This window comes from Chionomys nivalis, chromosome 9, assembly GCF_950005125.1.
Source record: "Chionomys nivalis chromosome 9, mChiNiv1.1, whole genome shotgun sequence".
Lineage (NCBI taxonomy): Eukaryota > Metazoa > Chordata > Mammalia > Rodentia > Cricetidae > Chionomys > Chionomys nivalis.
Genome location: NC_080094.1, coordinates 15419228 through 15563406, shown reverse-complemented (window position 1 = coordinate 15563406; position 144179 = coordinate 15419228). Strand labels below are relative to the sequence as shown.

General features: G+C 46.5%; 2 protein-coding genes across 2 annotated transcripts; both read left to right on the top strand.

Annotated features, from left to right (window-relative positions):
- The first annotated feature begins 92963 nt into the window (after nucleotides 1-92963).
- On the top strand, nucleotides 92964-98255 carry Srsf6 (serine and arginine rich splicing factor 6). The gene is made up of 6 exons (XM_057781484.1): nucleotides 92964-93222; nucleotides 93423-93571; nucleotides 94832-94956; nucleotides 95056-95264; nucleotides 95423-95506; nucleotides 95608-98255. Exons 1-6 carry the CDS (start codon nucleotides 93116-93118, stop codon nucleotides 95951-95953), a joined length of 1020 nt encoding a protein of 339 aa, XP_057637467.1. The 5' UTR covers nucleotides 92964-93115; the 3' UTR covers nucleotides 95954-98255.
- Nucleotides 98256-108945: 10690 nt separating this feature from the next.
- Nucleotides 108946-134614, top strand: L3mbtl1 (L3MBTL histone methyl-lysine binding protein 1). Its single transcript, XM_057780635.1, has 21 exons — nucleotides 108946-109081; nucleotides 109413-109627; nucleotides 109904-110036; nucleotides 110247-110394; nucleotides 110635-110752; nucleotides 111621-111702; nucleotides 117540-117628; nucleotides 118112-118216; nucleotides 118915-119050; nucleotides 119364-119455; nucleotides 122159-122310; nucleotides 122740-122816; nucleotides 123487-123572; nucleotides 123734-123844; nucleotides 124245-124359; nucleotides 124723-124822; nucleotides 124993-125190; nucleotides 125299-125348; nucleotides 128327-128484; nucleotides 128905-128967; nucleotides 132054-134614. The coding sequence occupies exons 1-21, from the start codon at nucleotides 108946-108948 to the stop codon at nucleotides 132186-132188; spliced, it is 2499 nt and encodes an 832-aa protein (XP_057636618.1). The 3' UTR covers nucleotides 132189-134614.
- The last annotated feature ends 9565 nt before the right edge of the window (nucleotides 134615-144179 follow it).

Sequence of the window (144179 nt, the reverse complement as noted above, 5' to 3'; positions counted from 1 at the left end):
CACAAGAGTAACTGATAAACAAAGGAGAGTTGGGGAGGACTCTTATCATCTCCAACACAGTAAACTGGCTATTCATTATATTAACAGGGGAGAAAGAAAAACCCAACAATGATCCAACCAACCAGAAAAACAACCAAAGAATTCTCAAGAATTAGCAAACAATTAAGGAAAACATTAGCATCAAACCCATGCCTCCATTCATATGAGCACTTGCGTGCACATGTACCTACACAAACATATGCAGGTACACATCACACGTATATACACACAAAAAATTAAATTAAGAGGCTATCAACCACTTAAACAGATCCATAACAGCAAGATAGAAGCAGTAATAAAAGGCCTTCCAACAAGGACCAGGACCAGCCGGATTCATTGTCAAGACTACCAAAGCTTCAAAGAAGACCTCACAAACTCTTCTATGTAATAAAAAGGGAAGAACACTCCCAAATTCACTGAGCAATGTCAACTTTACACAAGTGGATAAGAACACGGCTGCAAAAAAGAAAACTACAGCCCTATCTCTCAGATAAAGAGAGACACAAAAATTTACCATTAAAATTTTGAAAACCAGATTTAAGAACACATTAAGAAGATTGTATACCATGAGTAAGTTAGTCTCATTCTGGAAATAAAAGGTTATTCAACATACACAAGTCAATAACTACAATCCAGCACATAAGTAGACTTAAGGACAGGCTCCACGTGACCATCTCAGTCAATGTGAAAAAGGCCTTGAGAAAGTTCAGTAACCCTTCATAATAAAAGCTTTGGGGAAATAAAAGTAAAAGGAGAAGTAACATACCTCAATATGATAAAGACACTATACAGCAAACCTAAAGCCATCATTATAATAAGTGGGGGAGGTTGGAAACATTTCCACTAAAATCTGGAATAAGACAAAAGCAACAATTCTCTCCACTCTTATTCAATACAGTGCTGAGTCTTAGCTAGATAAGGAGAAAAAAATAAAAGGTTACAAACAGGAAAAGAATAAGTCAAATTATCACTATTTGTGGACAACACAATCCTATACTTAAGACTTTAAAGAACACAGCAGAAAACTTTTAGCCTTTATAAACACTTTCAGCAGAGTAGCAGGATACAAAATCAGCCTACAAAAATGAGTAGCTTTTCTATATACCAATAATGAGCCTGCCTAGGCTGAAATCAAAGAGAAAATTCTACTCACAATAACTTTTTAAAAATGTTGTATAAATCTAACCAAGGAAATGATTATATTTCTGATAGCAATCTACAGATTCAATATAATCCCTATTGAAAATTCTAATGGCATTCTTTTCAGAACAGAAAAAAATTCTAAAATTCACATTATAGAACAAAAACCCCAAACAACTAAAGCAATACTGGAAGCATCACAATACCTGATCTTAAATTATACTGCAGAGCTACAGTAATGTAAACAGCATAGTACTGTCTCAAGATGTGCAAACCAATGGAGTAGGATAGGGAACCCAAAAATAAATCCACACAGTTACAGACAAATCTTGACAAGGTTGTCAAAAACAAACATTCAAGAAAAGATGGTCTCTTTAACAAAGAATGAGACTAGATTCATACTTCTCACTCTACACACACACCAAAAAAAAAAAAATCAATCCAAAATGGGATCAAAAATTTAATGTGATCTGGAAAATTTGAAACTGCTACAGGCTACAGGAAAACATAGGTAAAATCGTATAATACATATGCAAAGACAAGTACTTTTCTAAAAGTAAAAAAAAAAAATAAAAATTAAAAAAAAATTTAAGCCTCTAATAGTATCAGAAATTACCCCAAAAATCTGTCAACGAGGTTACATGAAATTAAAAAATCTTCTACAGGGCAAAAAATGATCACCAGAGTAAAAAGACAGCCTGTATAGTAAGATAAAACATCTCTGCCAGCCACACAAGAGATTAATCCATAAAATGTATAGAAAACTGCAGCCACAATTAAACACTAAGAAACAAATGATCCGATCGATAGATGGGCTGATGAACAAAATAGATAGTTCTCAAAAGAAGAAATCCAAATGGTCAATAAACACTTGAAAAGCACTCAGCATCCTTTGTCATCAGGGACATGCAAATGAAAAGTGCCTTGAGAATCCATCTCACAGCAGTCAGAATGACTAACGGTGGGAAGCAATGACGGTGAGGTTGTGGGGAAAGAGGAACCCTGCCTTGCTGCTAGTGAGGGTGAAAGCCAGTATGGAGGTTCCTTAAAAACCTGGAGATAGAAGCAGCATGTGCTTCAACTACACCTCTCTTGGGTTGATGCCCAAAGGATTCACACATCACAGAGATACTTGCATGCCTATGTTTATTGCTACACTATCCACAATAGCCAGGAACTGGAGCCAACCTAGATGTCCACAGCTGAATGGATAGAAAACATGAATTGCATATAGATACAGGCATTTATGTAGCCTAAAAAAACTGAAATCATAACATACAAGAAAGTGGACGCAACTGGCTAATCATTATGTTAAACAAAATAACACAGGTTCAGACAAATAAATGCTGTGTACTTTCTCAAATATGCAGGACTTAGGTTTAAAATTGTGTGTATGTGCATGTATTTATATGAGTGTATAGATCTTGAGAATAGAAAGAGGATCGTGGGGAGGGAGGACAAGATTTTGAGGAGGACAATAAAACACAAGAGTATGAAAGCAATAGGGAAGGCTATATGGAAAGAGAAAGGGATCCAGCCAGAGGGGGACATGAGGGAGGGAAGTGAGGGAAGGAGATGAGCATGACACATTGTAACATGAGGGCCTGCTTGTTGGGGTTTCTGTCCTGCCCAGTTCCTACAGCCAGTAAGCCCCAAAGAAAATCACACAGAGAGTCTGCATTAGTTATAAACTGACTGGCCCATTAGCTCAGGCTTCTTATTAACTATTATAACATATTAACCCATTATTCTTATCTATGTTAGCCACATGGCTCAGTACCTTTTTCAGCAGGGCAGATCACATCCTGCTTCTTCGGTGTCTGGACAGGACTGGAAAGGAAGCTTTCTTCTTTGCAGAATTCTGTTCTTATTGCTCCATCTCTACTTCCTGTCTGGTTGCCCTGCCTATACTTCCTGCCTGGCTACTGGCCAATCAGCATTTATTTAAAACATAATTGACAGAATACAGAATTGTCCCGCACCAACACATAAGCATGAAAATGGCATGATGAGATCTATTACTCTGTACTGGCCACTGAGGCCAATACTCCACAGAGATATGTGCTGATACAATAAGTATTCTGGACTCATCAGGAAACCAAAAAGACTTCTCAAAAGAGGTCACTGAGGAGCAGACATCTGAAGAATGAGAAAGTATCAACCAGATGAGCAGGAAAGAGGAAATGGGAAGAGCATCATTAGCTGACGAAATGGTACAGACAAAAGCCCAGTGTCAAGAAAGCCACATCTGGCTTGAAGGACTCATGGACATGAAGTAGAGATCAGGTGCAGCTTGCAGAGAGAGAGTTGGTCCCTGAGTACAGCAGAGGCCACTCTTTGAGGGCTAGAGAAAGGATTTATTTGTCCACAATCATCATTGTCAACCAATGTGACACAGTTGTTACTACCACTGTTAAGATAGAAACTGGTGTCAGGCATGGTGGTGCATGCCTTCAGTTCTCAAGAGACAGGGGCAGGTGGATTTCAATGAGTTTGAGGCTAGCCTGGCCTACATAGTGAGTTCCATGATAGCCAGGGCTACATAATAAGACCTTGTCTCAAAAATACCCCCAAAATAGAACTTAGTACTCAGAGAAGCAGGGTACCCCCTCAGAGTTACACAACTGTCTATAGAGCTGGAAATCAGAGTCATCCTCACCTTTGTTGGCGTGCTCCAACTACCTGTGGGCTATTCAGGATCCAAACATTTTTCTAATATCATGGGAAGAAATACTTCCTTTCCAGGGTATCTCAAAGTCAGTTATAAGTCATATAGCACAACATTTGCCTAGCTGGGCCAGTTCTAAGAGCCAGAGATTAGAGTTTGGAATGAAGCCAAAAAGATGAAATGAAAACTATGTGATTGGGGCAGTTTTCCCATCTCTGAGAGCACTGGACTCCATGGTCTCTGAAGTAGCTTCCCGCAGCCTGAGTCTTAGGTGTGTTTTCTGGCTGAGTAACGACAGGGAAAGTGAGGAGACTCCCAAACCAGTCTTTACCCAGGGAACTGCAATTTACCAAACAAGAAAATCAAGGGGAAATTGCAAAGATGATGAGGGATGGACCTTTTTTAGGAACAACAACCTAATCACAAGTCACTGCTAGGGAAGAGATGTCACAAAAACCTTGATTTGCAGCTTTGGGGAGTGGCATGCCATGGGATATGGGCAATTAACGATGTGAGCTGCTTCTCTGAGGCACAGATGAATCATGGGAGGTGGTGTCAATGGGCTGGAAAGGATGCTGCACAACACGTGACCAAAATCTTAGTCTGATTCACAGAACCTTGTAGAGCTGCCCCAGAAAGCTGAAGTTCTATGATGGCAGTATTAGACCATTCCTTGTAGAACAGTGCTCACTCAAGACTTAAAGGAAATGAATGAATGAGTGGACGGGACCCCTAGCTCCAGTGCTGCCCCAACAACTCTCCTAGGACTTTCATCCTGGCATTGCCTTCTGGAGAACATTTGATCTCGTGTTCTTAGGAAGGGGGCCCCAAAAGCAGACATGGATTTTGGAAGTGCTTGTGGGAACTCTTTCCATTGCAGTGTGGGGAGCTAACATATAGGCAGGAAGCCAATATGGACGTGTTCATGAATAGGTGCCGACCACCAGCAAACGTAGTTTGGTGCCCCTGGTAACCTTCTGAGAGATGATACAGAACTGTGTTGATCAATTCACAGCCTCAAGTCACATTTGATAGCTAAGGATTTGAAATGCAGATGGTGAGAGAGATTTAGAGGAAATACAAATTAACTCACTGGATTTAAAAGGCGATATAAAAATAAGTATAAAATGTCTCATTAGTGATTTTGTGTATTGAAATGATTTTTACATATATATTCAGTAAAGATAAAATATTAAAATGAATACCACCTGCTTCATTTTACTTTAATTTTTAAAAGTATATTGAGTTGGATGTAGTACTCATGTACTTAGAAAACAGCAACCTTAGGCTCACAAATCTGAATACTTGACCCCCAGTTGGTGGAATTGTTTGGGAAGGATTAAGGGGTGTGTTCTTGTTGAAGGAGGTGTATCCGGCAAGGGTAGTCTTTGAAGTTTCAAAAACCTCCCACCATTCTCAGTGTGCCTCTCTCTTTCTGACTGGCAATTGGGGATCAAGCTATAAGATCTGAGCTGTCACTGCCGCCATGTCTTTGCTCCACCCTTGTGGACTCTAACCCTCTGGAACCGTAAGTTCCAAATTAAATGCTTTCTTAAAATAAGTTGCCTTGGCCATGTTTTTTTTTTTTTTATCACAACAACAGAAAAGCAACTAAGATAGCATGTTTGTAATTCTAAGTGCCCTTCCTGCCAAATACTGTGTCTCTCACCTCCCTTGAGACTGTGGATGCCCCAGGCTCTAGCGATGAGGTGTGCAGACATGATATGAGAATCGTTCTCTCAATGTTCACAAAGAAATTCATAATCTTGTTGATTTTACATTTTTCTTCTTCCAACAACTAGATAACAATGATCAAACAGAAATCAGACAAAGATGAGCCTAAGTGATAGAAGGAAGGCTCAGTCAATAAAGTTCTTGCCATGCAAGCATGAGGACCTGAGTTCAATCCCCAGAACCCACATAAAAAACCGAGCATAGCAACATCCACCTGGCACTCCAATGCTGGGAAGAAGAGACAGGGGGCGCACTGGTCAACCTGGTCAAATTGACAAGTTCATGGAGAGACCCTACCTCAAAAGGTAAAACGGAGAGTAATTGAAGAAGATACCCAACATTAGTTTCTAGCGCCACACACACACACACACACAGAGACACACAAACTACACACACACAAATGAACCTGAACTTTTGAAAAATAATGTTGGACAGAGCTACTTGCTAACTTAAAACATGTGAGAGACAAGGAAGTTGTTTATTCTATAAGCCTTGTTGTATAGTTGTATTTTGTTACTGCAGCTACATCTATTATTCTGATACAGATAACTAGTAAACATCAAATTGAATTCCTTAATTATACAGAGGCTCACGCTCTATAAGACTCTCTCTTGCTTATTCATACACATTCCTTCTTCTGGAAAGGAAGTCATGACAGTGATCAGAAAGGAATTTCTGTGGGAAATGTCTGTGTCCTTAAGGCTAAGAGAAAAGGGTGAGCAAGTTGCTAAGAGGACTGCTAAGGGGTTGGACCTGGTGCCCTGAGTCAAACAAAGGAAGGAGCAGTATGCTCAGAGGTCAGAGCATGAATATACTTAGAAGTCAGAGCATGAAGCATAAACACAAGACCCCCAAGTGGGTCTTCCAACTTGACCAAGCAAGAACTTAATATGTTGAGAGGGGCAGCTTACTCTCAAGAGAACCTTATATGTTAGAGTATGGCTGGTGAGACCATCTTGCCTCCTGTGAAATGGATTGCTGAAGAAGATTCCCACCTTCCCAAGTGTGAAGGAAATGTTCAACCTTAGCAGTTTATGACAAGGACAGCTTGGGTCAGGAAGAGACAGTACACCACACAGGGCCATATGGGCCTTGTACTTAGAAAGAATGAACACCCAGCCTCAAGAGGGTCAGGTATAAATGGGCTTGTTTAAATGAGTCCATGAGCTGATAGAGGACTGACCCACTGGGGACAAGCAGGAATTGTCCAGAGTCCCCTGGATAAGGAAGGCTGGCTATTTGGTGAACCCTCTCAGCAGGAGCAGAGTGGAGAGGAGAATTTAAGTAAGGATCTTTGAGGTCCTTGCTATTTCACAAGATGACACAATATTGGGCTTTAATTTGGGGTCTTGCACCGGAGGAGCTCAGAGATAACATTATTACAGTATTCTCACCAGTGTTATTCATTAGAACCAACAGCTGACACAGAGGGCTCAGGGGTGCGATTCAGCCGGAGATGGAAAAGCCATGGGAACACGCCTGTGCCTCTCTCCTCCTGTAAATCACTTGCCTCATATAGATCAAGCTTTCACTCTGACTGTGTGAACCCCTCGCTTCCCATCATGTCCCCCAAACTTCACAGTGACACACATTAAGGCATCTGTCCTCTGCTCTTATAAGAAAATGTGCCCTGTAGCCGAGACAACTGATTTGGGCCTCTAGCACTGAGCCGAGAAGGAAGCCAGCTGTCAATGACAAGGGTCCACCCTGGGGCCCTTCCTCCTAGACACTTGTCTCCCTCCCTCCCATCTTCTTTGCTCCCAGTAACCTTGGCCAGCCAATCAGTGGCCGTGCCGGCTTTCTACACTGGCCTTTCTCAATGTGTATAATCAATTGCTGTCTGAAAACATCATCTGGGCTAAACCCTCAGAAAGGAGTGAACTTTGATCTTTGTTCTGCTAAGATTGCTCAGGCATTCAGCTACCATGAACTTCAGCCCCTGAATTTCACAGAAGTTTTCTCCAAAAAGGCACATGAGACCCTAAGCCATACCTCAGGAGCAAAAGACTTGAAGCCACCAAAGTCCACCATGGATATTGTTTCCAGATGTATTTTGGGGATCAGGCCCTAACCTGAGTCAGCTAAGGACCAGGGATGGCTCAGGAAACCATCACCTCCCACTGGATCCCAGCATCTAGACATACTCAAGAGCCAAGCCAATTCTAAATTGTCTGCATGTGTCACACACACACACACACACACACACACACACACACACTAGAAGAAGGTTGAAGGGACAGAAACCCAGAGTCCAGATGGAGTTAAGGGAATCAACCAAAGAGAAAATGAAATCAGGACCCAACTTTCTGGAAGAACAAGGGTGTTGTCAAATGTCTGACATAAGCTGTTGAATGCACAGCATGCCGGGAACTTGATTCTAGTTGGTTTTCTGCTTTGTAGGTGCCGTCTGTGTCCTTAGTCGCTAAATGCAGTAGTCACATAGAATAAGTCCCTCTAGGAAGGAGAGGCCATCCCTGAGACAGACCCAGTATTGGGTTATTAGGGCAACAACAGACTCAGTGGCTTCAAAAAGTTTCTTCTTGTTGTGCTTCTGGGCCTGGAAGAACAAGGTCTAAGAGTTAGCTGGTGGTTTTCTTATAAGAACTGTCTCCTGAGCTTGTGGATGGTCACCTTCCCACTGCACCCGTACACAGTCTTCCTCCATGTACATGCACACCTGTGTTCTGAACTCTACTTCTCATAAGGACACCAGTCACATTGCACTAGAACTACTCATGTGGGCCTTATTTTATTTTAATTGGTTTTTTTTTAAGTCCCATCTCCATAAGTATAGCTCTCGCCTCTCATCAGAGAAGCTTCTTTTGACTGCAAAAGGAGGCTGTTACAGAAAAACCACAAGTTATAATGAAGATGATAACAAAGATTGTGGGGAGCCCAACTACAATGGATATGTCTATAATACAACATCGTGTGGGAACCATCTTGGAAGAAGGAGCAGAAAGATCGCAAGAGATGGAGGACAAGGAAGTTTGCTGTGAGATATTGTGTTGTCCAACATGTGACAGGGGAGCTACGCCCATGAAGTCTCATCAACATGGCTGCCTAGACAAGACCTGAACAATGTTAATATCAATAGGCATCCCAACATGGGAGGTAGAAATCTCATGGGATACCACTTTAGACAAAGAATTACAGATATCTAGTAACTGTCGTGGACTATTCCTGTACACTGTGTGAAGATGTGTCACTTTGATTGGTTTTTTTTTTTAATTTATTTATTTGTTATGTATACAGTAGTCTATCTGTGTGTATGCCTGCAGTCAAGAAGAGGGCACCAGATCTTATTACAGATGGTTGTGAGCCACCATATGGTTGCTGGGAATTGAACTCAGGACCTTTGGAAGAGCAGGCAATGCTCTTAACCACTGAGCCATCTCTCCAGCCCTTTGATTGGTTTAATAAAGAACTGAATGGCCATTAGCCAGGCAGAAGAGGTTAGGTGGGATTTCTGGGGACAGAGAGCTCTGGAAAGAAGAAGGGTGGAGTCCCCAGCCAGATGCAGAGGAAGCAGGATGGGATGTACAGAGTAAAGGTTACCGAGCCCATAAAGAATGTAGATTAATATATATGGGTTATTTTGAATTATAAGAACTAGTTAGGAACAATAGTTAGGAACAAGTCTAAGCTAAGGCCAAGAATGCATAATTAATAAAATGTCTCCATGTGGTTATGTGGGAGCTGGCAGGCGGGACAGAGAAAGACTGGTTACAAGTAACTGCTAAGAGAGGGAGAATTAGCCCCTTCCAGGGATGAAGCTCCTGATTGGTTATCCTATACAAAATGGTCAGCCCTGAAATCATATAAACACAAGTCACACTAAACATACTCAGCAGGCTGTATGTATATATTTATGCATATACATGTAGCAATAATAATCCAAAAGAGGATATCACTTTGATAGGGAGTGGGGGCATAGAAGGAGCTGGAGGGGAGATACATGAGAGGGGCTAGTGGGAGGATAGGGAAGAGGGAAATGTTGAAATTATATTTTAATTTTTACTAATTTAATTTTTTAGAATTCCCAAGCTAGCTGGGCAACCGGGACGAAAAGCAGGCCCTCTCTCCTCTTACAGTGAAGCTGAAAGCCAGGCTGGGCTGCATAGTAAGTTCCAGGCTTGCTTAGGCTTTGTAGAAGGACCCTGTGTCAAAAACAAAAGCAAATAAAAAATAAATGATAAATAAATAAATCAGAAAAAAACTTTGTGTGAGATGCCTACAGAAGAAGGGAGGGGCTGTGAGAGATGGCTCAGTGGGCAAAGCGTTTGCCACACACATGTGAGGACCTGACTTTAGCTCTCTGCAACTCACTTAAACACCAGGCAGGAATAGAGGGCCACCTGTAATCCTAGCCTCACTGAAGCAGAGATGGAGGATCCCTGGAGCAAGCCAGCTAGCGAGAGTAGCCAAGTCTGCAAATGTCGTAAGCACTGGAAATCCTTAATGTAAACAGCGGCAATCAGAGACACACACTCTGTCAGGCCAGAAGCCCATTGGGGGAGACATTTGCACCTATATCTCAAATGCTCTGATGGACTAATCGGAAGTTTGAACTGGATGATTTAGCTTCAAGCCTGCCCTCTAGGCCTGCAATCCCGTGTTAATGCCAGCTTCGCAACCCGAACTAGATGAAATGTAAGGACAGTGGTTAATGAAGTATAGTTCTGGTATTTGTTGTGCTCATCCAAAATGTCTGAAATGTCTGAGTCACTAGTATAAACCAAGCAACCACACACACACACACATGCACATATACCACCTGAAAACACAGCTCATCTGAGACATGTGAACACTCTTCCAAACCATGTCAAGACACAGGCTTTAGAGGAACGTGGCTCTTCACCTCCTGCATCAGAAATGTGTCGTTCTCAAAGGGCCTTACAATAGTTACTTTTCCCACTGGTGTGACAACCTAAAGGAGATGGGAAGGTTTATTTTGGCTCACAGAAGGCATAATCCGTGATGGTGGGGAGGGCATAATCCATGGTGGTGGGGAGGAGGGTATAATCCGTGGTGGTGGGGAGGGCATAATCCGTGGTGGTGGGGAAGGCATAATCCGTGGTGGTGGGGAGGGTATAATCCGTGGTGGGGGGGAGGTATAATCCGTGGGGGGGGAGTATAATCCGTAGGGGGGAGGGTATAATCCGTGGTGGGGAGGGTATAATCCGTGGTGATGGGGAGGGCATACCGGCAGGAGCCTGTGGCAGCTTCTCACATTACATCCGCAGTCAGGAGGTGAAGAGAGATGAACTTCCGGTTCACTGTGACCTTTTGATGCAGTCCGGGACTCCAACACAGAGAATGGTGCCACCCACATTCTGGGTCAGTCTTCCAACCTAAACGTAATCTAGAAAATAGCTCACAGACATGCCTGGAAGTGTGTCTCATAGATGTTTCTAGATGCTATCGAATTGATAATAGTAACTATCACAAGCATGAAGAACAGAATGAAGGTACTTCTAAAGGTGCCCGTATCCCATAAGAGAAAAGGAATAATACACTCACATACACACACACAAATGTGCACACGAAAGAGAGACGCGTGTCCTAATACCCAGCATGTGTGACTGCCTATGTATCTATGTGGCAACAAGGACTTTTACCACATGACTCATGTCAAGGACTCTGATATGGAAGGAGGTCATCCTGGTTTGTCTGGATGGTCCAGCCTAGTCATGTGAGTCCTCATTAACAAAGATCCTTTCGTGGTTGTGGCCAGAGAACCAGAGAGATGAAGGCATAGGGATGTTTTGGCCAAAAGCCAAGGAACGCAGGCAGCCCCTACAAGCCACGGAGGCTAGGCAATAGATTCTGCCCTTGAAGCCGTAAGGAATATGTCCTGCCAGCCCTGGGATCTTAACCAGTGAGGCCCCGCTCAGGCTTCTAACTTCTAGAACTGCAGGATAAGTAAATGTAGGGGTTTTGTTTTCAAGCTGTGTAGTTTGTAGGTGTTTGTTACGGCAATGGTCGCAAACAGAAACAAAAGTCAGAACCAGTCACTTCCCAGTCAGCAAAGTTGGAATTGCAGACTTAGGCCAACAGACGAGCCCTTCGCGTCTCAATCATCTGCAAAGAGGAGAGATGACCTTTCTTGTGCAACTAATGTAGAACTAATGGTGACGCGGAAGTGGAAGCAAAGCTGTCCAGAGGAAGCAAGGGTTAATGTGAGGGTGTTAAGAAATAAGCAGGGTGAATGGGTGTCGTACCCAAAATGGATTATGTACTTGAATGAAAGTGTCCTTGTGCGACCCAACACCATGCACAATGAATGTGTGTTAGTGAAAACGGGAAGTATGTATCAAAGAATTAATGGTGGTAACAAACTGCTGGCATCTTGTCTGGTACAAAGAACCAGATGTTTGTAGCTGTCCATTTCTGTCTTATTCATTTTCTCTCTCTCTCTCTCTCTCTCTCTCTCTCTCTCTCTCTCTCTCTCTCTCTCTCTCTCTCTCTCTCCCCGTGTGTGTGTCTGTCTCTCTCTCTCCCTCTCTCTCTCTGTCTCGTCTGTCTCTCTCTGTCTCTCTCTCTCTCTCTTCCTACTCTCTTACTGCTCTTTGAGAAATGAAGACAATTCCAAGGTTAACCCCAGAACATTCCCCAATAACACAGTAGATTGTGGTCAAATGGGAGTTCTGCCATCTGGATCTACAGGACCCCACTAGGTGGCTGCTCATGTGGCAAGCACAGTTGGTCCCAGCAGCCTTGAGAAAGGCAGCTCCAAAAGCAACATACCCTGATGAGCCAGGCAGGAGCCTCCAAGGGGACAGTGCCCATTGGTGACCCAGGAGGCAGGCCTTGGGACTGGAACTGTTCCCCGGGCTACCTGCTCACAGCTCCCATACTGTGCCCAGAGCACTGGAAGGATTTGGCCTGGCATTTGTACAGGTATGTCCTGACAGTGGGAACAGCTGGAGCAGCCTGGGTAGGGTGACCTTTCTGATACATCTGGCGACAGACTGCATGCTGGAGGCCAAGCGGTCCCCTTCAGGCAAGCCTTTGTGGTGTTACCATCATTAGTGCTGCTTCAGGCGGGTACAACCGGAAGACTGCTAGGTGGTCCTGGAGGGCAGAAGCCTTTTGCACTGACTCAAACTTTGGTGGCATCACAATCTTTTATCGAGTTTTCAAACTAGAGATAACAAGACCCTCCGTGAACCAGCTTGCCTCTGCATCTGTGAACAGGGGCAGATCATTAGCACAGACCAGGGCTAGATAAGCATGTTTCTATAAACCAGAGCTATCACTAGAAAGAAGGCTGGAGGCAAAGGCCCAGTCACAATATGACAGGAAGGTGGCAGGACCTGAAGAGGGTTGGAGAGGAGGCATGAATGGGGCAGGTGGTCTAGTGGGAGTCCGGGGAATCGAACTAAGATGCTCGTGATCTTGGATAAGACCCCTCTCCATCTGGTGGCTGATGGGAAGCAGGGCCCTGTCTGGTTGGGATTGAAAGTCTCTGAAGCCTCAGGACTCCTGGGGCTTCAGAAATCAGGGACCAACCCACCAGCATTCACCAAAAATGTGCTGTCAACTTGTAGGGACCTCATCCCTCTGTCTTTTGCTGCTCTAGTCTGTTTCTCAGAGCCATGATGGCTCTGGGACCAAATTCCTGAGTAGCCACATGGGGCTCTACATTGAGAAAGACCCTACTAGGCTTAGCGCCCTCTTGTGCTGTCATCTTGAAATAATTAACAATATTTAATATATTAAATATATTTTTTACTAAAACTAAATTTACTAAATAAATCTGACCACTTAAATTATATGTATATTATAAATAAAATAAAACAGTATATATAGGAGATCATCGTGAATGTAGTCCCCCACTACCATAGATAACACAGTCAAGTTTCCCAAATTTGGGGAAATGTCAGGGGTCAGTGCCCTCAGAGCACAACAGAGGGTGGAAAAACCACCTTCATGGTTGCGGTGTCCTCCCTGCCAGGGAAGGCTGAGCATCTTAAAATGAAGAGCTGAATGGCATTTAGTGCATGTGTCATCCAGCTCCATTATCTAGCTCTTTCTGATGTTTTACTTTGCTTTGTTTAAGCTTTTTAATTATAGCACTAGGTCATTGTGGCATTTTCAATCACAATTTGTTTTTCTTGGTCTCTTTTTCCATTTGCCCTAAAAGGTTGTTTATTTTAAATTACGTGTATGTACGCATGTGTTTGTGTCTGTGTGGGGGTCCGTGCACACGAATGCAGGTGCCCTTGGTTATGGGAACTGGAGTTACAGGGGGCTGTGAGCCACCCAATATGGGTTCTGGGAATCGAATTCAAGTCTTCTACAAGAGCAATAAATGCTCTTAGTTACTGAGCCATCTCCCTAGTCCTCATTTTTGTTGATTTCTGAAACACTTATCACCCTAAAAGAAAACTTCGTGCCCATCAAACTACCATTCTCCATGTTCCTACCCTGCACTCTGCAATCACTAACCTGCCTTCTGTCTCCATGCATGTCTATATTCTGGAAATTTTAATGAGCGGGTCATAGAATATGTGACCTTTTGCAATTGCCTTCCTTCTCTTAGCATAACTGGGGGGAGCGATGCTTTTTACATTTACTTGTTGCTATGTCTGGAGGGAAGGGGATGTTTGCACCACCATGATGCACACGTGGAGGTTAAGTGACAACTTTTTCAGGGATCGGTTCTCTCCTTCAATCGTGGGATATAAGATTTGAACTCAGGTTGCCAGGTTAGGAAGCCAGTGCCTTTACCTGCTGAGTCACCTCCATAGCCCAATCTAATGCTTTTGAGATTTACCCACAATGTAGCGTATGTAAGTCCTTTACTATAGTACACAATCAAGTATTATTCCATTCTAGCTAATTTTTTAACTGCATGCTCCAACTTTTTAATTTTGCATTGGGCTCTGAAATGATGGCCCTGGTCAGAGGAGATTCATAATTGAGGGTGTGGATGCTACTTACATTCAGACCTGTTGCCTCCTCGCCTCTCCTCTTGCCACCAACCTCCAACAGTTGCCATAAAGTTATTTCACTCAAGTGAGACCCACCTGCACAATCTCCATATTTAGAATCCTTGGTCTGAAAGTCGTCGGCCTCCATCCCATGTCAGCTACAGAGCTGAGCTCCCCCACAGGGATCAGGACATGGCCAAACCCCTCAGCCTGGAAGGCCTTCTTCACTACCTCATCTCCTCTCACAGAACAATCCCAACACTTCAACTCTATTGTCCTGATACTCTAAAATCGAAGTGATAAAAGAATCATGAGCTGGCAGGGAGGGGTGGGTAGAGGGACAGTAACAGAGAGGCAACCTACTTCAGGGCTGACCTTCATGAAGACAGGCTGAGAAAAGGATGGGTCAATTCAAGCTTCCAACTGATACTTTGGGGGACCATAGGCCTTACTAACAAGAGGATGTATTTGCCCAATGAGATATAAATAAGCATGTTAATGTATTCCTGCTGAGGACCAACTTAATGGCCAAAAAACTAATTATTAGAAAGAACTTGAAAAGGGTCTGACATAAATATAGCCATTGTGGTGCTTGTTATCACATAAGGAATGGAGCCGTGGAAGTTGGAAATAATTCAGACCACGGAGTGGATGGTTCCAGCATGCAGTGGGCAGTTGTCCATGTTGGTCAATAAGGTTCTTTTCCTTGTCATGTCGCCCAGCATTTAACAGTAAGTTTGCACCCTCGATGTCAGGTTCTTCTGAGAGTCATGAGGTTATGGAAGTAGAGAGGAGCTTGGACAGCCTAGGGTCCAGGGCTCAGTCATCTGACTTCCCTTTTGGCGGCTGATGCCTCAGAGCTTGAGGGTGGGGCGTGCTATTTTACTAGAACACTCCACTGTGGCCAAGGGCATCGCAAGCCAAGTCTTTATGCTGGGGTCCAAACATGCAGGCTGGATCACCTTATTGTCCCGGTCAACACCTCAGCCCTCCCATCCTTGCTCACTTGGTCCCAGTCCCTACATCTAAGATGGTGCCGCAGCAGAGTGCCCATCCCTAGCTAAATTTCCACACCTCCATTTTCCTCTGCAATGACCTGCCAGGGTATTCATCTCCCCAACTTTTCCTCCTCTCCCCTCCCCCAGCCAAAAGCTCCTCTAATCCCTCCCACCCACCACCAAATGCCTTTATCTTCCTCACCCTTTCTTACTTCCTGACACCGTGTGGATCTTTCTTGTACTTACTCCCAGGCTCCATCAGAAGTTTGCTTCAGACTGGTAGAAATCACATGTCTGTGTCTCAGTTTCTTCTCCTGTAAAATATGTCCCCATAGCATCCACCTGGGACTGTAGAGAGGAGTTAATGAGTTAATGTGAATGCAGTATGTAAAACAGAGTTAGGAACATAGTTAGCTCTCAATAAATACTGATAATTACTATGGACTATTATCCCAAATGTATTTAGGGAGAGAAGGTTAAATAACCCAGAGAAACAGAACCAGCAGGAGATGTCTTGTAGCCAGATGTGATGGCATAGAACTGTGATCCCAGCCTGAGAGTAGGTAAATGAAGATCCAAATGGCGGGGACAGCATGGTGGTTAACACTGGATCTCGTGGCACCAATTGCTTACATCTTAATAGATCAAGAAACAGAGAGAATGGGACCAGAAGCAGCGCTGGACTATAAACTTCAGTGGGCTAGTACAGTGCCTAAGTCACAGGTCCCAAAGGGCTTCCCAACTTCCCAAAACAGCGCCACCAGCTGGGAATCAAGTGTTCAAATACATACACTTGGGAGACCTTCAATAACTCAAACCATAACAAGCACCCACAAAGCCTAAAGGGATCCCAACAAATTTCCCCGCCACCATTCTGCTGCGCCACAGTGAGCACTTTGACGGAGTAAGGTCTTTCCATGTCCTCGTTCACACTTTCCTTCCTGTTTTATCTTATTTGTGCCGTGGTTGAAGAGTTACCAGTTTACGCCCTGTGGCAGAGACAGGGAGAGGGGATAGGAATGCTGGAAACATCGAGGGAAGCAGACAAATATCCCGGGATGCCAAAGCAGTCCGCGGAGCTTCCTTGGCAACATCCGTCAGCAGACAGCATCGATCTGAGGATGGGGCTCTGTCTGTGAAGATTTCCCAAAAGAAGGCTCTAAGAGAGGGGTGAGGTGTGTATCCCCATTCTTTTTTTCTTTTTTTTTTCTAAACTATTTTTTCTCATTTTACATACCAATCCCAGTTCCCACTCCCTCCCTTCCTCCCATTCCCTCCACCTTCCCCTCCACCCTACCCCTTTCCACTCCTCAGAGAGGATAAGGCTTCCCATGGGGAGTCAGCAAAATCTAGCACATTGCTCTGAGGCAGGACCAAGGCCCTCCCCACTATATCTAGGATGAGCAAGGTATCCCTCCAAAGAGAATGGGTTCCACAAAGTCAGTACAAGCAGTAGGGATAAATCTTGGTCTCACTGCCTGCGGCCCCACAGTCTGCCCCAGTCATACGACCGTCACCCGCATTCAGAGGGCCTCCTTTGGTACCATGCTGATTCCTTCCCTGTCAGGCTGGAGTTGGTGGACTCTCATTAGCTCAGGTAAGCTGTTTTAGTGGGTGTCCCTATCATAGTCTTGACCTCTCTGCTCATATTCTCACTCCTCCCGCTCTTCGACTTAAAGATACATTTTTACAGCTGTGCAAACCAAGCTCAAACAGCCTGGCCATGTGCCCATGTGCCCTGAAATGCAGGAAGCTGGGACAGGGGCACTGCAGGAGAGGGTTGTCCTTCAGCAAGCTGTGTGGGAGACACTGAGCTCCCAGGATATCTAGCAGGATAGAGAGACTGCCCGCTAGACAGCCTCAGGACCATGTCCCAGGTCATCAGGAAGTAAGGAGATGCTTTGAGAAGGAAATGGTTTGTTTTCTGAAGTGGGCACCACATACAGGCATTTCTTATTTCAGCCTCAGTTCCTAGAAACCGTGAGACCAATAAAACAGATGGCTCTGGTCAACAGTGCAGAAGCCGAACAGGCAAGAACTATGGCTTGGGGAGCTCCCACGCTGCATGGAAACTTTCAATTGAACCCCTGAAGCCTCTCTATGGAGTCCTCATTCCACCCTCAAGCCAGAAACACCTAGGAAACCAGGAGTCTGCCCCACCATCCATGGCAGCGACCCCATCTCTGCCTTCCCACTTCATGGATCCCTCCCCAGTAGCCTGGGTTCACCCTTAACATGACATAGCCACACTGTCCCATTGGTCTGTTGGCAGGAAGGTCTGCATTGTGAAACCAAGATCTCTCCAAGAACAGGGAATGTACCCAGGAGGCTTCTGCCAGATGAAATTCGGTCCTGTCCCCAGTGTCTCCTCTCCTTCCACACCCTCCCACAGCCCTCACAGAACATCAGCCAGGGTCCAGGCCCTGCTCTTGGAGTTAGGGTGGCAGGGAAAAATGGACAGAACTAGACTGTGTCCTTCTGGGAACGGTGTCTGGTTCACTTTTTCACACAATGAATATTTCTTAAACACCTACACTCTACCAGCTCTTGCTTCAGAAGTGAAAAACCAACATAGGGGCTAGAGATAGGGCTCAGTGGTTAAGAGGGCTTGCTGTTCTGTTATGAGGACTTGAGTTCAGACCCAAGCACCCATGCTGAGTGGTTCACAAACATCTGTAACCCCTGTTCCAAGAGATCTGATACCCTCTTTTGGCCTCTATGAATACTCACACACAAATGTACCTGAATAATAAAAATATTTTTGAAAGGAAAAATGGATTAAAATCCCTGACCTGGTGAAGTTTATATTCCAAGGAAAAATTAAATGGGTCTGAGCACAAAGTATTCATTACAAATGTGTGCTATTAGGAAGAGTGGTGCCGCAGTAAGGAAACTACAGCAGCCAAGACTGAGGCCAACGCTACTGGATTCATTATTTGCCTGATGGTGACCAAAATGCATGACGGGAACAAGAGGGAGGAAAGGCTTGTTCTGGCTCATGGGAACTCCAGTCCGTGTGGCAGTGGGAATGAGAGGCAGAACAGCTCTGCAAAGCATGGGACGGGGGCAGGTCAGAACCGGAAGCAGCAGAGCCTTCAAAGGCCCCGCCCAGTGATCTACTTCTCCCAAAGGTGCCATGACCTTCAAGACTGGTGAACAAACACTCCAACAGGAACCCGTGGGGGATACATTAGATTCTGCAGCCTACCAGCAGAAGTGACGTGTTGTGTAGCAAAAGGAAGAAGGGAGAACCATGCTGTGGAATAATCCTTTTGTACACCATGAAGGTGTGTTGTTCTCATTGGTTTAATAAAGAGACAATTGGCCAATAGCTAGGCAGAAAGAAGTTAGGCGGGAGAACCAGACTGAGAGAATGCTGGGAAGAAAAAGGGAAGCATCACCAGGAGATGCAGAGGAAGCAGGAGATGACCATAAAGTCTTTAAAAAAAAAAAGGTTCCAGCACATGGTAGAGCATAGATAAGAAATATGGGTTAATTTAAGATGTAAGAGCTAGCTAGTTATAAGCTTGAGCTACTGGTTGATTATATTATAAATAATTATAATTATATATAATTGTATATAATACAATTATAACTAACAATAAGTTTCCATGTTGGTTATTTGGAGCTAGCTGTCAGGACAGAAAGGTCTGCCTACTGAGTCATCTTCCCTTCTCTCTTTTTTCTTTCTTTTTCCACTATGAGTGAGTGTGTGTGTGTGTGTGTGTGTGTGTGTGTGTGTGTGTGTGTGCGCCCCTGTGTGTCCAGCTGCTGACTACAATGCTAACTGGCATTTTTATACATTCTAGTGATCTGAACTCTGGTCTTCATGCTTGCCAAGCAACTGCTTTAACACTGAGTCAGCTCCCCAGCTCCCCAGCTCCCCTCCTCCAGCAGCCAGAAAAGACTGAGGAAAAACTCAAGAGTTTTTTCAAGAGGTGGGCCTACTATGAAGAAAGTTAGCTGGAGTCATTAGCCAAGCTGCTGTACGAGGTCCCATAGACTGGCTACCTATAATTACAGAACTTGACCCACAGCTGTGGAAGCAGGGAGGTGGCAATCAAGGTGATGAAGAGGGCTGGTTTCTTCTGAGGAATGTGAGGGAAGGCTCTTTCTAGGTCTCTCCCTGTGGCTTGTGGAAGATCACCGTCACCTCCAGTAGTGTCCTCTGCCTGATGCTTTCCGCACGGCACCCTCCGTGTGTGCATCTGCCTCCAGCTTTCCCCTTTGCACACAGCCCCTGTCCTGCTGGATGAGAGACTGCCCCAAATGCCTCACTTGAACTATTTGAACTTCTGCCAGGACCCTATCTACAAATAAGGTCCCGTTCTAAGGACATCAACACATGAATCCGGTGCAGGAGGAAGAACACAAACACAACCCATACACAGACAAGAAAAGTCGGATGAGGGGTAAGACACTTGAAGAATCTTTCCTAGTTTCAGAAAAACCCAAATTGAAGTAATTCCCATTGCATCCCTTTCAACTGACCAAACTCCATTGGTGATCAATTGTCCCCTTGCTTGTCTGAGAGAAGACCTCACAGCACTGAGAGTTCTGTGGTTTCCAGGGACAAAACTTGAACCCCCACAGACACACAACCAGAATCATAATAAACAAAAGTTGGGCCTAACTATGAAGGATGAGCCAGAGAAACCTAATGGGCTACATGGGAAAGCCAGGGAGAAAGCCTAGTAGATCATCATTGTCCTGTTTCTCTCCAGAAACAGCCGGAGCTTATCGACTGTGGCACTGTCTCCTCTCAGAAGGCCTCAAGTAGAATTCACAGTCATCTGGGGTCTTAGATAAAACAGTTTGCCTTCACTATTCCAAAGCTGCTGGGACTAGATCCCAGAGGGATGCTTTTATGTGGTACCCAGGGTGACTGGTCTCCAGCAGTGTTTGGAACCTGCTGTTCCTCCGCTGGGCCTGAAGATAAACATGTGCTCAGGGCTCTAAAGAGCTCAGCGGTTGGGTCTGTGGGGAACTGGCATAGTTCCTAACCCTTGATTACGGCTCTAAGCTGTCTCCAGGCAGATTCTGATTCCTATTTCTAATCCCGCCTCTCAACTCTTGATTACTTCGGCAAGTGCCTTTCAATTGCCCCATTCCTTCCTTTTATAAAGAAATACCTCAAACTTCAATCTTTTGGAAGAAAAGAAACAGTATATATAGATGCTATTTCCCATGTTTGAGAAGCTTTGTGCTTGTCTTCCTCAAGGACGGGTTGAAGAAAAAATTGTCTTTGTCCTGATTTCTATCGCTTTACATCAACACAGACACATGGACCAGCCTTATAGCACATTCCAGACAAAACATTTTTATATAAGCGGTGATGGTCACAGGTGGATTATGCATGAGCTTCTCTTTGGGTGGATCCTACAATAGATGCTCAGCTCTCACTTCCATATACTGAAGGTTCTTATGACAGACACAACCATGCCACTCCTCACCTGTGGTTATGAGTTCAAGGTTCCCTGGTGTACGGGGAAATCCAGAAGTCCTAGGAGCTCATGTCTCCAAGAAGCATCCCTCCACCAGTAGAACTGGTGATATTGATTGGCCCAGCTGCCTTGTCTCTAAGTTGAAGCAACTCCAAGTCATGTTCTACACTGGGCCACCCATCCCCAATGACCAAGATCTGGCTACCCACGATAGTAACCTTTTGATAACACACCCTTTATTGGTGACCTTCTCTTCTCCGTCTCACTGTCTCCTCATCAATGTTTCCTGGCATCAGGACCCAAGGAAATGACTTATCCTACCATGGAGAAACATGTTCACCATGCTTACTGCTATACTATTTACTATAGCAAGGGAATGGAACCAGCCTGGAACCAGCCTAGATGTCCATCAACAGAAGAATGAACAATAAAACTGTGGCACACCCAAGGATGAGTCTCCAATTGGTTAACCATACCTAGAGGTCAGTTCTGACATCACATATATATAAACAACACTAAAGAGATTCAGCAGAATATATGTGTATATGTATATATATATATATGTGTGTGTGTGTGTATGCATATATATTCATATATATGTGTGTATATATTCAAATAGTAGCCTAAGTGTTGAGTACACATACACACACACACACACACTAACACCACACACACTACAATAATGATCAAATAAAAAGAAGTCATGACCTATAGAGGGATTAAGATGGGAGAACATGAAGGTGTTGAAGGGAGGAAAGCAAGGAGAGAAATGACATCGTTATATTTTAACTATTTAGAGAAGAAAATGTGACACATATGCACAATCAAATTTTATGCAGCCAGCAAGAAAAAAATGGAATTATGAAACTTACAGGAAAAATGATGGATCTGAAAAGCATTATATTAAACGAGGTAACAAAAACTGCAAGTTCTCCCTCACCTGTGGACTCTAACTTTTAATATTTGTTTGTAAGTAAATAAGGGGGAGAGAGTGGGGAGAGGCTAAGAAAGCAGGTAGGGGGCTAGCAAGGGCGTAGAGAAGGGAGCGAGGACAAAGAGTCCCATCTGACATGAAAGAGGAAGGAAAGGACCGGGGTGAGGCGGTACCAGGGAGAGAAGAGTGGGGAGCAAAAAACAAAAACAGCAAATACAGCTTTGTTTAAGAAAATGCTCTAATGAAGCTAATTATTTGCATGCTAATAAAAAGAAATAAAAATAATCACATATTTAAAATCATCTTGAACTTATTTTAGAGGAGAGGAAGAGACAATAGGATCCCCAAAGCTTGCTGGCCACCAGCCTTGCTCCAGGTTCAGTGGGAGACCCTGACGCACATCAATCAAGAGGAAATTAATGCAGCAGGAAGTTGATGTCTTCCTCTGGCCTCCTCATGTGCATTTGCCACATTCACACACATGCAGAGAAAGACTTGACCAGCTGTAGAACAGAGAATTAAAAGAGTGAACTGGGCAATGGTGGCACCAGCCTTTAATCCCAGCACTCAGGAGGAGACAGAGGCGAGTGGATCTCTGTGAGTTCAAGGTCAGCTTGGTCCACAGAGCGAGCTCCAGGACAGGCTCCAAAGCTACACAGAGAAACCCTGTCTCGGAAAAAAAAAAAAAAAACAAATAACAGACAGAGTGGGCAGGGCCTTACGGGCCATCTAAATCCTAAATGTTTTGGGATACTGAGACTAAAAAAGGCAGTGGATTGCCCACAGTCACCCAATGAAATGGGGTGGTCACCTGGAAAAGGAGCTAGTCTCTTCCCCAGACATGTTCCCTAAACCCAGAGGATCAAAAAATAGCCCCTCCTCCATCCTTGACAGTTCTCTATAAAGAGTCTATGGCATAAAAGCCCGATTGCCTAAAGATGGTTAACTCTTGGATAATACTGGTTAATCCTGGCTAATGTTTAATTCTCTGAATCGTCTTTTCCCATCAATAAGCCTTTTGTGGGAAACGCTCATTTGCCTTGTGTTTCTTATGGAAATGTGATTTGTACATACATCCTCCCTGCATAAATATTTAGCTCATCTTTGTGTGGCATAAATTCCCTGCAAATTAGGAGGAAATCAGCCTCAGCTGACAGAAGCATCTATACTCATCCAGGGGGGAAATCATTATTATTTAGAACTTATTAAGTCCTGGCAGTAAGTACTATATGAACCTGGGAACTTCGATAAATATTGAATGTAAATGTTCACCAAACACTTGAGCTCAGAACGGTCTTGTAACTTCCACCTACCAAAAGGCAGCAAAAGGTGAAGGAGAGAAAGGGAGTTGAAACTCAGCTCCGCCCACTATGAGCTGTTTCAGCAAGCGCAAATCACTCAGTCTCTCTCCATCTATTGAACTGGTCCAGCCGTATCTATCTCAGCGTTTGTGACAAAGACTGAACGTGCTCGTATGTGTTAAATACCTGGCCTCAGGCCAGGTACATAATAGGTGCCTGATAAATATCTATTTCTAGCCAAGAATGCTTAGAGCATGTGTGTGACCATAGCATTTGGAAGGTTGAGGCAGGAAGATCATGAGTTCAAGGCCAATCTGAGCTAAATAGTGAGTTCTAGACCAGTGTAGGCTACATACACAGTATGACTCAAATGTGTGTGTGTGTGTGTGTGTGTGTGTGTGCAATGTGTGCAATGTGTGCATATTTATATCTAACAAACAAATGAATCTCAAGTAGGTGAGAGATGACGGCTGGTAGATTGGTTAATTGTACCCTACTGCCTGGGCCATGAGCATAATTTTCCCCAATCTTGAGTGTGACGTATTTGAAAGCCATCATTAACTCAGCCAACATGACAGAAGACGAGGGAGAAGGCAGTTTTTTAGTAGGCTGGGATAGAAATCCACATATCTATACAAACTAGACGCTTTGGTCTATGTTATTGGCATTCTGATTATACACCTGAGACGTCATGCCAGGCTCCTTAGACTGCCATCTGTCAATATCTTATTCCTGCATCTAGGGGCTGCTGTTGCAGGAACCATGGAAAACTGTCTTGCTGATACATGGCGGACAGGCCAGGTTCTCCAGAGAGAAGTCCTCCTCCTCCGGTGACTAATGGAATTGTATAAATATGTAGGCCCCTTGACCCCTGCATGGGATCATTCTGAGGTAAGTGTTTTGTGTCCTCCACCCCCACCAGCATGATTCAGCCATCGAAGTTGCTGGTTCAATGATACACATTTCCGGCACATTCCTATTCCTGATTCAATTCCCAGTTCACACAGCCCTGGAGAGGTTCAGGCTATGGTCAAGATATGTCACTTTGGCATATGGGTTATTTTGAATTAAAATCAATTGAGAAAATATGTAGGATGAGTTCTCTGCCTCCCCTGGTTTTCCTCTTCTTGACCAGGGAGAGGATAACAGCCTTGGCAGCAGAGACAAGATGGCACTGAGAATCTACAAACAGCCTACTAACTGCCCTTTATCTACCTCTAGTCTCCTCACACATTCTCCTCGCCATTTCCAGATCCTCAAAGTCCAAAATCCCTTCCCTTGCTCTTCTGACTTCTCCCAAGTACCCAAACACTGCACATGTAACTAACTTCTGCTTGGTTTCTCTTAGGAATCTGTCTTCTGAGAGTCTAAGGAGAAGGACCTAAGCCAGAGGGCCTCTTCACTCGAGTTCTCTCAGTATTTGGCAGAAACAAATGACATCAAGCAAATGCCAGGTTCTCAGTGCTGTGCCTGAAACTCAGGCCCCATTGTACTCAGGTGCAGCCTGGAGATGACAATGCTTCCCATTCGCTCAACATCGCCCTCTCCGCACCCCTGAGTTCCAGCCCCATGTCCTCAGTGGCATGGTGAACAATTTCTCTGCTCCCACACCTGCCCCTATACTAGAAATAGTTCCACCATCTGCCTCATCTACTCATGTCCAAACCTGGGTACCACCCTGGCCTTTCCCTTTCCTTCCCCTGGTCCTCACAGGTGCCAGCCACCCACAAAATCCTCCTCTTAATTAACCTCCCCTGGGACCAGCCATTTCTATTTGTCCCTCTGACTTTGGAGTCAAACAAGGCCATCCTGTCTTTGGCTTGGACCCTTACAATAGCCTCTGCCCTCATAGTACCATATCTGCTTTGACTTCCCACACTCTTCTCTACACCAGAGGCAGAATTGTTCCTTGAAGTCGACGATAATTGCCCGTGATCCTATCCATCTTCGACTTAAAACTTTGACTATCTTTTTTCTGGGACCTCCTTGCTTAACCCCACAGGGCCCTGTATGATCTATTATGCCCCCATCTCTATTTCCTTTTCTGTTGCTAATTCCCTGACACATCTAATTCCAAAAGTCCTCTGTCTGAACCATCATGAGGAACAATTTAATTTTTCCCTGGTGAATGAACACTTGTCAATCCCCAAGTTTCCCCTCACTCCAACCGACTATCTCATCAGCTTTGTCCCCAAGAGTGAGTCTTCCCTCCCGGAGACCCTAGATTACCAGAAGTGAGGCAGTTGTGTCAAGCCCCTCGAACGACCTGAGGATCTTCTGAATGAGAACTTTCACCCATCTCCTCTGTATCTGGCACACAGTAGGTTCTTAATGAATGTTTGTTGAGTTAATTAAGAAGGCTGTCCTGTCTTAAGCACAAACATTCAGGATGCTTCCTGCAAACCACCTTCCCCCAAGGGAGCTCTCGGTTGATAGGACAATTATTCTAGAGCTGGAACAAATCACCAGCAGGCGCTCGATAAAACTATTCAATGAAGGCTGCTGACAAAAGAGCTGATTGCACGGCTTTGACCCTGAGAGTAATTACATGCACCGGCATCCATCTGCCCATGGGTAGCCCAGAAGGAGGCCCTCACCTTCGCACATCTCTGTCTTCTAAATAAACTCAAAAAGAGCGTATGTTATCATCTCCCCCAGGACTGGTATGGCTTCTCAGAGATCAAGCAGAAGTCAGGTGAGAGATGTAACGTGCCCACGAATAGTCATGTCCCCAGGCTTCAGTAACACTCACTGAACCGTCTGCATCACAGCCATCAAACCCTGGACCTCCACTCCCTAAGAACATCACCAAGCAGCCTCTCCCCTCAGACAAGCGTTATCACTGCTCAGAATCAGCCACCACTGGTCTATCAGCTGCTGTCTCCCACAGTGAAAAGCAGAAAATCATCCTTGATGCTTCTGTATTTCCCTCCCTCCTTCCTCCCTCCATCCATCCATCCATCCACCCTCTCATCCTTCTTGTGGCACTTCCTGAATTTCTGCTAGAAGTAAGCAAAACTGCAGGTTTTACAGTGATGAACAAGAAAGGGATGGTCCCTGCCCTCATAGTCTGGAGCAGTAAACAGATTTGAACTAGATAAAGATATAGATTTTGGAGTTACCCTCACTAAACACACCTACCATTTGCTGGGTCTTTGCCCAAGACCTTAAGAAGGAAAAATACCATGGGACTGGGTGGGGAGACACTGACCCTGAATTCACCTTGCTTCGACTATACTTTAGACAGATTCCTTAGTGACTCCGGGTTTAAATCTCCATTTTTCTAAAGAGTGGTTTGCTTTATAGACTGTCTACTCTAACTTTTATTTTAGAGAAACAACTCCCCTTGTGCTCTCAGTCTTCCTCTGGTCTCATGCTAGATTTACTAACCTGGGACATCTTTCACAAGAACCACGGAGCCATCTCTTCAAGATGTAGTCATCCATGGTTAATGCTCCCTCACACTCTCTGAGCGATGACTTACAAGTTCCAACCAGCAAACGCATGACCTCATCCTATGGCCCAAACTTTCCATAAATGTCCTTCAAGGCTTGGCTCTAACTGTCTGCTGCTTCTGCTCAATAATCCTCCATGAATTTCAAAGGCTCTCTAAATAAAGTCCACAACTCCTAATTTCCTAAGACTAGTAGCCAAGACTATGTTTAATTGGTTCCCTCTTGCCTCTCCAGATAGACAGAAGATGTCTCCGTGACACACAAACCTTCTAGAGTGTGACCAAGGAAAAGCCTTATTAGAGAAGTAAATGAAAGACCACCTAGGAAGGATCGATGCAAAGCCCCATATGACTAGGTTCATTCATATAAAGAAAGTGCCGAGAAAGGACCTCCGCTCCCAGTGGACAGCTCTGCCTTACTCAATAACACAAGGGGCTTAGGCAATCCAGATACACAGGATTAGCCTTTATGAGTTCCTTTCCCAAACCCAACAAAGTCTGGTGCTTGGTTGTCTCCTGGGTCCTTACCAGCTCTGGAGGTGCATCTATCCCCAACATACCTGTTGCCTCTACTCACCCTGGAGTCATCCCTTAGCAACTTATGATGGAGAAGGTATCTCAAGGTCACCTTGAGACTCCATCCATGCTATCACATTTGGATATCTAGAGTGCCTGGGTCCAGCATCTCTGCAGGATTTCTGGGGGAATGTTCATCATAGAATGGTTATGAGAGCCGGGCGGTGGTGGCGCACACCTTTAATTCCAGCACTCGGGAGGCAGAGGCAGGCGGATCTCTGTGAGTTCGAGACCAGCCTGATCTACAAGAGCTAGTTCCAGGACAGGCTCCAAAACACAGAGAAACCCTGTCTCAAAAAACCAAAAAAAAAAAAAAAAAAAAAAAAAAAAGAATGGTTATGAGACAGAAAACGTCCCTTCTGCCAGGAACTAAGCCTCTGCCTTCGTCCACAGTAGAGAACTCAGAGCACCCAAGACTGGAGGTTTGGAGCTTAGACATTCAACCAATGAAGTTCTACCTCCCTAAAAGTTCCAAAAACAGTGTGCCAACAGGACTGCCACACTGACCTGAGGGCACGTCTTCCTACAAGAAGTATGAAATTAGTGCATAAACAGAGCTGCAGGGCCCCAGTGGCCCTGCCCCCAGGCCCCTATAATTCTAACCCCATCCGAGCATATGCACAGCCAGTCAGAGGAGGCAGAGAGCCTACAGAGAGGGAGAATACTTTCCTCACCTCTGACCATTCTTTCCAGCTCTACCTCTTGTTGCCAAGCATAAGACTGGTGTGGGACAATTCTGTATTCTGTCAATTATGTTTTAAATAAACATTGATTGGCCAGTAGCCAGGCAGGAAGTACAGGCGGGACAACCAGACAGGAAGTAGAGGCGGGTCAATGAGAACAGGAGAATTATGGGACAGAGGAAGCCCATTCCTCCCCAGTCCTGCCTAGACACTGAAGAAGAAAGATGTAACCTGCCCAGCCAAAAAGGGTACCTAACCATGTGGGCTAACATTGATAAGAATAATGGGTTATTATATAAGTTATAAGAGCTAATACAAAGCCTGAACTAATGGGCCAATCAGTGTATCATTAATATAGACCTCTGTGTGATTTTCTTTGGGGCATAATGGCTATGGGAACTGGACAGGACAGAAACCCTCATGTTACATAAGACCTTCTAGGATCCTGGGTCATAGTCTCCAGTCCAAGGCCAAAGACTTGCCTCCTCACTCCTAACTTCCTTCCTTCCTTTATGCCTAGCCCCAGGACCACTTAGGTCCCCCAATTCCTGCCCTAGCTGGAGCAGGGGCTCCTTTAAAGCCAGACCTGTACCCCAGCAGCCTCTTGACCTAAACTCTTATTTCTAGAGTGGGCTGTCTCTGCACACTGTCAAGGGCAATGAGTTACCATGGTGGAGATAGGCACAGGACTCTTTCCCTTTAATTCAATTAAGCCACATGCTGACACTGATACTTTCTGCACTATCTAAGGCAGCAGGTGCCTTTGCAATCACTTCCCCTCTGCTGAGGCTGCATGTCGCCTGGGGCCTTAAGGAGATAGAGATGAGGTTGTAGAATCACAAGGGCAATGTGACAGTGGGGAGGTTAGGCCGTAGAGATCAGTAGACTGACCAGGGAGTCTGAGAAAAATTCTAGCCAGAAATTCAGTACAAGGGAGTGACCAAGACAAACTGCATCTGGAAACCTGCTGAGCTGTGACTTCCAGCTGCCTGCAAGGGCCTTAGGAGCAAGAAGATGTGTCCTGATCTGGACTCCCCCAAAGCAGATCTGGAGAGGAGGATTTGAGTCCAGATAATCTGTGTGAAGATCTCAAGAAGCATGGTGTGTGGGGGGGAGGCAGGATAAGACAACAAAGTCCATGGAGGCTGCATTAATAAGAGGGCTGGTCACTGCCAGCCAGCGGGGCTCAACTCAGACCTATTTGAAAGACTATGTGGACTGCACTTGAATGACCCTAAGGAGCAGAGTGCCATGTATCTATTACCTCTACTGGGCTGAGCAGTGGCCCCTAAAAAGATATGCCCATGCCCTAGCCTGTAGAATCTATAGATTTGTCCATATTTTTAAAAAATGACCTCTGTCAACATAAATATCTTGAAATGAGCTCACTCTGGATTATACAAATCTAGCATCAAGTGTCCTTATAAAAGACGCACAGGGAGAACAGGAAAAGGCCATGAGATCAGAGAGCCACGTCTAGAGAAGTGCGGCCACACGCTGCAGAGTGCCAAAAGAAGCCAGGAGCAGTGCAGTCACGAGATACCGATGACTCCACCAGTCCCAGTCCCTACTTGGTAAAGGGTTTCTTTCAGGACCATCAGCACCCCAGCCTTTGCCATCATAGGCCACGCCTAGTCCTGCAGCCAGAGATTTACCTCAGGCAGAAAGATGCCTATGCTGGCCATGTGGAGCCATTAGATTTATTTTAGACCACCTGCTAGTGTGGCAACAAGAAGTTAGTACTTATAAGACTTTAAAACCCATGTGCTGGGAGGCATAGGAGGGCAGCTGTTTACCGGAACTCCCTTGGATTCGAGTTTCTTTTCTACACCACAGGACAGCGCTTTGAGATTTTGCTACTTAAGCATCTCTGGTGATTAATCTCCATTGTCAAACTGGCCTAGCAGATACATTCTGGCTACATCTCTGAAGGTGTTTCCAGAGAGGTAAGACATGAGAGGGGAGAGCCACTGGAAGTGTGGGAGGCACCATTCAAGGGACTGGGATCCTGGGCTGAGGGAAAGCAGGCTGAGCACTGGCGTCCATCTCTGCTTCCAGACTGCAGGCGCCATCTTGTCTTTCCCTCCACAATGGGCTTTTTCCTCCCAGTCATAAACTCTCCTTCCTCAGGTCTCTTCTGCTGGGTGTTGTTGTCACAGCCATCAAATAGAAAATAACACCCATCCTTAGTCTGAAAATCCAAAGTCACTTTGGAAACTTTCGGAGTACCAACATGGGTCCAAATTTTGGAGCATTTAGGATTTGGGGTTTTAATATTGGAGGTAAATTCTATGCAAATAGTCCCAAATCCAGAAAGTTCTGACCTCTGAAACATCCAGTTACAAGTACTTTAGATAATCTAAAAGCGGTTGGAGATAAATTGTTTCAATAAGCTGAGACTGTAGTTTACTGCCCCTCTTTCAAGTTCCTTGCTTGCTTTCTCTATATTTCTCCCTACCCACTTTGAGCCACCAAGCCTCAGAACTCATTGGCTGAGAAAGGAAAGTTGCCTAGGGAACAGAAGAAGCAAAGACATTGTCCCTGTTTGGGTCTCCACAAGTCTGAGCCCTTTGAGAACATCAGCATGCTGGAGAGAAACATGGGCCACGTGGCATTCTCTTTCCCACCAGGACAAAGCTGAGACTGATAACCGTCTACCAACTTTGGCTACGAACCTCGGGAAGTCAGGAGGACCTGCCGAGAAAAGGCTAGATGGGGCGAGCAGGCAGACGAGGGTGGAGAGCCTTCAGAGCTTAGCAACTAGAATTTCACGTGGTATTTACAACCAAATCAGAAGGCTATAGGGAGATGGGTAGGTTTGCAATTATTGTCAGAGCCGTGAAACTAAACTCTGGGAGTATAAAGGCCATTGATGTTTCCATTATAGTGCCAAGGGGTCCTAGACCTGGCAACCAGAAAACAAAAATGAAACTTAGCTGGGATACCTATGGGTGCCAGCTGCTGGGGGCTACCTGGTGCATGCTGTCCTACAAAGGCCATCGACTGCTCCTCAATGTTCAAGGTGGCACTTGGGTCAGAGCAATTGCCTCTCATGGTGACTTCAACCCTAACCCCTCAATCACAGAGGAAGGGTACTAGAGACCTTCATTAACGCATGTCACTGTCCCCAGGGCCTTCATGAGAGGCACTAGCAGAAGCTGAACACAGGTGTTGTGTCCTTCCCACACACAGTAAAACATCAAGAAACCCTCTGAATCAAGTGTACACTTGAAGGGACCTTTCCACCAGCAGGCGCTAAAGCCAGAGAGCCTCTTGAAATAAGGGCATGGATTTCACTCCGTGCACTGGGGAGGCTCTGGATCTTGTGAGTAATAAAACATCTAGGAAAGAAACAAAATGGGAGTGGACTTGAATGTAAGAATAAGTAAGGCGGTCGCGTTATCATCGGCATAAAGAGACCATTTAAAAACACACACCAGGAGGTGCTGGCCCCCCCTCTCTGGCTACCCTGCACATTAAAGGAATGCGTGCACAAAGGGACCATCCCTGTCCAGAGCTGGGACAGCTCCAGAAGAAAAGGTAGCTTCAGACTCCTCTGCCACACTTAAATTGATTTTCAGCCATCAACATAGGGTAATTAGTAATAATCATTGCCTTCTTCACTCATCCTTCAGTCTTAAGGCAATCAACAGTTGTAAAGGAAGAATTTCAATGGTACATGTATTATTCTGATTCAGTAAAATGTTTAGCAAAAAGACTAAAATTTACATGAACCAAAGAGAACTAGCTCAGCTCACAGCCCACGTTTCACCTCACTGTTTGAATTGTGCACATCCCGCTCCGGGAGTGTGGCTCATTGGTAGACCACGCGTCTGGCATGCACAAGGCCTTATGTATGGTCCCATTGCAATTCATAGAACCATAAGAAAGTAGACATCTCAAGAGCAAAGCAGCATTGCAAGTGGCCGTACAGAGTGACCGAGTTCAAGTAGCTCCCATTCCATTTCTTCACGACTGAAAGGCTGTGCAATAGCGCTATCACTACTGATCTTAGACGGAGTGGTTCAGCACAGGAATAAGCAGTGCTACAGGGCTGCGAGCCCGGCGCTGAACCCAAAGCAAAGGATTCCCAATGACCACAAGTAGCTGAGTCCTCGCATTTAGAGGTATGAGTGTAGACAGATTAATGACCATGTAAATTGCAATGTGTACGAGCCTATAGTCTATAACCCTAGAGAAGCTAAGTAAAGAGTCGAACCCTAAGAAAAACATATATAGATCTAGCTGGAAGGGGGAAATAGATCACCTGACAAAATTTGGAGCATAGGGGAGGGGGAAGAACAGAGGGCAAAAGGGGAAGAGGAGGAGAGAAGGGAAAAGAGGAGAACTTGAGGGAACAGAAAAGTCGAGATGGAGGAAGGACAGAGATGAGAGCAAGGAAAGAGAAATTTTGATTGAAGAAGCCATTATGGAGCTAACAAGAAACCTGACAGAGAAGTTCCCAGGAACCCACAGGATGACCCCAGCTAAGACCCTAAGCATCATAGAGGAGAGGGTGCCCGAAATGGCCTTGCCCTGTAGTCAGATTGATGAATATCTTAAATGCCACCATAGAACCTTCATCCAGCAACTGATGGAAACAGAGGCAGAGACTCGCATCAGAGCACTGGGCTGAGCACCCAAAATCCAGTCGAAGAGTGGGAGGAATTAGAATATGAGTAAAGAGGTCAAGACCATGATGGGGACACCCACTGAAACAGTCTACCTGAGCTAATGGGAGCTCACCAACTCTTGTCAGACAGAGAAGGAACCAGCATAGGACCAAACTAGACCCTCTGAATGTGGGTGACAGTTGTATGGCTGGGGCAGACTGTGGGGCCACTGGCAATGGCACCAGGATTTATCCCTACTGCTTATACTGGCTTTTTGAAACCCATTCTCTTTGAAGAGATACCTTGCTCAGCCTACATATATAGTAGGGAGGGCCTTGGTCCGTCCCCCAAAGCAATGTGCTTTACCCTCTCTGAAGAATGGATGGGGGTGAGGAGGAAGGTAGAGGAAATGGGGGGAGAGGAGGGAGTGGGAACTGGTATGTAAAATTTAAAAAAAAAGATAGTTTTTTAAAAAAATTATAAATAAATAAATAAAAAGAACAAATGAATGAAATATGTAGCTGGCGTATATATTATTAAAACTCAACAAAGCCCAGCAATCTGCATCAGAGATCAACTAAACACCAGAGCGGAGTGCTTTACCACTGACATGGCTTAGCGTGGCCAGCTAAATCGATAATAAAGAGAGGGCTAACTTGACAGCTTTATTGCTGCTGCCTTTTGCTGCTGTTTTAAGTGAGCATTTTTTTATTATACAGGATTGCATAATGCCTCATGCAAGTATAGAATGCATTTTTTTTTTTTTTTTTGGTTTTTCGAGACAGGGTTTCTCTGTGGTTTTGGAGCCTGTCCTGGAACTAGCTCTTGTAGACCAGGCTGGTCTCAAACTCACAGAGATCCGCCTGCCTCTGCCTCCCGAGTGCTGGGATTAAAGGCGTGCGCCACCACCGCCCGGCTAGAATGAACTTTTAACGTATTCCTGAGACCTCCCTATACTCCCTCTTCTGCTCATCCCTATCATGAGTCCCCTTTGCTCCCCAGGTTGTCACACTTCTACTCTGATGTCACCAGTACACATGTGATTTTTTTTTTTTTTTTTTTTTTGGATTTTTTGAGACAGGGTTTCTCCGTGGCTTTTGGTTACTGTCCTGGAACTAGCTCTATCTAGACCAGGCTGGCCTCGAACTCACAGAGATCCGCCTGCCTCTGCCTCCTGAGTGCTGGGATTAAAGGCGTGCGCCACCACTGCCCGGCTCACATGTGATTTTATGAATCTATAAAGTAAATATATATGTAAGTATATATGTGTACATATATATTTATATACGCTTTATAAATATATAAATATATATGTAAATAGATATATAAATTCTCTAATGATAAACCTCCCCTTGGGGACCCGGGTCCATACCTGATCCTCAGACCACCACCAAGTGGCAGGATGCTTTCCCATTGTTTCCCATAGGGAAATGGTTCCTACCTGAGACAGTAGGAATACTTCATACAGAGTGAGTTTGGCGCATGAGTCAATGTCCTAAACTCTTTATGTGTATTTGCTCATTTAATTCTCACTACATGTGGTAGTGCTCGCAATAAGCAGCAGGTGGTCACTGTCATTACTCCCATTTTATAAATGATGCCTTCAGGGCTAGGTGGTATACATGCCAATACATGGGACCTTTTGTATCCAAGGCTCCAGGTCCAAGAAATCAATCAACCTTGAATTGAAGATCATTTTTTTGAGACAGGATCTCACATTAGTGTAAGTTGGCCTTTAAATCACTCTACAGTTAAGGACGACCATGAAGTTCTGATCTTCCATCTCCCAGTGTTGGATCACAAGCACACGACACCATGCCTGGGTTAGGCAGGACTCAGGAGCAAATCCAGGGCTTTGTGCATGCTAGGCAAGCACTCTGCCGACTGAGCTACAGCCCCAGCACACTGAAAATGATTTTTTAAGATCTGTTTTTGATTTTTGTGTTTATGTATGTCTTGGTACATGTATTAAACACTGTATGGGGGTGCCCAAAGAAGCCAAAAGAGGGTGCATCTTTTTCTCTGTGTTAGCCCCCAAACAACACAAAATGACTTTTACAGGGCATTTCCATTGCACTGGTTTTCTAAGTAATCTAGACATTATATGGCACACACAGGAGGGTTGAATAGCTGATATGCAGATACTGGGCCATTTGACATAAGGGACTTCAACATCCAAGAATCCTAGTGTCCTTAGGGACCCAGAAACGAGTGGATGTTAGGAGGCAGTTGTATTGATAATCTGTAAGTGAGACACAAATATCAGTATGGTTAGCGGTAACAGTGGTGAAGGCGTAGATGTGTTTGGTCACAACAACAGACCGGCAACTGAAGGAGATAAAGGAAGGTGGGTTGTTATGTGGCTGTTAACAACCTGTATAAAATATCCCACAGCCAAATTTAACAACCACCCAGCATTATGTTACCAAATGGAGCCGGCGAAAACAGCCAAATGGTGTGGCGGTGTTTCCCCATGCCAAGTGGCCAGCTTCCAAAGAAACATCTCAGCTCACAATCATGCTGAGGTAATGGTGGTATCGCAGAGAAATGGCCTTGGCAATCATAATCCCCTGTAAGCCCAGCAGTTCCCAGACCCTGCCCCAGAGCCAGGTTCCATGAGACCTGCTGGCAGAGAATAGAAAGTGACAGACAAGTGGCCATACCCCTGCCTGCAGAGATGCTCATGGGGACCCACGGGCTAAGAACAAGATGTTCTGGGGAAAGACTAGGCACGTTCCCAGGAGAGGCAGAGAGTGGAGAGAACACAACTGCTCTGTGCCAAAGCACAGCGGTTTGTGCTGCTGCTTTTACGTTTGCCCTTGTCTTCCACTCACCTGACATATGACGCCTAAAGCCACTCTTCTCTGCCCAACCACTGAGAATGTCCAGACGGACATTATTTAGCTAGAACTGGGTGCAATGAAGATGCGGCAAGGAGAACCAGTGCTATAGAACCCAAGCTAGGTGACTGACCTCAGAGCAGTTACATAATCTTGGATAGGACCCCATCTATAAGATCGCAAAGGCCACCTTTCCTTCCAGCCAACGCTGAGATGATCTTGTAGCTGCTGCCTGCATGCCTCTGAGGACAGGGCACTTGCTGTTTCTTGAAAGTCCATGTGGACGTGTGTGATGGTAAAAAGGCAGACCATGGCCAGACTCTCCCTCTGCTCCTGCTCCACACTGGGACCATAGCTGTGGCAAGGAAGATCATTCAGAGACGAGAGGAAAAGAGGTGCTGTGCCGCTCACCAGGACCCCTTCTCCACATGGCCCGCTCGCCGTGACCCCTTCTCCCCATGGGCCACTCACTGTGACCCCTTCTCCCCATGGGCCACTCACCATGACCCCTTCTCCCCATGGGCCGCTTACCATACCCCCTTCTCCCCATGGGCCACTCACCGTGACCCCTTCTCCCCATGGAACACTCACCGTGACCCCTTCTCCCCATGGAACACTCACCGAGACCCCTTCTCCCCATGTTGCCCCTGTCCTTGTTTAGAGTGTACACAGTTGCCCATCTGCCTCCCAGCCCAGCCCATCTCATCACCGTCCCTTTCACTTAACCATATTCCTTTCGAGCAGGAGCTGAGATCTCACCTCCATGCCTGACCTAGACAAAATCCTATCTGTAAACAAAAATGCAATTCTCTAACATCTACCAGGCTTCTTTATTCTTTACCTTTTATCTTCTGTGCCGAACGCTCTTCCTAGTGCCACCTTTCCCCTCCCCGCTCCGCCTCATATACAGTTTCTACCTTCTCTCTAACATCAGCTCATAGTCATAGTGTCTTAGGATTTCTATTGCTGAAAAGAGACACCATAACCATGGCAACTCCTATAAAGGAAAACATTAATTGGGGCTGGCTTACAGTTTCAGAAGTTTAGTCCATTGCTGTCATGGCGAGAAGCATGGTGGCAACATGCAGGTAGACATGGTGCTGGAAGAGCTGAGAGTTTTATGCCTTGATCCCCAGGCAACAGCAAAAGACTGTCACACTGAGTGTGGCTTGAGCACATTTGAGACTTCCAACAAGGCCACACCTCCTAATAGTGCCATTCCCTAGGGCCAAGCACTCAATTAGTCTACGTGGGGGAGGGGGTATACCTATTCAAAACACACACGTGGCTTCTGGATCTTAGGCCAGACTTCTGAGCCAATTCTCAAGTGTGACAAGTAATCAGATCTTTGGAGGACTTATAAAGACACAGATTGCTGAATCCTAACTTCTAATTCAGTGAACATGTTAGTTAGTTCCTTGTCATTCTGACAAAAATACTTGATAAAACCAGTTAGAAAGCAAGAAAACACATGTTTTGCTCATAGGCTCGGAGGCTTTAAATTACCATGATGGGGAAGGCATGATGGTACAGGAAGCAGAGCAAGACACTAACAGGAAGCAGCCAGGGCAAGATGCAGTGCCCATGGACATGCTCCCAGTGTCTCATTCCCTCTAACTAGGCTCTGCCTACCACAGGTCTATCATCTCCTAGCAGTCTATCTCTGTAGGTGATGGGTGTATTGTCTGCATTTGTGTGTGTGCACCATGAGCATGCCTGGTGCCCAGGAAGACGAGAAGAGGGTGTTGGACCCCCTGGAACTGGAGTTACAGACAGTTGTGGGCCCTGGTGTGAGTACTGGGAATTGAACCTTGATCCTCTGGATGATCAGCCAGTGCTCTTATCCACTGAGCCACCTATCCAACCACCAGTCTGCTCAATTTTTGAATCTGTGGATGCATAAAATCATTCGCTGGGTCAAAGCCCTTTTGATCTGGTGCTCTGGGAATGCTCTCACAGATACACCCAGAGGTGCACTTTCCAAATCTTTCTTGGTGTTTCTCAACCCAAACAAGCCAAAACTGAGCCATCACAGTGTTACCCAAGAAGAACCTGGGAGTTTTCATTTCTGGCATGTTCCCAGTGATGCTCATGTCTAGAGATCATGTTTTGAGAACTATAACCTCATAGTGCTTTACTGGGGATAGTTCTTGAAAGACATTCCCAGCCTCAGGGATGGAGCTATGGAAGACTTGGTGGTTGTCTGTCTTTTCTTAACACCAGATGGCCACAGCTGCTTCCAGCAACGTCCTTGGAGACATGCAAGCAGAGACTTCAAGACTGCATATGTGCCCAGCATCTCTTCCCATAGTCTGTCGAGTCTCTGCTTTTATATCTCCAATGGCAAGATTCTCATTACTTGTTAAGTTAGATCATCCATTGAGTGGCATTTCAGCTTCTACCTGGAGCAGAATAACTAGAGAAATTTTTAATTTCATTAAATTATGGGGTGGGTTGTAGGATGAATCGTGCAACTCTGATAACCCTTCAATCCTATTCATGAGGTTTCCAGGTATGTAAGTCAAGTCCCTGCCCACACTAAGATACCTCTATCTCAACTGAAGCAATGTCTTCTACTTCACAAACAAAAGACATTCTCGCCAAAAGCAAGAACAGAGTCGGCCTCAGGAAACACACTTTGTCGGATCTGCACTTAAACCCCAGAGCTTCCTCCCACTACTCTACAGTGTGCCCCTGTTGGGGAAAAGGCTTTATTAACATGGCTCCCCATAGGCTTCCTTGCCCTTGAATTGGCTTTGTACTGGAATTCTACCAGCTCATCCATCCACAACCACACTCTAGGGAAACGTTCGAACCAGGACTAAAACCCACTTCTGATTCCAATGTTGGAGTGTTGTGAGAATTCCTTTCTGGGGAGAAATAAACATCACAACATCTCCCCTGTCATTAAAAGGCCCCAGTGACAAACCCAAGTGCGATTTCACTAAAGTTCATCCTAAGGAACCGGTGAGTTTATTGGGCTTACCTATAGAACATGAATGAGGGGCTACCTAGGAGAGCATAGGAGAGCCCAAAGCAGCTACACTAAAGTGTCTTCACCTGACATGGATGATAGCCTCCCACAGCCACAGAAATGGAGCCTCCTTCCCCTAGTCTTCCCCAGCATGTATATTCTAGCATCTCCCAAGACTCCAAAGTCGCGGGCAAATAGGACTGAATTGCATACAAATGGCTGGGAGCAGCAACTCAAATCTCAGGGGAGGATCCAATGACTCTCTCAACCCTCTCCCCTGACACAAGGGTAAGCAGGCAACAGGCCCAATGGTGATGGTCTCTTGCAACCAGGCACAGCTGATTTGATGAAGGTGACAACTGTTTTGTTAATAGAATCACATTCTACAACATGGATGCTCTTCATTAATTCCAGAATAATTTGCTAAATGGTAAACCTAGAGGGCCCTAACTGGAGTGACCTTCCTGTACAGATCATGTTATTAGAAACACCAAACCCACAAGTCAGAAGCACCCTGCCTCCTTCAGGGTACCTTCCTCCCAGAGACCATCTAGACCTAAGATACCAAAGAAGACCAGAGAGGGCAATAGACTTGCCCAGCCTCCCTTTCAGCTCGACAAGGACCAGTCTACCAACCTCAGCTAGGCCCTCATCTTACCCCGATGACATCTCTTCCAACCAAACGAAACCAGCAATAAATTCAAACCACAGAAGCAAACTATTTTTCTCCTGAGGAGCAAGCAACAATAAAAAATCCTGACAATATCAAGCACTGGAGAGGATGTGAGAAAATTGTACTTTTCTAGGCTCCTGGTGGAAATGGAAATTTCTACAACTCCTTTGGAAGAGCAATGGACGTACCCAGGAAAATTGAAAGTGTGCATAACACAGAAGCTAATGATTCCACTCTAGGAGACATGTCTGCTCAGAAACTCTCCCGCATGGGCCTGGTGAGACCCAGGGCGAGAATGATGCCTGCAGAATTGTTCGCTATGGTGAAAAATTGGAAACAATATAAATATGCAACAGGATGTAAATGAGAAACTAAACATGGCCTCTCCGCATGACAGAATACCTGGCAGCCAATTGAATGAAGGGATTAGAGCTACATACATCAACAAGAAGAGAGGTCAAAAGCAAAACAAGCAGTGTGTAAAGGGACCAGGAATAAATCTGGGCAAATGTTGAGAAATGTTCTTATAAAGCAATATCGTGCGTTCTCCCTTCATCATACATATATATGTATGTGAAAATACAAAGGTTTCCAAAAGAATTATTTCAAAAGGCATGGCTATTCGTGAAAATCAAGATAGCACTGACTCTGAAAAAGGGTGAAGACTCAATTTGGAGGATTTATCAATATCTATGTTTTCTCTCACTCATTAAATATATAAATAAAAATATACAGCTATCCAGGTAGTGGCCATGTCAACTCGTTGCTTTTGTATTTTTATTTTATTTTTAACTTCTGGATAAAAGAAATAGAGAGGCTATTCTGAGGTACTGCCCTCTGGGAACCCCTTGAGCCAGCATGACTGACCAAATGGCGTTTCTTGGATTTCAATAATTCATTGCCCAAGCAGGGCATGAGTGTCCAGTGCAGGCTAAAACCCAGCTCCCTCCATCCTGACTAGAGATGACCTTGGGTTTGAACAAAAAGAGAGAGGGCTTAATGCACTGAATGCTTCTCCACACACCTCAGGGAGGTGCAAGGGGGCTCTCACCTGGTTCAATAATTCATCAGCACCTCAGTGAGATGAGGTGAGGATCCCTCCATAGGCCACTCTAGCTGACGTGAGGTGGGGGTTCATCCAGAATACAGGAAGGAGTGAATATACAATGCCCTATAATCATGAAAGAAAAGACCAAATGGGTTCATGAATCACAGAAAAACCCTGTAACTATGCAGAGCTCAGTGGAAGGGTGTGTGCTAGAACAAACAAGGGCCCTGAGTTCAACTCCCACCACAGGGGGAATCTGCAGGCTCTTCAGGAGGTCTTGGGGAGAGAAAGTGGGCAGAGGTTACTGAGTACTAAATGTTACTTTTCTTTCAAGTTATCAGATGCTATTGGTGGTTTTGGCCCATGGACCACACTTTGAGAAGCAAGTCTCTCCACTGCTCATATTATTTTGTCTTTTTGCCTCATCATTATATTATAAGCAGGAACATGAATATTGATAGGATCTGGTAGTATGTGGGTCAAAAGAATGAGGAACCAAACCTAACCTATATGTCTACAAAAAAGTGGCTGGTGGGACCAAGGTATTAGCATCCCTCGGTTACAGGTTGTGAGTTTTATAGAGGAAAGAGACTAGAGCGGTGTTAAAGCATAGAGTTTGGCTGGAGTGACCAATCATCCTTGTTTTGGGGGTCCTAGCATGGAAAACGGCCAAGTTAAGTTGAACATGTTAGTCACTGTATTCATTTTATGCGTCTGTGACAAAATGAGTGACAGAAACAGTTAAGAAATACGTGTCACGGCTCACAGTTTCAAGGGGTTGCTGTCCATCATACTGGGAAGGCAAAGCAGAAGGGCTCCGTGCATGGCAGTGGGAGACTAAGGCAGTGGCTGTTCACACTGTGGTAGACCAAGGGAGCATGAATGGACCTAGAAGCGGGTATAACCTTTAAATGAGAGGGTACATACAGCTGCTGGCTATGCTGCACCTCCAAAGGGTTCCACGTACCCCCAAACAAGCACCGTCAGCTAGAGACAGTTCAGGCTCAGCCATCAGAGACACGTGTCAAGATACAGCTTCACAGTGGAGAACCTCTCTGCTCCTCACTGAAGCTCCTGGCCTCAGGAATAACTGTCCCTTCCTCTCTTCTCTCCCCTCCTTGTCACCAATGCTCCATCTAAAGAACTTTCCCTACCCGGAGTTCAGTTCCCCACAGTCTCAAAAAGTCCCAGAATCTTCTAGAACAGGGATTCTCAGCCACGGCATTTTCCACCTGTGAACGAGACAGTCAAACACCGTTTGTTGTGCTGGAGACCATCTTGTCCTCTGAGGGACGTTCCCTGGCCTCTACCTACTCAATTCAATCAGCAGCACATACCCCTCAGTTATAACAAACAAGAATGTCCAGAGGACACCACTGCCCCTGAGAGAAAACCAGTGGCCTAGAGCCATGTTGACATCCATCAGGGCCCTAACCCTGGGCTCAGTGACAGTCAGTCATTCCCCTGAGCTTCATACCCCTCCTGGCCCAGCCATCTGCCCTAGTGCACTTGGCAAGTGAGAGACCTAGGATAGCGGGATCCTCTAGGCCAGTGAAAGACCCTGTCTCCAAAAACAAGGTAGCAGGGCCAAAGAATGACCTGAAATTGTCCTCTGGCCTTCACATGCATCAAGATATATGCACCTACACACACTTGAACTAAAAGGGGGTGGGGCAGAGGAAGGAAGGAAAGGAGAGAGGGAGGAAGGAGGAAGGAGGAAGGGAGGGAGAAAAGAAAAGGAGGAAGGGAAGAAGGGAGGGAGGAAAGAGAAGGGGAAGAAAGTAGGGAGAGGGAGAGACAGGGGGCAGGGGAGGAAGGGAGGGAGGGAGGGAAAGAGAAAGGGAAGTGGTTGTGGGAGGGGGGAGAGGAAGGAAAGAAGGAAGGGAGGGAAGGAGAGAGAGAGAGGGAAGAAAGGAGGAAGGTACTGATCAAATGAAGCAAGAGATATCAAACATAGCATCTGTCATGCACTAATGGCAGCCAGTAAAAGGGATAATGTATCTCCATATCCACTGACATGGAAATATCCCTAATAAAATTCACTGTCTGTTTATAAGCCCATCTGTGTATTTACACTCAAAGAAATGCCCACCAAATGGTCAAAGTCCTTTGCCACTGAGTAGTAAGGTTCCAGAGAACTTGTTGCCCACTGGGCCTCAGTTTCCTAAAAGCAAGTTCCCAAACAAACAAACAAAAAATAACTTACAAGTCCTACTTTCAAAAAATGTATTTTAAGATGAGAAAAGTCTCTTGATAAAATATTAAGTGAGGGCTGGGTACATTGTTTCCTAGGCAAGCAGATCCCCTGTGACCAAGTAAAAAGCCAAGCATGGTGGTGCTTACCCGCAAGTGCTTGGAGGAGGGGTACAGACAGGAGGACCCCAGGGGCTCACTGGGCAGCCAATCTAGCCAATCAGTGTGTCCAGGTTCAGTAAGTGATCCTGACTCAAAAAACAAGGAGGAGGACAATAGAGAAAGACACCCAACATTGTACCTGTAAGAGCATATATGTATTCTGTGTGTCTCTCTCTCTCTCCTCTCTCTCTCTCTCTCTCTCTCTCTCTCTCTCTCTCTCTCTCTCTCTCTCTCTCTCTCTCTCACATACACACACACAGACACACACACTAGGATGAAAAAACAGCTCACAAAGATTAGCATCCTAGTCAAAGAATTTTTTTTTTTTTGAAAAGTAGTAAAATCTGAAGGAAATATACCATGTGTCAGCAGCTACAGTTCTGAGGGTCAGAGACTAGGTCGTCACCTGACTGTGTCTCCTTTTTCTTAGTCCTTGCTTCCCAAACCCATTAGCTCTAGATTTTGCAGTATTGTGGGAAAGCCAGTGACTTCACAGAACTGTCAACTCCCAACACAAGGCTGAGCTGACTGGGACCTGAAATTCTTATATTTTTTAACAGAAATCTTTTGTTTTTATTTTATGTGCACTGGTGTTTTGCCTGTATGCGAGCGTGGGATCCCCTGGAACTGGAGTTACTGACTGTTTTAAGCAGCCATGTGGGTGCTGGGAATTATACCTGGGTCCTCAGGAAGAGCAGCCAGTGCTCTTAACTGCGGAGCCATCTCCAGCCCCTAAAATTCGTATTTTATTAATTGAAGGAAAATGAATGGAAAGAAATCTGAGCGTGCCTCGTGGCTGCGTGCTTGAAAGCAGCCTTTCTAATGCAAACAAGAATTTCTCTGCAGAGAAAAAGAGAGCAAGGGATGATTTTTAAACAGCTAAATGAAAAGCTAGAGGGTTTTGGTATTTTTTTTTAACTTATTTGAAGAGAAAATCCAAAAGCTGCCCCAGTGCCTGGCCCAGTTCCAAGCCAATGCTATACTCTACATCTGCCTCTGATGAGCTCTCAATGCCCCGTGCAAACTTTCCTGGCAGATGCATCAGGCTTTTTCAGTCTTTAAAACAAACTAAAGGCTATATCTTCATTTCTTATTCAGTTTCTGAAAGTGAAGCAGACTCAATGAACTCACACAAATTCCATAGACTGACTTCCTTAGACCTCGGCAGAAGGTACTTAAGTGTGCAGATGTGTGCTGGTTTTTAAAGGAGGCCTTTCTGGATGGAGGGGGGAGGTGGAGGACTCCCCAGGTTTTTGCTCAATTTGTTTTAAGTTGGTAATGAAATCTGTGAATCTGTGCTCTCTTTCTTCAGGAAAAATAGAATTTGGGTCCCTTTTGAAACCCCGAACGCAACGGGATAATGGAGAAATCAGACTCAATAGTGCATTTCTTATCCGTTTCAGAGCTCGCTGTAAACATGATGACACCACACTTTGGGGGTCTTTGAGACTTCTTTTGCTAGCAGCACAGCAACTCAGGTGGATTCCTGGCTAATGGCTGATACTTTGGTTGACTTTTGTCAACATCGCCTGTCTGAGCTTTTGAAATAAAGTTATGAAGTTGATGCCAACTTCATACAAAGACCACCCCACTCTGGTTGCCCTGGGAGAGAGTCTTTACACTAAACCCTCCTTCCTGGAGGAGGGGGCTGAAGGAGAAAGAGGGGGTTCATTTATGGGAAACTCACAGGTGCCAAAGGCAGCCACGCACAAAGGGGGTTTGAATAAGTCTCTCCCTGTGGTCCAGAGGTGACAGAGGCAAACAGAGCACCTCTGCTCAGTCACAAAATCAATACAAACAATGCAAACAATGCATGATGCTGAGCATCCATGTTTAAGTCAGCACCTTCATGTGAATACTGTGCAGATTCCGCATTCAGAAATGCAGAAGCTAATGAAAAGTAATAACAATTATCAAATCACAGCACTCAGAGACAAAACTTACCTCTTTCCGGATAGCATACTTTAAAGTCTCCCACCTCACAGAGAATTACAACTGACGACAGCACTGTCCCGCCAGAAGCTAGGCAATGCCTGGACAGATAGCTGTTGGACTGTCACAGTGGGCAGGTATGCTGGCATTCAGTAGCTAGAGACCGGGTTTGACACTAGTCATCTACAAAGCCCTCTACCCACTGCAAAATTCTTGATACCCAAATGTCAGTGTAGTGCCAAGGACAAGAGACCCTGCCACAAACACATGGTTATGCAGCGCTGTGGTCCTTGTCATCTTGCAAGGAAGCAAAATCTGCTGTGCTCAGCCTCCGCCTGTTCTTTAGACAGGACGTCACTCTGCATTTACAGAACTCTTGAAGCAGAGAGATTATTGTAAATTCTATTGATGAAGGAACTGGGGCTCACTGCGGTGAAGCATCCTCACTGAGGTGGATGGCAGCTGACTGAGGTATTGAGACCAAGTTCACAAATGAAGGAGTCCCAGCTCAGCTTTTCCTTTGTCTGCCATTTGTTCCCATTTAAAACCTGACTCGGTTTACAAAAAACAATTAGGGATCGTGGAGGAAGACTGTGGAGCCTGGCTTCTAGAATCTGAGAGGCAGGACTCCATCCGTACCATCTGAAGTATCCCATTGTATAATTCTTTTCAATACCAAAATTCAGGTTTTCAAGGCTGGGGAGACAGCACAGTCTGTAGCATGAATAATAAAAACTCAGAAACAGAAATTGGAGTTCAACCCGAAAACCAGAAAAGTAAAGCAGTCAGCCACTAGAGAAGTCTTACCTCTACCAAGGTTAATCAACCACAGACTAAGCAGGCTAAGCATCTCTCTCCTCTCATTTTATATCCCTCTAGTTCTGGGATTAAAGGCGTGTGACTCCCTGGGACTGGGATTAAAGATGTGAGCCACCACCACCTTGATTTGTTTCCGCATTGGTCTTGTGTAGCCCAAGCATCTCTCCTCTCTCTCTCTCTCTCTCTCTCTCTCCCTCTCCCTCCTTCTCTCCCTTCCCTTTCCCTTTTCCTCTCCCTCCTCTTTCCCTTCTTCCCTGCCCCCCCCCCCATTCACACTGTTGTGGTTTGAATCTGAAAGTCCTCCACTGGTTTATTTAAACACTTGTCCCCAGCCGGTGGTATTTAGGGAGCTGGGAAAGCTTCTGGGGCTGTTTCTCTGCTTTGTGGTGTGATGTGATGTAAAGAGCCTCCTTCCTCTACATGCCTCCAATCCCATGAACTAATTCTCCATGCCGTCTCCACCATGACTAACTGAAATCTCCTGCTCCAAGGAGAGAATGGCCCAAGAATGCTATTGATGTGATTTGGTAAGATAGATGAACATTACGTTTCTTTGATAACTTGCGGGTGTTTCGTGGCCCCCATCCAGTATTCCTCAAAGTAAGGTTGAGCAATATCACCTTGGAAATTTTTCAGACACTCTAGAGCTGGGCACAAGCCTTGTATGCTTCAATAAGCCTGTTAGATGATTCTAATGCACGTTCAGCTTTGAGATCCATGGCCCAAAGCAGTGAAAGACAGCAGGGAGAAAAAACAAACAACAGAAACAGAACACTAAAGGACTTCTGTCCCCCGTGTTCCCTTCTAAAGCAACTGACTGCAGAGAGTAAGTCACTCTCCCTCAGGTAGACAACAAGCAACCATAGCAACACAGTGGCTCCTGGTGGGTCTCAGATCTTCACCATGAGAACATCTTTCCTTAATAAACAGAGAAGCTTATATGTAAATCAAACTCTGGTGTCTATTGTCCCTTCCCCTGCCTGTAGCAGGAACTGTCTCTTGGCATCTTCAGAGTGATAAAGACTTGGTTTGCTTTGATGCTGCTTTATCATTTCAAGTCGATGCATACCCCCTCCAGATCTTGATAAGTGACCACCTAATAGCCTGAGCTTTTCCCCCCTGTTGTTGTACATTTGGTCTCCTTAATGCTAGGCCTCCTGAAGCCTATTGCTTCAGCTTTATGGACAGCCACTTCAAACTGGTAGCACTAACTGAGCTCTGGGTAAGCTAGAGCCAATTGTCCTCCACAGCTGACATTTTGTCGGGTCTCCCTGATGCTGCTCTAAGCTGCGAGTGTTGGAGGGCCAAGTCCACAATTTCATGCCTTCCGGGTGCTACCACTCCATTGCTTCTTGATTCAACAGTACCAAGGTAGCAAACTCTGTACTAGGGCGAGCCAGTTTGCCTGGTACTGAAATGTTTTCCAGAAGTAGTGAGACTTCTCACACTAAAACCAAGACAACCCCTGGGAGCAACTCTCAGCCAGTAGAAAGGAGATTTAGTAGCCCGAACCTATCTGTGTCGGACAGTGGGCTTTCAAGACATCCCCCTGTGATCCCAGCTCCGGTATTCGGGGCCATGGGTAATCTCTGCCCTTGGGAGTGGGCTACACCTGTGGCTCAATTCTAAAAAATCAAATCCAGAAAAAGTAAGGTTGTGTCCCTTTGAGATTACATTACAAAAAGAGATGAACTTGCTGGTTCTCTCTCATGTTTTTCTTGCTGACTCTGTGAAACCAGCTGCCATGTTGGAAGACATTCTGTGATCAAGTTCATGTTCTGAGGAATTAATGTCTCCAGTAAACTGTGATGGGTTGAATTGTGCCCCACCCAAAAAAAAAAAAAAAAAAAAGATGTGAGGTCCCACCCTTTCCCCTGAAAAGATGTGAAGTCCGGAAGTTCATGCCTTTAGAAAATGACCTCATTGGAAAATGCAGTTATTAAATATAAAATTAGTCAATGTGAGGTCATAGAGAAATTACCCTTTAATCCAATGTGACCGGTTTCCTTGTAAGATGAGAAGAGACACACACCTGTGCACATGTAAACACAAAGGCAGAGGAGAGATGCCATACCTGCTATCAAACAAACACTACGAACTGTGGGCATCGCCAGACCCTGGGCCCATGCATGGCACAGATGCTCCCTCCCAGCTCGAGGAAAGGACTGTCCTGACAGCAGTCTGACCTGACATCTAGAACTATGAAGGCAGACAGGGACTGCTTAAGTCCCCCACAGTGGCAGTTTCTCTGCTTTGCTCTGCACTCCCTGCTCCCAGGAAGCCCATTCATCATAATTATGCCAACAGCCAGAGTGATCTCTGTGCAACAAAGAACTTTCTGATCTTATCATGCCTACATTTTTGCCCTTCAGCGTTTCTCCTACTGACTTCATTTTAAAAATAAAGTCTCAAGCTGTAGCCTTTCGTCACACTACTCGGCCCCGTCGTGTCTGCTTCAGCATTACCCAGCTTCTTTATATGGTGACTTTCTTGTCCTTCCTCGGAGCTTTTACATAAGCTTTCTGCTGATGTGTCCCCTCTAACACCACCCTGGCTCTGCTGCTAAGTCTCCCAGACACGTCCCCATTCATCTAACCATGAATAAAACAGTTTCAGAAACACTAGACCGGAAGCAGTTTTCCTTTCCATCTTGCCTGAAAAAATCTCTTACTCTGAAAAATCTCTCACTGATAAATTTTTTGTCTCCACTAGGGTGATCAATTATTTCTGTTTTCCCAGGACTAAGGAACATCCTTCTTCCTTGGGTATAAAACAAGGGAAACCCATGGAGAATCCTAGGCCAGCAGGAAAGGGCTGTCGCTCTAGCTGGGAGGCCTTTTTCCCTCTAGAAGCTGCTTAGAAACCAAGGCCAACAGCCAAACATTAACCCGAAAAGCTTGCTGTCCCTCGCTGTAGGTTCTTCTGCCCCTTCTACCTCTGTCTGCTACTGTCAATTAGCAACACAGTTAGTTATTGACCACAGCTAATTGCAATACATATTTTATTAATTCCCAAACAAAAGGTTGGCTTCAATTAGTCAAGTGTGAAAATTTGATTTTGGTGGGTTGAACACAGGCCCGTGGTTACCATCACCAATTAGCAGGCTCATGCCCAGAAGCCCTCATTAGTGCATGTGTTTATGACACACAAACGAAAATAAAAAGGCATGGCAACATTTTTCTGAATTCCACCAGAGACAAAGAAGAAAACATAGTCCAGTTTACGTAGACTGTAAAAGCAGTCATTACCCACTACAATGTAAAACCCAGCCACATTTTCAGACTGCTTGCCAAGAGTAGAATCCCATATAAGAAAATGCATTGCTTGGAAATGCTACCATATCTTGCCTATAGCTAGTGGTTAATAATGGTTTTTGTCTATGTGTATGTGTGGTATGTTTGTGTGCATGGGGATGCACATGTCTGTATGGGGTGTACACATATGTGCAGTGTGCATGCAGAGAACAGAGCCAGACTCTGGATGCCTTCCTCAATCACTCTCCACCTTACTGTCTGAGGCAGGGTCTCTCACAAACCTGAAGCTCATTAGTTCAACTAGACTGTCTGGCCAATGAGCTCCAGGCATCCTCCTGTTTCCACCTCCGTAGTAGATTTTACATAGGTACCAGGGATCTGAACCCAGGTCATCATGTTTGCACAACAAGCAGTTTTACCAACTGAGCCATCTCCCCAGCCCTGATAAATTGTGTTTGACCAAATCATAGAATATTCAAGTGGCAAAGGTTCTTAGAACTAATCCTGTGTTAGTGCGACTCGGGGAAGGGAGATAATGTGACCAGGGTTTCGCATCTGCAAAGGGCAGCTAGGACAAGAGCCTTGCAGACCAGAGTTTTCTGCTTCACCACTCCTGATATCCTGGGTTGCAGGTCTAGATTGTGGCTACCCTGTGTGCTGTTGTATGCTTAGCATCCCTGACCTCTGCCCACCACATATCAGGGCATATATGGTCACACACACACGTCATGACAAACAAAACAACCTCCAGATATTGCCAAATATCTTCCAAAGGGAGGGAGGTGGTAATAGAGTACCTCAGAATGCCCCTTGACTGAGATTCATCATAAATATAGACCAGTGCTTCTCAACCTGTGGTGCCCAGAGCAATAGTACCAGTGTCACTAGAAACAGGTTCAAAATGCAAACAATCAGGCCACACCACTAGAAGTCATAAGGGTGGGTTCTAGTCCTGATGTGATACAGATAAAACAGTCTGAAAGGCCCTGGGACAGGTTGTCTCCAGCCTCTGCAAAGTGATTTGTTCTTGTCTCTATTTCTAAATAAGGAGATTGAGGCTCATAAAGATCAATAATGATTAGTAATGATTTAGCAGTGGCAGAGCCAGAACTAGAGCAGGACTCTGTACGATCTAGAAATGAGCTTTCTGTTTACTGAATACAGGGCAGCAGAAATGAGGAAAACCACAATTCAGCTTCAGCCTGTCTCTCCCAGACCATGCACACCACAGAGGCAAGGTCGGCCGGGCCCAGATATCTTATGAGGTTCTGCAGGCCCTTCAAAATCTGAAGAATGGGGCAGAAGCTTGGAAAGTTCATCATCCCTCTGAGATGTTGTGAGCCCGATGGTCAGTTGGACACTGGTATTGCCGGACCACCCTAGGTTAATACCCTGAATAAACAGGATGTACACACGCAGATACCGCATGCTGGGAACTTTCCTGTTTGTGGGGTTCTACAGAAGCCACTGTTTTGGGTATCAGGACCCCCTTCCCTGGACACAGCTGATTGGCTTAGAAGGGTGTTCTACCTAAATTGAACCCACCGTTCCCTTCCTGGAGTTTCAGTGTGGAACAAGGTGGAAGGTGACTCCCTCCCTGTGGCAGCTGAAATTGTGAGCCTAAACCGGGCGTGGTGGTGCACGCCTTTAATTCCAGCCATCTGGAGACAGAGGCAGGTGAGTATCTGAGTCTGAGGCCAGACTGGTCTACAAAGCAAGTTCCAGGACAGCCAGGGCTATTATAGAGAAACTCGGGCAGGGAGGGGGGATGAGCGAGCCTGTAAACTCTGGAACTCCTGGTCTCTACCATGCTTCTCTCATAACAAAAGAGACTTAGCTCAAATTTTTTTAAGACTTTTTTTTTTTCTCTATGTAGCCATGGCTGTCCTGGAACTTGCTCTGTAGACTAGGCTACCTTCAAATTCATAGAGATCCACCAACCTCTGTCTCCCAAAGCTGGAATTAAAGGCATGTGCCACCACCACCTGGCTAAAACGGACCTTTTTTAGGCTGAAGAGATGCAGAGTGCTTGCTGTGCAGGCATGAGACCTGAGTTCGGATCCCCAGCATTTCCATAAACACCAGACACACTAGCCTTCCTCTGTAACCCCAGCACTGTGGAAGAGCAGGACACAGAGACAGGCAAGATCAAGGGCTTACCGGCTAGTCAACCTAGCCTGAAACAGAGCTCCAGCTTCCCTGAGAGACCTTGTCTCCAACACTAAGGTGGAGACAACAGAGGACACCTGACCTTGATCTCGGGCACAAGTGCACAGGCAAGGGCAGTTGTGCACACACAGACATACATACCATACACTGAGAGGAGAGGAGAATGGAAGGAAAGGAGAAAGGGAAGGGGAGAGGAAAGGGAGAGGAGGGGAGAGAAAAAGGGGTAGGGAGGGAAGGAGGAGAGGAAGACAGGAGAGGAGAGGAGAAGAGAGGAGACAAGAGGAGAAGAGAGGAGACGAGAGGAGTTGAGTTCTTTTCACGTCTGAGGCTATGCAGGAATACAGGTAATATTTTCTACACTATTCAAGAGCTAAGGGAAATGTAGCACTGTAACCTTTCACCCTGAATTTGGAAAGGCTTGCTCTGAGAAGGTCTTCCTGTCCTCTCCATGGTCTATGACCTCTGAAAAGTGTTCTAATCTTCCTGGAGGAACAAGAGCCACCCTGGGCCCCCCTGGCCTCAGAAGTGAATACTTGGGTGCCCCATTATACCCATCAGCGAGACCTAGGACAGACAGCAAAATCCATACGGGGAGGAAGAAAGAAAATCCCGTCCAGCAAAGGGGTTGTGATTTACTGAAGGCTGGCCTTAAATTAACAAAGTAATGCAATCATTCGGGAGAAAACAGAGAAAAAAAATTATTATACCAGCCATGTGACTCCAGGCCCTTCCTGCCTCAACAGGGGTTCAAATTCATAATCTATATGTCACTTCCAAATCCCCAACAACAAAAAGTGTCTGGGGTAGAGACAATATCGTGGGGTTTTTGCTAGAGACTGAATAGATAGAGGCATGGATGGATGGATTTATAGATGCACGGACAGATGGATAGATGGATAGGTGGATGTAAGAATAGATGAGTGAGGTATGGACAGATGGATGGATGGAGAAATTATTGAGAGTGTTAAAGCTTCTTAAAGGCAGATTAGGGGTATCCAGCTGACAGATGAGGCAAGGACTTACATTGACCCAAAGAGACAAAGACCTGCCTTGAACAAACTACCCTCCCACCTCTCTCCAAGCCTCAGGTTCCCTCATCTACACAAACATAAGGCCGCCTTCACTTTTCTTTCTGGCCCCTTCTATTTCCCAAATCTAAGGAAAACAGAGCCATTTCCAGCTCTCTGCAGAGCAGGGCTCACTGCCCATCTGCCGGTCCCGTTTGCAGAGCGACACCAGGATGGGTGGGGTGGGCAGTTGGGAGGTCTCCAGTTTATCTGAGAACATCGCTACAGATGCATCCGAAAAGGGTGAGACGTGGGCCTCAAGGCAAGTGAGAAGTCTGGAGCATTGCCACCTGGTCCTGTCCCCACACTCACCAGACCGGCTCTATCCCAATGGCGAGACTTCCCACAGGCATAGGGGGCGGTAGAGTGCCATCGCAGGACACCCCCACTGTGCTCCAATGTCAGAGATGAAAGTTTTTAGGTCCCAGGAAGCAGGGGAATGGCGGTGATAACAAGCTGATGTAACTCTCGGGCCAGTGAGACCAGCAGCTTGCCTGGACACTGCCCAGAGCACTATCATGTCACAAAGATGTCCTTGTGAAGGGCTCTGAAGTCTGCAGATGTGATTCCCTCCCTTCATAGTGCAAAGCACTAACAAGTCACTCAGGCTGAGCACTCACCGTGTCCCCGGAACCACTCCCAGCTGCCCTGCCTTACTCTCGATGAGTGAGCGAAGGGAGAGCTGGGGCCTGTTCACCTTCTCAGAAGCACACAATGAGGAGGTGACAGAAGTCAGCGGGAATTTTGCTCTATCCAGAGACAGGGATGTACCACCAAAGGCAAAGCCCAGCTCTCAAAAGCCAGAGGTTCTTTAGCCTGTGTGGGCCATCTGCAGCCTCAGAGCGCCCTTCTCAATGCTGGCCTTACCAATCCCGCACAGCCTTGCTCACACTTTCACGGCCCAGGCTCCACACACAGTGTCTCCTCCACACAAACCTCCTGACTGCCCCTCCACCACCCAGTGAGACAGAATTAACTCATCACTCCCTCCGGTCCTACTGACCAGAGAGGTGAATCTATCTAGACAGGAAGTGTCCCACCGTATGTCTCTCCCGGCCTTCTGGCAGGCAACGGCTTCCAGGATCTTGTTTCTGTGTGGCCAGGCTCCAGTGTCAGGTTCAGTGACCAGGGAATGAATAGCCAGTGAACTGAAGCCTCATCAGAAATTCAAGTTCAAATCCGGACCCCACATGGACGTCTAGCAACAAAGGAATGGAAAAGGAAGCTACTGCGATGCATAGACAACGGAACTGTTTCTCCACATAATGAACCAAGGCGTGCTTTACAGGAAAATGGAAACAGCTGGAGATAATATCGTACGTTATCTCTCATTTGTGGTTCCTACATTTTCTATAGATACACAAAATCACGTACATGGATCAGTAGGGTGGTGAAGCCTGGAAACACGTTCGCCACCAAGCCTGACGACCTGGGTTCAATTCGCAGAGTCCACACGGTGAAGGAGAAAAACAATGCCGAAAGTTGAAGCATATACACACCCTTTAAATAAAGGTAAAAAGTTGGTGTGTTCTTTTTTAATCATGTATGTAAGGGACTGGAGATCTGGCCCAGCCGTTAAAAGCACTTACTGCTCTACCAAAGGACCCAAGTTCAGGACCCAGCAAACACTTGGGGGGGTGGGGGCACAAAGTAGAAGTGAAATTGTCTGGAGAGAAGAGACTCAGAGAAGGGGGGACAAGGAAATGGAGAGTATAGCACATACATGCACCGAAGCTTTTTTGTTCATTAAATACTTTTAAAATGAAACAAAACAGGGTTGGAGAATCATCCCCCAGCTCAGCCAGTAGAGCGCTTGGCTAGCATGCATGAAGGCTGGGGTTTGGTCCCCGGCACCACACACACCAGCCATGGTGGGGCACACCTGTAATCCCAGCATCGAGGAGGACAAGAGCAATCATCCCCGAAGTTCCAAGGGAACTTAGGCTCCACCTTCTGCCCACTGTCACCAGCTCCCGAGGCTACGTTCCCACCAGCGCCTCCAGGGCTGATAGGACTCCTGGGGCAGAAACCAGCAGGTGCCCACAAAAAGGCACTCTATAAGCACTGGGGGACAACAGGAACCACTTCTACTGTGAGTTCTCAGTGGGGCCTGCGTGAAGCCTACGGGACAGACAGATGTGACAAGAGACATCTGTCTCAATGAAGTGCTAGGCATCAGAACCAGAATAACATGGAACCAGAAAGAGGGGGTCTCTTTCTATCTGCCTCTGCTCCCCTCATCCCTCGGCGCTGTGTGCACCTGCCTTTCTCCTCCTCTCCCTCCCCACACTGGAATCTATTTTCTGCTCTGTATGTATCTTTTACCCCCCCACACACCCCCAAATCATCACACCCACCCCTCCTGGCCCTTTACGTCCCTTCCCGGAGGAGCCCATGACACGAGAGTGAAGTATCTTGCTTAATATTTGTTTACTTGGGAACAGTGAGTTTTATGTACACTGATCTTAATTAAATTCTCAGCAAGTTTCTATTTGTGAATAAAGAGGCATTCTGCCCATGAAGGGGCCTTTAAAATCTTGGCATCTTATTACCATTACACCCAGCTCTTGGAAGCAACACCCGGGATTCAGTCTTTCATCTGGGGCCGATGAAACTAGCTGTGTTCTCAGCAACACAGGTTATTGGCAATTTCGCTCTGGGAGGGATGTGGCTTTCTTTTCAGACGTTCTAGTGTGGTGCTTCAAATGCCATGGTGACTCGCTGCTCCATCTGTGTGGGCGCCTGATAGATAAAATGCTCCCACAAAGTGCCAGCTGGGGTATCAGCCAGAAAACACGATTTCTACCCCAACCAGTCTAGAGTCCTTGCCCTTCCTATCCTCTGCATGAGTCCCCGAAAAATGATTGCACTCCGAAAGCACGCTTCCTCAGTCTCCTAGTGTCTCCTCTTCCAACTTGTTATCCACGTAGTTTTCTTTGAGACATTCCCCCAAGGTCACCTTCCCCAGAGCCCCCTCTGGCTGCCTTGAACTGACACCTTATCTTCTATGCTCTCTAAACTTTGGAACCCCTGTGTATGAGGCATGTAATGTTCTTACAACTCATTTGTCAAAAGAACCTGGTCATTTGTCCTGATGTGTTCCACCATATAGACTTTGAGGGTTATATCCCTGTGGTACAAAAAAAAATTAAGTATAATGAGATGATGGTGATGATGACGATGATGACATTGATAATGACAGAATAAATAAAGAAGTGTAGGTAGATGTGGGATTTGGAGGGAGAGGGAGGTTTTGAGTCAGGGCCTTGTTATGGAGCCCAGGCTAGCCTCCAACTCAAGGTCCTCCTGCCTCCAGCTCCCGAGTGTTGGAGTTAATGAAGTCCTACCACACACAGCTTGAAAACACAGTAAAAGGACAAATTCAAGTTCAGAACTCAGTGTAAAGATCACAGGTAGAGATATATCTGGGAGTCATCAGGATAATCCGAATTATTTTTCTCCACAGTCAATTGGAGGGAAGGTATAGACAGACTAGAAGGCACAGACGAACTCACCTAAACCTAAAACGGCTAAAACTAGTTTGGGGATCAGGATGTATGAGACACAGACAGGCAGCCTCAGACCAACAAGCTCACTGAAGTCCTGCGTGTAAACCAGAACACCCAACAGGACACATAAGTGTCACCATCACTACCACCACCACCTTCCACACCTGTTCATGTGTTCACTTATTCAACAGCTCAGGCAAGTGATTCTAGCATCCCTGTTCTATGAAAGGGAAAACTGAGGTTCAGCGAGACTTAGTAACAGCTCAACAACAGCCAGGATTCAGTCTGCGATATGGACCACAGCACTGTCAGCACAAAGATGCTCATAGCCACATTGTCCACAACAGCCACAGAACCTGGGAACAACCCAAACGTCCATCAATAGGAGAGTGTTTGATCAACTGTAAGTGTGAGGGACAGATGGATACCATTCGGATCTACTCTTAGGTCTGGGGGTGTAGGTCAGTGGTGGGACGCTTAACCAGCATGCATGAGGTACTAGGACTGGTCCCTAGCAGCACATACACATAAAAAGGAGGCAAGCATGAGGACCTGAGTTCAGATTCCAGCACCCACATCTTAAAACCAAGTGTGGTGGCACTTGTAATCACAACACGGGAGGCTGTTGTAGAGAGGCCACTTGCTTGTTTCCCAGCTGCCCAGACTCCCAAAATAACTGTATTAATTAAATCACTGCTTGGCCCATTAGCTCTAGCTTCTTACAACTTAATTTAACCCATCTCCATTAATCTGTGTATTACCACGTGGCAGTGGCTTACTGGCAAAGTGACTGTCTCTGGCTCCATGGCTTATCTCTAAACTCCACCTTCTTTCTCCCAGCATTCAGTTTAGTTTTTCCCACCTACCTCTATTCTCTGCACAAGCCCAAAACAGTTTCTTTATTCATTAACAGTATTCACAGCATACGGAGGCAAATCCCCCATCAGGAGGCAGAGATAGGAAGGTCCCTAAGTGCTTGGTAGCCAACCAGTCTAGCCAATCAGTAAGCTCCAGATGCAGTTAGATACTTTGTCTCAAAAAGTAAGAAGGAGAATGGTTGAGGAAGATACCCAACATCAACCTCTACATGCTCAGACACAGATGCGCAGACACACATCCACTATATTACACCATACACACACACACGTGTGCATACACATGCACATGCAAACCAGGCTAAAATCTCCAAAGGAAGGCATGAGGAACACGATGCAGGGAGCTCACCATGGGATTCAAGTCCTGCTCAGTCAGTGACAGTGGAGTATGTGGGGTATGGCAGTACCTCCTCTGAGTCTCAGCTTCCTCTCCTGGTCAATGGGAGCTGCAACACCCTCTCCTGTGACCCACAGATCTGCAACAAGAGCCAAACAGAAACAGACAGAACGCTTTCAGCAGAAGGATGTGTGCGTGTGAGAACTGATGGCTGCGGTTACCAGGATTCCAAACACACCTGAATCCACTCAGATGACTCCTGGGACCCCGGAGAATCTGTCCAGTCTTGTGGGCAGAATGACAGAGCCAGACTCCCAGAAACCTCTGCTTTTCCGTATTGCTCATATTCGGGAAAAATCCCTTATGTTAAAGATTTAGAGGCCCTTTCTGGCTTTGCCGTGGCCATGCCTCTTCCCAAACAGCCAGGAAGCTGAAGAGCCCAGAGTATGTGCCTATATACAGCAACATACACCCAGGCAAGGACCCAGGAACTCCCTGACTCAATGGCCCTGAGCCTGCATACAGGCTTGCTAATCTTCAGTAGTGTCTTTCCTGCCTAAGGAGGGCTATCCCCAATAGGCTCACAGGGCCAGAAAGAGGTTATAGGGGAAGGGGATGAAGGACATGAGGAGGAGGAGGAGGAGAGGAGATGTAAGATGGTAGGCCATGCATGTCAGAGCCGGGAAGGAAAGAAGACCCCAGCCTGAGGAGTCCCTTGCACTCCGTGCCCAGGACCTCTCCTATTTAGGGTTTCACAGACGTCATCACACACATCACACCCCTCCCCTTTCCCTGGGAGGTGGCAACAAAAACCCAAGGCGCAGAGACAATCCTTGCTGGAGGCCTAATTATGGCGAGCAGCCTGGTGTGCTGGATATAGACTCTGCTCTGGGGGAAATGTGCTGATTTATGCAGTTTCCAGCATTTAAAGGTGGAGACCAGGCTGCCTGAATCAGATCAGAGTCTCTGGGACGAATCGAAACCCTGGAATGCTGTGCCCCCCCCCCAAAAAAAAGGAAACAATCACCTCTAGCTCTCCCTTCTCCCCTTCTCGCCAGACCAACTACATCTGGGATGCTCTGGCCATTACCTGGTGCTCAAAGCCCAAGTTAACCTGATAAGCACTGGGGCCCAAGTTAAATAAATACTGCGCATGTGCTCTGCCGGGGCTCTAGGGAAACTGCGGTATCTCAAACCAAGACCTCAAGAAGACCACAAGCTAGTGAGACATAAAGACACACAAGTAGGTGATCTTGTGCTCTCCCACCTTGAACAGCTGTACAAGGACCACCAAATTCCCTCCTCTGTGATTCAGCTTGAAAGACCCTCGGGGAGGACCTTCCCTCAGGAGGAGACCCCTGAACCCAAGGAGCAGTCCGAGACCACTGGCTGTAAATAGCAAGAGGTTTATTGGGTGTACACAGGTACCTGCGGGTGGCAAAGTCTTTCGGAGGACTTGCGCACCCCCAGGCTGGGCAGGGGACCTTTTATATGGAAATGGGCAGGCGGAGCAGGCATATAGAAGCAAAGGCATGGATACAGGAATCCTATTGGTCAATTCGAATGAGGAGATGGGTCAATTTGGGGACAAGTTCCTCGGGGACACGTAGATCTGATAATAATAGCTGACTTGGCCCTATCTAGGGCACATGTAGTTTTTCCCAGGACTGTTCGTTCCCCTCCTAGGCCTGGTGTCTGACCATAGATATCCTGTTTGACCGCCTAGGAGTGCTGACTTTACCTTGAACTTACATCTATTTGTGTGAAAGCTTTGCAAAATGGCATTACAGCAGCTAAGCTGGGGTCTTTCAAGCTCTAGCGTGGGCACCCTTGAGCCTTTCCTCCCCGTCCCACCTGACTCTAGGCTGAGTCAGGTGATTTGTCTCAGCCAATAGGATCTCGCAAAGGTTGGGAAAGCAGTGTTTGGTATTGGTCAGCAGGGTAGGTGGGGGTGGGATTTCCCAAGTGGCTTGCAGGAGAAAGGGAAACCACTCAGAAAACCCATCCCCATCAATTTAGATAGTGAGGCCATCAAACACCAGCCAACTCCAGGTGGCCCTCAGACACTCAAGAACCTGCAGACCTGTGAGCAGGCCCAAACTAGGCCCAAAAGATCACTCCTACTGAACCCCTGAGGAAGTGCCAAAACTGCACTTTTTTATTTTCAGTCTAAATAAATGGTTGCATAAAGCCCTCCACAGCGAATCAGAGGACAGAGCCACATATGGGAGACCAGGATTGAGAGGTATACAAGGAAGGGAGAGCCAGACAGAGAGAATAGTATATGCACAGGCAGGCCTGCTCTTAGAGATGTAGGTATCACTCAAGAACTGGAACCCTGGGAGCCTCTACAGAGATGAAGTCAGTGAGCCGGTCAGAAGGCTTGCCACTGCGGATTTCGCAGACAGTGTGGAATCTGGGCGTTCTCCTGTAAACAGTAGGCGGTGTGGAATCAGGGCGTTTTTCCCCTGTAAACAGTAGGCAGTGTGGAATCTGGGCGTTCTGTAAACAGTAGGCAGTGTGGAATATGGGAATTCTCCTGTAAACAGTAGGCAGTGTGGAATATGGGCATTCTGTAAACAGTAGGCAGTGTGGAATCTGGGCATTCTGTAAACAGCAGGCAGTGTGGAATCTGAGTGTTCTGTAAACAGTAGGCGGTGTGGAATCTGGGTGTTTGGTAAACAGTAGGCAGTGTGGAATCTGGGCGTTCTGTAAACAGTAGGCAACAGAAGGCAGAAAAGCCTTGAGAGCAGGAGATAGAAAGTGGCCAGGTGGGAGAAGGACCCCAGAGCAGTGATTGTGACTGTCCTTGCAGGAGAGAGCTCTGGTTCCTGGTTCCCAGTTACCTCTTCCATATCCTTGCCTGGAAGCCATACATCAGGACTTGGTGGAAACTGAAAGGGGACAGCTGGACACCTGGTGGGGCCAACTGAACTGAATGACTCATCCCCCACCACCACTCCAGGCATAGCCTTTTCAAAAGCCCAGACTAGCACCTTGATGGTACCCCATCCTCAGTACCCTTCCATGTAGAAGGTCTGCCTTCTCTCTCTCTCTCTCTTCCTCTCTTCCTCTCCTCTCTCTCTTCCTCTCTTCCTCTCCTCTCCTCTCCTCTCTCTATCTCCTCTCTCTTCCTCTTCTCTCTCTCTCTCTCTCTCTCTCTCTCTATCTATCTATCTATCTCTATCTCTCTCTCCACACACACACACACACACAAATACCTTTCTTAAAACTTACTTACTTGGCCTTTGTTTTAGCCATGGAAGCACCAAACTAGTGTACTAAGGATACTGGGAATGGAGGAACTGTGGGAATATCTGTTAGGAATTTATATTTCTGGCCCACAGTTTCCCTGTCCTGTAGAAACTGGAAACAACCGTACGTCATAAGGCTGTAATGGGATTAGCTGGAAGGGCATACAAGCAGTCCTTGGAAGCTGGTACATATCCTAAGAGGCTTTCCGGGTTTGCCTTTCTGTTTCTATGATGGATTTATTTGACTTACAGGCTGTAGCATCGAGGGAAGCTAAAGCAGGACCTGAAACAGCCCAGGCCAACCTACGTAGGCATGGTACAGCCCACAATGGAGTGAGCCCCTCTACCTCAATCAGCAATTGGGAAAATGCCCCCACAGACCAACCTGATGGAGGCAGTTCCTCAACTGAGATTCCCTTGTCTCATGTATGTCTAGGTTTGTGTCAAGTTGCCAAACACTAACTATGACAGAGGCCAGTCAATTCTTGGTGTTGTTACAGGGAACAAATCTCAAATGCATCAGACAGTAGTATATTAACAGTTTCTTCAAATATATATATATATATATATATATATATATATATATATATATATACATATACATATGTTTTCTTCTGCTTTTGGGGTAGAGCCCAACACCTCATGAATGCTAGGCAAATACTCTAGACTGAACACCACGCCAGCCCTTCTGACTAGTGCTGGAATGATCGTGTGCCAAGCACGCGGGCACGCATCGAACAGAGAACTAGTCATAAAAAGACTTGTGTGCATATGTGCGTGCTAATGCACGTGTGCACACATGTGTTCTGATGTATGTGAGGACAGCATCATCCTCAGGAACACTGTCCACTTTCCTTGAAACACTGGCCTGGAGCTCACCAGCAGGAGTCATGGAGAGCTGGGCTCAACCCTGAACCCTTGGCCAAGACTCCCCCCGCGCCTCAGTCTCCACGTGCATCTCTCCATCTAAGAGTTCAGAGAGTGGGGCCATTTCATCCAATGTAAAAACACCAGCGGGGACCAGACAACAGCAGAGAAGTGCACCTCCCCCCTCATCAAACAGGACTGACATTAGGAGGTGGTGATTAACAAGGCGAACCTGATCTGCTGATAACAAACTCTGCTATCAGTTTGTCACTTGATCCCCCAGCCTCTGGAGGGAAATGAATTTCTCGGTTGACTTTGTGTTGAAGGTAATTAAGCATGTCGGAGTTATATAAGCATCCTTTCAAACCGATTCAGACCTTTCGCTAAACTGGACCAACGCAGACTGTGCAGTGATCCCGAGTCTTCACCAGCTGTGTAGTTAGTGCCACATTCAATGCCTCAAATAGAGATTTGTTGATAAATCCACCTACAGTTTTTCAAATGCAGTTTTGTGTTGGGACTGTAAAAAAAAGAAAAAAGAAAAGAAAAAGAAAAAAGAAAGCACCCTTTTAAAATAAATAAAAGATCTGTCTCCATCAGATCAAATTTCCTTTGCCATTTTCCTCTAGGACTCCTCGCGATCCTAGGATCTTTTTAATGCTGAATTTAGCCCTTTATTAGATAGTCATTGAAATCGACCTCATTCCCATAGAGAGGTGATTATGGATTCATTCCTCCTACAGAGCTGGTGGCTGGCAGCAGTGATTCTGCTAGTAGCTTCAGGGAAATGTTGTCCTCTATAAAATGAAGGCTGAGACGATTGTGAAGCTGATTTTGGCATGTTTTCCTAAATTAAAAAGAAAATGAGGGGCTAAGGATGCAGCTCGATCGGCCGGCCGCATGCCTGCCCAGCATGCACGGAGCCCGGTTCAGTCCCCCACACTTGGCAGACTGGGTGTGGTGATGCATACCTGTGATCCCAGCACTTATTAAAAAACTTCAAACTGACCTTTTTAGTGCACTGGGTAAGTTTAACAAGAACTTAAATGAAAAGAAAAATAAAAAGTGAACAAGCTTAAAGACAGGCCAATAGAGATGATCCAAGGTGGGTAACCATAGGTTTGCTGGCACACTTATAAGCCCAGCACTTAGGCTGAAGCAAGAGGATCGCCAGTTCAAGGCCAACCTGGGTTATACGTCAAGTTCTATGGCAGCATATGAAAAGATAGAGAGGGAAAGAAAGGAAGCAAGAGAGGGATGAAGGAGGAAGAGAGGGAGGAGGTTTTACTCACTCGTGGGCTAGTTAAATCTTTGATTCATGCTCATTCTGCAGGAAATCTTTAATATTCAGGTAACTAACTGATGAAAAGATGCTGAGCACAGCAGGGCAGACTGCATTCCTCTTTTCCCTTCCTCATCCGTCCAGTTCCAGGCTGTTGCCTTCGAGAGCCAGTTCCAGCAGAAAGCACTGCTTTGGGGCTTGAGCTTCTTAGACAATTAACTAGTGAGCAACTCCAAGTAACAGTCAAAGTGTCCATTTCAGCAAAAACTGGGCTCTCTTGCTCCACGGGCCCTGCAGGAAACTTCGGGGCCTGCCTGGCCCTTAGAAAGTTGACAGGCTGCTGACACCAGCAAGGCCCACTAGCAAGTCTGGGATTGTGGAGAGGTGGAGGCAGAGAGGCCTCCTGTGGGCACCCTGGCAAGAAGCACTGACAGTCCCTCAGAAGCCTTGGCTCCCGGTTATTGTGGAATAAATGGTATGGTGGAAATCACAAGACTACCTCAAAAAAGAAAAAACAGTGGAAAGAAAGAACCAAGTCCAAAAAGTTGTCTTTTGAGCTCCAGACAGGCTATGTGGCACATTCATGCCCAAACACACACATAGAGAGACAGAGGAAAAAAATAACACAGCTATTATTATTACTATTATTATAAATTATTAAAAAGAAAATGTCAACTTAATGAACAAATAAGATATTTCAACTAATTCAAAAACTACAGAAAGTAAATGAATGGACAATTTTAACTTATTAAAAAAACTTTAAAAGTCAGGCAGATGTGGCACACGCCTTTAATCCTAGCACTTTGGAGGCAGGGGCAGGCGGATCTCTGTGAGATCAAGGCCAGCCTGGTCTACAGAGTGAGTTTCAGAACAGCCAAGGCTACACACACACACACACACACACACACACACACAAAAAGGTGTCTCAAAGAACAAAACCAAAAGAAAAAAAAAGCAACAACAACAACAAAAAAAAAACCTTTAAAACTGACCTTTTTAGTGTACTGAGTAAGTTTAAGAAGCACATAATTAAAAATAAATAAGTAAACAAGCAAACAAATAAACAGTAGACAAGCTTAAAGACAGACCAACAGAGAGAACCCAATCTGGAGTCAAGTGTGATGGCACACATAAGCGCAGCACTGAGGAGGCTGAGAAAAGAGTTGCCAGTTCAAGGACAGCCTGAACTTCACACCTAAATCAGCACATGGAGAGAGAGGGAGAGAAAGGGGGAGGAAGAAGAAGGGAGGAGGGAGATGTGGAGGTGCGAGGGAAGGAATCCTTTGTCTGCTGGGCTCTAAAGGCTGCTTCTTGACTATTCCTGAAGCAAGAAAAGCCTGAGCAACCTGCAGCCTCATGCGCCTTGAGTTCCTTCCTCTGGCCACTGATTAAACTTTAAACTTTAAGCGCGCGCGCGCGCACGCGAGGGGGGGGGTTGTTAGGGGTGTTGGGGGGGGGAACACAACCTTGTTGCTCAGCTAAACAAACAGCAGAGCCCTATGGCCTTGGGAAGGAAGATGGTTGTCAGGAATTTGGAGACAGCCTACCGGAGCTCAAACTAGATGAACTCACCAACCCTTTACATGCTCAGGTGTCTGATGATGAAGGACAGAATGCGCCAAACTCCACACTCAGTCCCCACACAACAGTGCCGCCTTCTGAGCACGTGTCCTTTGAAGTTTGCTCAAGCATGCGCAGAGTGCCTGTACTGTACTCGGTCCTGCCCCCCCCCCCCAATCACCTTTCCCCACACCTCAAGGCTACCGCCCTTCTCTGTCCCCAAAACACCCCTAAACTTACCCTTAAGAAGGCCTATTTGAGAGCTGGGCCTCCAGCTCCTCGTGTTTGGCAGCCTTATGAATGGAGTCCCTCTTCAGTGACTAGCGGTCCACACAGAAGACATTAGGTATTGATCTAAACCTGGCGAGCAGGATGCAAACACTGCCATATCAGCAGAGGGACACCACAGGAGGGTGGAATTAGAGCTTGAAGGGGCAGATCAACACCTAAATTTAAAAAAAAAAAAAAATCAAAAACAGAAAAAAAAATTAGTTGGCTTTTAAGAATTTCTAATAGCCATCATAAAAAGGACTTTTGAAGCCTAAAACAAGAACTTTAGCCAGGTGGAAGTGATGGTGCACGCCTTTAATCCCAGCACTAGGGAGGCAGAGGCAGGCAGATCTCTCTGAGTTCGAGGCCAATCTTATCTACAGAGTGAGTTTTAGGACAGCCAGGACTACAGAGAGAAACCCTGTCTCAAAAACTGAAAGAAATAAAAGAAACTTTTATGCTTTGGGGGAGGGAAGGTAAATTAAAGACAAGACGATGGTGGTGTTAAACTTGAATCGGAAAACTGGAAGATCAAGTATAAATACCTTAAAGCTCAGAGAAGAAAGAGAATGAGATAAAAGCCACGAGGGAAAAGATGGAAGACGGAGTGGAAAGATTCAGGATTCTACCACAAGAAACAGATGTTCCTGGTGGAGAAAAAGTCAAGTCAGAAGACAGACACTCTCATCAAACACGCGACAGGAGAACAGCCCCCAACTAAGGGAAGATTTGAATAGTTTGTTCAGTCTGTGGAGAAGAAAAGGACTGCCGAGCTAAAAGTCATTCGCTCGGTAGATGGAGGAGAGACACCGTGGATCAGCGCGACCTCGAAGGTGAGCCTGCAGGTGAACGACAAATGGTTTCCGCTTCACCTCTGCCCTCCAAAGGTCCCACGAGAACCTCCCTTACGGTAGGTGTAGCTCAGCCTAGCCAAGTTCACACGTCTCAAAGCCCAGTGCCAGCTAAGGAGAAAGGGACCCTGCAGCTACTTTCAGCCCCATTTTCTCTGGGCGGCTTCAAGTCTCTGAACAAGAACAACACAGGAGCTGAGCCAATTATGTAAGCTGGGGCCCTCCTTTCCCGGGGAACAACTGCTGCTCCCAGCTCCACCAGCAGTCTAGCAGGAGCCTTTGGAATGTGGCGTTCCGTGGCGGCTCCTCCCGCCCAGCCCTGCTCTGGCACACTCCTTGGCGCAGGTGTTATTCCACAGTAGCTTTTGTCCCTTCCAACAATCTCAGCATCTCCGGCTCAGAGTTCTAGCCCGAGGGAAGTCATTTTGAGGCAAATACCACCTCTGTGCACAGGGATCCAAAAGCAAGCATGAAGCCAGCTAAGTGAGAAAAGGGGCTTGCTGCATAAACCCCACAGCCTGAGTTTAAGCCCTGGAACCCTCTTGAGAAGAGGAATGCGGTGGCTGGAATCTGCAATCCCAGCACTCCTGTGGCAAGACAATCACCAGGACACTTGCAGGCCAGCTAGTCTAGAGGACACAGCATGGCAGACACAAGACGCCCTGCTCAAAAACGACATGGACGGAGACAATCAGCTCCTGAAAGTTGCCCTCTGTGGGCGCATGCATGGGCTCACACATAAACAATAATAAGAATAAGAAGAAATTTTAAGCGCCTCAGTTAGATGAACAAATAAGACATTTCAATAAATAAAAACTACTGAAAATAACCAAATGGACACATTTTAACTTCAAAAACTACTTTGAAATTTAACTTTATTCCTTTCTCAGATGTAGACCTGTTTGCTTTGTAAAAAGCTCACAGTTAAGATCAGGAACCTTATTGCGGCAGAGCCTGTCTTCAGTCCCCTGTGACCTTCCACCTCGTGTTCTTTGATCCCATCTTCCCAACCTGTACTTGTGCTGGTACACGTCAGAAACCACCAGAGAGTCTGATTTTAAAAAAGAAACATAAGGGCTGGAGAGATGGCTCAGAGGTTTAGAGCACTGGCTGCTCTTCCAGAGGACCTGGGTTCCGTTCCCAGCAACTCACACGGCAGCTCACAACTATCTATAACTCCAGTTCCGGGGGAATCCAACACACATATGTTATACAAATACACACGCAAGCAGAATACTCATTCAAGTAAAATAAAAGTTCAAAAGCATTTGGGGAGGAAAGGGGGGCTGGAGAGATGGCTCAGCATTTAAAAGGTCCAGAGGACCTGGGTTCAACTCCCAGCACTGATGTGGTGGTTCACAACCATCTGACACTCCAGGCTCAGGGGATCTGTGAGCGCTGCATGCTTGTGGTCCCCAGACATACCTGCAGGCAAACACCCATTTACACATGAAAAAAAAAAAAAAAAAAGGAGGTTCCTTAGAAACACAGTAAATAATGGAATATCAGAAGCCACCAACCTTATCAAGGCTTCTTGGTAGACCAGTACCCAGCATCAGGGAGGTTACAGCAGGAGACTCGGGAGTTCAAGGCCATCGTTGCCTATAGCAGTTTGAGTCCAGCTTTGACTACTGAGGCTCAAAGAAGAGGGGAGGGGGGAGCTGGCTCAGCAAGTAAAGGCACTTACCACTCACAACCCATATAAAAGCAAGAGAGCAAACCAACTCCATGAAGTTGTTCTCTGACCTCTGACCTCCACATGTGCCAAGCATGCACCCCTACACTCCTACACACACAAACACACCACACACACACACGAGAGAGAGAGAGAGAGAGAGAGAGAGAGAGAGAGAGAGAGAGATTAAATAGTTTATTAAATAGTTCTTAAACAGGAACAGCAACTACCAAGTCAAAGATACAACTATTGTTAAGACACTGAGTATCTTAAGTGCTTAGGTGTGTAGTGTCCTTTTCCTAAGTGACCCTCTCGCTTGATACCCCTGCCGTGTCAAAACTTAATCTAAACAAACTCCAGCTTTGTGTCAGGGAGGTGGAGGGTGGCTCTTTAATCCCGCCATATGGGAGGCTCGGGCAGCAACACTATCAGCTTAGGTCATGCGGTCCCCTCCACACACCAGAACCAACTAGTTAGTTAAATAATAAAAATAAAATAGGTATATTTTTTGATATTCAGCTAGTTCATTTCAGTCAGATATTTTTAAAAAATTCTAATTCTACCTAATAATAGTTTCAGAATTAATGGAACCAAAACTAACATATTGTAGAGCGCCTCTCTCAACAGTTGACATAAGTAAATTTATCAAAATCATTAAAGATGCAGAAGATTAGACAATGCCATAAACCACTTTAATCTAATATAAACTTACAGAGTACTAAACAGCAAAAGGCGTATTTGCTTCAAAAGTTCATGACATATTCATCAAGAAGGACTGTATTCAGGGCCATAAAAGAAGTCTCAAGAAGTTCAATTGAAATAATTCAAATAATATGTTCAGATCTCTATGGAATTAAATTGAAAATCAATAGTGAACATTCACGGGAGAGGAATAGTTGAATAGTTTTCAATGAACTGTTCCCCTTGGGCTCAGCATTGAACCAACTTCCCCAGTGGGTGGTACTAATTTGAAAGGTACTGGAGACTTTGGAAGCTGGGCTTTAGCAGGAGGATGAAGGTCACTGGGTGTGTGTCCTTCTGGCTGAATCTTCCCAGTCACTCCTGTATCTCTCTCCCCTCTTCCTGGGGGTCATGATGCTCAGTTTTCCACAGTACTGCTCCACTCTCAGTGGCTCAGAAACAACAGCAAACGGAACCTGAACTGGCCCTTCTGAAACCATGAGCCAAAACAAGCTTTTGAGTCGTTTATTTTCAGGTATTGATCATATCCATAAAACATCTGGGCATGGATATTAAAAGACAAACATAAAGAATCATTGGATCAATGAAGATAAATCTCAAGGAAGAATTTAAGACTGTTTGTATGAACAGTAAAGACACAATGTATCAAGAGTCTATGGGACACAGCTAAAGCAATGTTTAGCGACAACTTCAGTTTCAAGTGTTCATACTAGGAAGTAAAATAGGCATAAAATGAACTACCTAATGCCCCACTATAAAAGAGTAAAGCAAATCTAAAATCCAAGAGCTGAAACAAAATAGAACATGCGGCATACAGAAATGTTAACAAAGGCAAAGTTGGGTTCTTTGAAGAGATTGAATAAAACCAGTAGCTAGCCCTGGTGGTGCAAACCTTCCCAGCTACTTTGGATGCTGAGGCACGAGGATTTCAAGTTCAAGGCCTGGCTGGGCAACAGGGGGTAAATGTAAAACTAGCCTGTGAATCATAGTGAAACCCCACACACACACACACCAGCTCAAAACAGAAGGCTGAGGTTTTTGCTTAGGGGTAGAGAGCTTACAGCATGGAAGAGACCCTAGGTTCAATTCCCACTACTGTAATAAACAACCCTTATCTCAAATGACCAAAAGGAGAAAAGAACACAGACTACCAACATCAGGAAAGACAGAGAGGAGAGCCTGTGTTGAGTGGAATGAGTTTTTGTGTGTCTTCCTTCTCCAAGATTCATGTGATTGAAATTCTGGTATGTAGGCACTGCTGGGAGGCTGAGAAAACTCTAAGAAATAAGGCATACAACCAGAGAGCCTGCATGGGACTGACCTAGGCCCTCTTTACATATGTTACTGTTGTGTAGCTTGGTCTTCTTGTGGGACTCGTAACAGTGGAAACAGGGGCCTGTCTCTGACTCTGTTGCCTGCTTTTAGGTCCTTTTCCTCCTACTGGGTTGCCTCTTCCAGTCTTAATAGGAGAGGAGGTGTCTGGTCTTGCTGCGTCTTGATAGATCATGTCTGGCTTATATCCATGGGAAACCTGCCCTTTTCTAAAGAGAAAGGGAAGAAGAGTAAATGGGGAAGGGGTGGGAGAGGAACTGGGAGAAGAGGAGAAGGGGAAGCAGGAGTCAAGGCAGAATAAAAAAAGAAAGAAAGAAAGAAGGGAGGGAGGGAGGGAGGGAGGGAGGGAGGGAGGGAGGGAGGGAGGGAGGGAGGGAGGGAGACAGGTAGATGGATAGACAGATGAAGAGGTGAGGCATAGATTTTTTAAAAAGCATAAGCCCAGCTATACCCAGGTCTCTCTGATTGCTGGATAGAAATCAGATCTGCTTTTTGTTCCTGCCTTCGTTATCTGCCACGACACCATGCAGCCAAGGGCAACCCTCTCTGAGCCTGCACTATGCCCTTTGATCTTCCAAACTGTAAGCTAAGGAAACCTCTCTTCTGCAAAAGCAGCTTCTCTCAGGTGTTTTACTAAAGCGATGGCAAGGTGCCATCTACACAGCCTTACAAACATCAGCGCTCTTAAAAGAGCAATGACAATAATGTAAATAACTTTACACACGCACAGCAAATCTCTCCCAAGGAGAACTCTATGTGGTTTTTGACAGTGAGTTTCAACACAAGCTCACAAATGCAAAGAACATGTCCCAACCCATCTCATGAGACGTAATGTGGTCTTAATGACAAGCCCAACAGTAAAGGTTTAAAAACAAATCTCTAAACCAATATTGTTTATAAACATCAGTGAGAAAAAAAAACCTACAGAATTTGTCAAATAGAAATCATTAATATAGCTGGGTGGCAGGGGCACATGCCTTTAAATCCAGCACTTGGTAGGTAGAGACACGTCTCTGTGAGTTCAAGGCCAGCCTGGTCTACAAAGCGAGTTTTAGGACAACCAGAGCTACACAGAGAAACCCTATCTTGAAAAAAAAAATCCATAAAGTCAAAATGCATCATGACCAAGTTGAATATATCATGGGATCTGAGGTGGATTTAACCTATAAAAAAGTCAAAGTGATGTCATTAGCCATACTAACAGACTGAAGGTCTGGGTACAGCTCAGTGACAGTGTCTGCCCACCTCATGCAAGGACTAGCTTCAGTCCCTAGCACCAGAGGGGGAAAGAAATCCTATATTAGCAGATATCCTTAAAATCATATACTCACTGGAATAGAAGCAGGAAAATCAGGGGCTGAAGAGATGGCTAAGAGATGAAGAGTTAGTGCTGCTTTTGCAGAGACCCAAGTTCCATTCCCAGCACCCATGTCAAGTGGCTCACCCATCACTCCAGCTCCAGGGGGTCTGATGCCCTCTTCTGGCTCCACAGGCACTCACATTTTTACACACAGACTCATAATTTTACATTTCTTAAAATTTTTTTAAAAGAAGAAGGAAAGGGGCTGGAGAGATGGCTCAGTGGTTAAGAGCATTGCCTACTCTTCCAAAGGTTCTGAGTTCAATTCCCAGCAACCACATGGTGGCTCATAACCATCTGTAATGAGGTCTGGTGCCCTCTTCTGGCCTGCAGACATACACACAGACAGAACATTGTATACATAATAAATAAATGAATGAATGAATGAATAAATAAATAAATAAATAAATAAATAAATAAATAAATAAATAGAAGAAGAAAAATAATTTAGGAAGGAAATCAATAGTTATTCATTCATAAACCAAAGCTGGAAGAAAAAAAAAAAAGTCCAGATGAAGTGACCGAAATAATGCCATCTTATCTTGATCTTGCCCTCACACCACTTTTTATCTGCTTGGGAGCTTTTCAGGCCCTAAGCGCCCTGAACAGTCACATCTTAATTAACACATTCGGGACTTTCCACGACCCTCACCATACCACAGATGTATAACCAAAACAACTGCCAAATGTAAAACCAGAACACATGTTCCAAGATTCCCCCGATGGACACCTGGCAGTGATGTCATCGAGAGTACTGCGCTTGTGAAAACTGCACCCGAGATTCAGTCCTGAGAGTTCTTTATGGCAGGAGCCTATTCTTAGTCACCACCTTAAATAAAGGACTCTTGTTTGGCCTCATGTTTGTGGTACCTGTAACTGTTTCTCACAGATTATTTTACAGCAACCATTTTCCCAGCTAACGAGAAGGCTGCAGCAGGAGGGTTGCTAGAGCCCAGGAATCTGAAGCCAGCCTGAATATAATGATAAGGCCCTATTTCAAAAAAGAAAAACTTCTATCAAGTCAAAATTAAAGGAGAACACGCTTGCTTTGATTAATGACATCATCAAAAGACAACACTTAACATTATACCTAGAAGTTAAATATCAAATTTTCCTGCAAAGATTTAAAATGAAGCAAGACTATCCATTTTCCCCAGTTCTGTCTGATGTTGCCTTGAGATCTTAGCCAGTGATGCAAGGGAAGTAAATGGCATGTGAATTAGAAGAAGTCAAACGGTCTTTCTGCAGAGATGAAATGGTTGTTTATACAGAAAATCTTAAGACGCCCATAAAACATCTTTGAAAACTCGTAAGTAAAAAAGAAAACTTATAACTACAATAACAATATACCAAAATCAATCATATTTCACATTCTAATGGTGAAAAAATTGGAAAGTGAAATAAGAAAAGCAATTTCATTTACTGTATTGTCAAAAGCCATGAGATACTTAGAAATAAATAAAACAAATGACATCCCCTCTATTGAAAATAAAAACTACATTAAAACCCACAAGATAATGCAGAGAATTAAAGATTTTCTAAATAAATAGAGAAATGTACCGAGCTCACTGACGGGAATATTCAGCGTTCTTGATGTCAGCCACCAGCAGGTTTAAAGCCTTCCAGCCATACTTAGCCCAACCATTCTGTAGGATTTGTCAAATCGGTGCTAAAATGTATAAAGAAATGCAAATATACAAAACAATCCTGGAAAAGGACACAATTGTGGGATACCCCAATCTGACAAATTCTCCTGGTGCCACAGGGACCGAGCATTACAGCAGTGGATAAGGACAGAAGGCTCAAGGGAGAGACTAGAACAGAGGACCCTCAATGACAGCACCTGCTGCCTCATAGGGAGACTGGAATTTTAACAAAGCATTCAATAAAGAAGGGGCTGTTTCCAACAAACTGTTCTAGAACAACTAGAGGCTTGATATGGAAAAAAAGAAGTGCTCCTCAACCCCCTCCCCCTCCTCACCACACTGAAAAGTTGAATTGAGGGGCTGGTGGCATGACTCAGCCGCTAAAGGTGCTTGCTACACAGGCCTAACAATACGAGTTCAACCCCCAGAGCCGACATGAAGGCGAAAGGAGAGAGCAAATCCCAGAAAAAGATGACCTTCCACACACATGCCGTACGGCATGCACTGATCCTTGAAAAACACACAGATACACACACACACACAAGCATGCACACACGCAAATGCACAAGTGCACATGTGCACACACATGGGGTGGAGTAGATCTCTCAGCTTCCTGCTTCTGCTATCATACCTCTGGAACCATAAGCCAAAATATACTCTCTCTTCCTTAAGTGACCTTAAGTCATGGTGTTTTACGAAAACAACCGAACAGTAGCTAATACAATGGCCTGGTCAAGGACAAGGCTCACTGAAGTTTAAACCAAAGGAACCTGTCTTCTGTCACCCTGAACCACTAGGAAGAAGAAAAGGAAAATGAGGCTGTGGCTTGTCCTCTTGAGATGTCCCACAAAATGATCAAGGACAGGTATGGGGTCACCTATGGGCCTTACATCCTGGCCCTGCACCTGATTCATTGTGCTCCCTCGGGCATCAGACTCTGTGATGGCTAAAACTGTCAACTTGACAGGCCTAGAATGACCTAGGACACAAGCCTCCTGCACATCTACGAGGGACAATCATCTAGAGGAGGTTAGCCCAGGCCATGCCTGTGAGGGATCACCTAGATGAGGTTAGCCCAGGGCATGCCTGTGAGGGATCGCCTAGATGAGGTTAGCCCAGGGCATGCCTGTGAGGGATCACCTAGATGAGGTTAGCCCAGGGCATGCCTGTGAGGGATCGCCTAGATGAGGTTTAATTAAGGTAAAAAGACTCAACCACAAACAGGAGCATTCTAGGGCTGGGGTCCTGGACTGAACAAGAAAGTGAGGGGACCAGCCGCATCTATCTCTCTGTTGCCTGACTGAGGATACACAGACACCAGTTGCCTCAAACTCCTGCCATCATGCCCCCAATAGCTACCTCCAACTCCCACCCGCCCCTCCCCTACTTCTGCACATTGGAACTGTGAGGCCAAATTCATCCTTCCTGCCCTCCTTAAGTCCTTCTCACAGGATATTTAACAGCAATAACTGGATGGCGGATGCTGTCTCCTTTCGAGTGAAGTCAAGGAGATACACCCTGAAGTTGGCTGAAGGGTCCCACGATTTCCAGAGCCCCTGTATGAGCTGAAGACGCTGACTCGAGCCTTCCAGAGGTCCCAGTTTGACTGTTTGCTAAAGAACAAGCGCCAAATCTTTCTTTGGCAACTTGCGCATTTACATATAAATTGCTACCTAATGGCTCTGCCCTCCTTTATCTTAGCTCCTGATTCTAATGAGCTGGAAAAATGTCCTGTGCCAGGGAATAATGGCGCTTCCAGGCTAAGGAGGAGACGGAATGTGGTTCCTCGCTTGCTGCGCCGTGGGGAAGGAAAGGGGAGGAGGACACAATGTCCCGTGCCCACTGGGACCCATGGTCTACTGTCTCAGAGGGAGGGAAAGAAAAACAGACTTTGTCAGTTGAAAACAGGGTAGAAAATCAGCATGGGAGCATATGGAATGCTTGAGAGAATTTGCGGAAAATGAGTCCTAACTCTATTTGTTCTGCCCCGTGTGTGCGTTACAAATATTTCCACCCAGACGAACTGAAAGCGAAGATGAGCCGGGTGCCACCTGCTATCTGATCTGTCACCAACCTTCAGAGATGATCTCTGCAGTCAATGAGAGACGCTGTAAGTAAAATACCTTCACCCCGAAGCACGCGCAAAAGTGGGGTGCCAAGCAGGCCTCACAGCTCTTTAAGCACATCCTTTGGGGTTGCAGGAGAGGGGCAGTTCTACGGTAGAGTGCAGTTCTGGAGTGTACAAGGCCATGGGAATGACCCCCAGCACCTCCATAAATCAATACACCCTTTGTTTTCTTCCCACCACAACAGGTGAGAGTTTTAAGAGTTGAGAAAACTGCTGCTTGTCCCTTTAAGTCACTTACAACTGCTACCCAAGCAGTGGCTGTCTTTACCACATCGAATGTGTCCACCAGCCCTGGGTCAAGCTCGGCAAGCTCTCTACCACTGAACTAGATCACCCAGCCTCTTTTTACTTTCCTTTTTTTCTTTTTGTTTCTCTCTCTCTTTAAAAAAAAAAAAAATAGGTCTTACTCTGTAGCCCTGGCTGGACTTGAACTTGCTCTGTAAACCAAGCAGTCTTTAAATTTACTATCCTCCTACCTCGTGACCTGCCAAGTTCTTGGAATCATAGGCCTTCATCACCAGAACCAGCTCAGAGCAGTTTTCTTCCTCCTCCTCCTCCTTCTGCTCCTCCTCCTCTTCTCCTTCTTCTTCTTTTTTCTTTTACTTTCTTTTTCTTGGGGGTGGGGGATGGTTTCAAGACAGGATTTTTCTGTGTAACAGCCCTAGCTGTCCTGGAACTAGCTCTTGTAGACCAGGCTTGCCTAGAACTCACAGTGATCCACCTGCCTCTGCTTCCCGAGTGCTGGGATTAGAGGCGTGTGCCACCACCGCCCGGCTAATTTTTTCCTTAAGCTTACACTTTTTTGTTTGTTTGTTTGTTTATTGGAGGGGGCATATGAGCACATGTGTATCACAGGGTATGTGTGGAGTCAGAGGACAACCTTTGGGACTTGGTTCTCTCTTTCCATCATGGAGATCCCAAGAATCGAATCTTTAGCAACCAAACCATCTTGCTGATCCTCAGAAGAGGCCATCTTACCTGAGGTCTATCAATAGAATTGGGTGGGAGGGATCCATAAATTTTTTAAAATGTTTTCTGCTTCTTCAAAATTCAGCATTTCCATCAAATCTGAATGTGGGAAACAAACCAATCCCGTGATGTGTCTCCCAGTATAAGTCACAGGTTTTGATACTATACCTCAGTTTTTTTCTCTCTGGAGAGGACCTATGATAGCCATACTTGGGGATTTGAGCCAGCGAGTTTATTAATCATGTATCAAGCCAAAGTAAAAGAACAAAGAGCAAGCAGCCAAAAGACAGCAGATATCAAAACAGTCAACATCCAGCAGACACTACTCGGGAGCCCTGCAGAAGCAGCCATGCTGGAGTCCCCAGTGGGGACATTGCCAGGCAGTGTGTTTCTCCCACAGATGAGCTTCCAGCTTCTCTCCCCCACTCTAGACACTTTTATATCATGGGATAAACAACAGTAACCTCTGTTGTAAATGGTCTGTCTTCCGGCTGTTCTCAGGGGTGCAATGCTTTTAGTACCCAGAGCTGTTTGCTGTTCTCCTTCCTCCATGTCGCAAGGTCAGAGGGCCAGCCTGCCCCAGGAAAAGGACTCTCTGAGGACACTTGAGGTGAATGTGCTTGAGTCCGAGACAAGGGGACCCATCTTTGTCCTCAGTGTCAGCTCTCAACAAACGCAAGCCGCACCTAACCATTTACAGTTCCTATCGTGTTTATCATTTCAAACGCCAACAGTCAAGAGACCGACTACTGCGGTTTCTCATTCCGTGCACATCAGTCAGGCACGGTGGTGCACACCTGTAATCCCAGGACTCAGGAGGCTGAGGCAGGAGGACCAGGAGTTCATGACCAGTCTGAGCCACATGAGACTCTGTCTCACAAAAGAAAAGGAAAAAGAAAAAGCACCACACTAGCCAGGCAGCTTTTAAAGATACAGCTCTGCTCTGCAGCCTTCGCCAGCTCTCAGAGTGTGACTAATCCTGCATCGCTATTGCCAAGTTCAAGGACAGCTACGTTTAACAACCCATTTGCGTATTTCCTGAAAATGGAACCATCAGTGCCATCTAGAATTGTGGAAAAAGTAACTGCTGCACACTGGTGGCACCACTGTGGCTTCTCCTGGACTCTCCTGCGTCTCCGTGGGAACCCCCACCACCCAATCCCTGCAGTGTTCAGTGACACAATCTTAATAACAGTAATACATTTTACCCATGCATCGCAAATTTTTACTCTATCCCAGCTGTACTCATGAGCATTTCACATGGCCTGTCTCACACCACCAACAATGGTATAAGGTGGATATTATTGGAGTTGTTTCCATGGAAGGGTGAGGGAAGATGGGGTTTTGCCACCTGGACACATTTAGTGAAGTCTAAAGACCTTATGGTTGTTATATCTGGGTTTGCTACTGGCATCTAGTGGGTAGATGTTGTTAAGCACCCTAGAGCACACAGGCCATTCACACTACCCAATGCAGAATTATCCAGCCCCAAACACCCAAAGCACAAGAGCGAAAACCCCGCGTTGCTGCTATTTCCACTACAGATGAGAAAGTGTAACAATTGCGACAGCAGGGTTGACTCCACAGCTGTTCGCAGCCTTCGGGGCTGGGAGGGGACCGGGTCTGTATTCGTCCCTTTCCTCAGGGCTGGGACAACAGCGATTTGAGTAAGGAAGGGTTTACCTGAGCTCACTGCTCAAGGGAACAGTCTGTCTTGGGAGAGAGGTCACGGCTGCAGAGATCACACCGCAATCAGAACGCAGAATAATGCATGCTGCTGCTCAGCGGGCTTCCTCCTTCTACTTCAGTCCAGGACTCCGACCTGTAGATCAGTGCTGTCCACAGCTATGGTGGGTCTTCCCACCTCAACCTAATCTGGAGAATCCCTCACAGACGTGCCCACAAGCGACCCTAATCTGGGTAACTCACGGGCATGTCTGGAGGTTTGTTTTCTAAGTGATCCTATGTAGCACAAATTCTAATTGTTCTTAATAACAAAAACCCAGAGTCAGTTATAGGGGTTAATGCTGAAAGACCAGAGAAGCAGAGCAGCCAACCACTAGAGAGTTCTTACCTCTACCAATGCTCAGACCAAAGGGGCGATCCTGTCTCTACAAATCCTCAGACTGCAGGCTCAGACTGAATCCTCAGACTGCATCTGAGCCCCTGTCTCCTCCTGCTTTATAATTCCTCTCTCTGCCCAGCCACATCCCTTCCTTTCTCTGCCTCCCTGGTGCTGAGATTAAAGGTGTGTGACTCCCAAGTACTGGGATTAAAGGTGTGAACCACCACTGCCTGGCTTTAATTCTCTTTTAGACTAAATCAATCTTGTATAGCCCTGACTGGCCTTGAACTAACAGAAATCCATCTGCCTCTGCTTCCCCAGTGCTGAGATTGAAAGTGTGTGCTCCACCACCTGGCCTCTATGATCTTCTGCACTCTGATCTTCAGGCAAGCTTCATTTGTTAGATTACAAACAAAATTCCACTACAATTCTAGATCTTGTCATGTTAGCAATCAGCACCAGTTATCACAAGGTCCTACTCCTGACCCTCCACAGATGGAGAATCACTCACCAAAAAAAGAAGAGAGGGAGGAGGAAGAGGAGGAGAAGAATGCACACACGTGTTCTCACACACATGCTCACCTATGTGGACATGCACACATATGCTCATGTGCACACACAATAAACATATAAGTGAATGGAGGAAAGAAGAGTGACTGCAGATACGTGAACTTCCGGATTCTCCCTGCCCCCTACCCATCTCCCGAAACCCCTTGTTGAGCCAAGATTCCAAGGTTCCAGGAACCCAGATGAACTTTGCTGCACGGATTGAGCAACGACCCTACTCAGGTATATTAGTTAGGGCTCTCTAGAGAAACAGCATTAATGGAATGAACGTATTTATATGTGGGATTGATCAGAGTGCTCTACAGGCTGTGACCTGACTATTAGACAATGGCTGTCTCCGATAGAAAGTCCAAAAGTCCAGCAGTTGTTCAGTCCATGAGGATGGCTGTCTCAGCTGGTCTTCAGTATAGGCTGGAATCTGAAGAAGGCTCTATAGCCAGTAAGAGTGAGAGCAAAGGCAAAGAGCAAGAGCTTCCTTCTTCCATGTCTTTATATAAACTGTCACAGGGGGCGACACTCAGATTTAAAGTGGGTCTTCCCATCCCACAGGATCTGAATTTCATGTGGGTCCTCCCATTTCAAATGTTTCAATAAAAAAAAAAAAAACAGGGTGTGGTGGTGCACTCCTTTGATCCCAGCACTGGAGGGGGGGCAGAGGAAGGCATATTTCTGTGAGTTCAAGGTCAACTTGGTCTACAGAGTAAGTTCCAGGATGCCCAGAGCTGTTACACAGAGAAACCTTGTCTCACAAAACCGAAGAAGAGGAAGAAGAAGAAGAAGAAGAAGAAGAAGAAGAGGAGGAGGAGGAGGAGGAGGAGGAGGAGGAGGAGGAGGAGGAGGAGGAGGAGGAGGAAGAGGAGGAAGAGGAGGAAGAAGAAGAAAGGAGGAGGAGGAAGAAAGGAGGAGGAGGAAGAAAGGAGGAGGAAGAAGAAAGGAGGAGGAGGAAGAAGGAAGGATGAGGAGGAGGAGGAGGAGGAGGAGGAGGAGAAAAGAAGAAGAAGAAGAAGAAGAAGAAGAAGAAGAAGAAGAAGAAGAAGAAGAAGAAGAAGAAGAAGAAGAAGAAGAAGAAGAAGAAGAAGAAGAAGAAATCCTGTACCCCAGATTTTTGGGTTTCAGTTAATTCCAAATATAGTCAAAATGACAATCAAGAATAGCCATCACGTCAAGAAAACCAGAATTTCCCCGCACAAGCATGACAAGGAGAAAGTGGAGGTCTCTGCTTTCATGTAGGAAGAGAATGCTAGACAAAAATTAACAGAACTCTCCAGAAATAGCAAATACTAGAGATGCTAGTGAAGGTATTAGAAAGTCGGGGACCCCTCTGGCTGTCTAGAAAGTTAATGTTTTGGGCATTTTAAACATTTTTTGAGTTATGTGTATAAGGTGTAGTGGTATGTGAACATTGAGTGCAGGTGTCCAAGGAGGCCAGGGGTGACAGAGTTCCCTGGAGCTGGAGTTACAGAAGGTTGTGAATGCCTACCCCAGCACACTGCACTCGAGTCCTCTGCACAGGCACAACACACTCTTAACTGCTGAGCCATCTGTCACCCCAACCCCGAGATGTTTCTGAATCTATCAGACGGATCCCCTATTTTCCAACCAACCCTCACTCTATTGTGTGTTTTAGTGTGCATGTCCAAGAGTGCACATAGTAGGTGCAGAGGCTAGAAGTCAATATTGGATATCTTCTGCATTAACTCCCCACCCTGCTTCTTGAGACAGGGTTCCTCACTGAACCCGGAGTTCACTTATTCGGCTAGACTGGCTGATCGGTGAGCCCCAGGGATTCTCCCATCTCCACCTCCCCAGCACTAGAATCAAAGCCACAGATCACCTTGACCAGCTTTTACTGTAGGTGCTGGGAATTGCACTCAGCCCTTCAAGCTTGCACAGGAAGAACTATCTCCTCAGCCCCCTTCCCCATGTTAAAGATATTACTTTAAGAGAAGTGTAGAGCATCCCTAAAATCGAAAGGCCATAGCTTAGCTGGAATCTGTCTGGAGATAGTGGCTTTAAAACCTGGCCTTACTGAGGACACAGAATGACGTCCTTGATTACAGAGCCCCCCCCCCTTCATATCAAGGGCAGAGCATGGAGGTGTGAGCCTAGAGTTTCTTGTAAGCAGCCATAAGATGAAATTTAGGGAGATCAGGAATGTACCAAACCCACAATAAGATGGTGGAGCAAAGGAAAGAGATAGTGAGAAAACGTGGCCAGGAAAAAGGCATTTGTGTTAATCCCTTGGGAACACCTTTGTCAGGCCTGGTGCCAATGTGGAAAGGTAAGGAAATAGAAATACTACAGAAGGGACAAAGAAAGATCAGAGGGCATTTTACATGGCTGAAGCTCTAAGATTGTACCACGGGGTGCCCCAAGACGCCATGCAGAGAAATGGCTACAATGCAGAGTTTAATATTTTTTTTTAATATTTATTTATTATGTATACAATATTCTGTCTGCATGTATGTCTGCAGGCCAGAAGAGGGCACCAGACCTCATTACAGATGGTTGTGAGCCACCATGTGGTTGCTGGGAATTGAACTCAGGACCTTTGGAAGAGCAGGCAATGCTCTTAGCCACTGAGCCATCTCTCCAGCCCCAGAGTTTAATATTTTTAAAAAAAATTGTCCTTCTACAAACACAATGGGATTGAACGCTTCTGTGTTGATACAAGAACATGCACAGGTGTGGGAGGACTTGGACACATGGAGGAAAGGGAGTCCCACAAGTAGCTACTGATGTCTCCTGGGAGCCCTAGTGTGAGTGGACACATCTGAGCTTGTGGAGAGGGGCAAAGGGATACTTATGACTGCCTAAGAGAAACCACGCGTACTAGAGACAAGTGGGCTAGTCGCCATCAGAATCCATCAGAAGCTCCGGTTTAGATGTCTCCAATGAGCTCCTTCGCCTTATGACGCCCGGTGCCACCTCATGACTCTGCAGTCAGTCACTGGCATGAAGGAAGGCCCTTGCCAGAAGTGGGTACCATGCCCTTGAACTCAACCTCCAGACCAATCAGCTAAATAAACCTCCATTCTCTGTGATTTACCCTGTCTGTGGGATTCCATTACAATAGTATAAATCAGAAAAAGACGTGAGGGTGTGGGGGAAAGGTTAGTGATCAAGACTATGTTTTAATGTAATAACTTTTTAAACATTCGACTGAGTACAAAACAATCTATCGGGAACACAATCAGTAGCACTGATTTTTCCTTTTGCCTCAGGCTCCAATGTGGTTCAGCTCAGCAAGGTTACTGATCCTGTTGATTAAAAGTTCTAATAGTTTGTTCGTCGTGGATTTTTTTGTGTCATTTCTCTTCTTTTTTTTTCATATTGCATTAAAAACTGTTTGATTGCTAGGTTGTTAGTGGGGCTCGTGGATTTGTTTGGATGCCCCTTAAATTTTGCCCTACGGTAAAATATTGAGTTAACCTACCCAACCTCGTCGCTGAAGAATAGGTCAAAGGAGAGAGGAGCAACCAAGATTCGATCTTGGATACACATGTAAATAAAATGAGATCGCAGGGGCTCAGTGCCTAGACAAGAGTCGACCTTCAAACCATGGTAGGACAGAATCTACTGGCTCATCTCCCAGGCCTTGCTGTTCCCTGGGCACACCAGCTGCCAAAATGTATTTCCTGTGTAGGGATCTTCTTGATCACCAGATGATATAGGCTAGAAAGGCAAGGTGATGAACATACCTGAAATAGTCCTTAGCCAACGACCCTAGGGTCACAGCACACCTCACATTCCTTGTCCCTCAGGTGGAATGATTTTGAGATAAAATTTCGAGAATCATTTCCCAGAATCCCCAGGTGAGATTTCAGTTGCCCACAGTTTAAGTGGGTTGATAATACACCAGCATGCTGGGTCCCTTTCCCACCTTACTAGGGGTTTCTTGGGATACCTCTCAGATCTTTGAATACACTTGAATTCTTGTCTAGGGACCTACTTCTAGAACAATCCAAACCAAAACATACACCTGACCTTTACTTTCCTGACCCTCTTTTCTACGGGGGGGGGAGGGGGAGAGAAAAGGAATACTCTGTTTCTTGCTGGGCATCCTAATTAACCTAATGTCATCTTTAACCCTGCTTGGCAATCCCTAACACGTCATCATGATTTCCAAGCAGGATTTATCAATGATGGGGGCAGGAGTGGAGGCTGGACATACAACTACTTCCTTAAGATCATCGGGCTTGTGGATGATTTCCCAAAATGCTTCGCTGCTGGGATAGACAGTGTGGGCTACTGACAGGTGCAGCAGATTTGAATGTCCCTAGAGAGAAAGCTATGGAGCTCATGGAGCAAGAACATCATTGGGCTAGTTATGTTTCTGCTGCTGTGATAAAATAACACAACAGGGAGAAGCAACTCCAGGGAGAAAGGGTTTACCTCCCAGCAGCAGCTTCCAGGCCAGCATGATGGGGAAGGTACAGCAGCTGGAGCTCGAGGGAGCTGGACACATTGCACCTTAGCCAAAAGGCAGAGGGGAACGAATAGATGGATGTGCTCAGAGGCTCCAGTTCTCCTTTTTACACATTGCAGAACCTAAGCGGAGGGAATGGTTCCACCCACAGTGGGCATGTTCTCCCACATCAATCAACGTGATCAAGATAATCTCCACAGACATTCTCAGATGCTAACCTTAATTTAGATAACCAACAAGTGATATGGCCAGAGGATTAGCTCGTGGGTGATTCTGGATCCTGTCAGGTTGGCAGTGGAGATCAGCCAGCACAGCATGGTGTGCAGTGCCTGCACGGGGCATCTGGAGAACAATTCAGCCTTGGAGAAATTGTTGCCTTGTATCTGGGAGCAGGTGAACTTCTTGTCCACCAAGAAGGGCCTCACTGAAATCAGGGACATGCTGCTGACCAATACAGTGCCAACTGTTGTCCACACTGGTGTCATTGTCCCCATGTGTAGTCATTGCGCCAGCCCCAAACATTGGTGTGGGGTCCCAGAAGACCTCCTTCCTCCAGCTTCTAGGCCTCGCTGCTAACATCTCCATAGGCAACATTAAAATTCTGAGCGATGCGCTGCTGATAAAGATAGAGACAGTGGGAACTAGTGAAGCTGAGCTGGTGAGTATCCCTTCTCCTCCGAGCTGATCATCCAGCAAGGTAGATCTTTGCCGATGGCAATGTCTACAACAGGAAAATGCTTGCCATCACAGAGGAAACTGGATGCTCACTTCCTGGAGACTGCCCATGATGCTGAGTGACAGTGCTTGCACACCTGGCTACCCTCTCAGTGTCACAAGCCTGGCTACGCACTCAGTGTCTCATGCTATCAGTGGACACCAGAGGTCTCTGTGAAGCCTGAGTACATCTTCCAAGCTGGCGAAAAAGTCAAAGCCTTCTTAGCTGGCCCATCTGCATTGGTGACAGCCGTTCTGTAACCTCACTGCTGCCAGTGATGCTCTTACTGCATCTGCTCTGCAGCCCCGAATGATGCCGAAGCCAGGGAAGCCCCTGGAGGAGTCAGACAGAGACTGAGGATCTGCTCTCTTTGTCCACCAAAGAGCAACCAGCTCAGCCAGCTTTATGTGAGAAACATGGAGGCCTACACACACATGGGGTCTGAGCACCCCCTAACAGTTGAGACCTTGACTCCCAGTGCTCTCCAGAGAGGGATGTCTTCTGGGTGATTGCCAGCCCACACTGGGAGCCAGCCTGGATCTGAGATGGGCTCTACTGAGTGTCTGTAATCTCTGCATCTTGAATGTAAAAATAACTGGGGGACACCTTTTCTGGTCATTCGTTCTTTACGGCCAACTCGGAGCCCTTGGAGCAATGGCTGATTGTGGTTACTGCCAGCCTGACCCTGAATTTAGAAGAGGGAGCTTGGCTCTCCCCTTGCCTTCTTTAGACACTTCTTCTCCTGGTGCCCTCTTTTACCTCTTCCCAGAGCCCCAGAGAGGCCAGAAAAAGCTGCTTGTGCAGAATGGAAGAGGTAAGAAATTAATGGCCTTCTATGGAGAAAAGGTAAGGTTTAAAGCCCATGGGTTAAACAATCACAGAAGAGAGTGGACTTGTGCTTCTCTTTAGAAAGCATTTCTCAGTATGCGTACTCTTTAACTGTGATCTCCATCAATGCCTGCACCGCCTTACACAGTCTTATTAAGCCCAGAGGGCACACTGAGGACACAGTAAGTGGACTTGAACTCCAGAGCTATCCTCTTCCAATGTCATCTGTTGCTATCAGTATCAGGGTTTTTCTTTTGGGTCACCAACCAGCTCCCAAATCATGACACAGAGATTTACTGTTCGTAATGAATGCTTAGCCTTAGCTTATCCTTCTTTCTGAGTAACTTTTTTTCTTTAGCTTAATTAACTGTTTCTTCTCATCCACGTTTTGTCTTGAGTTTATTTTACCTTTTCTTTCTGTGTTCTACTTTTCCTGTTTCTTCCATGTCTGTCTGGCGGCTTACTGGTTGGTTTACAGAGTGAGTTCCAGGACATCCAGAGCTACACAGAGAATCCCTGTGTCGAAATACAAAAAGAAGGAGGAGGAGATACAGGCAATAAAGGATACCCAGAAATGACCTTTCAAGCAATGGTAGGAAGTCCTCAGAGGAATAAGAGATCGGACAACTGGATTCCAATTTCAGAACTTCAAAATTTGTCTGTGAGTTTCACTGAAACCCACTAATACCTCTGCCATTGCAATCACGCCTGCAGCCACTTGGTGGCAACAAAGGCACATTTTCAGAGCCAGTCTTCGCTTTTAATTGGAATACAAAACAAAACAAATGATTGGTTCCAATAAATTGACATTAGTGGTCAGACACTATAACAAAGCCCCTAGTAAGATCTAGTCCCCAAGGGAACTCTGATTGCTCTTAGGGCTGACGAGGGAGAGGGACTTGATTGGGGGAGGGGGAGGGAAATGGGAGGCGGTGGCGGCGGGGAGGAGGCAGAAATCTTTAATAAGAAAGAAATAAATAAATTAAAAAAAAAAAGATCTAGTCCCCAGAACAACCCAAATACAAGTAACGGTATTTTTTGTTATTTTTGGTTGGTTGGTTTGTGGTCTGTTTGGTTATTTGTTTGTTTATTTGTTTTCTTGAAATCGTCTTACTCTGTGTCCAAGCTGCCTGAAACTCACCCACCGTGAGTCGCTGCTCTCAAACTCCTGGGGACCCTGACTCAGCATCTCAAGATCTATGATCCTAAGCGTGACACACCGCACCCAGACTGCAACTTTTCTTGAGATTATATTTTTTAAGTTTTCCATTAAAACACACATACACTCATGCAAAATACCCAAAGCATAAGGAACCACGTCACAGATGTCCACGAGCAGAACTTACTTGTGCAATCGACACCTAGCTCATTCAGCCAGGACCAGGACCCCAGAAGCCTCTTCTAGCCACACCCCCACCAGCAGCACCCTCAGTCAGTCTCGCAGGGTGTGCACAGGTGGAATAGCAATGGGGGCTGGCGCTGTTTCCTCCCTGCCTTGCTTGTAAGATCTGCATCGTTGTGGCTCAGTCTCACTGTTGTGTGGTGGCGCGAAGTGCGACTGCTCCACAGTTCAGTCTTATGTATATATGTGGGGACTTACACAGAATGAATATTTCTATGGGGATTTACTAGGATGACTTACAAGCTGCAGTCCAACAATGGCTAGTTACGAGTGGAAAGTCCACAGATCTAGTAGCTGCTCAGTCCCATGAGGCTGGGTGTCTCAGCCGGTCTGCTGGGCTCCCGAGGAAGGAATGGATGTGCTGATGAGGCAGTAGTATTAGTCAGGGTTAGCTCCAGGTAAAGAACAAACCCTTCCTTCTTTTTTTTTTTTTTTTTTTTTTTTTTTTTTTTTTTTTTTTTTTGGATTTTCGAGACAGGGTTTCTCTGTTTTTGTTTTTGTTTTTGTTTTTTTTTGTTCCTGTCCTGGAACTAGCTCTTGTAGACCAGGCTGGCCTCAAACTCACAGAGATCTGCCTGCCTCTGCCTCCCGAGTGCTGGGATTAAAGGCGTGTGCCACAACCGCCCGACTAAACCCTTCCTTCTTACATATGCTTCCAACAGAAGGTGTGGCCCAGATTAAAGGTGTGTCTTCCAGCCTCCAGATCTGGATTAAAAATGTGTTGGCTTCTTGCCTCAAGATCTGGATCACAACTGTGCCCTCCATTTCTGAAGCATGGTTCATTCCAGTTGTACTCAATTTGACGACCAAGAACAGCCATCACAGGGGTTTGCCCATAATGCTGTTCTGGATTTCCAGTACTTTCCCTGGCAAGCTTGGGAACTCATTTCTGTAGGGTGTGACATGGCTCAGCCATGGAGTGGCCACTTCCAGATTTAGGTAGCAGAAGACTTTTGGTGCACTTTTTCCCAAAGCGACTGTAAAAACTTTAAACTCTCAGAAATGATGTCTGGCTGCTTCATGACTTGCTCGCCAAACCTGAATTTTCTGTTCAGATGTGTTTCGGTGGAAAGGAGGAGAAAGGGCATTCCTGCAGATCCTTATCCCTCCCTCCTTGGATTTGAGTAGCCAAGGACCAAAGTAGAGCATGTCTAGCATGCTCAAAGCCCTGGGGAGTTCCATGCCCAGAATTCACATGAAGCACACACACACACACACACACACAGGGCAAGGGGCAACTTAACACACACATACAAATTAGTCATAAAAAGAGTTTGAGTTTCAGAATTTTAAGTGGTCTACAAAAATGGTCTCATGTATACATTAAAACCATTTGTTTTGCTACTAAACAATACAGGAATTGAAGACAGTAGCATACTCATGCTAGGCACCGTCCTATGAGGAGCTAGCGATACTGTATGCAGCCTTTGTGCTGGAGGTGTGGCTAACTTAGCAATGCATTCTCCTAGCATGTTCAAGGGAGATGGCTTGTGGTTAGGAGGGCTTACTGCTCTTCCAGAGGACCTGAGTTTGGTTTCCAGCACCCACAATAGACTGTTCATAACTACCTGTAATATTTATGTACATCTAGAAAATCTAACTAACATGACTAAAAGCTTGACAATTATCGATGATTATATATTAACAACCTATATACATTACATTTTTAAATGAACTATACAATCACAATACCTTAATCAAGATTAAAAATATGTATATACATATAACAAAATTGACCTTTAAATCCACACCAATGTAAATTATTTATATCTATATCATATGTAACTCCAGCTCCAGAGGATATGATGCCCTCTTCTGGCTTCCATGGGCATCTACACACATGGCACGCATGTACATACATGCACATACACAATTAAAAGAGAGAAATTTTTAAAAAAATAAACGAGACTTGGTGATGCACACACCTTTATTCCCTGCAACTAGGAAGCAGAAGAAGGTTGATCTCTGTGAGTTTTAAGCCTCCCTATGTGTGATTCCCCTCTGTATGCTGTGAATACGATTGGTTAATTAATAAAGAAACTGGTAGAGTAGAGCTAGGCAGGGAAACTAAACTAAATGCTAGGAAAAAGGAGGCTGGGTCAGGGAGAAGCCATGGAGCCACCGCTGGAGACAGACATGTTGGAACCTTGCCGGAGGCCACGAACCTTGCGGTAAAATGTAAAATAATGGAAATGGGTTAAATCAAGATGTAAAAGCTAGCCGGGCGGTGGTGGCGCACGCTTTTAATCCCAGCACTTGGGAGGCAGAGGCAGGCGGATCTCTGTGAGTTCGAGACCAGCCTGGTCTACAAGAGCTAGTTCCAGGACAGGCTCCAAAACCACAGAGAAACCCTGTCTCAAAAAACCAAAAAAAAAAAAAAAAATTAATACAGTTTCTGTGTGGTTATTTCAGGAGTCTGGGTGCCTGGGAAACAAGCAACCTCCTTACTGCACTAGCCTGGTCTACACAGCAAGCCCCAGACTACCCAGGGCTACATAGAGAGATCTAATTTAATTAAATAATTTTTTAAGTTTTTCGGACCAGTCTTTGTAGCAACTACTCAACACAATAACTACACAATACTTTTAAAGCTTGAGAAAAGTCATAGACTCTATGTAAGTAAATAGATGTGTCCACATGCCAATAAAACTTTATTTATAAAACAGGTAGAGGATCAGTTGTAGCTAAGGCTCTAATTTGCAGAGACATGTGCATAGTTGAATCCTCAGTGTTGAGAATAGTTCTCTTTAACAGAGAGTTTTCTAGAACATCGCTGTAGTCCAGATGATACAGGTTTCTAGGTGTGAGGTTACTGAGTAAAAGGTTTATGAACTTAGTGACCACTAGTTCCTTGAGATCCTTTCCATTTCTACCATCTGTGACACTCAGTCTTGATAGCTTTCTACCTTCATAGCCACAATCCCCTAGCTGTCTTTCCACCTCCTCAGCCACAATTCCCTACTTTTTCCTGAATTTGACTCAATTTCAGAGTTCTCTTGTAAAGCAAAATGTTCCCTCCCTTAATGATTTCCACATTCTGATCCCTAGAACTTGGGAAAGTCACCCTACATAGCAAAGGGAACTTTGCAGAGGCCTCTAACTTATGCAGCTTCAAGTGGTGAGTTTGTCTTGATTTATGCAGATGAGCCCAATGTCATTATTAGGATCCTCATAGAGGCAGGAAGAAAATTGGCTCAGAGGGGGACATGTGGGAAACTGGGGTTGGGGCCCAAGTGACAAGTGTAATACATTCTTTCAAGTTAATAGCTTTGAAGGTGGCAGAAGGAGCCACAAGCCAGAGAATGTAAATAACCTCTAGACACTGGAGAAGGCAAAAGGGATAGATTAGTGCCCCGAGCCTCCAGAAGACAAGGTCTTACCAGGAAACCAGTGCAGACTTCTGATCTCCATAATGGAAGGTAACCAATTCATAATGCTTTCAGCCACTGTATTGCGAGTACATTGTTACAGCAGCCTTAAGAAGTGTGCTTAGAAGCTGATGCCTGGGGGTAGAGCTTGGTGGAAGAGCCCTTGCCTAGTCTGTACAAAGCCCTGGGTTTGGTCCCCAGCAGCACACAAATTGTATATGAAAATTACTCTCACCCTGAGAAGGCGAGTCTGCTTGGTGGGAATTTTCATCCACCTTACAACAACTCGCAGACTTATCAGGTCCCCCGTGCTGTCCCGCGTGCCACTAACAGCTTGTTTGCAAGCTCGTGCTACAAGCATTTTGTGGTATGAGCTTGGGTGCTACAGGTCCAAATTTGTATTACAAAAAGTGTATGTTTACACTGGAACCATTAAATGCCCTCAGCATACCCAGATAACAAACCTTTAACTAGTTCAGCACACGCCCGCTCTTAGGCATGGCAACCCTGATGTCTAGTAACATCTTATTGAGAATTCTGGTTAATCCTTAACCGCACAAGCACAGGGAGGCAGGTCCTCCTTAGCCACACAAACACAAGGGACACAGGGCCAGTTCTCCCGTCAGAAGCAGTTCTCTACAGGGGCAGTTCTGTCCCTCAGCCACGCCTGTCACTGTTTGAGATGTGAGACTTCTTATATTTTCATCACACTGGAGATGGGAGGAAGCTAAGGGCACTGCATGGGCAGAGCTCAGGGAGCCTGCTGAATGCCCCACAGCACAAAGGACGCCCATAATAAAAAAAAAAAAAAATCTGCCTAAAGACCAGCAGTGTGGAGTCTGAGGAACCTACCTCTAAATGGATCTTGCACATGAGTTTTTTATTTTATTGAAGACAGGATCTCAGTATGTAGCCCCGGATAACATGAACTCACTATATAGATCAGGTTGCCCTTAAACTCACAGAGATGCCCCTACCTCTGCCTCCTGAGTGCTAGGGCATATTTAAAGATTGTTTTTATAAACAAAATTCTGTTACTGTTGTTGGTTTTCACCCTTTTTACTCTTTAGTTTTTTTTGGCTTTGGGGGGAGGCCAGCCATCCAGCTTCCAAATAAATCTCATACGGAGTCTTAGTGGGTTTTTTTTTTCTTTCGTTGTTGTTAGTGGTGTGTGTGTCAAGACAGGGTTTATCTAGCTTTTAAGCCTGTCCTGAAATTTGCTCTGTAGACCAGGCTGGCCTCGAACTCACAGAGATCCCTCTGTCTCTGCCTCCTGAGTGCTGGGATTAAAGCACATGCCACCACCGCCTGGCATCTTATTCTTTCTTATAAATGCCCGGCCTTAGCTCGGCTTGTTTCTCGTCTGCTTTTCTTAAATTACCCCATGTACCTTTCACCTCTGGGCTTTTCTTTCTCTCACTTCTGTAATCTTATTTTCATTCTTCCTGCATGGCTGGCTGGGTGGCTGGCCCCTAGAGTCATCCTCTCCTTGTTCTCTTGCTCTTCCTTCTCTCCTTTCTCCTTCTATTTATTCTCTCTGCCTGCCAGCCCAGCCTATCCTGTCTCCTGCCTCGCTATTGGCCGTTCAAATCTCTATTAGACCATTAGGTGTTTTAGACAGGCATCTTCACAATTAAACAAATGCAGCATAAACAAAAGCAACATTGCTAAGCAAACGTTCCAGAGCATAAACAAATGCAACGCAGCTTAAAATAATATTCTACAACAGACTTTAATTTTTCTTGTATAAAACCCATAAGTGGTAGTCACAGCTGGAGCTTGGGTCCTCTGAACAGACACTCTGGTGTAGGTTTTCATAAGATGGCCAATGAATTCCCGATAAGGAGACTTGGTGACAGTCTCTTTCCAGAGATTGGGGGTCAGGTAGCTGTAGGTCTTAGAGATGGCATCAAAGATGACGTTGGCAAAGTTGCCCAGGGTGGCAGTACAGCCCCTGGCTGATGTGTAGTGGTCATCAACACCATCACTAGTAGCTTCTTGAAACAGGAGCACAGATGATTTTTAATATTGTTGTCTAAAAGTGTGTGTGTGTGTGCTTGTGTGTGCAGAGGCCCACAGAGACCAGAGGCAATGGATCTGCCTGAAACTAGAGTTACGGGCAGTTGTGAGTCACTCGCCTTTCGTGAAACGATCTCAGGTGCAAGAGTAATGTGCCCTCCTCACAACTGAACCACATCCTGGCACCTTGCTAAGTACACTGAGCCCGCTGGCATTATAGGCGTGCACCACCACACCTGGCTCAGATGTCTTTAAAAAGGGGGTTGGAGTGGCTTAGCAATGCTAACCCATCTCTTGGTCAGATGAGAAGCCTACCTGACTAATATTTCTTCCTAACTCTGTCACAGACACCTTCCAGCTCTGGACTGACACCCAGAGCAGCCCGTTACATTCACTGCGTTCCACACAAATACTCTTGGGTGGCTGTGCTGGCTGGGATTCCACCCAGGAACAGACTCAGTAAGGGTGAGCGTGGGAGCTGGGGGCAACACCTGTAGGAGCTGGCTCACATCACGGTGGGGGCCCTGACATCCAAAACCTCACAAACAGGAAACAGTAGAGTTTCCATCCAAGTGTGTGTGTGCGTGCCAAAGTGTATATATGAGTGCACTTGTAAGTGTGTGTATCAAGTGTGACGGCCACGGGTCACTTCAGGAGTCCTTCCTCAGGAGAGGATCAAACTCAATTTCTCAAGCTCCCATGGCTAGCACTTTTACAACTGACCCCTCCCTTCCTGGTTGTTTTTAAGACAATGTCCCACTGTAAAAAGGCTGATCTAAAAGGCACTGCAATCCTCCTAGCTCTGCTCCTTTTCCCTCCCCCTACCCCACTAAAAGGGAAATAATAAACTTTCATGTTGCACACTTGCCATTTCACCTTTAAGCTGTTTTTCCAAAGTACCAGGACAGGTCAGCACAAGACTCCCCAAGGTGCTGCTGATCCAACTAGGTACTTTGGAAGAAAAATAGCCTATGTTTTCTCTTTTATTTTTTTTAAGATTTTTATTTATTATGTATACAGGGTTCTTCCTGCATGTATCCTACGGTACAGAAGAGGACACCAGATCTTATTACAGATGGTTGTGAGCCACCATGTGGTTGCTGGGAACTGAACTCAGGATCTCTGGAAGAGCAGAGCCATCTCTCCAGCCCCCCTATGTTTTCTCTTATTCAGATTTGTGTGTGTGTGTGTGTGTGTGAGAGAGAGAGAGAGAGAGAGAGAGAGAGAGAGAGAGAGAGAGAGAGAGATGAAAGCAGAAAGGGTACTATGTGGAGGGAGCAAAGGTAGAAGGGGGGAACAAAATATGGTAATAGGATGAACTGACAAATCTATTTTTTCTCTTCTCATGTGTAATCTAGATATCTATATATGTATATGTATACATATACACGCATGTGTGTATATACATTTGCTGTTACAAATAGTGAATTTAAATGTGTTGTTATGTTATTTATTGAGAACATGACACACATGTGTCGGTTAGAGGATAACTTGAAAGAGCTGGTTTTTTCCTTCTACAGTCTCCAGAATCACACGCGAGTCCTCAGGCTTGAAGCAAGCACCTTTACCTGCTTCAGTCATCTCAGCAGTCCACAAAGAATAAGTTTTAACACACTTTTAGAAATTGACAATTTGGCCAGGCTGTAGTGGTGCACACCTTTAGTCTCAGCACTCAGGAGGCAGAGGCAGGAGGCTCTCTGTGAGTTCGAGGTCAGCCTGGTCTACAGAGTGAGTTCCAGGACAGCCAAGGTTAAACAGAGAAACCCTGTCTCAAAAAGTCAAATGATGGGGAGGCAGAGGCAGGCGGATCTCTGTGAGTTCGAGACCAGCCTGGTCTACAAGAGCTAGTTCCAGGACAGGCTCCAAAACCACAGAGAAACCCTGTCTCGAAAAACCAAAAAAAAAAAAAAAAAAAAAAAGTCAAATGATGATGAAGAGGAAAAGGAGGAGGAGGAGGAGGAGGAGGAGGAGGAGAAATTGACTAGGGCTGAAGAGGTGGCTCAGCGATTAAAAGCATTGACTGCTCTTCCAGAGGACCAGGGTTCAATTCCCAGCACTCACATGACAGCTCACAGCTGTCTGTGATTCCAGTTCCATAGAATCCGACGCCCATGGCAAAACACCAATGCACAAAAAAATAATAAAATAAATTGAAAATTTGATAAAGAGAAAATGGTATTTGTTGGATTCATTCTAACCACGTTCCACGAATATTTTCTTTTTGAAAAGCCGTCTTCCCGTATTTTTTCTATTTCTAACTTAAGGAAGTCCTCTCCATTCTTGATAGTAGATACTCATCTCCCCCATTCGCTACAATCAACGTTGCCTGTCGGCCCCTAGAGGACAGAATCGCTCCTTCCCACCTTAGCTGAAAAGACTGGGGCTGCCCTGTTTCGAGGACAGAAAACGAATTCCTAAAGAACAGGTAATAACGCAGTGACAGCCTGTTCTCCCCGCTTCCATCACACCACGCCATGCTTTCAGTTTCCTAACCTCTAGTCACTCCTTTGCTGTACTTAAGAAAATTCCTGAGTACCCACAAGGCATGCTCCCCGATAGTTAATTTACTCGGGCGGGGAGGGGGGTGTCTTATCTTGCTCTACGGCGTTACAGATGTCACCTCTATGCGTATTCATACATACATCTGCACCAGGTGCGTATTCCTGCCACATAAATACCGTGCCTTCCGAGCCAACCAGGTTAAGGATAGTATGGGTAGGAAAGGTGCTCGGTGTTCTTGGGGAACCACCAGGTATGACAACCCTGGGACACCCGTCTGTTGGTGAGTGGAGCCCTGCCACGCTCCCTTTGTGAGCAGCCGCGGTGATCGTGGAATTCAGAGCTGTCAGCGTTCGGACCTTTCCGTCCCCGCGGGTCACTGAGACCTCCGGGCCGAGAAACTGTGGAACTGACCGGGTGCAGGAGCACGTTCCCACCGAAACCAGCGCGGGCCAACGCTGGAGGCAACCTTTTTTTTTTAGTAGACCAATCAGAGACGAAAATGGGCCAGACTGACATCCCTGGGAACCAATGAGAAGCAGGGGCCGTCCTCAGCTTGCTTGGACACGACAACAGCTTATTAAAAGGTACCAGTCAAAGGGCCTGGTCCTGGCTGTGGACGGAGAGGGGTACCGAGCACCGGGGACCATTTCGGCGGCCAAATCGGCTCGCACTAAGCAGGCACGCGCCGCCAGCAGCACCGAACTCTCCGGAGTCGACCGCGGAGCGGGAGAAGACGTGCTGCGCGTCGACGTCACGCGCCGCGCCCCGCCCCCGGACGCTTATAGCGTAGGCCTGCGCGCGCGCGCGCACACCATTGTGTGGCTGACTCGGCCGCAGCTGCGGTGTGAGGCGCGTGTTCGGGCCTTTGCCGTCCCCGCACCCGCACCGCAGCCCAGCCCCGCGGCCCGCCGCACCTCAGCTAGCCCCCGGGAGCCCACCCGCCACGGCCATGCCGCGCGTCTACATAGGACGCCTGAGCTACAATGTCCGCGAGAAGGACATCCAACGCTTTTTCAGCGGCTACGGCCGCCTCCTCGAAATCGACCTCAAAAATGGGTGAGTCGCATCTGGGGGTCCGCGCCCCGTGGCGGAGGGAGCCCCCCAAGGACCGAGTCGACCGAGGCCACGGCGCCGCGTGGCAGGGCCTCCAAAATGGCGGCGGCGCCTCGAGCGCGCGCAGGGGCGGTCGCGGGAGCGCGCGGCGCCGGCTAACGACACGCCCGCCGGTGCGCGGCCCGCGCTCCGCCCCTCCTCAGGTACGGTTTCGTGGAGTTCGAGGACTCCCGCGACGCCGACGACGCCGTTTACGAGCTGAACAGCAAGGAGCTGTGCGGCGAGCGCGTGATCGTAGAGCACGCCCGGGGCCCGCGCCGCGACCGCGATGGCTACAGCTACGGAAGCCGCAGTGAGTCCTTCCCCAGCGCGCTCCGCGTCCTGGGTACCGGGAGGGGGCGGTGGGTGCAGTCACGGGGGCGGGGCAGGGCGGGACCTCCCCAACCCGGGCAGGCGCGGAGGCCGGGGGTCGTTGGCCCTGGGTCTTCCCAGGCCCCTCTCCCTCCACGCATGCTCGGGTAGCCACGGGACACCGGAGCGCGGGGATTGGGTCGGGTGGCATTTTGGCTAAGTTTGGAAGGGATGGCTTCAGTTGGCCCTCGTTGGCACTGACGCGGGCTCTCCGCACGTGGAAAGCAGGGTTGCCTGTATTTGTACTATTACCCCTTGCTTATCTGTCAGTGCTTTAGCTAGCTAGAATTGAAGTTTTAAGGAAAGCTGGGGCGGGGGTGGGGCAGGGGGCGGGGAGGGGGAGGAGCTTGAAGCATAAGTCTTAGGAGAGGGGAGACTGGACGGGGGCCAAAGAAAATGCCATTTTAAACTAAGTAATGTGGTAGAACACCACAAAGTAAATCTAAATAAGCTTTATGCTGTATTGGAACTAGTTGGGGCATGTTACTGGGTGGGGGTTGGGGGGTTTTGGTTATGTGAAATGTTTAATGTTGAAATTGTTGCATGTTGAATTCAAACTTTTTAACAAGTCCTTGATGTTTCAATTTAAAAGTGACCAATGGGGCTGAGGCTGTGTCCACTGAGGCTAAGATGACTGCCTTTCCTGATTGGCCTTGGCTTTTCCATACATTGTGTGACCCTTGCCCTATGACCCTTTGGCTGACCTTACCGGAAGCCATGACGACAGCAGCCTTTTGCCATTAGACGCAGGGTGATGGTGAGGATTCCAAGGGTTAGACAAAACTGGTTAATCTGAACTAGGTGACTGTTACCTTGCGTGTTTTGTGGCCAAACCACCACCAAAAACCTCACACTGTGATGTAAGTACTTAGTGTAACTAGTAAACATTTTTGTAAAATGTAGAAATGCATGTAATCAGTTAAGTTTTATATTTTACAATGTTCTGTAAAATAAAACTTAGCGAGGTAAATTGAATAAAGGAGCAGTCACTCTCTAACAGGTTGCAGGAGAGGGTTAGTTGGATTTAGTCTATTTGACTTGCCCTTAATTTAATTTGTGGCAAATCACAAATGTATCGAGGGTTTAGCAGTATAATAGCAAAGTCCTACTCCAGTAATAAACGTTGCTATGTTTGTACTAACTTTCAAAAACGTGTCCCTGTCATTGCAATGCATCTAATTACTCCCTCCGTGTGATAAAGGTGGTGGAGGTGGATACAGCAGTCGGAGAACTTCTGGCAGAGACAAATATGGACCACCTGTTCGTACAGAATTCAGGCTTATTGTAGAAAATTTGTCTAGTCGTTGCAGTTGGCAAGACTTAAAGGTATGTACCTGGGCTTTAAGTGACAGTGGGCGGTCATTAAGAGTTAGTGCTACATAGACGTGCTCTAGATTCTGGGGCTTATCGGTCTTACTGTTTTAGGATTTCATGCGGCAAGCAGGAGAGGTGACTTATGCAGATGCTCACAAAGAACGCACAAATGAGGGTGTAATTGAATTTAGATCCTACTCTGACATGAAGCGTGCTTTGGATAAACTGGATGGCACAGAAATAAATGGCAGAAATATTAGGCTTATTGAAGATAAGCCACGAACAAGCCATAGGCGCTCTTACTCTGGAAGTAGATCCAGGTAACTAACATGAGGGGCTGGGGTGGCTTGTAGTTTTCAGTTGTTGCTCAATTAAATTTATGGTGTTTCTTGGTTGTGGTAAACAGATACTTCAGCCATAGCTGAGTAGTACAAACATGTTCTTATAGAGATTAAAAATGTCGCTGTCTCGTGTGTAGATCACGCTCTAGAAGAAGGTCACGGAGTAGGAGTCGCAGGAGCAGCCGCAGTAGATCTCGAAGTATCTCAAAAAGTCGCTCCCGGTAAATAATGTGATATTGGGTCTCTCTTAATTTTACCTGTTGATGGCATACGTGTGTTTTCTGACAAGATACTGAAAAAATCTGACTTTTTTTTTACACAGATCTAGGTCGCGGAGCAAAGGTCGATCCCGATCCCGCTCAAAAGGCAGGAAATCCAGATCAAAGAGCAAATCTAAGCCCAAGTCTGATCGGGGTTCCCACTCACATTCAAGAAGCAGATCTAAGGATGAGTATGGGAAGTCCCGAAGTAGGTCACGTTCTCGGTCCCCCAAAGAAAATGGAAAAGGAGATATAAAGTCAAAATCCAGATCCCGGAGCCAGTCTCGATCCCATTCACCTCTGCCTGCTCCACCTTCAAAGGCCCGTTCTGTGTCCCCTCCACCAAAAAGAGCTTCCAGGTCCCGTTCTAGATCTCGTTCAAGGTCCAGATCAAGTTCCAGAGATTAACCCTGAACTCTACGTTCTTTGCACACTATTAATGGAACACTTTCCTACTTGCTTAGGCAGTTACTCTTCCGAGTTTGTACTTGGCCTCTTCTTCAAGAGGATTTCCTGAAAAGGGAACACAGGAATTTAATTTGTGGCCAAATTTAATGAGAAAAAGATGAGGTTTTAAAGTGGTAGTATGAAGCCCTGTCCCTTCTTTGTAGAATTAAGATAATTTTGATTTTATAGCCTTTGAGCCTAAAATAACTTTTGTAAAGATTAAGCTCATTTAGATTTTTTTTAAAAAATATTGCAGCAGAATCTGCTGCAGGGTTCTGTTGTTTTGTTTGCTTATTTTTAAATTAACTGTTTTAAGCTTTGGATACTGCAGGCTTTACAGGGAGAACCCAAATTTTCAATTATGTTGGCTTTTTATAAAGCTTGAGTTATGTAAGATTTAAATAAAAGTTTGCTACCAAGATGATTGCCTTATTGAATAGGTCACTACTTAGGGCCCTGTAAGTGTTGATACCTGCCATTGATGGAGACAGTGTAAGTTGCACTGAAGTGTAAAAACAAGGCAAGCCTCAGACCAGCAATAAATTAATCAGTTTGGATAACCTTAATTTGTGCTGTTAATTAAATCTACCAAAGTCTTTTTCTGCCCCTTTAATAAGTTGAGTTAAAAGTAAAAGGGACTTTGTAGTTAGTGTCATAAGATGTTGTCCAGTTAAGAGGTTTTTAAAGAAACTAAAGGATTACAAATGAACTCCTCAAGAAGTAAGTCCTAGTACTTGGGATCTTGTTATCCTGTGTTCTGGAAGTGGTCAGTGTGATTAGTGTTAGTGTATGGTTTGGTGGTCTCTAATGTTTTGAAAACAGAAGTAGCCTTTCTTTGATTAGGAATTTAGTTATCTTACTCAAAGTGGGAAAAGCACATAATGCTGCATTTTCTGCTGAAAGTTGCTTATATGTAACAGGTGCTTAGCAGACTACTTGGTAAGATTTTTGTGGTTGGTTTGCAAACCAACAGTGACATGAATCAACTGAAATGCTTTGTGCTTTATACGTAAAGCATTATGAACACTGTGGAAACCAAGTTAAAATAAACAGTGCGAACTTGTAGGAATAACTAGACTTGCAGTTTCCATGCATCCAAAAGCCCAGTTTGTTGAGACTGCAATCAATAAGTGAATTACCTTACGACCCTTTCATTGTTCACACGTTTTAAAGTCATTTCATCCTAAATACTTCCTCAGTCTTTAGTCAAGGTGTAGATGAATTGGCTTCCTCAGCTGTTGCTACATAACCTAGCAAGGGTTGGATTATAGTGCTATAGGGTTGCTCTGTGGGACTGAATAATCAGGCTGAGTGGGATATTGGGTATTCAAGGGAATACTTGGAAACAGGGAAAAGAGAATGTTTTCAAGAAATTTCTGTTACAAAATCTAAAAGACTAACTTTAGGAAATAGTGTCAGATAAAGCTGCTGCTTTAGTCATCTTTTCTTTGATGCTTTGTTTAGATGTTTATAAGAAATAGGTTTATTTTTCCAGTGTAAATTTCAGAAGTTAAAAGAAAATTGTTTCTGGTCATAGATTACCATTTTGCCTGTTCAAAGACAGAAGTGATGGCTCTTTAAGAATTGGGTTTGACCAAAGTTCTTTGTTTTCAGGGGAAAATATTTAAAAGCTTTCTGAGCCAGTCTTTTAAAGGGAGGAAAGGTTATCAGTAAAATTAGGCTTTCTGACTGCATGCATCTTCAACTGGGCTTGCCTTCTACTAATGTAGTACATGATGGAGGCATTTGACTATTTTTAGCTGCCCCAATAAGCATATAATGTATAGGTAAATGCCAACATCCATATAAGTTTTCTAGGGGCAAAGGCCATTTTATTAAAAATCTAGGTCTAGACCCTAGTTGTTAAATACACTGAATAAACCACTGACTGCATTTAAAGCATTTGCCTTAGCAAATTTGACTTAAAATGTTTAGTTCCTTACTGACTAGTGAATTCAGTTCTACCAACTAATGCGCAGAATCTAAGAATCCCATCTTGCACACACATTGGTGATGCCCTGGGTGGAGTATCAACAGCACCAACCGATAAAAGAGCACAAGAGAAGTGGGGAACATCTTGAGTCCTGTTGGACGTGATAGCGTTTCTTGATATGCCACAGTGCCTTTATGGCCAGTTTGAGTCCTGCCTACTTCAGCCTTTATGTTCCCACTCCTCCTGTGTTAACATTGCTTTCATCTTGGATATTCTTTTTTTCTACTTTGTTAACCTATTTTATGCTTTATCTCAATAAAACGCTTACCAAGGGAAAGACTTGTTCTGAGTTTATTGTGTTGTCCCTTGGCACCAAGTACTTGGCCGGTAGTTTTTTGAGTTTTAGTTACCATTGGCTAGTAGTTGATATGTGCTCTTATTTTAGCTCTAGAGGGCAGAGTTTGGGGACAGTAGATGGTTTGTCTTATTTTCCTGTATTTACTCTTGTCCATTTTTATCTTATGGTTGATATTTTCAACACAGTTTCTCAAATTAGGAAATTTTAAATACTTTGCAAATCCTTAACCTATGTCCTTAATCCTGGCTTAAGGCACTCTAGGCTTTACAGGTTTAGCTTTCAATACCATTGCATTTCTATTGCTTAATGTTGTTCTCAAAAGTCTCACCTGTCGTTGATCTGATTTCATATACATGATGGAATTCCTTGTTTTTCTAAGAATGATCTAGGGCTTGAAGCATAGCTCAGGATGCAGCTTTCCTCACATATACAAACTAATAGGGACTGATTGTGGTGGTAGCATGGGAGGCTAAGGCAGGAAGATTGCTCTGAATTTTAGGCCAGCCAGTATAATTAGCAAGATAGCTTGTCTGAAAAAAAAAATACTTGGAATATAAAATTTTTTAAGTTTAGTTACTAAGGTAGACACTATTCAAGGTGTCTTTTTATTTCTTAGACTGGTCTCAAACTAATGATGACTTTGGACTTGTAATGTTAAGGCAGTATCAGTGGCATGTAGTATCACATTTGTACATGTGCTTGTCCTTTTTTTCTTAACACTGTATTTAGGGGCTGACCTTCAGCTCAGCAATCCTACCACCTCAGACTCTTGATAATTTTAAATTTCTAACCGCAAGTGTAGCCTTTGCTAAAAGGGTGGGTTAGTACAGTTATCTTCAGATCCTAAATAAATAGCCTTTGTGGTTAGACCTGACTCTCAGTAGTGATTCCCAGGCTCCTATTGTGGCAGTTAATAAAGTAATGAGCACTCTACTTTGGAGATGCTTCTTGACAGCATGAGCTTCTTGATAGACATGTAGTAGTCTGAATATCCCAGGGCTCTGATTCTAGTACACTAGCTCTCAGTTAACAGAATCCCCAAACATTTTGGGTTAGGAAGTGACAAACTGCAGACGGATGTTTTGGAGGCTTTTGTGTACAAAATAGGTTTCATTCATGTTTTGGGACAACCACTCTGATCTAGGTGACCTCAGACTCACACACTGATCCATCCAGAAATACGGGTGGAATCCAGCCTTACATGTCCTAATAAGCTCTCATATGAAATTGTCAGGGGAGTGTTGATGTGGACTTCCTGCACCAGGTCCAACAGAGCAGAGGGGAATCACTCATGCTGAGGTTTGAAGTCATGCAGAAAACAGTTATTTGGCCTCTCAAGAAATGAGAGGTCCTCATTCAGGCCAATCCTAGCTGACCTGATAAAGAAGCCCTTCTGCTTTGGCCTTTATGAGAAAAGGAACACTTTGAAATGAAGGACCCCATCTTACTCTGGTCCTTCAACCCTCTGCCTATGAAGCCAGTTCTGCTCAGTTCATCAGAGCACTTGATTTCTAAAGGAGATAGTAGAAAAGAAAATTTTATCTATAGATTTAGTATACTAGTTCGTTTTAGTTGTGACTGCACTCGGTTGAGTTCCCCTAACAGAACGTTACCTTCATACAAAGGTATGGACCTGGGTTGTGCTTGAGTTAGCACTTTTCTAGCTATGTGTTTGAGACCCTGCAGTCCTAAACATGACTATCGTCACAGATCACCGCCACATGTTCCGGTCATCAAGTTCCATTTGGCCCTGCAACCCTAGATCCTGCCCTGGAGCTAAGTGTGGTGGCACCTGCCTATAAATTCAGTACAGTTGAGTCACAGGCCAGGAGTGTTAATGGTTATAGTACTGGCAGCACATTCAGTACGTGGCACTGCAAAAAGATCGAGAAAATAGCACCACACCCATATTTTCAGGAAATTGCTATGTAACTGAACAATCTGTGGTCTTGGGTCTGTGTTGACCACATTCCAAACCTCTACTTGAGAACCTGGTGTTTTGTGGCATTCTGTCGTGTTAGGGAGCAAAGTTGCTGGGACTTTATGCGTTCCACATAGGTGTTCTACCACAGCTATATTCTTGACTCATGGTATTTTTTTTTCTTACATTATTATATGTGGGTGTCAGTTCAGCAGTTCCCTCCTACCATTTGGGTTCTGGAAATTGACCAGAACTGGCAGCAAGTGCTTTTAGCCCCTGAGCCATCACCTGACCACCTCAGTGGTATTCTGATGAGGACTAGGATTCCCTCAGCAATACACGTTTCCTCTCATCCACCCTAAGATACCATTTGATGATTACTATGCTTCAACTTTTTAAAGGCACGAAGAACAAGTAAACAGCATAGATGGTCGTTGGGACTCTTTTTTTTTTTTTTAAGGTTTAAGTGGTTGCAGTGCCCAGCTCGGAGCTGGAGATGCATCAGCTAACCAGTCTTCTCAATGAGTAGTAAAACCCTAGAGTTCCTAAATTAGGCCTTTATAAGGGGCTGTCCCTTTGAACTATTTAGGCAGCTAGATGTGGGTCTCATGTCCATACTTATACTAGTCTGTGCAAAGAAGATGGGCACACAGGGAGGAAGAAGGAACGTCTTCATTCCCCTCGGTATATCTTAACTGGTGTCACTGTGATCTTAATGGGGCTTGAGATTGCAGGGCTGATAGACTTAAGCATCTACTCTCACCTTGTCATGTGTCTGCTTGAGTCTGCTCAGCTGAATTACCTACCTATCCAGAGTATCTGGAACCTACATTTCTTGAAGGGCCACATCTGAGTCATGGCTGTCCCATCGCTTTTTATTTCTCTGGTCCTCTGTTCTTTCAGAGATCCTGCACTACTAAGACCCCAGGCTTCCACAGCCTGTGGATTCAAAAGAAATGATGCAGCATCTGCAATCTGAGGCTGGGCTCACAAGCCAAATTGTGAGCTTCCCTTCCTCTGTGAAAGCTTACAGGGGGGTCATTGTTTTAGATTGAGCTCCAGCAGTGAACCCTAAAAGAATAGACTAAAATGGGGGTACTGGAGATGGCTCAACAGGTAAAAGCACTTTCTACCAAGCTTGACAATCTGTTCAGTCCTTGGAACACAACACGGTCAAAAGAGCTGCACGTTGTCCTCTAGAAATGTAAACATGTGCATGCACACACAAAACATAGCATGTGTAAACATGACAGTAGACCAAAGTGGAGGAGTTATTCCTGGTAAAAGTTCTGTTACCAACCCAAATTAAGCTATTTGGCTGACTTTCCAAGAAATCAGGTGAAAGCAAAATTTCCAAAACAAACCAGCCCCAGCAGCCTTAATACATAAAGCAGTCTAGGGCTAGGGAGATGAGTCAGTGGTTAAGAGCACTCACTGGCTGTCCTTCCAGGGGACGCAGGTTCAAGTCCCAACACCACATGGTAACTCCAATCCCAGGGTGTCCAGGCACACATGAGGAACAAACAACATGCGGTCAGAGCACCCTTACATACAAAAAGTTTGAGGATAACCTGTTAACAGTATGGTACCTTGTTATGTTGCCCAGGCACTCAAGGAATCTTGCCTCAGTTACCAGGACTACATGAATGTGCCTTTGAGCCCTATATTCTTCAAACTGTACTGGTACCTTAAGTAGGTGTAGACAGGTCTGCTGGTTGTACTTGGTACCTTAAGTCAGTGTAGACGGGTCTGCTGATGGTTAAATGGGCAGGTTCCCATGACTGGTGTTTTGCCTCTTTGGAGTAGTACATTTAATTGTAGAAGTAAATCACTTACCCAGAACCAATTTTTTTTTTTTTTTTTTTTTTTTTTTTTTTTTTTTTTTTTTTGGTTTTTCGAGCCCAGAACCAATTTTTGCTTTGCCTTTCTTGCTTCAGTATGACTGCCAAGAGGGTAGGCCCAGGGAGATGGCTCAGCAAGTAAAAGCTTTGCCATGCATGCTTGCAAGCTTGGCATTAGGAGCTTGATCCATGCACGTCATGATTTAAGAAAAGAACTGACTCCCAAAAGTTGTACTCTGACCTCCGTTCATGAGACATGGCACATATATACCTTCACTCACACATCATATACACACAATACTTTCTAAAGAGTAGTGTGTGCATCATTTCTAGTGCATGTGGTATGAGTTCAGGGATTCGATCCTCAGATGACGTGTCTCCACTAAGTATCCAAATAAAAATGCTTCCTGAGCCCACCCCAAATGGCCTATGTATTTTCCTAACCTGTAGTCTAATGAGGTAGTTGCCTAATTCTTGGTCCCCAGAGACCAAATTTGGCTGTCACCTTAAGAGCCTGAATAGTGGCTAAATTGAGCTTGTTACTCATACCTGTAATCCCAGCTACTTGGGAGGCTGACATAGGGTTACATTAGTGAAACTGTCTCAATAGGACCTTTTTTCTAAAAGGGGTTTGGGGATGTAGAGTTTGGTCTAGTATGCATGGATTCTTAGGTTCTGTTCCCAGTAAAAAATTTAGTATGGCCATCTGGAAAGAATGGGACCAGCCTCCTAGACTCCTTCAAGATACTAACAGAAGCTTGAGGGCTACTCCAGAAAGACAGAACTAGGGGTAAGAAAAACACACAGCCAAGCAGCCTTGGTCATCCAGGGCTAGTTCTGTGGGGTTATTGCTGTCACCTGGGGAATCATTGAGTGGGCAGCTAAGTTCTGACATAAGATTAACAGCCTGTGACTGGGCAGTGGTGGCACATTCTTTTAATCCCAGCACTTGGGAGCCAGAGGCAGACAAGGCCAGCCTGGTCTACAAAGTTCCAGGACAGCCAGGACTGTTACACAGAGAAACCTGTCTCGAACCACCCCACCCCCACCCCCCAAAAAAATTAACAGTCTGCAGGGCTTTCTGGAAATCAAGGTTAGCTGAGGAGAAATGATTTAGAACAAGCCAAAGGGAAAAAAAATGGAGTCAGTTAATAATGACTGTTTCCTCCAGCAAGGGACAGTTTGAAAGGTGCCCCCACTCATTCAGAAAATGATCTTTAGACAGGGAATTTCAGTTCCAAGTCCACAATACCACAAAGACTTAATGCCCCATCTGCTGTCACTGTGAGTGATAAAATCGAAGACTCCAGTCTCTTGGGCCTCGCCCTACCCCTCCATGACAAGAGATGCCAGGACAGAGTTGCTTCCCTGTGTGCTGCTCCTGATTCCCCCTTACAAATTCAGTGATTAACAACCCTGGCTATCCTGGAACTCTCTGTAGACCAGGCTGGCCTTGAACTCAAGAGATCTGCCTGCCTCTGCATCCTGAGTGCTATGCCACCACCACCCGGCTCCCTTGTGTATTTTAGCCTTTTTAGGTGTCTTTAGACAGGGAATTTCTGTGTTAAAAGGATTCCCAATTTGCATAGTCTGAAGTGTTTGGGGAAGCAGAGATGTTTTCACGTGAAGGGCAAAACCCTGCTGTTCTGAGATCCTTGGACTACTGCAGCAGTGACTTCAACTCCTAGTGAAACGGGAAGAATGGGCTGCCTCCAAACAAGTTTCTTCCGTGCTTCTCTATGCCAACACCATCTAGGCCCAATCTTGGGAAGGGGGGTGGAATATGAAGGAAGCATTGGACTTGCTCACTCTCTTCTTAAAGCAAACTGGGACCAGCAGGGTAAACTGAGCATAGGGGCAGAGCTGCCCATATCACATCAGCTTGGAAGGGGCTCTCCATCCCTGAGGTGTTGGAATGAACAACAGGTATTAAGACCAATGAGACTGTAAATAGGCAGAAAATAGCAACTGAAATCTATATGAGCTGTTTTTGAATCCCACCTGCTCAAATTTCATGCATCAGTTTGAATCACTAAAAGATGGATTTGTTATTGAGAAACCATGTGTTCTAATAGGTTTAACCATTTTAATACTTAACCATTTTTGAAATCTTAAATAAGCATAGTCTGAATAAAAGAAAACAGCAATGGTTGTGTGTTGGTGTGTTTAAAGAGGCCTCTATGATTATGGCAGTCCCCATCCTTTTTCTGACTAATCTTGTCCCTAAGAACACAAAATGTTCAGAACTGTTGAGACCAGACAACACATGTAAAGAATAGTTCAAATTTAAACTGTTTGCCACAACAATTGGGAGAGTTTAGCGTTTAAGTAAGAACTATTTTTCATCTGAACTAGGAATCTAAAGATTTGGCTGATGGCTACCACCTAAGAGCCAAATAGACCTCTTTCCTTCTGGGCAAAATAAGGGGGTAAAATTAAAAACCTGTGTGTAAGAAGGAAGTGGGGCACTGAAGAGTCAACCAGAAGACATTTGTTCATTAGTACCCACTGTGCTAGGAACTGGGAATACTAAGACCTGGTGGATTTCCTTCATTCTAGAGCGCAGGGTCTCCTAAACTCTTGAAATACTCGTTTCTATGACGTAACAGCCGTGGTACCAGAATAAGAACCAATAAAGTAGAGGTCTGGTAGAGTGATGAGCTCAGGAAATGGAAGACACAAGAGGAGCCAGTGACCTGCTTGAATCAACACAGAAAGAGCCATTATAGAACTCTAGAACATGGGTTGACAGTCTTCCAATGTTGAACGGAAGCACAGGAGTACAGTGATGTTCCCAGGTCACGTCATCAGCCAGTGGCAGTAGGTCACCCAAAGGCTGGCACAGCTAGGGTCCTTCATGCCAGACGCCGCGTGGTGCCAAGCTTCCTTGATCTGGGTGTGCGTGCTCTTCACCCATCCTAGGAGAGTTTTCCAAAAATCCTGAAATCCCCTTCTCCAAATGGGGGACCCAGGTGTATACAGGGGTGCGCCTTGCCTGGTACAGATCACTCAGCTGGAGGTTCATCAGGCTGGCTGCCGCTCCCGGCTCCGTGGTTCCCAGAATACTGTAAGAATCTCCACCCACTTCTCCCGAGAAGCTAACGGGTCCTGTGGGGAAGAGGCAATTAAGCCTGCACCCCCAGAGCTCCGACAAAAAGCAAAAGCTGCAACCTGGGTCCATGGCCGCTCAGACCAGGCGGCTTAAGCAGCTCTACGCCGCTCTCTGCAGGGAACGGACCCGCCCCCCTGTGTGCGCAGGCGCGCGCCACACCGGGCGCCCACGGTCACTTGGCGCGGGCTGCACCCGCTAGCCTTGCAGGTAAGCACGGGTCGGTGGACTCGGGCTGGGGGCTCCCGGTACGTCACACCCCGGTCCCGGCAGGCGTGGCGAGTGCAGGTGTCCTGAGGGCCCCGCCCCAGGTACTTTCCCAGTTCCTGCCTCACTGGCCGCGGGCTGGGGAGGTGGCTCTGCAGTACCAGGGCTGGGCACTCCCTTTGGGGGCTGCGGGATGCCGGGCGAGCGAGCCCACCGGCACTGCTGTCGGCATCCAGAGCCGCGGGGAGGGCAGAGACTCGGCCTTGCAAAGAGATGCAATCAATTAAGAGTTTCCATTAATGAGAGGGTGTGGAGGGCGAGTTCGGGTTTCCATAGGCCATTTGGCAAACTTTCCTCTGTCACTGATTTTCAATATTTTTTAACAGAAAACAGGATTTTTAAAAAATTGGCTATAAGCGGGAGGCAGGGGGGGGGGGGGGACACTAAAGAATTCCGCCATTTTGGCTTTTAAAAAAAGTAACCCTTCTGCAGAGCATATGGATCGGTGACCGCCCCGCCTGCAACTGTCTGCGTTAGTCGAGGGAGGCGAGTGGTGGGTTTGGACACTCCAACAGCGCATTCCACTCGCTAGCATCTACATTAGCTTCGGCAGAGACGAGCTGGGGGAACCCCCTCCAAGTTTTCTGTGTGCCTCCAGAACTACCTCCCTTCTTTCCAACACCTACCACCAGGGCATTTATTGGGTCTCTGCTGTATATAAGGCATCAAAGGGCTCTGGGTGGAGTGTGTGTGGAAAGCCTGATAGACAGTATGGATATGTTCAAAACTTGTTTATTGAGCACTTGCTATGTGCAACTACTCTCGTTTTAAGTAGGATTTCCTGGAAACACAGATTTAAGTGTAGGTTTATGGGCGTAGCCCTGTGAAGCCAGCAAGATGGAACAGAGATGGTGAAATACTAATATAGTCTCAACAGAGCTTCAGCCTGTGGAGCAGGAATCCCTAAACTTGAGATGGCCCTGCAGAGATGCCTCAAATGAAGGTAAAGGGATGGGGCTTTGATAGGCCTCAGTCAACTGAGCATCTATAGCTGTCTTAGGGAGAGAACATTTGAATGAGAGTTCCCCTGAGGCTGATAGCTGACAGTTGTCTCCATTAGTCTCCAGAAAGGGCTTCTTTTGACTCCCCTCCCAGCTCGCTGCAAGCTTTTCTCACTGGCACTGGATCTCCTCTGCCCTCCCAACCTGCAATTGTTTTGGTGCTCCAAGGCTTCCCTCTTTTCTCTGCATTCCCTTCTATGTCTTAAACACCATCTGTGTGCAACAACTTTCAAATGTGTCTCTAGCTGCAGCCTCATCCCTTAAAGTAGAAGGCTCATGAGAACCCTGTGTCTCAGGAGCACCACTGTCCCCAGTGCATAGAGCAGTGTTGGCACTTCACTGGCTCTCCGGGACGTGCTGAGACCAGACAGCAAAGTCCTGTCAGAAAGACCATCTTCAGCTGCTTCTCTGAGACACCTGCCAGAGGGGACTGTTTTTTTTTTTTTTAAGACTTCTTTGAATAAGCAGCCTCTCTTCATAATCGTCAGTATTTTACATAATAGTTTTATTCTGTTTAAAATAACTGTAAGTGACACAGAGGCAGAGAGATGGCTCAGGGTTAAGAGCACCTGTTGCTCTTGCAGAGGACCCAGGTTCAATTCCCAGCAATCCCATGGTCTCTGACAACCATCTGGAGCTCCAGTTTCAGGAGGATCAGAAGCCCTCTTCTGGCCGCAGCAGGTACTACATGCACACAGTGTAGCAAAAGCAACTGTACACATAAAATAAGGCTAATATTTCTAAGTGACATAAACACTTAAGCTGTAAAAAGCAAAATGAATTGGAATTGAAATTTGGGAGATACTGGATTTTTATAAACTCAAGTTTTAAAAACTCATCTTGTTTGGCTTGAATGCTTCTTTAGTTAATCAGGTCACATATCTGACCCTATCTACCTGTTTATACCATGGTTTTATACTTCTAATGATAGACATCTGTAATATATTCCATTTTAGGGAGGAAACTCTTGGAGATAAATGAATACACAAGAACAACAAGAGAGAAAGGGAGGGTGGGCACACGGCAGCAGCCATTGCAACTTGACTTTGCAAGTAGGCAGTGCCCATGGTATTGGCTAGAAGCTGCCCAACTCCCTGGAGTTTCTGTCTAAAGGGAGAGGATTGCTTTCTGTCGAAGGCCTGCTGGTATCAGTACTTCACAGCCAACATTCACCAAAGCCCCTTCAGGTAGGTGCCATTGTCACCTTCATTTTACTTTACTGTTAAGAAAACTAAGGCTTGCCAGGCAGTGGTGGAACACACATTTAATCCCAACACTTGGAAGGCAGAGGCAGGCAGATCTCTGTGAGTTCGAAGCCAACCTGGTCTACAGAGCGAGTTCCAGGACAGTCAGGGCTTTTATACAGAGAAATCTTGTCTTGAAAAATGACAAACAACAACAAAAGACCAAAACAACAACAACAAAAAGAAAAGAAAACTGAGGTTCTGAGTGGGAAAGCTGCTTATCTGGAGTCACGGGTACTAAGTTAATGTGGAGAAGCTGAGAGTCTAACTCAAGACTCCGTCCTCAAAATTCTTCCTTACCATTTATGCCTGAAGCCACGGCTAAGGAGCAGCTGAGTAGTAACCGTGCTGTGGAATACCAATCTTCTCTTCTCCCCTCCCCTCCCCTTCCCTCTCTTCCCCTTCCTTTCTCTTCTCCCCTCTCCTCCCCTACCCCCCTTCCTTTCTCTTCTCTGTCCCCCCAACCCCTCTGCTGGATTTGAACTCAGGATTCATGCATACTAGTCCAGTGCTTTGCAATAAGCTAAACCCCCAGCATATGAAAACCCAGTCAGACCTTGTACTGACTGGGTTTTCATATGCTACTCTTTTGCTATTCCAGTGCATGCATTTGTTCAACAGAGGCTGCAGCCTAGGCGTTATGGCCCTCTTTAGTTAATCTATGGCTAACCATACATGACTGTGTCTGGGATTGGAGGGGGTGGTGCACAGGGAAACACAAAAGAACAAGATCAGGAAAGATGTCACCGTCCACAAGGACTGACCCTGTTTGGATAGAGTAGCATGTAGTCCTGAAGACTCTGAGTTTTCAAAGACGGGGAATGGAAGTGGGGGATCAAGAAAGAAATGATTTGGACTTAGCCTGGGCTGTGCCACTGACAAAAACAGAACCTTGGCCTGAATCATGCTTCCTATAAGCCATTTCTGTACACACAGCATGCATGGTTCCCTCACACATGCCATTATGCCCATCCTCACAAATAATGAGCAGGGGAGGATGCAGGGCCTAGACAGAGTTCTATCAATAAGCTGGTAAAGGCAGGAGTCAGACCTGGTGCTGGTATCCTAAAACACTTCAGTTCTGGCTGCTACACAGAGAAACCCTGTCTCAAAAACAAACAAGCAAACACACAAAAAGCAAAGAGACCACTCCTCTCAAAGACGAGACCTTTCTCAGCAAGTTGCTGACTTGAAGGTGATCGGTTTCTCCTCCAAAAATTCCCTTCCCTCCCCATCCTCATCATCCTGGTGACTGTGTTTGATTTGTAGACTCATCTGGATGGAGGGACACATGGAAATGGAGGTGCTAAGGACACTGAAGGGGTCTTCCACAGGGGAGGTCAGTGTGCACCTGATGGCCAGAGACAGCGCAGGTCCCCGTCCTCACCTACCTGCAACTGCCTTTATTATTCCTAGTAAGTCAAGATCAGTGGTCTGGAGGTCCTGTACTTGCTCAAGAGGATGTGGACAGGGGCAAGGATGACACTTTCACTCTTTTTGTTACTGTGTTTTGTTTTGATTTGATTTGAGACAGGGTTTCTATATGTAGCCCTGGCTGTCCTGGAACTTGCCTTGTAGATCAGGCTGGCCTCTGACTCCTGAGTGCAGGGATTAAAGGCGTGTGCCGCCTCACCTGGCCACTTTTCACTCTGCTATACCTGCTTTTCACCTGTATACACATGCGTGGGAGGAGAAAGGGTCACCAGACTCATCTGTGCTCTGTCTTATCTGCATATCTGTTTCCAGCCAATGCAACCACCCTTAGTCTGCCCAGCCCGGCTTCAGCGGTGTCCTATCCCCGAGAGCCAGCCCATCTGGGTGCCCTGGAGCGAGTGACTAGCAGCGAACCAGTTACTGCCACCATTCTGCCACAGCTAAGCACCGGGCCAGGGACCAATAGCACAGTCAGGCTCCTGGATTGGACAGGAGTTTGCACACCTTCAGCTGGGAGTGGCCTACGGGTCAGTGCCCAGGAGGATTGGCAGCTGTGGGGCGGGGCCTGTGGGCTTGAAGGCGGGGCTTGAGGCGGAAAAGCTGAGGCTGGCGGGCGTGGCTTAGAGTGAGTAATCTCCAGGAACAGAACCGTATGTGGGGGCGTGGTGGGGCGGAGGGGGCGGAGTCTATAGACCCCCAGAAGTGTTAGCTGGCAGAGCAAACATAAAGTGTGGGTGACCCAAGGTGGGTGGAGAGCTGATGTAGTAGTTAGTCACGGTCCTCAAATTTTTCTGTATTCCCAGTTCCGAATAAGCGAATATGCGCCATTGAACATGATGGGAGTACAGCGACCGCCAAGCCCTGAACGGCAGCGAGAAAGCCTGGTGGGACATGAAGGTGGCTCTACAGGAGGCGATACGGGCACCCAGTACCCTGGTAGGATCCTGCTTCCGGGGGCTGTGTGTGGGTGGGTGACCCTTGAGCTCCCTGAAGACTCTTGGATGGGAATGTGAAGGGAGGCAGTCCTAAGTGGAGAAAGGCTGAAGGATGCTGTCCAGTAGAAGATGGGCTGTAGGGATGTGGGCGGAGCCTGCATGTGGCAGTCCAGGGTGAGAAGACCTTAGAAGACCCAGCGAGTTTCCACAGATGTCCGCCAGGACCCTCAAGAAGACACCTCTCGGGAACCCCCAGAAGACGCGAGCTCCAGTGGGTACCAGACTTTTGGGCCTCAACAAAGCACTGCCCCAGACCTTGGTTCTTCAGATGACCACTGCCCTCTGCCTTTCCAGAAGCGGTAAGAACGCGGAGTTACAGCCTTTTCCTGCCCTGTTTTTTAGCCCTTGAGGTATCTTTCCGACTTCAGGCTTAGGAGAGTGTGAATACTGTGAATTCTACTGAATTTATAGTGTTTTGGTTGTTTTATTATTATTATTATTATTATTATTATTATTATTATTATTTATTGTTGTTGTTGTTTTGCTTTTTTGGTTTGGTTTTTTGGTTTTTTCCTCTAGTGAGAACGTTCCTTTTGTAGGTCAGTCATAGTAGAGAACTCAGCCTGTACTGTCACCTCTGAGCTCCTAAAGCCCATGAAGAAGAGGAAACATAGGGAGTACCAGAGCCCATCAGAGGAGTCAGAAACAGAGGCCATGGTAAAAAGAGGGGCGCGGCGAGAGAAATGTGAAGCTGGAGCGTCAGCTTTGTAATCTTTCCAGTCCAAGATGGGGGAGGGGGTGGAGATTCTATTGTGCCTGCTCCCATATCTTCTGGTTCCATTTTGAATCAGGTATTAAACCTAATTAAAGGGAGGGAAGGAAGGAGAGAGGGAGAAAGGATGGAGAGAGGGAGGAAGGAAGGAAGGAGAGAGGGAGGAAGAGAGGGAGGGAGGGAGGGAGGGAGGGAGGGAGGGAGGGAGGGAGGGAGGGAGGGAGGGAGGGAGGGACTTAGTATATAGCCCAGGCTGAATTTGGACTTACCCTGTAGATGTGACTGGCCTTGAACCCCTATCTTTCTGCCTCCACCTCCTGACTACTCCTGACCTACAGATCAGTCTCCTAATTTTCTGTGGCTCCCATCATGAACTGGTGTCAGGGTTACAACACACACAAGGGCATTGGTACCTAAGGTGGATGCATGGCAGTGGAAAATGAAATCTTTAGAGTCTAGTACCTAAATGAGAGATCGGGAAACACAGGACTGAAGCTGTAGATGCAGAGTCTCTTGAGCAGGTAAAATCAGCACAGAGCAGATAGTCATGTACTCAGTTTCCCCATCTGGGAATGAGAATTGTAGTCAGGCTGTGTGACAAGGGTACTCATACGAATCTATACCCCCAGTGGTGCAGACCCAAGCAATGAATTGACTTCAGGAGCAGAGTTCCCGCGTATACCCTGCAGGAAACTTTTCCAGTTTCGGGCATAACATTGGACCAGAGAGCCAGGCAGGGGTCAGAGACTAGAGGCTGAACTTACATCCCGACCCATGAGGACAGGAAGCTGGAATTAGTCTTTCTTTCTACAGAAGCAAGAAGAAGGAAAAGATCCAGAGAGTCAGCCTACCACCAGCACCCCAGAGGGCGAAGAGTGGAGCGGAGGCCACCTGGGTATGGCGGCCTGTGTGCAGTTGTTTAAGTGAAGTATTTCTATACTTCCGGAGGTGTGAGACTGAAAGTGTGGGTCGTGGGTGTGGTTGCATATGGTACGTGTAAGCACAGGTTAGTGTATATGAAAGTGACTGAGTGGCCACTTGTGGTTTGTGCATGGCTATATGTTTATTCTTGGGGCTGCTTATCTTGTATCATTCAGCTGCGAGGAGGCCCTCCTGGGAAGTCTGGGCTCGGTATCTGAAGACCTGAGGAGCTGTGTAGTATTACTTCCCTTTGGTGGTATTGGCAAGCCCACGCTGGTCACTAGCCTGACCTTTCTGATCTTCTGGTTCTAAGGAAGAGGTCCTTCAGAGTTGGCTTCAGCCCTCAGGCGCGTTGTTAGTATTTCTGTAATCCCAGGTGACAGCTGTCAGCTGGATTTAAGCAGAGCTTACCATACTGGTAATCATCTATGTAGCCATTTTATATCTTCCGTCCCCAACACTTAAATTATATCAACCCAGGGTCTGAATTTATTTGTTTATTTATAGTTTTATTGCATTTATCTATTTGGGGGAGGTGCATGTGCCTCAGAATCTGTTGGCGGACAGATGGCAATTTTCTGGACTCAGGTATCTCCTTCTACCGCATGGTTCCTGGGGGTCAATGATTGGTCATCAGACTTGGCAGCAAGTGCCCTTACACGCTGAGTCATCCTGCCAGCCTGGGGCTGAGGTTATTAATCACTCTGTTGGATGTTTAGCCTGGTATGGAATGCCTGTTCAGTGGGTGAATTGTGCCCATCAGTGGTCATCCCCACAAACCACCTTTATCCCCCAAATTACCAGCAGTTTGCCTTCTGCATATATAGATTGCCTGTTTGGACCATTTTATTCAAATAGCATCATGCATGTTGAACTTTGTGGTTGTCTTCTTTCTCCTTAGCATGGTGGTATCAAAGTCTAGCAATATTTTAATATCCATGGGGACTGTTTTCTCTTTTCCTGAATAACATCCATGCCGTGATTTGTTAGAGGGAGCCACTCATTAGTTTCCGGCCACCTCGCTAGCTTAGCCCAAAAATAATCACACAGAAACTGTATTAATTAAATCACTGTTTGGCCTATTAGCTCTAGCTTCTTACTGGCTAACTCTTACATCTTAATTTAACCCATTTCTATTAATCTGTGTATCACCATGTGGCTGTGCCTTACTGGCTAAAGTTTCAAGCTTCTATCTCCCGTGGCTCCATGGCTTCTCCCTGACTCTGCCTTCCTCCTCCCATGCTGTAGGCCAAGGCAGTTTCTTTATTCATTAACCAACAAAAGCAACACATAGACAGAAGGACTTCCCACACCATTCATCAGTTGATGGGCAGATCACTTCTAATTTGGGCTGTTATATTCTCTTATCTGAATTATTATACAAGCTTTTTTGTAGACATATGCTTTGTTTGTATTGGGCTTATACCTAGGAGTGAAATTTTCTTTCACATAATAGCTCTGTGTTTGTCATCTGGATATATTACTTGGCTGTTTTCCAAAGTGACTGTACTGGAATCTTGCATCCCCAACAGAATGTGCAGGGTTCTAGCTTATCCCTGTCCTCAACACTTGGTGATTCTGTTTTTCCATCTTCGCCATCCTGTGGGATGTCTCCCTGTTGTTTGGATTTGTGTTTTCCTAATGACTAGTAAGTGATACGTGACATCTCTTTTATGAATTTATTGTCCATTTATATATTTTCTTTTCTTTTTTTTTTTACTTTTTTTTCTTACCCTATACTAACGAGGACATTTATATATTTTCTTTGGAGAAATTTAGACCCTTGCTCACTTTTAAATTGGGTGTAAGAAACTGATGCTATGCTGAACTGCTATAGTGACATATGGGCTTGGCAGGGCCTCAGAATAAGTGCAGTTCAGAACAGATGACGTGCCAGTATGCCAACTCCAGGGACTCTGTCTGCCTTCTTACTTGCTTTCTCTTCCTCTCTTCCTCCCCGACCGTTTTCTTTCAAAATTTCTTTTGGGCTTTTTAGGATGATTTTCTGTTTTGTTTTGAAACAGGTCTCACTGTGTAGCCCTGGGCTGGCCTGAAACTTGCTACACAGAACAGACTGGCCTCCAATTCAGAGATCCATCTGTCTTTGCTTCCCTGGCACTGGGATTAAAGACGTGTACCACCACTCCTGGACCTTTATTTTGGAGTCAGAGTCACATTATACTACCTCAAAGGAATGATTCTCCTGCCTCAGCCAAGTACTGAGATTATAAGGCATTTACCATCCCATCTGGTTTAGTGAGGTGTCTTTATTTTTTGGGACAAGGTCTTAGCCTTTGGCTCCAGATAGCCTCTGATTTACAGTTTTCCTGGCTCTGATTTGCAGATCTTGAGTTACAGGCATGTGCCACCTCACCCAGCTTAGAGATGTTCTGATGTTTGTTTGTTTGTTTGTGACATCTTCTCATTCTGTAAGCCCAGGCTGGCCTGGAACTCACCTTGCATCTCATGCCAACTTTGCCTCTGCCTCCCTAGAGCTGGAATTATAGGCATATGCTACCATGTTCTGCTGTAGAAACATTTTCTTAACAGAAGTTCCTAATCCAAATATCCATGCAAAGTCTACAAACCCTTCATTTTGGGGGAGATGATGGTCCCTGGCTTTCATTAGTTTCTCAGAATAATTCCTCAATAGAAGCATGTTCATGGGCAGTGCCCTCAAGACCTAGTCATCTCTCCCCACCCCATCCCTCTTTTAGACAGGATCTTACTATGTAGCCTTAGATGGTCCATGGTGTTGGCATCCTGCTTGCTGCATTTTCTCCCTCTATCCTCTAGATATTGTCTACTATGTATCAGGCACTGGCTAGGAGCTAAGCATTCAGAGTGAGCTAGACACCAAGTCTTGCCTAAGGAGGTCACAGTTGCAGAGATGAATATATAGACAAGTAGCTATCATATAACAGTATGATGTATAATATATAATATAACAGTATGTTATATATCATATAACAGGTATTATGTGTGAAGTATGTAAATACAAAACTGTTTCACAGGACAACTGCCATGTGCAGTCAGTCATTTCATGACTTGGTACAGCCATCCGCCCTTTCTCTAGTCATATAATAAACACTTGCTGAACATCTGTCCCCTGTGAAACCCTAACTAATGCTGCAGCTGGATCTGGGTCTTAGAGAGTGAGAAAAAGTTAGGAGGGTGGAAGAAAATTGTGGCGTGGGATACCTGAAATAGAGGGCTCAGTCTGTGTAAACTCACAGTCACAGAGGCACCGAGGTTCATGGTAAAGCATAAGCAGGAGGGGGTGGTTAGTTCCCAGGTGCCAGTTTTGTGTCTGGTTTTGTTCTTTAGTTTGAAATGAGAAGATATTGTGGGGGGAAAAAAGAAACCTCCTTACGTCAGAGATATTTAGAGCAAGGACTAAATGAGAAGGTGGAGACAGACTCAAGAGAGACACAGGAGTTAGAATCAGCAGGACTGGAGGATTCTGGGGAGTAGAGAAGCACACAGGTCACTGCCAGGTTCCTGGCTGGATGAATGGATGGAAGTATCACTGACTGGGATAAACAGCACCAAAAGGGCCCCAAGCTTTGTTGTAGTCCTTTCCAGGTTGGCTTTGACCAGGCTGAGCTTGCCAAGGGCATCTCAGGAAGCAGGAACAAGCAAAGGAGCACTTCTGGAAGCCGGAAGGAATCCGTTTTACAGCTGGCCTCTGTGATGCCTTCATACAAATCATGTAAAAATGCCTCATATTCGTAGACCAGTCAGAAGCGGGCTCCTTCTTCCCTATAGACAGCTGTAGTTGGACTTTCTTGTCAGACTTTCTTTTGGGACTGATTTTGTTTCTTCATGCTCCTGCTCAGGGAGTATAGATGAAGCTGTGTAGAGAGCTAGGAGAGCTGGGAGGGCTGTAGCAGGAGTCTTACTCAGGACAAAGGATGCCCTGAAGGGATGTGTACTAGATTTGGCATTGACATCAATCTCCAAGAGAGAGAGTTTGATAGCTTGGTTGATCAGTTGATGAACAAAATATATGTCTTAGCTCAGTTGGGTCAGGTCATCAGGAGCTCAAGGTTTGGTGCAGTGACTAAGGAATTTAGGCAGCTGTAGAACAAACTTGAGTTCCACTGAGGAACGAACCATCTTCCTGAGCAACAAACCACCACAAGCTGGAATGATCCAAGGCTGAGTGAACCAGAGCAAGGAAGAGTTGGGTTAATCTGTCTTAAGAGCAGGAAGACTCAGTAACCTGACTCTAGTCTTGGTGTTTCATAAAAACCTCTCCTGACCCACGTGTTTCAGAATCCTCACATGCGCCCTATGCTAGATTGTAGAAGGAGCGGCAGACTGCATTCCTGCTGCCTGGCTCCCAGCCACCCGGCTAGTTTATACCCCGAAATAACAACATACAAATTGTATTCACTTAAACACTGCTTGGCCCATTATATCTAGCCTCTTCTTGGCTAACTCTCATATCTTGTTTAACCCATTTCTAATAATCTGTGTAGCACCACGAGGTGGTGTCTTACCGGGAAAGATTCAGCATGTCTGACCTGGTGGCTGGCTCAATTGCATCTGCCCTGGAAAGGAGAGGCATGGCATCTAGTTCACTCACTTCCCTTCTTCCCAGCATTCTGTTCTGTCTACTCCACCTACCTAATTTTCTGACCTATCAGGCCAAGCAGTTTTCTTTATTGATTAACCAATGAAACAACAGATTGACAAATGACCTTCCCACATCACTAGATGACATCACAAAACTGAGTCCATTGCCAAAATGCAAGCCAATGTCGTTGGGTCTCTGGTTGTCTGTGGCCTTCAATGGAAGGCACCTCAGCTGAGCTGCTCAGCCTACTGGTGGTAACTGGTTGTCACAGCTTTTAAAGAGTCCTGTGCAGGACTGGAGAGATGTCTCAGAGATTAAGAACGCTGGCTGTTCTTCCAGAGGTCCCAAGTTCAATTCCCAGTAAACACATGATGGTTCACAACCATCTATTATGAGATCTGGAACTCTCTTCTGTCATACAGGCAGAACATTGTATACATAATAAATAAACAAAAATTTTAAAAAAAAGAGTCCTGTGTGTGGAGGCCAGGAGTTTACCAGCAGGAACATGTCCCATCCTTCCCGCCCGGGTCCTCTTAGGGTTATGAACAAGACCCAAACTGTAGACTCTGGAAGTACTTCATTCATATCTGTGTGTGTCCCCCACCTCTTTCTCTGTGTGTGTTTGCACACACTCATGTCCATGAATGCATGTACCCATCACATACACATGTGCCCACCCTCGACATGTACATGTCTGGGAAGACTGTGGGATTGGTCTGTGTGCTGGAGCACACCAGGTTCACACCCATATCTGTATGTCTATGCCTGTAAGTAGTTAAGAAAACACTCTTTAGAAAGGTTTCTTACTTTTGTGTGTTCTGTCCTTCACTTTTTCCTCCCTGCTCTCCCTCCTACTTCTCTCCCTCCTCCTCTTCCCTTTGTGAGCTTAGGTAGCAGTGCGACTAAGTCCTCTGGCTCAGGCTTCATTGCTAATCCTCACCCTGCACATGTCCAAGGACAGCGTGGCTGATACTTTGTGATCTTAGTTGCTGTGTAATCCAAAGGGCATCTGCTGACAGTGGCTTGAGGGTGGAGGAGAAACAGAATCTGTGACCTCGCCTCAAGTCTGAGCCCCCTGTGCCTGACACTGGTCTAGCTGAGTGTGGCAAGAGGTCTGTGTGGACAGACAAAGGTTTGCTTGTAGAACTTAGTCAGGGGAAACTGAGGAAGATTGTCCATGCCTTGGCAGCAACCGAGGAACCAGCCTGCTTGTTTTGTCTTTGTAGTGTCGGAGGAGAAGAAGGAAGGCTGGTCCTGGGAGTCCTACCTGGAGGAGCAGAAGGCTGTCACTGCCCCAGTCAGCCTCTTCCAGGATGTGAGTTGGACAATTTCAGTCTAAGGAGATTTTATCTTCTTAATTCAGGGACTCACCACCGAGCGCAGGGCTTCTAGTGTTTTCTTCTAGACAATCCTTGACATACTAGCAAGATGAAGATGTCTAGAGTTGAAAAGAGTATCCTGTAAGGGACTTCCTGGGTGGGAAGAAGTAGGGAGGTGCCCTCCAGGCCCCCCCCCCCATCTGCTGACTTGTAGGTTCTGGTATCTTTTCTGCAGTTTAACACTGACCTCACCATGAGGTAGGTGGGCAAACCCTTACCTCTAGCCCTGATCCAGCCCTTCAGAATAGTCCTGAAGCTCTCTCGCCCTCTGGGGACCCCTTGCAGGACAGATCCCCAATAAGTCACCCCTTTGAGACCAGCAGGCAGATGGGGCCTAAGGGAGCTCCTTCACCTCATGCCCATGAGGCAAGGATAAGGCTGGATGGAAGCCGGGTCCTCTCCACTCTGTGCGTTGACAGTCCCAGGCAGTCGCCCCTAACAAGAATGGCTTCAAACTGGGCATGAAGCTGGAAGGCATTGACCCTCAACACCCGTCCATGTACTTCATCCTCACCGTGGCAGAGGTGAGCTGGAAACACCCTCCCAGTGTCTCAGTGTAGAGTGATGGAGCCGTTGTGGGTAGCGGTGAGAGGCACTGCTTTACCTCAGGGATCCATTGGAATATAGGGAAGGCTAAAGGCAAAGACTGGGAAGCAGACGGGGAACAGCAGGACACTGGTATCACTAAAGAGTATAAGTTGTTTTTGCTGGGGGGTGGGGTAGATATGAAAGATCCAAAAGGCAGGGATGCTGTCTCGAATCAAATAGGGCCCTATCCTCTAGGAAGGGAATCTGTGAGATGGGCACAGCAGTACAGGCCAAGGGCTTGCAGATCAAGGAATATTCCATTTGGTCTAAGTGGGCAGGGAAAGTGTAGGAAGGCCTATCTGCTGCCACCTGTGTTTGAGCAGGAAATTCCAAGCAGATGCAGCAAAATGGTTCCTGGGGCATGAGATGGTGTGAGCATAGCAGGGTATACTGAGTGTACGGTGAGAGACTGTAGCTGGAGGAAAGAGTCCAAGGGCACAGGACGATCTGGAGTACTTTCTGCTTCCTGTCTGGGGCTTAGGAGGGCAGCAGGCTGCCACCCACCATGCCCTCAGCACCCAGGGCACCTGCTAGCATTGGATCCTTAGGACTTCAGGCTGGACCAGGAAAGGTGGAGGAGTGGGAAGGTGGTATCTGCTGGCACTGACGTGCCTCTGACTCTTGCCGCGGCCAGGTGTGCGGCTACCGCCTGCGCCTGCACTTTGATGGATATTCTGAGTGCCATGACTTCTGGATCAATGCCAACTCCCCTGACATTCATCCTGCTGGTTGGTTTGAGAAGACTGGGCACAAGCTGCAGCCTCCCAAGGGTAAGACCTCCCTGGGTTCATCCCTGGAAGACAGTGAGTCCCCAGACCCATCCCTTACTCCCTTCAGGTCACCCTGCATCCCACTTTTTTTTTTTTAAGCCCAAAACTTTGGCTACTTTCTCTGTCCCATTGTGATACAACCACCCTGAGGCTTCTAAACTCTTTGAGTGTTCACCAGGTCCCATCTTCCTTTAGCAGAGGGGCCCTGAGGGTTTGGGGGACCTCAGACCTGCCTGTTTCTACTTCATTCCTGGGGTCCTCACCATGGCCCAGCCTCTGCACAGCGTTCTCTTCATTCCCCCGAGGGGCCCAGGTTACAAGGCAGAGGAGTTCAGCTGGAGCCAGTACCTGCGCAGTACAAGAGCTCAGGCAGCCCCCAAGCACCTGTTCGTAAGCCAGAGCCAGGTGAGTATCTGGGCACAGGTGAATACCACCCTCAGGCCAGAGTCGCTGTAGCCAGCGCGGGGAATCTGGGCACAGGTGAATACCACCCTCAGGCCAGAGTCGCTGCAGCCAGCGCGGGGAATCTGGGCACAGGTGAATACCACCCTCAGGCCAGAGTCGCTGTAGCCAGCGCGGGGAATCTGACTTGGCAGAATGGAGCATGGAGCACAGGGGTTGCTCTCAGCTCTCTCTTCTGGCTCAAGAGGCATGTCTGGGGAAACGTCAAAGCCAAAATGGGGGATGCTCATTACACATTCCCGTCTCCTCCTTCCATCCATTTTCTTTCAAATTCCTTTTTCTTACATTTATTTTGTGTGTGTTGCACATGCCTCTTAGCACATCTATAGGAGGTCAGAGGATAACTTGTGGGAGTGGGTTTTCCACTCCCACCATGTGGACCCAGGGGTTCAAACTCAGAGAGTGCGCCTTGATGGCAGGTGCTTCTGCCCCCAAATCATCTCACCAGCCCTCATCCATTTTGTTGCTATCACGAAGTATTTAACCTGACCAATACAGAAATAAAGGAGCCTTATTTTATCTTGTAGCTTCAGAAGCAGAAAGTCCATGACTAGATAGCCCTTTCTGTTGAACCTCTGAGGGGGCTTCATGGCAGATGGCCCCACACTGCTGAAGGCTGTGTGGAGGAGATCACAGGAAGCCAGAGGGATTTAAGCACAATAAGCTTGCTTGCTTCCCCCCTCCCCATTTTGCTTTTTTTTTTTTTTTTTTTTTTTTTTGAGATAGGGTTTCTCTGCCTAGCCCTGACTATTCTGGAACTCACTCCATAGTTTAGGCTGGCCTTGAACTCAGAGATCCATCTGCCTCTGCCTTGCAAGTGCTGGGATTAAAGGCGTGCATCACCTCTGCCTGGCTCAAGCTTTATTTCCTTTTACAGTTTATTTTACAGGTGTGTGTGTGTGTGTGTGTGGTGTGCATTGCCAGTGCCTGTGTGCTGCAGAGCCCAGAAGAGGGCATCAGAACCTAGAGCAGAAGTTACAAACACTTGCAGGCCATGGGTGCTGGGATCTGAACTCCAGTCCTTGTGATTGAGCAACAAGCACTCTTAATCACTGAGCCATCTCTCCAGCCTGCTTTCTATTCTTTTAATAAGGATTCAATCTCTCCATGACTAGCCAGGGGTCTCCAGTCCCCTGCTAGCAAAGGACCCTTTGGGGAAGCGCAAACCATAGCATTCTAAGCTGCAGAATCCTCCCCCATATATGCCCCAGAAGCCTAGCCGACTGCTGCAGCCTGGACACTAACTCGTCATGGCTCAGATGTTTTTCCTCTGGTCTGCTCTGCACCTCAATGGAATGAGGTCAAAGTCTGTTCTGACCGCCTTCCCCTTTGCTCACATCCCCATCAGCTCACCTCCTGGTGTTAATCTGCTCAGAGGCGGGTGGCGGTGTGAGCAGTTAGTTAAGTATCACATAACCCCAAGCAAAGGGTCTGAGAGATAGGGAGCTCCTGTTGAAAGTACTTCCATACTGGGGGCTGGACGTGCATCTTAGTAGAGTGTCACTTGCCACCATGACCGTATTGAAAGGTCAGGGACTCCATCATGCTGTTAACAGGGACAGTTACTCTCCCATTCCAGTCTGGCCCCAAAGACTTTATTTGGGGTCAAGAGGTAATTAATAGGGGCCCACCTCCTAGTCATGGGAAATGCAGATTTTTTTATAATACTTTTTTTGCGGGGTGGTTGAGACAGGGTTTCTCTGTGTAGCTTTGGAGCCTGTCCTGGAACTCGCTCTGTAGACCAGGCTGGCCTCGAACTCACAGAGATCCACCTGACTCTGCCTCCCAAGTGCTAGGATTAAAGGCATGCACCACTATCACCTGGCAAATTATTATTATTATTATTATTATTATTATTATTATTATTATGTGTGTATCTGTGTGTGTATCTGTGTCAGAGAACAACTCCCCTTTTTGTTTTAGGTTTTTTTTTTCTTTGTTTCAAGACAGAGTTTCTCTGTTTAGTCTAGGCTATCCAGGAACTCACTCCATAGATCAGGCTGGCCTTGAATTTACAAAGATCTGCCTGTCTCTGCCTCCCAAGTGCTGGGATTAGAGGCATGGGCCACCTTTGTCCAGTCTGGAAATGCAGATTTTTAAGTCAACTGTTTGACCTCTGGCCCTGGCATTAACTGCATTGTGTTCTGGGTCACAGATGTCACTTCTAGGAGGAGAATGACTGTCTTAGGCAGGCGCTTAGAAATGAGGAAGTGCTGTCTTTGAAGCTTCTGTTTGTGGCAACCACGCAGTCAATACTAGTTCCCTGGCCGCTCCCTGCTCCCTTCAGGGGTGGAACACAGCAGCGCTCCCTCCCCCAGCACCCAACTACTGCCCCAGCTGCCTTAGGCAAGCCTGGCAAGGCTCCTTCCATTAGGGGAGACTTGTCCTCAGCCTGCTGGGACTTTTGGGTAAATACATAGTCCCTGACCTTCTCCCACAAGTCAAGATTGTGACGGTCATTGCACTTGGAGGACAGAAGTCCCTGAGTGGCCCAGAGCAACCCTCATTCCCTGCCTATTTCTCCCTCATGCCCACTTCCCACTCCCAGGCAATCCATGCAGAGAACCAGCTCCTGCGTTGGCTAGCAGCTCTAGCTAGTTCCAGCCACCCTGGCCCTGGCTGTGACAGCCCTCTTCTTATTCCTAGAGTTCTCCCCCAGTGGGCTTCCAGGTGGGCATGAAGCTGGAGGCTGTGGACCGCATGAACCCATCCCTCGTCTGTGTGGCCAGTGTGACGGATGTGGTAGACGGTCGCTTCCTGGTGCACTTTGACAACTGGGATGATACTTATGACTACTGGTACTGGGACCTTCTGGGGAAGAGGCACCAGGGGAGGAAGCATCCCCTGTAGGACCTCAGACACCATGTGGCCCTACCCAGTTATTCAGATATTGCTCTGGATTTGGGGGGGGGGATAGCGAGCTGTCCTGGATTTGAGCTGAGTCACGGGTTACAAAGCTCAGTGTTTCCTACTTGATCAGAAAATACCTTGATTAAGAAGTGTGTGAACGTGCACACGCGTGCATGTACACACAACATAAATCTTTATTAGCTCTTATGGTGTGATAGAGTTTTCAGTCAATGTGGCAGTTTTCTGATCCAATGTTAATCACCCATGTCCCTCTCACCAAGAAGGAGGCTGAGGAAATCCCCGGTGCCATGGTGTGGGGGCAGCAGGCTCAGCCCTCCCCAGTTCTCCTAGGACAATGACGTACTCTTGGGTTTCAGGTGTGATCCCAGCAGTCCCTACATCCACCCAGTGGGCTGGTGCCAGAAGCATGGGAAGCCGCTCACCCCTCCACAAGGTGAGGCTGCTGCCTGAGCACGCATCCTTCCTAGGCTGGGCCCTCACTCCCTCCTTGTCTCTCAGCATGTGAGACTTGGTCCCTGCACCTCCTTAGCAGGCCCTTTAGGACAGGGTAGGGAGCAGATTGGGCCTGGAGCCTTACATTTGGGGTTTAAAAAAGGAAAGTTAGAGGGCTCCCTCAAGCATGCAGGGGTCTAAAACAAAGGACGTACATCCTTCACTTAGGACCACCGCTGGCCCAAGTGTAGCAAAGGTTTGGATAGGACTAAGAGCAATGAGGCCATAAGGGATGAGAGCTAGGATTCCAACAACCCTGAGCTCTTGTGGTTCCGTGGGCTTAGTTCTCACCAGGACCCATCTGCCCCAGGAGCCCTATGCAAGCATCTAATTGGGGTCACAGTCACATGGCAGAAGTTTCTTCTCCAAGTGTTTCCGCCCCTTCCATGTTCTTTTGTTTGTTTTGTTGCTGTTGTTTTTTTGAGACAGGGTTTCCCTGTGTAACCCTGGCCTCAGATTCTTAGAGATACCGCTGCCTCTGCCTCCCGTGTGCTGTAATTAAAGGCGTGTGCCACCACCCCTGGCTTCCTTCCATGTTCTTGATCCCAGCTAGGGATAGAGTTCCCTGAGCCACCTGGCTGGCTCAGCTGTTGCCCTCACCTCCTTTCCAGACTATCCAGACCCTGATAGCTTCTGCTGGGAGAATTATCTAGAAGAAACTGGGACCTCAGCTGTGCCCACTTGGGCCTTCAAAGTGGTAAGTGGACTCTCGCCTTCCCTAGAGCTGAGCTTAGGAAGACGTGGTCCTGTCAGTCAGCCAGTGGACGGCTTCGGCCAAGACAGTCCTCCCTGTGGCTCTCTTCCTGGAGCTTCAGCTCCTCAGAGCTGGGCCTTAGCCTCAAAGCTGTCTCCCCACAGAGACCCCCTCACAGCTTCCTGGTCAACATGAAGCTGGAGGCTGTGGACCGCCGGAACCCAGCACTGATTCGGGTAGCCAGCGTGGAAGATGTGGAGGACCATCGGATAAAGGTGGCTCTGGGACCCTAGGCCTGGGGGAGTGGACAGGTCAGTGGGACAGGAATTCTCTAGAATGCTTAGAGGTCAGGGCATGGCATGAACTAGGAAGCTGAAGACCCCAGACCTTTCTTTTCTTATCTGTGATTCACTGTTTTAGGCCTGGAAGGGTCCCTTTTCCTCTACAAGCCTTAATCTTATCATCTGTAAAATGGGTCTAATAACCCTTGTCCTACACAGGGACTTAATGGAGATGAAAACACGTAGCTGAGAACAGTTACTGTGTAGATGGCCCCCTGTATTCATCTCCAAGATCTTGGCCTAGGCATAGGGAGCACGTCAGAGCCCAGAGGACCTCCTGACTGAGCCGGGCTCCACGAACAACACTTGACCCCCAAGGGCCTTTCTTTCCCAGCTCCACTTTGATGGCTGGAGTCACAACTATGACTTCTGGATCGACGCCGACCACCCGGACATCCACCCTGCAGGCTGGTGCTCCAAGACAGGACATCCCCTGGAGCCTCCTCTCCGTGTGTACTCTCAGGACACGCTGCTAACTTTCCATTTCCACCAACCTCTGACAGCCCTCTCGGGTTCCAGTGCCCTAAGCGAGCCTGGGATGCCCAGCCCCCTACCACCCCCACCCCGGACTTCCTGCCTCATTAAACCAAGGCATGCCCACAGGTCCCAGCAAAGTATAAAAAAGTCAAACCTTCCTTCCCCATGATAGCTGATAACCGATGGTAGGAATGGGCACAGCTTGGCTCAGGGCCTGGTCTCCAAGGAACTAGTTCTGGGTACCGACCCCCCCCCCACCACATGCACACTGTCCCTTCTTTGTCCCTTTCTCCTGTCTCCAGAACTCCATGCTGACTTCTCTTTTGCCCCTGTAGGGCCCAGAGAATCCAGCTCTGCCTCACCTGGGAGCTGCCCCACGCTCAGCCACAGGAGCCCGCCCCACACAAAGCCCTCCAAATACAGCTTTCACCAGCGGTAAGTAAAACAACAGCCGAGGTCCAGAGTGAAGCAGGTATCGTTCAGGGAAGAGTCTTTTACAGCTGTGGAGTGAGACCCATCAGCATTCCCCAGGACCCAGGGCCAAGGTTAGGGGGTGCTCGTTAGAGACAAGTGGGTCCACCCAACTAAAGCCTTCATCTCCCCAGGAAGTGCCCCACTCCTGGCTGTGATGGCTCTGGCCACGTTACAGGCAAGTTCACGGCTCACCACTGCCTCTCTGGCTGCCCGCTGGCCGAGAGGAACCAGAGTCGGCTGAAAGCAGAGCTGTCTGACTCGGAGACGGCAGCCAGGAAGAAGAACCTGTCTAATTTGTCCCCAAGGAAGAAGCCCCGCCATCATGGCCGGTGCGGAGGCCAGGGAGTCAGGTCCTGGGCTTCACGGGTGTGGGGCCTCGTGTCTTCTTGGGCCAGCCACTGATCCTCTGCTGCGGGCCCCGGTCCCTCTCTCTCCAGGATTGGACGTCCTCCAAAGTATCGCAAGAGTCCGCAAGAAGATTTCCAAGGTGAGTGAGTCCAGTTGACAGAGGATACTGAGCAGGGGGCCTGTGATTGATGGAAACAGACACCAGGGCAGTGGAATGATAGCACAGGGGGCAAGAGCACAGGATGATGATGGAGGAGTTATTTTCATTTAATAAAAAAACTGCCTTGGCCCATTTATAGGCCAGCCCTTAGGTGGGTGGAGTAAACAGACAGAATGCTGGGAGAAAGAAGCCGAGTCAGGAGTCGCCATGATTCTCCCACTCCAGACAGACACAGGTTAAGATCTTTCCTGGTAAGCCAGCTCATGGTGCTACACAGAATATTAGAAATGGGTTAGATCAATATGTAAGAGCTAGCCAATAAGAGGTTGGAACTAATGGGCCAGACAGTGATTAAAAGAATACAGTTTCCGTGTAATTATTTCGGGGCATAAGGTAGCCATGCGGGCGGCTGGGTGCCGGGGACGCAGCCCCGCCGCTCATATTACTACAGGATGAGGCCTTGAGTGGCCAAGGCTTCTGGACTTTCTAGGAGTCTGTGGAAAAGGGGATGGGGGGCTGGATTTCCACAAGGTGGAGCAATGGCCCTGCTCTGTTCGTCTGATTCTACGCTTCCTCAGGAGACCATGGCTGTCAGTCGTATGACCTTGAGCAAGCCACTTTCCTCACTTGAGAGCATTGGGAGTCACTGGCTGAGCTGGCGATGGTGGCTACTATTACCGTTCACTGAGCCAGGCACTGCGATGAGCACTTTGTAGCTGCCTTCTCCCGCTCTCCAGCCTCCCGTGCTGTGTCTAACTAGTGAGGAATGGGAGGCTCAGAGACGAAATCATTTGCTCAGGGTTATTCACCTTCTGAGGGGCTGAGCTGGAATTCAAACTTGGACCTGATGTCTGCCACAGGACATTAGGCTTAAAGTCCTGTGCCCTAATGTCATCTCAGTGCCCATTCCCCTTGGGTTCATTTGCGTGGATTTATGTAACAAAATACCACAGACTACTGGGTGGCCTAAAGAGCAGACATGTATTCACCTCACAGTTCTGGAGCTGCAGGTGTCTGGATTGCTATCTTCTCGGACCTTTCTCCCGGTGCACAGATCACTGGCTGCTTGCACCCTTGCTGCTCTGTCTTGTGTGAGCATCCCTGGTGTCTCACACCAGATTCCCTGAGCCTGGCGTCCTCAGTCAGATGCTGAGAATAATAAAAGCTCACGGTGTGTTCAGCACAGCTAACTGCACACCAGTCGGAAGCTCGTGCCTGGAAGACCCCACCCCCACCCCGGCTTCTCTCTTTACTGTTTCCTCCTGATGGAAACAGAAGATAGCTTTCGTAGCCTCAGGTCTGAATGCCAGGCATTTTGGCTAACGTCTGGGTCCTCCCTAGGAAGCTATCTCAGCCAGGGTCAGGCTATAGTAGGCCTCTCTCCTGCCTGCCATGGTACTTTGGTCAGCTCCCATGTGCAGGACTATATTCTAACCACCAGAGGGCACCTCCTGACTGAATGTGGAGGAGTTGGGGGGTGGGGAGTGAGTGATGCCATGGTGTGCACGTGGAGGTCAGAGGACAACTTCGTCATGTCTGTTCTCTCTTTCTACCTTTATATGGGCTTGGGGAATCTAGTTCAAGTTCTCAGGCTTGTACAGCCTATACCTTACGTACCTTTACCTGCTAAGCCCTCTCTCCAGCCCAGAAGTCAGTCTTTCCAGTGGTTACAGCTATGGCCAAAGGAAAAGGGAGGGACTCAGGCCTCACCCTGGCCCCTAAGGCATCTCAGGGACAGAGCCTAGGTCTCTCATCTCACAGAGGGCTGTCTGCTGTACCGGCTGGCCTTTAACCAGGAAGGGACCCTGGCCGCAGCTGCCCCTTCTAGAGGAGACTACTCACACACATCTACAGTAGACCTCGATGCAGGGTCCAGATGCGCACATGACCGTCCCATCAGGGAACACCACCTGGCCCTTGGCTGTGCTCATTGCCCAGGTCCCACAAGGGTCACCTCTTTGGAAGAACCTTCTAGCGGTGTGGCTAGATGGTTAAATACAATGCTGCAACTGCTCACTAGAGTCAGGCTCTGTCTGGAGAGTAAGATAGGACCTAGGGTACCATTCGTCCTAAAACATAATCAGGCAGGGGAGGCACAGCCGCTGGGTCACAGCTGGAACTGTGGACTGAGATGCAGAGGCTGCAGGAGAGTGGCAGTGGGTCTGTGGTAGGATCCCAAAGGCCCAGGGTAGGACTACGAGGAGCTGAAGAAGCCACGAGGCTCAGGCTTAGGTAGTGAGATGGGGCGGGATAGTCTGTACCCAGCAGAGGCTGCCATGTAGAAGACGGCGCTGGAATTGCTGCGTTCTGCATCCAGAATTATCAGCAAGCACTAAGAAAGAGCGATTAGCCAGAACTGTGGACCAAGGCAGAGTAGGCCTCCAGGAGAGTGGCCACGCTGCCTGAGGCCCCTGGGCCTAGTGCAGAGGATGGGGTAAGGTTGTCAGCAGTTGAATTGAGTAAAGTTAAAGGGGTGAGTGCCAGACCTGCTAAAGAGGAAGTCAAACAGTGGCATCAGTCACCTGACCCATTGAGCCAGGGATTCCTGAGCGGATGAGGAAGCAAGTGATGGCAGCCTGTGGCTGGACAGCTGATAAGAACTCATTCTCTGGGGCCAGAATGACCCTGTGCAGAGTCCAAAAGGGCTTCAGAAGGGACACAGAACTCAGTACTGATGTCGGGGATGAACTTGTTTGAATGTAAGGGTTGTTTGATGCCACCAGCTCCAAGAGAAAACCCTCACAAGGCCCAGAGTGCCAGGGTTACTCCATACAGTGGGTGCCGAAGCCTGCAAGCAAGCAACCCATTTGGTCAGCCGCATACCAGCTCACCCACGTGGTTCTGCAGGCTTTCGGGAGGGGTCCTCACCCTGTCTGTTGTACCAGCCAGTGTCCCCTGTGTCGTAAGTGTGAGCTCTCCCTAGTGCTAGCCCCCTGCTCTCTGCTCCTGCCTTCTAGCCCTTCCTCCCAGTGTGCTGCACCAGTCCCTCTTCGTGTCCACCTCGCCCACCCACCCCGCTCGCTCACTCTCTCTCTGCTGGGAGCAGCACTGCAAGCTCTTGCCGGGAGTGGCAGGCATCTCAGCCTCCACGGTCTCCAAGTGGACCATTGAAGAGGTATGGAGTCTTTCCTTAGCCTCTCCCCCTCTTCTTCCTGCCCACTAAGCCACACCCTAGGAGGGGGCTCCGGCTAGGGCTGGCTCAGATGGAGCCTCATGCCACTCCTCACAGCCTCCACCTTGGGCTCATCCTTCCTATGCACAGCCCCTTTTGCTGCACAGCAAGGCTAACCAAATCAGTCCTCTTATGGTGGATAGAGAGGGTGGGTCCTGTCAGTCAAGCTGGGACTCTAGCAGGACAGACATACTTTAAGGAACAAGAGACCTTCCCTCATGTACCACCATACAAAGACATGAGGACTTCCTAAGGCTAATAAGAAAGAAACTGCTGGCGTAGTCCAAGGGTCCCCAAGACCATGTAGACTTACCCTCCCCTGGACCCCACCCCCTGGTTAACATTTCTCCTTTGATTTCCAAGGTCTTCGGCTTTGTTCTGACCTTGACAGGCTCTGAGGACCAAGCACGCCTCTTCAAAGATGAGGTAAGGTACAAGTCCAAGGGACAGAGACAAAGTTACTGGCATTGAGATGGCGGAAATCCATTACCCTCACCAGCATTACCTGAGCCCGAGAGGGACCTCTGATGCCCTGCAAGGCAAGACCAGTCATAATTGTCCATGTCTGAGACGTGGCCCTGCTTGGAGACACTGTGTTCAGATCCCCTTTGGGAAGGAAGATGTGTCCTGAAGAAGGAATCCACTTGCTTTTATGCTGTCTTCCCTGGGGCTGTTTGAATTGAAGTGTTTCACAGTTTGGGGTGCTGGGGAGCAAGCACAGCTTCAGCCAGGCCCAACAGATACTCCACTACTGAGCTGCATCCCTGCATACCACTGAACCCAAAGCAGATATTGGGTGGCGTAGGTGTAGATATTTGTTGCAGAGATCTCAACACACGAAAGTTAACGCCCAAGAGCTTAGGGAAGATATGAAGTAGTGGGTTATGGGAAAACGAATGTCGGGTTGAAGGCAGCCTGGGCCAGAATCCTACCTCTCCCAGTTTGAACCGCTTGCCTCTGAACCCACATCCTCCCGTTTTTAAGATGGAGGTAGAGCAAGTGCACTGAAGGCTGCCTGGTAGGTCACTGTGAACTTTAGAAACCAGGAGTGAGTCTTCACTGCAGTATAGCTACATGATTATATCATTGGCATGTGTGTACATCTATCAGGCAACATTATAGAGTCATATAGAAATCCCACCACTATACCAAAAGCCTTATACGGGTGAGACCTCTAGAAATGGTCGTCTGACTTTGTGTGCACAGTTGCCCCTAAATAAAGAACTTTCTTCATGACTCTCTTAATCTGTAGAATTTGACAGTAGAAGGAGCCCTTGAGTGTGTTTGAGTCTTCCTTCCAAATCAGCAGAAGCAGTCCCTTGCCCCAGCACAGTGTGGGCTCAGGTGCCTAAATCTGTGCCCTGTAAGAAAGATGGATGTCTTTAGATCCAGCACAGTCTTGCCCACTGTGCTGCTGATCTTATTTGTGCTTGTCTGGGTGTCTAGCTGGATTCCTGTTTCTAGAACCTTCTGACCAACATGGAGCAAATGCCTGCTCCATGGGTTGCTTGTTGGTTTCACTTTCATTTGTTTGGGGTTTGGTTTGGTTTGGTTTGGTTTGGCTTTGGTGCTGAGGATTGAACCCAGAGCTTCTTGCAAGCTAAGGCTGTTCTTTGCCACTGTTTAGTAGCTAGGCCCTCCACCCCACCATCCCCAGACGAACTGACTGAGGCAAACACCCAACACCACAAGTTTTATGAATGTGTGTACTTGAATCCACCTCCATCAAGACAGACCATTCCCATCACACCAGAAAGTTCTGCCTCAGCCCCCGCTGGTCAGGCCCCATCCCAAAACATAAGCACTGTGGATCATCAAACCTTTTTTAGCACTGTGGATTATAGCACTATAGACTGGGCTTGCCTATTCTTAAATTATGCAGTGGGATCAGACAGCAGGAGCACTGTGGGTCTCTCTCTTCATTACCTGTAGTGTTGGGGGACCCCTTGTGTAGTGCTGTGTACACTCTCAGTTTCTCTCCATCTAATGAACAGGCTGCAGGCCTCTTCTTCATGGACATTTACATGGTTTCTCCTCCTGAGTCCCATACAACCTCCTTCCTCTGTTCTCTTCATCTCTCTCTCTCCCTCCTCACAACTGACTTTTCTCCTCCCTGACTAGAATGCACTCATCAGCCTTCCACACACTTGCTTTGTCTGCCCTGGCATGAGGTTATTAGATTACAGGCACCATCATGATTCACCCGAGGGCTGTGACTCGTGACTTTATACAGTGTTGTTATTGCGCCAGCAATCAGTGGTTGCTCTTCAGGTCATCCACACCCTGCCCATATCAGCATTTCCTGTTACCTCAGAACATTCTAAACAATAGTTCTTGAGCTAAGTAAAACCCACATAAATTGTTTCAGGTTTTATATAGCCCTTAAATATCCTCCATTCTAGGAAGGTAGCCTTTTTCTTCCTTTTCTCATTTTATTTTTTCTCATGACATTTCTAAAAGTCTAGAAGTGAGGACCAGCAGATTAGCTAAGTGGATGGAGGCGCTTGACACCAAGCCTAAAGACCTGAGTTTGATCCCCGGGATTCACATGATGGAAGGAGAGAGCTGACTCCCAAAAATTGTCCTCTGACCCCCACATGCATGTTGGGACATGCACACATCCACATTCGCACCCACACCCACATATACACAAAATAAATGATTGTAATAGGAAAAAATTTAATCTAGAGATCAGATCCAAAGGCTTCGTTAGATCCAAGTGTTCTCTGTCTCTCTGATTTGGGGGAGGGAAAAGGTCAGAGGTAACAGTGCACCCCATGCCGCAGCTCTCAGAATGCAGCATCTGCCCAGCTCGCCATCAGTGGCACTGAGACTGACCAGTGGGCTCTCATGGCACTGCGATGGGCTTTCTCTTGTCTTTGTTTTGTTTTGGCTGCGGGCATTTCACAAATGCGAGATCACATGTGTAGATATGGGGGCTGTTACCACGGTTACAGAAGGAACCCAGGTAGCATTTTTGAAGGACGATTAATGAATGAAACTGCTTAGACCACGAGCCTACCTGGCTTCCTGGGCAGCCTCCCCGCGCCCTGGGCTTAGACGAACCTGGCATTTGGCTCTGTCCTTAGCTGTCACTCTTTTGAAATTCTTAATAACTTTCAAACAAGGAGCTTCACATTTGAATTAAGTATGATGTCCCACAACTGTATAGCAGCAGCTGAATTCTCGAAGCTACTGTTTGTAAGGGCTCCAGGGAGGGTTTTCCAGTATAGACGCTGACACAGACCTGTTAGCAGAAAGAGAAAGAGAAGCTCTATGTGTTCGGTGGGAACCAAGCTGTCCTGATGTCCTTCTCCATTCCCATTGCTGTCTTCCTTTTCTTCTTTTTTCCTTGTCCTTCCTCTTTGCCCCCCTTCCTTTCCCACCTGCCACATGCCCCTTCTCCCCTTCCCACACCCACCTCACATATCTGCCCCTCCCTTCCCCTCACCTGTCCCCCCACCACCCTTTCCTTCTCCTCCGATTTCCTCCTCCCTCTCCCACCCCCTCAGATGATTGACGGCGAGGCCTTCCTTTTGCTGACACAGGCGGACATTGTGAAGATCATGAGTGTCAAGCTGGGCCCAGCCTTGAAGATCTATAACGCCATTCTCATGTTCAAAAACACTGATGACACCTTTAAGTGACTGGCCAGGTGGGACCTCCTCCCGCCCTTGCCAGGCTCTCTCCTCAGACGGTGCTCCTTTCCTGCACTCTGTCCTCACGGTCTGACTAGGGCTGGCCCTTCCCAGAAGGTGTTTGGGAGCAGACGAGCCTGGGCAAGGGAGTCTTGGCCCTCAGTCCTGGAGTCCATTTGTCTCCAGGTTGCCCCAGTGATGGTGTGACTAAACTGAGGCCTGACTGGCACAAAGGAATGCAGGTATCCTGGCACTAGAGTAGACTGCATCTTCAGTTACCTTGGTTATTGTCTTAGGAGTTAGGAGGAACTGGGTCCAGCAGGCATTCTCTACTCAGACCTGTGTCCTTTTTTGGAATCTGTGATTTTTTTTCTCCTTTGCCCTCTCCCCCTTCTAAGAAGTGACCATAACTTTGGCATTCTTATTTTACACAAATGGTGCCTCCTCCCTTTCCACTGTTGGCTGTGTACCCTTCCTCTGCTGCCTGGTTCCTGGCAGTCCCTATCATGGTCCAGCCAGACCCTATGGCTCTTCTCCTGTAGATGTGTAAGTCTCAGAAATATGGGAGCTTCCCATTGGGAGCCCCTGGCTGTCTTTCCCCTTTGCCTCTAAGTGGAGATCCAGAGCCAAGGCACCTTCCTGGACATGTTCCGTTGAGAACCACTCAGCATTGGAGTGGCTACTTCCAGGGCTTGGTTCCAGCAGAGTGAGCAGATGGATGGAGCCCATGTCAAAACAAATGGGGCTCGGGTTCCCTGATGCTGCCTAGACACCAGCAGGTGCGGTCTGCTGGCCGTGGGGAAGATGCAGTCTGGGCTGGTAGGCAGTGCAGGCTGGGATGCCAGACACATTGGAGTCATTGGCCTGAAGGGTATCTCTAGACAGCAAGGTGGCAGCAACATCCTGTCTGTGTCTGTGGATCTCAGCCAAGACATTACACAAGAGTGAGAGGCCTCTGCCAGTCCAGCCTCCTGCCCAGAGAGTGCAGCACTGCCTAGCACACAACCCCTGTGACATCGCATTCGCTCTGTCCCTTAAACACTTCTCATTTTGCTCTTGAGTCTAACAAGGGCCACTTACAGTGGAGAGTTGGAAAGGTTCCCTCTCCGGTCTTTGAAGTCTCTGGTCGCTTACGCCCTTCTTGCCACTCCCTAGCTGCCTCTCACTGCCAGCTGGGTCCCTGCTGGGACTCGGGGACTTGGACCTTTCTGTCCAAGTGGAGATTCAGTCTCCACTCAGTTACTGCCAAACTCGCCTCCCAGCCTACATGGGGAGCACCAGAGCCCAGCAGGAGTCACCCTACCCATAGGTGGAAGCCAGTGCCAAGCTTCATCTGGTGCTGAGGTGGGCCTGCAGGCTGAAGAGCAGGGTCATCCCCCGTGCAGTACACTTGTAAGTCGTGTGTGTGTGTGTGTGCACATACATGTTGGTCAGTCAAAAGTTTCTGTCAGGTATAGGTGTTAGGTGCGGTGTTGGGAATATTAAGGGCTATTTTAAAGCTATGGAGCTTTATTATTTCATCAGAAGTGAGAAAAACAAAGGGTCTGTTGATTTCCTGGTTTAGCCCTTTGGAGACCTCCCCTCCCTAGGCCTTCTAGGGGGAGAGCCATTTAACACCCAGGTAGCCTCAACAGAGCCTGGGTTGCCTTTCCCTTTCAGCCCTCAAGGGTAACTGAGCACAATCTTTCTGGGAGAACACTGCGCAAGAGGGGCCAAGGGGAGGGAGGGTTAGGTTATCAAATGTGACATCATTGCCCCTTTGCTGGGAGTAAAGAGGAGTCAGTCTTTGCTATCTCAACTGTCCGGGTTGTTGTGGAACCTGTCATCTTCTTGTCTTTAGTCTGCCCGGTCACTCGCTGACTGTTGTGTTCTTGACTGGGGCTATAAGACCACACAGCTCCCAGGGAGAGGGACAACAGCCTTTGCCATGCAGCTCGGCCAGTAAGTTACCTGTGGGAAAAGGCCAGATGGACCAAAGGCCTTGGAGAAGAGGGCTCGCAGGCCTCCCAACTCTGAGACCTCAGCTATTCTGCACTAATATCAGACTCTGTGGAAAGAAATCAAATCATAAAAAAGTCAAAAGACATCTGCCTTCTGAGCATTCCACCACCCACTGTGTCCCCAGATGAGACCATTGCACCTTGACCTGGGAGCACAGGAGGAGAGGGAGTGGGTGGCTATTTCTAGCACCCTGCGCCCTGGTCTCTAGCAATGCCAACCACTTACACTTTGTCCCCAGCAGGCTTCTCCAGCCTCTGCCCAGCCCTGGCCTAGGACAGGGATGAACTTTCTGTTTAATTTCTAAGGCAGAGAGAATGGCCCCAGGGTTTGAAAATGAAGCCTGTTTCTACCCTTATTCACACGTGCTAATGATGGAATTACATGTTTATTCTTGTGTGTGTGTGTGTGTGTGTGTGTGTGTGCATTCTTAAAGAAAATCCTCTGGTTTAAACTAAAGTGACTCTTGAGAGAGGAAACATTATAAAGAAAATACATTATGATTTGTCTGTGTATTGTAACAACATAAATAAATTCACATCATTGAACAGTCTGCAGCCAGAGTCTGTTTCTCTTTTTGTGGTGAAATGCCTAGAATACACAGGTGAACATCAGTGCTGCCATGTCTGAGGAGATCATTTCCTTCCCCCTGCTGCTAGGTAGAGGTTCTAGTGTCTCAACCTGTGGGCTGCAACCCCTTTAGGGATTCAAATGACTGTTTCTCAGGGGTTGCCTAAGACCACTGGAAAACACAGATATTGACATAATTCATAATGGAAGCAAAATTACAGGAATGAAGTAACAATGAGAATAATTTATGGTTGAAGGTCACCACAGTATTAGGAATTGTATTAAAGGGTCGCAGCCTTAGGAAGGTTAAGAACCACTTTCCCAGAAAATCTGAATTTAAATTTAAAAGATCCAGCTTATAAAAATAAAAAAAAATGCATTCCAAGGAGAAAGCCAAATTGAGAACACGGTGGAAGGGATTCCCTGCTTAGAAGCACTTGCCTCGGAAAATGTCTCATATTCAGTCACCAAGGTAAACAGAGGCTGTGGCAAAAGTGGGTCAGAGTGTATCTCAGGCTGACGGGAACTTGGCAGGATCATCCACATGGCACTGGTCTCGCAAGCACAAGAGAAGAAAGAGTGACGGGGTAATGGAAGCTTGTTCCAGGGTTCCAGAGAGCTGGGCACCATGCTGTTGGGCCGGATTTTTTTTTTTGAAAGGAGGCCCTGATCACCGTTCTATGAATCTATAAGGGTGGACCCCAAATTGCAGTGATTTCTGAGGTGCCAGGGCTGTGGCGTGCCCACTAAGGACGGATGCAGGTATAAAGTAGCACTAGGCTAAGAGAGAGGTTATCTGTATTGCAGGCAGCAGAGCTGGAGAGGCAGGGCTGCTGAGGGCCATAATATGAGCCCAGATGATTCCACTAAGAGCTCAGGATCCCAGATACGGAGCTGCGGGATTTGGTGTTAGCTAAAGATAGGGCTGTTTAGTAGAGTGCTTGCCTAGCACACAGGAAGCTCAAGATTGTTCCCTGACACCACATGAACCAGGTCTGTGGGTGTACCCCTGCAATTCCAGCACTGGGGAGATAGAGACAGGAAGATGAGAAGCTACATGGTGAGTTTGAGACTAGCCTGAGATACATGAGAGCTATTGTTAAGAAAAAAAGAGACATTCAGTAGTGCCAGAAGCCTTTAATCCCATCACTCGGGTGGATCTCTGAGTTCAAGGCCAGCCTGGTCTACAAAATGAATTCCAGAACAGCCAGAGCTGTTGCACAGAGAAAGAGAAACCCTGCCTCGAGAACCAAAAACCAAAGAAGAAAGAGACGATGGTAACTTTAATGGCGATACACCTGCTTGTCTTACAAGTGTAACCAGCTGGGGCTGGAGAGATGGCTTGGTGGGTAAAAGCACTTCCTCTCACAGAAGACCCAGGTTCAATTCCCAGCCCCCACATGGCAGCTCACACCTGTAGCTCCAGTTCCGGGGGATCTGACGCCCTTTTCTGGCCCTTCACGCACCAGGCACACACATGTTGCACAGATATACATACAAGGAAAACTCATACAATCACTGCTGGGCACATAGAAGTGTGTGTTCAATAAATATCTCCTGAATAAATAAATCTCCACTTTAAAAACAACAGTATAAACAACAGGACTGGGGAGATGACTCAGTCAGTAAAATGACCGCCTAGCATGCTGAAGATCTAAGTTCAAATTCCTGGAAACTTAGGCCAGCGAGACTAGCCTACTTGATGAGGCCCACGGCTAACACGGGTTTCTTCTCTCTGACCACATGTGTGCAGGGCACTCACCCCAGATATGTGCGCCCATCCACATACACATAACCACACACATAATTGTTTAAATTAAAAACATGAACATGCCGGGCGGTGGTGGCACACGCCTTTAAATCCCAGCACTGGGGAGGCAGAGGCAGGCGGATCTCTGGGAGTTCAAGGCCAGCCTGGTCTACAAGAGCTAGTTCCGGGACAGGCACCAAAGCTACAGAGAAACCCTGTCTCGAAAAACAAAAAACAAAAAACAAAAAAAAAAAAATGAATAAGAACTCCTGGGGTCTGATAACTTGACATTTTATATAAATGGTCCAGGCCAGAGAAGTCAATGGATCCTCCGGTTTTACAATTAGCGTGAAGCTCTCGTGCAGAAATGTCAGCCTGGAGGGTTCGACTCTACAGTTACCAGAGTGTGCAAGCAGGTGGGAACATGGTAGGAATGCCATGCTCTCACTGTGGCCGTCTCGTCAAAACCTTTAACGCCTTTGCCCCGCTGCCCTTCCAAACCATTTGACCAGGAAAGTACCAACCATGGAGCTGCCCAAGAGCGCAGCTTCCTCCTCTGGTGCAGGAACTCAGCAGACTGGACAGATTGGTGTCTAGGTAGACTGATGGCCTCAGGCTTCTGTGAATTGAACTCCTTTGGCTATTTAAGGGGCAGCTCAGCCTTAAGGAGCTTGGCTCCAGCTTTTTTCCACTTGTTCCTCCAGCCTCCTATACCATTTCCTCTGCCGTCATCTCCTCTGTGGCCTCACCAGCTATGTCCCAGGAAACAAAGCTTGCACCTCTGTGACACCTCATCTACACGGCGTCTTTCACCCACATCTGTCCTCTTCCTTTCCTGTCACGGTGGAAGAGGTGACTCTTCTTCCTGGAAGCTAATCCTTGACCAGCTCACTGCAATAAAGGAGACATTGACACACAAGGAAAGGCTTTGGAACTTTAAAATGTGATTGCAGAAATAAAATTTTAATACAAAGTTCAAAAGTTAAGGGTGAGGACACCTTCTGGAAAGTAGAATACATGGAGGGGGCACAGTGGCTGCCATCCTGTAATCCTGCAACCCTAAGGCTCAGGAGGCAGAGGCAGGAGGATTGCACAAAGACAAGGCCAACCTGTCTCCAAACAGACAAGACAATGAGAGGAAAATAGAAAAAAATATTTGAAAATCAGCAGACTAGTCAAATATTGAATTATATTAATAAAAAATAAACTAAGGACTGGAGAGATGGCTTAGTGGCTAAGACCCAGAGGACTCACGGTCCTGGACACAAGCATCTGCAACTCTAGTTCCAGAGGATCCGATGCCCTCTTCTGCCCTCCTGGGGTACCAGATATGCATGTGGTACAGACATATATGCAAGCAAAACATCCACACACATAAAAAAAAATTAAAAAAAAACAGAGTTGAGATAAGCTAGTCTCCAAGTTGAGCAGTCACACTGAGTGCCAGGACAAAGGTATAGTACCAAACTACAACACTGTAAAATATCAGAGTAATGAGAATAAGAAGAAGATAGGAAGAAAACCTTTCAATGAGAGCAAAACCAGCGAACAGGAAGGATAATGGCACTGGGTTTCTCTGTAGCAATTGCTGAGACAGCACAGGGAGCAATTTTAAAGGAAAAGAGAGAACGAATCTACCGTGCAGTAAACCCCAGAACCAATTACCTGCAAGGAGAAAATGGAAAAATAAAAATGGTCAAAGAAAAGAGACATGTGTACCCAGTGAGGCTGTCAATCAGTCACAGAGGCAGAATATTTACAAGCAAGAATATTCACAAGCATCCAGCTCTTCAGATGTCCACCTCCTGTGCACCTGCCCATGGGTGATGCACCCCATCAGACTCCAAAAGTAGCCAGCCAAGGTGGCACATGCCTAAAATCTGACCAATCTCTGTGAGTTCGGGGCCAGCCTGGTCTACATAAAAAGTTCCAGACTTGCCAGAGTTACCTGGTGATACCCTATATTAAATGCTGCCCTCCCCCCCCAAAAAAGGGGATAGATAAAATAAGATTTTAAAGAGGAAGATCCCAGAAATCAAAGATGGTTCAATTAAGAAAATCTAGGTTTACTAGTTGTGATGATGCACGCCTTTAATCCCAGGATTTGAGAGGCAAATGGATCTCTGCATTTGAAACTAGCCTGTTCTACAAAGCAAGTTCCAGGACAACCAGGGCTACACAGAGAAACCCTATCTCAAAAAAATTAAAAAGAAAAAAAGAAAACCTAGGTGACAGTACATTATAAAACATACAGGGAACATGATAATCTCAAATGACACAAAAAGGCCTTTGACAAGCTTCGACATGAGAAAAGCAGAAGAAATCTTACACAATATGACAAAGGGCATCTGCACTAAGTCCACAACGAGTACCAAGCTCCGTGGTGGAAAGCCGAACCTTTGTGTCAAGGGTCAAGAAGAAGATGAAGAGACTCTTGCTTTCATTGCTGCCGTTCTGCCTTTATTGGATGTTTCAGCAGAGAAACTAGATAAGAAAAAAAGAAAAAGAAAAGAATCCAAGTTTGAAAAGAAGTAGAATTACATTAAAAAAAACAATATGATCTTATTTCTAGAGAGGTCCCAAGTCAATGAGAACCAGTTAAGCTGCCAGAACTATTAAGTTAGTTCATCAGACATGCAAGATGATAGAAGATTAATCACAAGATCAGTTGCATTTTTATACATCTGCAATGAGCAACCCCAAATGTGTCAGCTTCCCACTGTTGCACTAATTATCCCAAAGCAAAACCCAGAGGGAATGTCTTTTAAAAGTCAGCAACTCTTAATACCACTGTACTGCACATTAAAGATGGTTAAAATGGTAAATACCACCATATACATATGTGTGTATAGATATGTATACATACATACACATATACATACATACATACATACCACAATAAAACAATTTGGGTATGTGAGCGTGGGTATGCATGCACCCCTTTTGGTGCATGTTTGCAGGTCAGAGGACAACCTTGGGTGTCCATCCTCACCTTCCATCTTATTTGAGACAGGATACCTCTTGTTCACCACTTGTTCACTAAGCTGGCTGGCCTGGGGGCTTCTGGTGATTCTCTAGTGTCCACTTCCTCTGTCCCAGTAGGGGCTCAGTGTGGTGACAGATGCTTGAACTACTTTGTCCAGCCATAGTGGATTTGGGAAAACAAACTTGTCAGGCTTTTCTGGCCATGACTTTACCCACTGAGCCATCTCCCTAGTTCATAATAAAATATTGTGAGGAGAATTCGTAAGATCCATTAAGGAGGCCATTAAACAAGAGAGACTCCTGGAGAATTTCCAAAGTGATGAGAAAGGAAAGGCTACGGAGACAGCAGACAGTATCTATAAAGAATAAGAGAATGAACAGGTCCAGAAAGGCGGGAAAGAGCTAAAGAAACTCAGACTGACATATTAAGAGGATATAATGTTTCTATTAGAATTGTGTGTGAAAATACATAATTCTCAGTAAAGATATTCAATATGTAGTCAATAATCTACCACAATTAGGATAATTATCCTATAATTAAGTCTAGTAACTCCATGTCTATCTTAGTTTATGGAAGGACTCTGTATGATCCTCATATGAGATCACCTGATAAGACATCTAAGATCAGATATCCATCTGATATCATAAAGCAATACGTGATATATGTATGTTCTCTCTATGTATAATAACCATATATGTATATTCTACATACAAAGGCAATTTTTCAAGCCATTTGTCTTTTTTTTTTTTTTTTTTTTTTGGCTTTTTCAAGACAGGGTTTCTCTGTGGTTTTGGAGCCTGTCCTGGAACTAGCTCTTGTAGACCAGGCTGGTCTCGAACTCACAGAGATCCACCTGCCTCTGCCTCCCGAGTGCTGGGATTAAAGGCGTGCGCCACCACCGCCCGGCTTCAAGCCATTTGTCTTAACTAAGATTTCTATTGCCGTGAAAAACATTGTGACTAGCTGGATGTGGTGGTACACGCCTTTAATCCCAGCACTCAGGAGGCAGAGGCAGGGCGATCTCTATACATTCAAGGCCAGCCTGGTCTACAGAGTGAGCTCCAAGACAACCAGAGTTGTTACACAGAGAAACTCTGTATCAAAACAATTTAAGCAAAACAAAACAACAAAACATCATGACTGTGGTGGTATGAAAGAAAATGGCCCCCAAAGGGAGTGGCATTATTAGGAGGTGTGGCTTTATTGGAACAGGTGTGATCTTGTTGAAGGACGTGTGTCACTATGGAGGTGGACTTTGAGGGTTTATATATGTTCAGGCCACACCCGGAAGAGACAGTCTACTTCCTGTTGCCTACGTACCAACAAGTTACAGTTCCTTCTCCTGCACCATGTCTACCTGTTCCCCGTCACACTCCCTGCTGAAAAGTTTTTGCGTCCCAATAAACCACTCCATCAACGCAATAATCCAAATCAGATCAAATCAAACTGAATAGAAAAAGGCCAGGTTTAATGGATACCAATGCTCCCGGATGGTTTCCAGTGCCCCAGAGAGGAGATGGGGAAGGAAGACCAGAAGACCATGTGTTTGTTCTCTGGGTTGCTGTTTAAATGCCCTGTGAGAGTGGTCTTGAGCATCTCTGAGGAGGGGGTCATCGTTTTGGTGGGCTTTCTTGGGGGTGGAGTCTGGACTGAGGCAAGTCCCAGGGGAGGGGGCTTGGATGGAACTTTCCCCCCAAACATTCCAGACTCTTTGGGTATACCACCTCAATTAAATGTTTTCCTTTATAAGAGTTGCCGTGGTCATGGTGTCTCTTCACACAATAGAACACTGACTGAAATAGTGACCAAAAGCAACTTGGGAAGGAAGGGCCTGTTTCAGCTTACACTTCCAGAGAAGAGTCATCATTCAGGGATGTCGGGCAGGAACTGAAGCAGAGGCCATGAAGGAGTACTGCTCTCTGGCCTGCTCAGTTTGTTTTACTTTTTTTTCTTTCTTGTTTTTACATCCTAACTAAAGCTTCCCCTCCCTCCCCTCTTCCATGGGGGGTCCCCTCCCCCTCCATTTCCCCTCCCTCACCTTACCCTATCCACTGTTTCCTTTCAGATCCAGGCCAGCCTGTCGACCAGCCATGGTGTATCAAGCTGCAATGAGACCAGGCACCTCCTCCTCCACCAAGGTTAGATGAGGCAATCCGGCAGGAGGAATTGGGTCCCAAAAGCTGGCACACAGTCAGTGACATCCCCCACTCTCGCTGCTAGGAGTCCCACACAAAGACCAAGCTACACAACCGAAACATGCATTCAGAGGGCCTAGGTCAGTCCTATACAGGCTTCCTGGTTGTCTGTTTGGTCTCTGTGAGCCCCTATGAGCCCAGGTTAGTAGGTTATGTAGATTTTCTTGTGGTACCCTTGACACCACTGGGTTCTACCATACTTCCTCCCCCTCAGTTTTCTTTCTTATACCATCCAAGACCACCAGCCCAGAGGTGGCACCACCCACAATGGTCTGGGCCCTCTTATATCAACCACTAATCAAGATAGTATCCACAGACTTGCCTATAGGCCAAACATATGGAAGCATTTTATCAATTAAAATTCCCCCTGTTTACATATGTGTAGGTTTGTATCCAGTTGACAAAAAACAACCATCACACTAACATATGAAGCAATTGTGGATTAATTTCAGAAAAAAAAAAAAGCAGAAATGAGCGTCTGGGTGTAAAAGTAGAAGGAGAAAACCAACTCCCCAAAAGTTGCCTTCTGACCTCTTAATTTTAAGAGCACGATGACTCAGCAGTTTAGAGAGAAGACCCAGGTTTCCATCCCATGGGACACGCACATCAGGGAGCTCACAGCCCCCTCTAACTAGTTCCAGGGGATCAGACGCCCTCTTCCAGCCTCCTCGGATACCTGCATGTGTCTAGTGCATATACTCTCAGGCACACATACACATAAAATGTTTTTAGAAGAAAATCGAGCCTGTGTTGACACGGCAAGATATCCATGAGAAACAGAAATGAATTCCTGAGAGATGAATGGTTGAGCGGTGTGTAAAGTGTGATTCAGTTTTGTCTGTAGATCTGTCCACTTAGGCATAGTCCAAAGTCAGGAGGGTTCGTCACTGTGTGATTGAAAGCAGGTACCTCCACAAATAGGAGTGGAGATGGGAGTGGAAGGGAAGCTTTCGCTTTCTATTCAATGTTTTCTGCATGCTGAAATTCTTGCATACAGTCTGTACAATTGATACTATTGTATCTTGTGGGTGGATTCTTTTCTTTTGTTTTCTTTTTTCTTTTGATGTGCTGGCCTGGATCCCTGGGAATGTGGGGAGGAGCTTGGCTGAGTAGTAGGACCCTGGCCACAGTCCTGATTTGTTCTGTACACTCAGGCCAGCTGCCTCCCCTCTCTGGGTCAGGGCCAGACATGTGCTACTGTGTGTGTTGGAAAAGGTGGTGAGTTGAGGCCATGCGGAGCTCTGGAGAGGGTGGGAGTGGTAGTTTTTAAGGCACTGGGCTTGACCATGGGATTGTTGATGATTTTAATGAAGGGTCAACAATAAAGAGCTGTGGAAGTAGCTCAGGGAGAATGCTTGTCTGGCATGTGCAGGGTGCTGGGTTCCATCCCTAGCACCACAGAAGTTCTGGGCATAATGGTAAGGGCCTGCAGTCCCAGCACTTGAGAGATGGAGCAGGGGAATCACAAGTTCAAAGTTGGTCCCAGTTATACAGGGAGTTCCAGGCTAGCCTGGGACACATGGGACACCGTTTTAAGCACAACGAATCTCAAACTCTAAGGTCACAGAGAGGTCACAAGGAAGATCTTGTCCCTTCTGTCCAGTGTCTTGACCGTGTCCCGTGCCTGAGTAAGAACACTTGGCCTAGCACCTTCAGGTCACTCATAACAAAGCCTCTGTTCACGTGACCTAGGACCAGCTGAGCTCTGGTACCTAACCCTTAGATTTCCCAATTCAGAGCAGGCTTCAAGTCTCCACCTGACTGTCATTTTTCTTTCTTTCTTTTTTTTTTTTTTTTTTTTTTTTGGTTTTTCGAGACAGGGTTTCTCTGTGGTTTTGGAGCCTGTCCTGGAACTAGCTCTGTAGACCAGGCTGGTCTCGAACTCACAGAGATCCGCCTGCCTCTGCCTCCCAAGTGCTGGGATTAAAGGCGTGCGCCACCACCGCCCGGCCTGACTGTCATTTTTCTTAAAGGAGGCAGGGTAAGTGAACCGGGATGTTAGGCACTAGCTCAATACAAGAGAGCACGGGGGGGGGGGGGGTGTGATGGGGGGGAATGTCCAGCGATGCAGCAGCACACAGCAGGAATGAGCTGCCCGTCTCTGGAAGTCGTCAAGGCAGGGCTGCATGCAGAGGCAGGCACCCTCATCAAGGAAATGGTGGGAGAGAGGTGGGTGAAATACGTCTTTCTATTGTCCGTTCTCCAAGTTCTGGGAGAAGGGGAAAGCACTTTAGATGATGGCAAGTGGGAGAGCTAAGTGGAGAAGCCTAACTTGGAGCTGGACCATGAAGGGGCTGATTTGAGAACGAAAGGGTGGCAGTGTCAGAAGGGACGAGAAAGAGCCTTCACCGAGGCTCAGGAATTCTCACGAGGCTCTGGGAGCCCAAGGTCACACAGCATAAGTTGGCAGTAGGTTTTTAACAGTTCAGAGGGTCCCCAGGGCACAGCTGTCCAGAAGCCAGCGGTGCAGCAACCATGGTGATTCAGTCCAGCAGTTAATT

Bases quoted from the DNA above. Each gene is read 5' to 3' on its own strand.
- Srsf6 (XM_057781484.1), top strand. From the start codon at position 93,116: ATGCCGCGCGTCTACATAGGACGCCTGAGCTACAATGTCCGCGAGAAG. The intron at 93,223-93,422 runs GTGAGTCGCATC...GCCCCTCCTCAG, and splicing joins GAAATCGACCTCAAAAATGG to GTACGGTTTCGTGGAGTTCG. The intron at 93,572-94,831 runs GTGAGTCCTTCC...CGTGTGATAAAG, and splicing joins CTACAGCTACGGAAGCCGCA to GTGGTGGAGGTGGATACAGC.
- L3mbtl1 (XM_057780635.1), top strand. From the start codon at position 108,946: ATGGAGGGACACATGGAAATGGAGGTGCTAAGGACACTGAAGGGGTCT. The intron at 122,311-122,739 runs GTACTGGGACCT...CTTGGGTTTCAG, and splicing joins GATGATACTTATGACTACTG to GTGTGATCCCAGCAGTCCCT. The intron at 123,845-124,244 runs GTGGCTCTGGGA...TTTCTTTCCCAG, and splicing joins TGGAGGACCATCGGATAAAG to CTCCACTTTGATGGCTGGAG.